The following is a 135,207-nucleotide window of genomic DNA, read 5'->3' as shown; positions in this document are numbered from 1 at the left end:
TGCCTCAGCGATCAAATGTGTTTTTGTATGAACATCTGTCAAGTCGCTTGTCCGATTACAAGTTGCCCGTATACAGGTCAGATTCAAAACACCGATTCCAGGATGTTGTTGACCACGTGGTTTGTGTGGAAGTTCTCAGTTTATATTGTCAAAGAAAAATGTATATTTTCAGTCATAGTTCAAAACAAAACTTCAGAGAGGACAACATTGATGTACAAGTATGAGCTTCTTCATCTAAGGAGACTTGAATGAGGCAATGGTGCTTGTGAATCAATACTCACTGTGTGGGGAAACAGCACTGTCTCTACCAAGCTTCTCCCAATAGTTGACTGGACTGCTGCTCATAAGATGCTACCTCTTTCTTCTGATGACGCTATCTCTGATGATAAAATGCTGACTCTCTCTTCATCATCATGATCATGTTGCTTGTGCAATGGTGCTTTTGAATCAGTTAAAAGCACTGTTTGGGGTGACAGCTTTTTTGCTGATTGGTGAAAAAATAATTATAATAGAACATGGATAAAACATTGTTTTATAAGTTTACACAGTTTTCACTTAAAAGCAGGTTGTTTAAGCCCTGAATCCTTCTATATCGTCCAAATAGTTAACTGGGGAGTACTCAAATGGGAATGACATCATGGTTTATATTTATTTGTACATACAGTAACTTTAAGACAAGGGAGTAAGGCAAGAAATGCTTGTTCACGTCATTGGAAATTTGTATCAGATACATAAAATTATGATGTGCATTGCTTGGCATGGTCATTTTTATAAATAATTTATAATTATGTACAATTATTGTACACACCACATTACGCACAATGCATGATGACACATGCATTTCCTGCCTTAAAGTGTCCAGACAAATCTTGTGCTCATGTTGTTTTAATTGCCTTAACTTTTTGAATGCCCTCAATTCTCAGACTTCCTCCACTAAAAGCTACATGGAAATTGGAAGATTTTGAGGCTGTGAGTATTCAAATTGATACAGCAACTCTAAAGGTCTCTACGTTGTAATGTGATATGCCATTCATACTGTTCAATGTGTTTCTTGGGAATTTTTTTTTTTTTTTTGAAAGAAAATTTTGTTTTAATTTTAAAAAACAATTTTTGTGTGAAGATGCCTTTCTTAGATTGTGAAATGCTTAGTTCTCTAGTCCATGTCCATATTGAGTGTCGTTAAAATAGATCATCGTCGTCGTCGTTGTCGTTATGCTTCGTAATAGCCGGGGCTGCGTTCAACTTTTTCATCTATTCACTGTTGTGCTTCAGTGCATTGTTTTGCACTTATACTATGTAGTTTAAGTTGTTTCTGCTTTGCATCATCTATATATACAAACTTCCAAACAAGGTTTTGCATAATGATGTATAGCAGTTCAAAATTAGGCAAAGGAATTAGTTTTCAAACCAGTTTAATACAGAAAACCAATTGATCTTCATTGTCATTGTGTGCATGTATTCTTAAACTGAGACTATAAAGAACACTACTCACTGCTTACTGCTCGTAATATTGCTGCTTGTACTTTGGGTGGGTATAGGAACACAAGCCACATATATATGTGTTCTTCATCAACTGTGTTTTTCAGAACTTGATAGATCTGCTGTCACAAGAAGTCATGTTTGAGCTTTGCTTCTAAGCCCCCCCCCCCTGGTGTTTGATAATGTGCATATTGCAACAACTGTACTTTTTATTTAGTATGAGGCGCATCTGTGCTTACAATTATTATGCATTTATTCATTCTTTCATTCATTCTTATTAAAAACCAACTGGCAGCACAAAGCTGAATTATGTGGCAATATACAAAGTAAACTTATTTTTAAAATTACACAGAAAGAGACATAAAATAGCACCACTGCAGTATGAAAGTACATATTAATACATTTTATCAAAGATGAAAATAAATACGAGGATAAATTTTACAAACCATTGGCATGGCTTTAGATCATCTTTAGCACTGATCTGCAAACTGTTTGACATGACCCTTGCAAAATAACATTTTGGGGTGTTGCCAAATATTCGCAGAATCGAAACAAATTTATAAAGATTGCCACTCAACTAATCTGACATTAACAAATGTTTTATTTTCTTCCTAAATTTATTTGTGAGTTAATTGTGATTACTCTCAAATTTATAAAAAGAAAAACTCTCCTTTATACAAAGTTCACTGTTAAGATTAACCTGTGTACTTGAAGTGAACTCTGCAGCATGGTTAAGCACGTTTGGGTTTTGGCTTAGTGCGTGTCATTTCATGGCCTTAAAATTTGACGAGTGCTGATTCATACATCTTTGTTTTTGTTTGCTTTCATGTGTTGTTGTCATTAATCTGTCAAATGAATGAAACGTCACCAACCAACCATATTTTGATTAGTCTTAGCATGGAGGTAGAAACCTATTTCTACCTCAATGGTCTTAGAGAGAGAAGAAATTTTAGACATATTTTGTTCTAATGGAATGAGCTGCTATGACCTGCTTACCAACCAAAAGGTCTTTCGGTATAAATGCAAACATTTCTAATAGCCTGACGTTTCGACCCTGGGGTCAAAACATTGGGCAGTTAAATACTTTTTTCAAATTACACTTTACTTAAAAGTTCTCCTTGCTCTTGAACCCTTTACCAAGAAAGTTCCTAAGAAACAGATTGTTCTTACAAAGCAAGTGGAATGGTTACACCTATTTAGCTTGCTTTTATCTTCATGAGTACTCTGACTTAAAGGTTTTCAGGTTTTCTGCCTAAAATCGTTTAATGTTTCCTACTTTGTAATTTTCAGCAAGTCTTTTTTTCTTCTGTCATGTAATTTTCAGATGTTAGTAATAAACCTACTTGAATTGAAATAAATTGACAAAAAAAAACTGGAAAAAGAAGACTTGGTAAAAGATGAGGTTTAGATAATTTTTGGCTACCTGAACATTGCACTTACTAGGGGCTTTATTGAAAACAAACAAGGGAAACCTGCTTAGCGTGTAGCATGCTGCTCAACTCGCAACTCTCCGCCAATAAAAGCTTTTCAGGCACATTTCATTAGCAATGGTGGCCAGTTAACTTCAATATGCAAACTATTCAAAGATCCTTTAACTCTGGTCATTTTAATGCAATGTGTTATTGCAGCTTTTCGAAAAAAACTCAATTAAGTTCACTAAAAGAACACAACCTGTGCAACATTGCAGAGCTGTTCTCTCAAAACTGTCATCACAAAAGTTATGATTTCTCTCACCTGGCAAGATCTAAAAAATGTTCTTGGAGATGACATTTCAGATTAATTTATTTCTCAATAAAGTAGAAATAGTTAAGTATAGGCCTACAAGCAGTCGATTTCACAAAACTCTTTTTTACTTAGGATTAATCTCAGGACAAGTTAAATTCCGTATCCGGAGACGTTCGGACGCAGTGAACCCATCTTAAGTTAGGACGAGTATGCCTAACTCGAGGTATGATTAATTCTAGCGTTTCGTGAAATTGGCTAATGGGATTAAAATTATGCCAGTATATAACATTAGAGTAGTGTAAGATAGCACTAGGATAGTTATACAGTAAATATTAGAAGTAGAAGTAGTTAAGTAGCAGTAGATCGAAATAATTTATCCGTAGGCCTAAATATTTAAATATTAGAAGTAGTAGTATTAGTATATAATAGCAGTTTATTACTTTACAAGAATCTTCAAGAACATTTTTTGTAAAATCTCTCTTAACCAGGTGAGAGAAATAGCTAGAAGAACAAAACAAAATATACAACCTAAACATGTCACAGGGTGTTCTCAGATTAGTTTCTTGAAAACTATTGTGGAAATGGGGGGATGGCCCTTGTTCTTCTTTAGTAGTCAACAATTATAAGCTTCCATTATTGAATGTCATTAAATGATTCTTAAACCTACAAAACAACCATGTTAAAACTAAAAGCTGTATGTAAGCCCGATTCCTTATGCATTCACTCATTGTTACTGGGCAAGCTTTGCTTACTCATGGCTCTGCTTACTCATGGCTCTCTGCTTACTCCTGGCTTTCTGCTTACTCATGGCTCTCTGCTTACTCATGGCTCTCTGCTTACTCATGGCTGTCTGCTTACTCATGGCTCTCTGCTTACTCATGGCTCTCTGCTTACTCATGGCTCTCTTCTTACTCATGGCTCTCTGCTTACTCATGGCTCTCTGCTTACTCATGGCTCTGCTTACTCATGGCTCTCTGCTTACTCATGGCTCTCTGCTTATGTGGCTCTCTGCTTACTCATGGCTCTCTGCTTACCCATGGCTCTCTGCTTACTCATGGCTCTCTGCTTACTCATGGCTCTATGGCTACTTATGGCTCTGCTTACTTATGGCGCTGCTTACTCATGGCTCTGCTTACTTATGGCTCTCTGCTTAATCATGGCTCTGCTTACTCATGGCTCCCGCTTACTCATGGCTCTCTGCTTACTCATGGCTCTCTGCTTACTCATGGCTCTCTGCTTACTCATGGCTCTCTGCTTACTCATGGCTCTCTGCTTACTCATGGCTCTCTTCTTACTCATGGCTCTCTGCTTACTCATGGCTCTCTGCTTACTCATGGCTCTGCTTACTCATGGCTCTCTGCTTACTCATGGCTCTCTGCTTATGTGGCTCTCTGCTTACTCATGGCTCTCTGCTTACCAATGGCTCTCTGCTTACTCATGGCTCTCTGCTTACTCATGGCTCTATGGCTACTTATGGCTCTGCTTACTTATGGCGCTGCTTACTCATGGCTCTGCTTACTTATGGCTCTCTGCTTAATCATGGCTCTGCTTACTCATGGCTCCCGCTTACTCATGGCTCTCTGCTTACTCATGGCTCTCTGCTTACTCATGGCTCTCTGCTTACTCATGGCTCTATCTACTCATGGCTCTCTGCTTACTCATGGCTTTCTGCTTACTCATGGCTCCCCGCTTACTCATGGCTCACTGCTTACTCACGGCTCCCCGCTTACTCATGGCTCTCTGCTTACTCATTGCTCTCTGCTTACTCATGGTTCTCTGCTAACTCATTGCTCTCGGCTTAACTCATGGCTCTCTGCTTACTCATGGCTCTGCTTATTCGGGGCTCTCTGCTTACTCATGGCTCTATATGGCTCTGCTTACTCATGGCTCTGTTCGTTTGTTCGTTTGTTGGTTTGTTGATTTGTTGGTTTGTTGGTTTGTTGGTTTGTTGGTTTGTTGGTTTGTTCAGTTGTTCGTTTGTTCGTTTGTTCGTTTGTTCGTTTGTTCGTTTGTTTGTTTGTTTGTTTGTTTGTTTATTTGTTTGTTTGTTAGGTTGTTTGTTAGGTTGTTTGTTTGTTTGTTTGTTTGTTTGTTTGTTTGTTTGTTTGTTTGTTTGTTTGTTTGTTTGTTTGTTTGTGTGTTTGTTTCTGTTTGTTCTGGTTCTGGTTCTGGTTCTGGTTCTGGTTCTGGTTCTGGTTTCTGGTTTCTGGTTCTGGTTCTGGTTTCTGGTTCTGGTTTCTGGTTTCTGGTTCTGGTTCTCGTTTCTGGTTCTGGTTCTGGTTCTGGTTTCTGGTTCTGGTTTCTGGTTTCTGGTTTCTGGTTTCTGGTTCTGTTTTCTGGTTCTGGTTTCTGGTTCTGGTTTCTGGTTTCTGGTTCTGGTTTCTGGTTCTGGTTTCTGGGAACCAGTTTCTGGTTCCGGTTTCTGGGAACCGGTTTCTGGTTCCGGTTTCTGGGAACCGGTTTCTGGTTCCGGTTTCTGGTAACCGGTTTCTTGGAACCGGTTTCCGGTTCCGGTGTCTGGGAACCGGTTGCTGGTTCCGGTTTCTGGGAACCGGTTTCTGGTTCCGGTTTCTTGGAACCGGTTTCTGGTTCCGGTTTCTGGTCTGGTTTCTGGTTCCGGTTTCTTGGAACCGGTTTCTGGTTCCGGTTTCTGGTCTGGTTTCTGGATCTGGTTTCTTGGAACCGGTTTCTGGTTGTGGTTTCTGGGAACCGGTTTCTGGTTCCGGTTTCTGGGAACCGGTTTCTGGGAACCGGTTTCTGGGAACCGGTTTCTGGTTCCGGTTTCTGGGAACCGGTTTTTGGGAACCGGTTTCTGGGAACCGGTTTCTGGTTCCGGTTTCTGGGAACCAGTTTCTTGTTCCGGTTTCTTGGAACCGGTTTCTGGTTCCGGTTTCTTGGAACCGGTTTCTGGTTCCGGTTTCTGGGTACCGGTTTCTGGTTCCGGTTTCTGGGTACCGGTTTCTGGTTCCGGTTTCTGGGAACCGGTTTCTGGTTCCGGTTTCTGGGAACCGGTTTCTGGGAACCGGTTTCTTGGAACCGGTTTCTGGGAACCGGTTTCTTGGAACCGGTTTCTGGGAACCGGTTTCTTGGAACCGGTTTCTTGGAACCGGTTTCTGGTTCCGGTTTCTGGGAACCGGTTTCTGGTTCCGGTTTCTTGGAACCGGTTTCTGGTTCCGGTTTCTGGGAACCGGTTTCTGGTTCCGGTTTCTGGGAACCGGTTTCTGGTTCCGGTTTCTTGGAACCGGTTTCTGGTTCCGGTTTCTGGGAACCGGTTTCTGGTTCCGGTTTCTTGGAACCGGTTTCTGGTTCCGGTTTCTGGGAACCGGTTTCTGGTTCCGGTTTCTTGGAACCGGTTTCTTGGAACCGGTTTCTGGTTCCGGTTTCTGGGAACCGGTTTCTGGTTCCGGTTTCTTGGAACCGGTTTCTTGGAACCGGTTTCTGGTTCCGGTTTCTGGGAACCGGTTTCTGGTTTCGGTTTCTTGGAACCGGTTTCTGGTTCCGGTTTCTGGTTCCGGTTTCTGGGAACCGATTTCTGGTTCCGGTTTCTGGGAACCGGTTTCTGCTTCCAGTTTCTGGGAACCGGTTTCTGGTTGCGGTTTCTTGGAACCGGTTTCTGGTTCCGGTTTCTGGGAACAGGTTTCTGGTTCCGGTTTCTGGGAACCGGTTTCTGGTTCCGGTTTCTTGGAACCGGTTTCTGGTTCCGGCTTCTGGGAACCGGTTGCTGGTTCCGGTTTCTGGGAACCGGTTTCTGGTTCCGGTTTCTGGGAACCGGTTTCTGGTTCCGGTTTCTTGGAACCGGTTTCTTGGAACCGGTTTCTGGTTCCGGTTTCTGGGAACCGGTTTCTGGTTCCGGTTTCTTGGAACCGGTTTCTGGTTCCGGTTTCTGGTTCCGGTTTCTGGGAACCGGTTTCTGGTTCCGGTTTCTTGGAACCGGTTCTGGTTCCGGTTTCTGGGAACCGGTTTCTGGTTCCGGTTTCTGGTTCCAGTTTCTGGGAACCGGTTTCTGGTTCCGGTTTCTTGGAACCGGTTTCTGGTTCCGGTTTCTTGGAACCGGTTTCTGGTTCCGGTTTCTGGGAACCGGTTTCTGGTCTGGTTTCTGCTTCCGGTTTCTGGGAACCGGTTTCTGGTTCTGGTTTCTGGGAACCGGTTTCTGGTACCGGTTTCTGGGAACCTGTTTCTGGTTCTGGTTTCTGGGAACCGGTTTCTGGTTCCGGTTTCTGGGAACCGGTTTCTTGGAACCGGTTTCTGGTTCCGGTTTCTGGTTCCGGTTTCTGGTTCAGGTTTCTGGGAACCGGTTTCTGGGAACCGGTTTCTGGTTCCAGTTTCTGGGAACCGGTTTCTGGTTCCGGTTTCTTGGAACCGGTTTCTGGTTCCGGTTTCTTGGAACCGGTTTCTGGTTCCGGTTTCTGGGAACCGGTTTCTGGTCTGGTTTCTGCTTCCGGTTTCTGGGAACCGGTTTCTGGTTCTGGTTTCTGGGAACCGGTTTCTGGTACCGGTTTCTGGGAACCTGTTTCTGGTTCTGGTTTCTGGGAACCGGTTTCTGGTTCCGGTTTCTGGGAACCGGTTTCTTGGAACCGGTTTCTGGTTCCGGTTTCCTGGAACCGGTTTCTGGTTCCGGTTTCTGGGAACCGGTTTCTGGTCTGGTTTCTGGGAACCGGTTTCTGGTTTGGTTTCTGGGAACCGGTTTCTGGTTCCGGTTTCTTGGAACCGGTTTCTGGTCTGGTTTCTGGGAACCGGTTTCTGGTTCCGGTTTCTGGGAACCGGTTTCTGGTTCCGGTTTCTGGTCTCGGTTTCTGGTTCCGGTTTCTGGGAACCGGTTTCTGGTTCCGGTTTCTTGGAACCAGTTTCTGGTTCCGGTTTCTGGGAACCGGTTTCTGGTTCCGGTTTCAGGGAAAAGGTTTCTGGTTCCGGTATCTTGGAACCGGTTTCTGGTTCCGGTTTCTGGGAACCGGTTTCTGGTTCCGGTTTCTGGGAACCGGTTTCTGGTTCCAGTTTCTGGGAACCGGTTTCTGGGAACCGGTTTCTGGTTCTGGTTTCCGGGAACCGGTTTCTGGTTTCGGATTCTGGTTCCGGTTTCTGGTTCTAGTTTCTGGGAACCGGTTTCTTGGAACCGGTTTCTGGCTCCGGTTTCTGGTTCCGATTTCTGGTTCCGGTTCTGGTTCCGGTTTCTGGGAACCGGTTTCTGGTTCCGATTTCTGGGAACCGGTTTCTGGTTCCGGTTTCTGGGAACCGGTTTCTGGTTCCGGTTTCTGGGAACCGGTTTTCTGGTTCCGGTTTCTGGGAACCGGTTTTCTTGTTCCGGTTTCTGGGAACCGGTTTTCTGGTTCCGGTTTCTGGGAACCGGTTTCTTAGAACCGGTTTCTGGTTCCAGTTTCTGGGAACCGGTTTCTGGTTCCGGTTTCTTGGAACCGGTTTCTGGTTCCGGTTTCTTGGAACCGGTTTCTGGTTCCGGTTTCTGGGAACCGGTTTCTGGTCTGGTTTCTGCTTCCGGTTTCTGGGAACCGGTTTCTGGTTCTGGTTTCTGGGAACCGGTTTCTGGTACCGGTTTCTGGGAACCTGTTTCTGGTTCTGGTTTCTGGGAACCGGTTTCTGGTTCCGGTTTCTGGGAACCGGTTTCTTGGAACCGGTTTCTGGTTCCGGTTTCCTGGAACCGGTTTCTGGTTCCGGTTTCTGGGAACCGGTTTCTGGTCTGGTTTCTGGGAACCGGTTTCTGGTTTGGTTTCTGGGAACCGATTTCTGGTTCCGGTTTCTTGGAACCGGTTTCTGGTCTGGTTTCTGGGAACCGGTTTCTGGTTCCGGTTTCTGGGAACCGGTTTCTGGTTTGGTTTCTGGGAACCGATTTCTGGTTCCGGTTTCTTGGAACCGGTTTCTGGTCTGGTTTCTGGGAACCGGTTTCTGGTTCCGGTTTCTGGGAACCGGTTTCTGGTTCCGGTTTCTGGGAACCGGTTTCTGGTCTCGGTTTCTGGTTCCGGTTTCTGGGAACCGGTTTCTGGTTCCAGTTTCTTGGAACCAGTTTCTGGTTCCGGTTTCTGGGAACCGGTTTCTGGTTCCGGTTTCAGGGAAAAGGTTTCTGGTTCCGGTATCTTGGAACCGGTTTCTGGTTCCGGTTTCTGGGAACCGGTTTCTGGTTCCGGTTTCTGGGAACCGGTTTCTGGTTCCAGTTTCTGGGAACCGGTTTCTGGGAACCGGTTTCTGGTTCTGGTTTCCGGGAACCGGTTTCTGGTTTCGGATTCTGGTTCCGGTTTCTGGTTCTAGTTTCTGGGAACCGGTTTCTTGGAACCGGTTTCTGGCTCCGGTTTCTGGTTCCGATTTCTGGTTCCGGTTCTGGTTCCGGTTTCTGGGAACCGGTTTCTGGTTCCGATTTCTGGGAACCGGTTTCTGGTTCCGGTTTCTGGGAACCGGTTTCTGGTTCCGGTTTCTGGGAACCGGTTTTCTGGTTCCGGTTTCTGGGAACCGGTTTTCTTGTTCCGGTTTCTGGGAACCGGTTTTCTGGTTCCGGTTTCTGGGAACCGGTTTCTGTTCCGATTTCTGGTTCCGGTTTCTGGGAACCGGTTTCTGGTTCCGGTTTCTGGGAACCGGTTTTCTGGTTCCGGTTTCTGGGAACCGGTTTTCTGGTTCCGGTTTCTGGGAACCGGTTTTCTGGTTCCGGTTTCTGGGAACCGGTTTCTGTTCCGATTTCTGGTTCCGGTTTCTGGGAACCGGTTTCTGGTCTGGTTTCTGGGAACCGGTTTCTGGTTCCGGTTTCTGGGAACCGGTTTCTGGTTTCGGTCTGGTTCCGGTTTCTGGGAACCGGTTTCTGGTCTGGTTCCTGGGAACCGGTTTTTGGGAACCGGTTTCTGGGAACCGGTTTCTGGTTCCGGTTTCTGGGAACCGGTTTTCTGGTTCCGGTTTCTTGGAACTGGTTTCTGGTTCCGGTTTCTGGGAACCGGTTCTGTTCCGGTTTCTGGTTCCGGTTTCTGGGAACCGGTTTCTGGTCTGGTTTCTGGGAACCGGTTTCTGGTTCCGGTTTCTGGGAACCGGTTTCTGGTTTCGGTCTGGTTCCGGTTTCTGGGAACCGGTTTCTGGTCTGGTTCCTGGGAACCGGTTTCTGGTTCCGGTTTCTGGGAACCGGTTTCTGGTTCCAGTTTCTGATTCCGGTTTCTGGGAACCGGTTTTGGGAACCGGTTTCTGGGAACCGGTTTCTGGTTCCGGTTTCTTTGAACCGGTTTTTGGGAACCGGTTTCTGGGAACCGGCTTCTGGTTCCGGTTTCTGGGAACCGATTTCTGGTTCCGGTTTCTTGGAACCGGTTTCTTGGAACCGGTTTCTGGTTCCGGTTTCTGGGAACCGGTTTCTGGTTCCGGTTTCTGGGAACCGGTTTCTGGTTCCGGTTTCTGGGAACCGGTTTCTAGTCTGGTTTCTGGGAACTGGTTTCTGGTTCCGGTTTCTGGGAACCGGTTTCTGGTTCCGGTCTGGTTCCGGTTTCTGGGAACCGGTTTCTTGGAACCGGTTTCTGGTTCCGGTTTCTGGGAACCGGTTTTCTGGTTTCGGTTTCTGGGAACCGGTTTCTGGTTCCGGTTTCTGGTTCCGGTTTCTGGGAACCGGTTTCTAGTCTGGTTTCTGGGAACCGGGTTTCTGGTTTCGGTTTCTGGGAACCGGTTTCTGGTTCCGGTTTCTGGTTCCGGTTTCTGGGAACCGGTTTCTAGTCTGGTTTCTGGAAACCGGTTTCTGGGAACCGGTTTCTGGTTCCGGTTTCTTGGAACCGGTTTCTGGTTCCGGTTTCTGGGAACCGGTTTCTTGTTCCGGTCTCTGGTTCCGGTTTCTGGTTTCTGGTCTGGTTTCTGGGAACCGGTTTCTTGGAACCGGTTTCTGGTTCCGGTTTCTGGTTCCGGTTTCTTGGAACCGGTTTCTTGGAGCCGGTTTCTGGTTCCGGTTTCTGGGAACCGGTTTCTGGTTCCGGTTTCTTGGAACCGGTTTTTTGGAACCGGTTTCTGGGAACCGGTTTCTGGTTCCAGTTTCTGGGAACCGGTTTTCTGGTTCCGGTTTCTGGGAACCGGTTTCTGGTTCCGGTTTCTGGTTCCGGTTTCTGGGAACCGGTTTCTGGTCTGGTTTCTGGGAACTTGTTTCTGGTTCCGGTTTCTGGGAACCGGTTTCTGGTTCCGGTTTCTGGGAACCGGTTTCTGGGAACCAGTTTCTGGTTCCAGTTTCTGGGAACCGGTTTCTGGTTCCAGTTTCTGGGAACCGGTTTCTGGTTCCGGTTTCTTGGAACCGGTTTCTGGTTCCGGTTTCTGGGAACCGGTTTCTGGTTCCGGTTTCTGGGAACCGGTTTCTGGGAACCGGTTTCTTAGAACCGGTTTCTGGTTCCGGTTTCTGGTCTGGTTTCTGGGAACCGGTTTCTGGTTCCGGTTTCTGGGAACCGATTTCTGGTTCCGGTTTCTGGTTCCGGTTTCTGGGAACCAGCTTCTGGTTCCAGTTTCTGGGAACCGGTTTCTGGTTCCGGTTTCTTGGAACCGGTTTCTGGTTCCAGTTTCTGGGAACCAGTTTCTGGTTCTGGTGTCTGGGAACCGGTTTCTGGTTCCGGTTTCTGGGAAGCGGTTTCTGGTTCCGGTTTCTGGGAACCGGTTTCTGGTTCCGGTTTCCTGGAACCGGTTTCTGGTTCCGGTTTCTGGGGACCGGTTTCTGGTTTCCTTTTATTGGAAACAGTTTCTGGTTCCGGTTTCTGGGAACCGGTTTCTGGTCTGGTTTCTGGGAACCGGTTTCTGGTTCCGGTTTCTGGTTCCGGTTTCTGGTTCCGGTTTCTTGGAACCGGTTTCTGGTTCCGGTTTCTGGGAACCAGTTTCTGGTTCCAGTTTCTGGAAACCGGTTTCTTGGAACCGGTTTCTGGTTCCGGTTTCTGGTCTGGTTTCTGGGAACCGGTTTCTGGTTCCGGTTTCTGGGAACCGGTTTCTGGTTCCGGTTTCTGGTTCCGGTTTCTGGGAACCAGTTTCTGGTTCCAGTTTCTGGGAACCGGTTTCTGGTTCCGGTTTCTGGGAACCGGTTTCTGGTTCCGGTTTCTGGTTCCGGTTTCTTGGAACCGGTTTCTGGTTCCGGTTTCTGGGAACCGGTTTCTGGTTCCGGTTTCTGGGAACCGGTTTCTGGGAACCGGTTTCTTGGAACCGTTTCTGGTTCCGGTTTCTGGGAACCGGTTTCTGGTTCCGGTTTCTGGTTCCGGTTTCTGGGAACCAGTTTCTGGTTCCAGTTTCTGGGAACCGGTTTCTGGTTCCGGTTTCTGGGAACCGGTTTCTGGTTCCGGTTTCTGGTTCCGGTTTCTTGGAACCGGTTTCTGGTTCCGGTTTCTGGGAACCGGTTTCTGGTTCCGGTTTCTGGGAACCGGTTTCTGGGAACCGGTTTCTTGGAACCGTTTCTGGTTCCGGTTTCTGGGAACCGGTTTCTTGGAACCGGTTTCTGGTTCCGGTTTCTGGGAACCGGTTTCTGGTTCCGGTTTCTGGTTTCTGAAATATTTTTCACTGTTAAATACTGCTTAAAAGTTTGCTTTGATTTTATATGAAAAATAAAACTCAATGAAGATACAAACTTAAATTTGTGAACCTTTGCTTTATTGTCTGAGTCCATGGGATGGGAATAATATGCATCAATTTGTTTATGGAGTATGATGCTAAAACAAACTTCTCAAGATTTGGGGGGAAGAAACAATTTCTTTTAACACTGCTAGTTATATGCTATTTAACCTTTTTGAAGTAAGCTACAATTTGGGGGGGAGTCAATATTAGGAGACCAACTTTTAAATTGGTGGTCTCTGGTTCGAGTCCTGGATGGGTTGTTTTTATTTTTAACTACTATTTAAGTACATAATACATCAACATAATGAGGGTAACATTTTATGGGGAGACATGGGGTGCACACTTTTTTTTTTAGTAAGAACATGCTGAGTGGGTGGGTGGGGGGCAGTAATTCAATTGTAATGCACTGCACCACACCTGGGGGGGGGGGTAATAGAATTGAACTGCACTATGATACACTGCACTGCACCACACCTGACTAAACTACCACTAATCTGGTGGTCTATGGTTTGAGTCCTGGTCTCTGGTCCGAGTCCTGGATGGGTTTTAACTTATGTTTAACTACCGGTACTATTTAAGTACATAATCAACATAATGAAGGTAACATTTTATGGGGAAACAGGGGGTGTGTCTCCCCCTTTTTTTAAGGGGGGGTGGGGGAACAAGGCAAAAATTTGTCATGAGCTCCCATTTTCTTTTAAGTAAGCCCATGCTCATATTGGGGGGGAGGGGTGGTAATTGAATTGAACTGCACTATAATACACTGCACTGCACCACACCTCCTGACTAAACTACCACTAATCAAAAACCATATTCAACTAAACTGTAAGCTGTATTAAAATACACTACCCTATACTCATTTAAACTTAATTCAATTAAAATACACTGCACTAAAGTAAACTTCACCTCACTACACCAAACATTTAAATTAAAATAAATTTAATTAAATTAAATTTAATCAAATTCAATCAAATCGAATTAAAATTAAGTTGTTTTGTTTGTTTTCATTTCATTTCATTACTTCAAACTAAATTAAACTGACTACAATAGTTTTAAAAGGACTAACAACACTTAAATAAACTAATCTACAATATTTAAAAATTAAATTAAATTTAACTTATATTTGTTTCTCTATCTTGGATTGTCGCCTCTTGAGGGCGCTATTTGGCAGCAAGATTTCCGTTTTCCCCTCCGTGAGCGCATGAAGTTGAACAGATTTTCCCGAACACATTTGCTATAAATTGCTGATTGTCCATCGAGCCTACAGACATTTGACACAGGTAGATACATCTTCACTTATTTTACTTCCATTTACAGTAACATTTTTGGTGTTTGGATGGTCAAAAGAAGTGATTCTGATGACTTTTTAGTAAGTTCTCGATCGTTTTTGAAACGCATGTGTTTTTATGCAGCATTTATTTCGTGATAATTTGTTCATAAATGATATCCTCGTGTACACTATAATTTATAAAAGCTATATTCACGCACTGAAGACTTGAGATAGAATGTAATTAAATTAACAGAACCAAGAACACGTTGACCTTTATTTTTATTTGTCCGGTGGCAAAGCTCATGTGAGAAGAGATTTTCATGCCCACAGAACGCCGTTGAAACACAACTGAGGGCGTCGTCTGCAAACGACACAAATTTGTCGGAAAAAGTTTTACGAATTACGTCACATAAATTCACACACTTGTTTTGATCCGTCAATACAGGGTCCCTAAAGTATTATGCCGCCTTTCTTCTAAACACTTGAGTCCGTGCGGCAGGGAAACTACATGTAGTAGAAGGCCAAAACTGCCATTACTCCATCATTTGTAATTGTTGGTTTTTTACCAGGCTAATTAATTGAAACCCCATCTAACACCCCAAAAACAACACTAAAATGCTGATTTTTCCTAGATAGTTTTTTTCTCTTAATGATGCTTCTGATCTGTTTTTTTATTATTATTAATTTTTTGTATTACCCCGCGAGCAATTTACAACAAAATCGTCATTTCTGGAAATTTGACGCATTTGTTTGTATCCCCTCTGTTGTCATGTAAAAATCATGTGATCTTGTAACTTAAGTATGGTATGGAAGTATGGCAGACAGCAAACGCACAGAACTTTCAGGGGTATTTAAGTGTTTGAATCAATCATTTTACGTAGCTAGGCATATTTTGTATTTAATCTCAAAGGTAAGATTTTATACTCAAATTATAGATCATCTTAAAGTCACCTGGAAATATAATTTTTTTTCTTTCAAACATAAGAGTATATGCTTACGAACAATAAAACAATTTTTTTAGTAATTGTTTGTCACGATTTATACGTTTAAAAAATATATAAAGTTGTTTGGGGGGCTGACTCCGCCTTCCCCTTTTGTGACGTCAATCGAGGCAGACTTTGCCTGCAATGCGTAAAGTAAACACACGTGCAAAGTACATGTACATGTACGTCCAAGTCGTGAGTTGGTACGTTTCAAAAAGTGTTTTTCTGCATTCAGCAGCAATACACCTGGTCGGCATTGCCGGAAAAAAAAAAAAAAAAAAACTTTTTTTGAAACGTACAAACTCACGACTTGGTCCGTATGTACTTTGCAATTGTGTTTACTCTACGCATTACAGGCAAAGTCTGCCTCGATTGACGTCACGAACGATTGACGTCTACTCTTAAATTTGTAAATAACATAAGAACTGATTTTTTAAAACCTTAGTTAACTGTTTATTCACATTCCACTCATCAAAACACATATATTAGTGGCAAAAGCTTTATTTTGAAAAAATACCACTTCCAGGTGACTTTAATTAATAACAACCAGAAAGGCTTTGATTTGTCCCTTCTTTGCAGGGGATTGAAGATTATGTTGTATAATTTTGACTATATAACTCAGATTCAGATTCAGATACTTTCATGAAATTTAGTAAATTTCGTAATTGAGTATTGTAAACAAAAAATTACATGGCGGGAAAGGTGCCTGCGGGAATATTTTTATTAAATTCACAGATTTGGAGTATCGGAGGATACTTTAGTAGCTTTGAAAATCATGACACAAATTCTAAGAAAACGAGTTTGATCCTCAATGTCTTATGAATCCTTAACCCTTTAGCATGCGCGAAACATTAAACATAACGTCACACGCTCCTCCCTCAGTGTGCCATGAAAATTCAATCGATTTCCGGCCGTATCTAGAAATCGTCGGATAACTGTGATAATTTTCTTGAGTTATAAGTTGAGTTTATTTTGTAGAGGATGAAATTATCTTTTCAATGAATTTCACAGTTGCTTTGTTTGACTCCCCAAATTCAAGCTTTCAGGTTGGAAACATAAGAAAACATTGTTTGCGTATCAGTTGAAGGTTTGTTTACGTTGTGCACACAAGTTTTCTCAACTTTATTTTAGTCCGACAGGAAAACAAAGCTACGAAAAGTGGTTGAAAATAATCACAACATACCTTAAAAATAAAAAAGAATGCCTCTATTATCAACAGATACCTTCTGTACCTAATATCTTTGTAAAATCCTTTCAAATCGCGGTATTCCGAGTGTAAAAACACCAGAAAGTTTGAGGTGAAACAAGCGGGAGACTGCCATTACTGTGTACATGCGTGGTAGTACGTGGTACATCCCTATACAGTCCTGCTACACAGAGATAAAGCACCCACTCATACATGTCATGCGTTGTTTGATTGTGAAATAACTTTTGACCTTTGAACCATGTCATTTTTTTGGAGTCTCTGGGCGGTATGCGGGCTAAAGGGTTAATTACACTCAAAACACCACTTTTTCATTTGATATGAAACCTCAAAGAGATATGAAATCATGTTGTATCTAATTTACCTCTAAGAGATATCCCTTTTTGTAAAGATGACTGAAAAGTGGTAGCAGGATGCAGAAATTTCCCAAGTTGAGATTTTGAACTTTGGTGGGCGAACTTGGGCCCTGTCTGTGTAGCCTAAAGATCGTTTAGCACCGTGTGTAGCCTAGGAATCACCTATTCCTGCTTGCGATCTAATTTCACTAAAAAAAAACAAGAGGTTAAATGTCTTCACATCAATAGATTGATTGCACTAAGCAAGTTTATTTGATGATAAACAATGCAGAACTGCATATATGTGTTTATTTACGTGTTGCCCACAGGTAGCCTGGTTAGCCTTGCAGGGTCCTACTACTTGCCGTCAATGCGCCGTAAACTCGCTTTGTGCCCTCAAGTCGGCGTCAACTCCCCCAATATAAAATTAAAATCCACAAAAGAGGCATAGGACTGTAAAGTATTAGCTAAAAGATAATGTTTATAAGTTTTAGGTTACAATTCGGTTAGTTTTTTTGTACAACATGGAAAACAGAGGGCGCTTTCCTGGTTTTATGGAATAGTGTTGGCCCAAGCTTAAATTATCGGTATCACATAGTGTTTATGGTACTGCATTTCGTGTAAATGCTGAGGTCTTGCGTCAAGACTAATCCATTGTACCTGGCATAGTGGTTTAAATGCATATTTCATCAAATATGGCGATCGATGACGCTTAGTGCAATCCATCTATCGGACGTTAGCACATGTACATTTGTGTAGAGTAGTATGCACCATGTACAGTGTGTGTTTGTGGCTGATTGCAGACATACGGCCTCCCGCCTGTGTACTGAAGTTAGTCCGCAAGCATGAATAGCCGGTTGCCGGGCTGGGCTACACCACTGCAGTATTATGAAAGGATTCATTAGACATTTGCTGATCAAGTTTTGAGTTCTTAGAATTTGTGTCATGATTTTCTCAAGTGGTAAAAATGGGACAAATCTGGTGACTACCCTACTACCTGGATTTGTTAAAATAAGATTTTTTGTGTGCGCGCTTCTAGAACGACCAAGTTGTAAAAAAATCTCAACGATCTTGACAACTTGCTCCATTTCGAGGCGCGCACACTACGGACCTTTTCATAATTAGTCGGGTTCCTTCCGTTTCATTTTTACCCAAAACGTGTGAATTTTTGACACAAAATGCAGTCTTGGGCTGTCTGCAACTTCAGTAGCATGAGATTAGTAAGTTTCATGATGCAGATCGTTGCAGACAAAAAAGCGGAGAAATTTATATCAATGAAGATGGGGCCAAGGATACAGAGTGGATTGGAGAGCAATTAAATATGTGAACTGTACAAATTCAAACTGTTTTCTCAACAACTAATTTGATATGTACACTTTATCATCAGCAGACACCGTCACAGCAGTAGTCAACAAGAAATGAAGGACTCATTCAACCATGGAGAAAGACTGACAAAAGTCCGACAGAAGAAGGTGAGAGATGTTCCACTGTTGCAACAATAATAATTCATGCTGTTTCTAAACTATATTATTTTTTAAACTGAAATAATTCCTACCTTGAGTCTGGTGTCTAGTTAAGACCCAGGAACTGGGGCAAATTGCTCATTTAAAACAAATTTGTATTTGCGACCAGCCTTGTTCTGCTGACCGTGTGCTGTTGAGGCCAACGCAGAGAATGTCACCCTGTACGGCATGTGTTCCAATAATAATGCAGAATAATGCAGAATAATAACCCTAACCGGCTCGCCCCGGGTTGTTACAAATGCGCCCACTGAGAATGTCGCCCCCAAACAATGTCGCCCCTGACAAAGTCGGCCCGGGTTGTTACAAAGTAGCCCCCTAAGAATGTCGCCCCCAAACAATGTCACCCCCAGACAAAGTCGCCCCGGATGTTCTTGTGAAAACTTCTGAAAACACTAGGGGAAATGAACTGCTTCCTTAGGATTTATGTAGTGTACAAATAAAACGAGTCCGTGATTAGGCTTAAATCTACCTCCAGTCCATACATAGATATTAGCATGGACGAGAACATACTTCTACCTAAAAAGGTGTTGGCGAGTGGTTTTTAAAATGGCGGACAAGCATACAATATTATTTTTTAGTCACAAACATAATTACAGTGAATATTCCGTGGTTGATAATGTAGATTTGAAATAACAAAGTCCATTAGTTGATGTCATGATGTACAGAAGAGGATTTACATACAGCAAAAACAAAGTTTAAAAAAAACTACGTACGGTGTCGCCTCTTCATTTCAGGGCGCAGCCATATTGACATTGCGTAGTGTGCACAAATCGTTCCAAAGATAAACAATGTTTGGGCAAACAGTTGCGCTACGTTTTGCGAGTGGAACGCACCCCTGGTCTTTGTTCAGTGCCTTTAATACATGCATAGACAATAAAACACTGAATCAGCTGTCCGAATAGACCGTATTTAATATGACGTCACCATTCAAAAACCTGCTCTACAACATATACAACATGGCGTCTGTGTGTGCATGCGTTTGCCATAGAAATCAAACCGGGAACACTGCTTGCTTTATTGATGTATGCAATTAGATGCACACTGTTTGCCCTACAAGATGGCGACTTCCATAGAAACAAATGGATTATTCAATATGGTCTATACGCTGTTTAGTCTAGCTGCTCCTCGGGGGCAAGAACCAGTCTCAATCTGAACACCGAACTCCCACTTGGCTCGTATTTTAAAACTTTAAACTTTCATATACAATTGAAGGAGCTAGGTCTCAAAACAAAATGCCACTGCGCTGTATTTCCGACCGCGAGAGGGCAGTCTTAATTGTAATTTTTATCACTTCCAGGGTTATATGCGATTCGTCCTGCACAGTTTTAATCAGCGTTCTGTAAATTTGTTGCAAAGCTGGACACTGGACACTGTTCGTAATTGTCAAAGGCCAGTCTTCTCACTTTGTGTATCTCAACATTTATATGCATAAAATAACAAACCTGTGAAAATTTGAGCTCAATGGCTGTCAAAGTTGCAAGATATGAATGAAATAAAAAACACCCTTGTCACACGAAGTTGTGTGCTTTCAGATGCTTGATTTCCAGACCTCAAATTCTAAGTCTGAGGTCTCGAAATCAGATTTGTGGAAAATTACTTCTTTCGCGAAAACTTCTCCACTTTAAAGGGAGCCGTTTCACTCAATGTTTTATACTACCAACCTCTCCCCATTACTCGTTACCAAGTAAGGTTTCATGCTAATAATTATGTTGAGTAACTACCAATAGCATGAATAGTGTCCACTGCCTTTAAGTTGCAACGTGGATTATAACAGCCCATTTTAAGGTCTTGTTGTCCGTGGTGGGATATGATAATAACTGTGGTGGTAATGTGTTCCAGTCTTTAATAAATGTTTTGGGTACGAATGAATCTACCCCGGAAGTGCCACAAATATGTTTTAAAGTGCCATCACGTGGCACATTGCTCTATTCTGATTGGTCAATAACAAATAGGACAAATACTATTCCTAATCATAATATTAATCTTTAGCCACTTCTGTGATAGATGTTCGTTATCCTTCACTTTTAAAAGTGATTCTACTGTTATTTTGTCATCGTGTTCATAGGCGCCATAAAGGATTAAACAACTGTAGTAATTTATTCATTTAAAAATACATGTTTTTTGTTCTTTCAGTAACTCATTAACTCATTACATGTATGAGGTAAACCAAGATGTATTTTTAATGATAATGAATGAGTTGTTAAAATATCACTGGTAATGAATCACAAGTTGAATATTCATTAGACTACCATATGTTGGTACATGTATTAGAAGTATGCAAGTAGTTGTTCAAATTTGATCAACGATGCAGTGCTCAGTGCTCACACCACACACCAATCTTTGATGGTCGCTTTATCTTGGGGACACCTATTCTATGATTATACAACATGTCAAAGTCTTTTCAGCATCTGGACAAGGTGAGAAGACGTTGAAGAAATTTCAGTGTTAGATGTGGGAGGAGAACCTGAGAGAATTATTCCAGGGAAAACGCAGGGACTAAAAACCCAATCCACATAGTGCCCCGGTGGGATTGGAACCAGGGTCCTACAGGTGGTAGAAGGCATGGCAAGACGCCTGTAGGCCAACCTGACGCATACAGGTAGGATCCCCAAGATTCAACACAAGGTACAAACTGTCTGCAAAAGAACACTAACCTAAATATTTGTACTGTTTTTACAGATTCTTTGACTCTCAATCAAAGTCAAACTGAACTCCAACAAGAATGAAATCCAGGTGGTTCTTCTCAATGAGTATTGAGATTAACTTGGTCCTTCTTGGACTCACGTTGACTTCATTCATGATGAGAATGTGGCGACTGGAAGAACCAAGAGAAGTTGTGTAAGTCAAGTTCTTTTTAATTTATTTAGCAAACATTCAAGCTTGAATTTCATGACAAAACATACTTGCACTAGCCAAAGTAGCCCTACAGTATGTAGGACTCTTCCTCTGCACTGTACACAGAGTTTGAGATATGAGGGCCCGTTTCCAGGGCGGACACATTTAAAAGCTTCATAACTCAAATCTTACTTGCAAGAAGTCACTATTTTCATCAGATTCACATTTCACGGTTCCATGGCAGCATACATTTTTTGGCGGTTGGTTTTGCCAAAATGTATCTGGGGTGCAAGTATGATAGAGAATGACAAACTTTGAAAAAAGGGGTACAGCGCCTGGTAACTGGGTCTAAAGCCAAGGGTATTTTGGAATGTTGAGTGTCTCTTTGTGTATAGCACCTTCAGTATTAGTGTAGTACAAATAAAGTGACATGAATTCCTTGTATTATTGACATTCAATTAAGATCTTGTTTTTCAGAGCAGGAAGATGTATCCTACAGCATGGAGCAAGTTTGGTTGAGTGACCTGACTTGACTACACCGACTAGACTAACCAGAAACCATAGAGCACAGGGAGATTGACGATATCGAACAATGCACTGGAGCATTGTCTATATATGGTCAACTCGTGAGCTCCATGTACGTCATAGTTTCTGGTCAGTCTAGTCCATCTAGTCGCTCACCCAAACTTGCTCATGTTGACAAACATGTGCTTGATTTATTTTATCATTGCTCTGCATTGTATTCTGTCAAGGATGCTGTGCATTGTATTCTGTCAAGGATGCTGTAAAAACATCTTGCCACAGCCTTATGTTTGTGGCATTATGCAGGCCTGATACTTCATGGAGGCAACAGAGGCAATTGCCTCCTCCATGCCCCCGGTCATTGGCCTTGGTGCCCTTGAAATGCTCCACAGTAGAAATTTGCAATTTCTTCATATGATGCCCTTTTATCAAGGAGAAATTCCTTGGCGCCCTTGCCCTTTCCAAAAAAACGAAGCATACAAGCCTGCGTTATGATTTATATTTTGTTATTTTAGGCGTGCTCGCTCCCTACATCACCACTTGCCAATTTTAATTTCTTCACACCTCTATTAACTTTTACTATTTTTTTTTTTTCATTTCAAGGTGCATAGAGACTTCTCTGCGAAGAAGGGTTTATTAATATTATGACTACATGGTGGATTACCTATAACAATCCACATTTATCTTTGGTCTGCAGATTTGATGAATTCCACTTTGGCAAGTTCATCAATATGTATCTCAAGCAAGTGTTCTTCTTTGACATCCATCCACCACTTGGCAAGTTATTGCTTGCAGGAGCTGGTTACATGGCTGATACCAATGTCACATTTCCCTTTGAGAGGATCGGGGATGGTAAGAGAACCATGTTTTTTTTCGCGAAACATGTTTGAGCTTTGTTCATTGGTTGAGGTTTATTGTGTGTTCAATTGAACCGTAGTTGTGTGTTCGGTTGAACCGTGGTGACAAGGCTGTTCCGATCAAACAATAACTGTTTGGCTCGGTCAGGCATGGTTTAAAGATGCGTTTTGGTGACCCAAACCAGAAACATGTTTGAGCTTTATCATTGGTTGAGGTTATTGTGTGTTCAGTTGAACCGAAGTGACGAGGCTGTTCTGACCAAACAGTAACTGTTTTGCTCGGTCAGGCATGGTTTAAAGATGCGTTTTGGTGACCCAAACCAGAAACATGTTTGAGCTTTGTTCATTGGTTGAGGTGTTTTTTGTGTGTTCGGTTGAACCGTAGTGACGAGGCTGTTCCGACCAAACAGTAACTGTTTGGTTCGGTCAGGCATGGTTTAAAGATGCGTTTTGGTGACCCAAACCAGAAACATGTTTGAGCTTTGTTCATTGGTTGAAGTTTTTTGTGTGTTCCGTTGAACCGTAGTGACGAGGCTGTTTTGACCAAACAGTAACTGTTTTGCTCGGTCAGGCATGGTTTAAAGATGCGTTTTGGTGACCCAAACCAGAAACATGTTTGAGCTTTGTTCATTGGTTGAGGTGTTTTTTGTGTGTTCGGTTGAACCGTAGTGACAAGGCTGTTCTGACCAAACAGTAACTGTTTTGCTCGGTCAGGCATGGTTTAAAGATGCGTTTTGGTGACCCAAACCAGAAACATGTTTGAGCTTTGTTCATTGGTTGAGGTGTTTTTTGTGTGTTCGGTTGACCCGTAGTGACGAGGCTGTTTTGACCAAACAGTAACTGTTTTGCTCGGTCAGGCATGGTTTAAAGATGCGTTTTGGTGACCCAAACCAGAAACATGTTTGAACTTTGTTCATTCATTGAAGTTTTTTTTTGTGTTCCGTTGAACCGTAGTAACGAGGCTGTTCCGACCAAACAGTATTTGTTTGGCTCGGTCAGGCATGGTTTAAAAATGCGTTTTGGTGACCCAAACCAGAAACATGTTTGAGCTTTGTTCATTGGTTAAGGTTTTTTTTTGTGTTTGGTTGAACTGCGATGATAAGGCTGTTCCGACCAAACAGTAACCGACTTGTTGGCTCAGTTAGGCTTGGTTTCAAGATGGCCGACACTCTAAAAACTTTTTCATTGAAATTCTTTAAAGAGCCAATAAAGGATGATCTCAATATTTCAACTATTACCTTTTTACGGCCAAATAGACATTGTAGATACCGGTTAACAACCATTTTACTCTCAAAATTTGCCAAAAACGACTTATCTATTATAATGACCTCTTGACGCCAGTGACGATATTCCCCTAATTGGGTGTGAACACAGCTCTCCAGCTTTGGCAAACTGAGGGCGCTATTTTTCCACACCAAATAGTCGCCACTGACGTCACGATTCCTTTGTCGCGCAGGTTTGTTTGACCCCGCGTTTTTCAGAAATTTTGCAATTTCTACCATGTTTTAATGGAGGTAAGAGACTAGTTATATTTTTTTAATGTTTCCTGTGGACTCCAGCTATCAGAAAACTGTAATATCTATATATTTGAGATCATCCTTTATTGGCTGTTTAAAAAATTAAATACCCTGAAAGTTGTACATGTATGTATATTTTAAGAACATGGATTTTCAAGAGATGTTACTACGTCATGAACTGCTTCTGGTTACTGACCAGCTCTCGGAAATTGTTTTGGTTAGTAAACTTGATGTCAGAAACTTGTTTCCCGGTCATGGTTGTCAAAACGAACTACAGCCAAAGTACATGTATGCACTGGACATTGTGTATCCAAAATTTGCTACAAATCTTTTTAAAAGTGTTGTACTCATCGTTGATGACGGCAGTACATGTATGTCAAGGGAAAGAAACCGTTGTCTACTTCTTCAATATTTTGTTTTAGAAATGGTTATATTTCAATTTCTTTGACAATATTGTTGAAATAGGTGTATCGTTGCAGAACCTGCTGCTAAAACATAGGATTCAAACTGCCTCTAGCTATCGGGAAATCTTGGTGGTCTAGTTTGTATGACACTGCTCTAGAATTGTAAAGGTCGTGGGTTCGAAACCCACAAGAAAAATGCATGTATTTGTTTTCACAGAACTCGGGGAAAGTACTGAGTACTAGTGCTGGGCGAATAGTGAAATTTTGGTATTCGGTTACCGCTGGCCAACTATTCTAAATTAACCGGATATTCGAATAGTTTTTTTTTTCAATAGAGGGCGCTATGAAAAAAGAATAATAAAAAAATAAAAAATTGTTTTTGCCGCTAGATGGCGCTGTTCGTTTGTGAATGAGATCTTATGGGCGGATTGATATTAATTTTAGACAGTGTCACTCGGTTCATTCATAAAAATAACCGGATCTAATTTAAAGATGGCGATTTGCTAATTCTTTTGATCGTGATTGACTCTACGTGAAGGAAAACTTTTGTGATCTTCGAACAATTACGTCAGAAATGTCATTGTTTTAACTCTTCACGGAGGTGAGCATAGTTAAATACATAATTTATGCTGTTTTATGCTGTCTTAATAGAAGTTTCTTAAGGATTCAGACAAAACATTCCTATCAGTTGTCGCCTGACGTCCGCGGATGTTCCGATATTAAAGAATATCCGGTTACTTGGTTACAGGACTATCCAGTTTATAAATAGGTATTCGCGCCCATTGCGGATATCCGGTTAAAAAAATAAAGGCATTTGCGGTTACGGATAGGAAAACCTATTCGCCATTAACCAGATATTTTAATTATTCGCCCAGGCCTACTGAGTACATGTATACAGTGCTAACACACATTGGTGTATTTGAGTAAAAACAAAAACTGTATTATGTGGAAGTCAAAGAACTTTTTCCAACTTCATCACAATTTCCAAAGCTTGGGTGTACATAAGCTGACTCAAAGTCAGTGTGTTGAAAAATTTGAAAGCCTAAAAATCGTGGTTAATTGGACCAAAATAACAGTAGTATAGTTTTCATTTCCTTAAAGGCAGTGGACACTATTGGTAATTACTCAAAATAATTATTAGCACAAAATCTTCCTTGGTAATGATTAATGATGAGCTGTTGATGGTATACAATATATTGACTGCTTCGAGTGCTATGGTAAAACTACGACTCCTGAGGTGATCCCCGGAGCATTTTATTTTCGTGAGACGCAGCTGAGGGAGCATGGAACGATCAGGGGATCACCGAGGGAGTCGTAGTTTTAACCATAATACGAGTTAAAGCAATCAATATTTGTTTTATAACACCCCAACAGACTATTTATCTTCTTCGTACACTCAGGGGTTTCCCTTAACTTTTTTTTTCAATCGCCGCCGGGCTAGTCAACCACAATTCTCGATCGCCCGCCTGAAGGTTTTTTCGCATGTATTTATACACAAAATTTTCAAAAAAAAAAACAAAAAAAAACGAAAATGAAGTCCTTAAAATTGCTTTTTTTTAAGGATTTTATATCTGAATTTTTACCTTAAACTATCCCTTTTCCATCAAAAAAAACTTTAATGACTTCATGGTTAGGGGGGCGGTGGATTTGAACATGTTTTGAACTCTGTTTGCAACAAAATCTTCATGAATCAACGATCAGTCAACAACGCACATCAAGAAATAACTCAATGAACTTTGCCTCGCAACGCCCTCTGTTGGCAAAAGTTGTCCATGTTATTGGAAATCCTCCAAGGCTGTACATTGTGCACAGTCTGCATGCATTATGCACAATGTGCAGCAATTATTTACTCCGTTCGCGAACGTGTACTGCATTGAAGTCTAGTCAAAAACATCATGAATATGGAATTATCAACAGCCATCAACGGCCATTCACAGCGTGCAGAGTGTTGGTCAGAATGGACTTTGGATGACTGTGTGTGTATTGTGTATGTGCTGTGCATACTACATGGACGTACCAGTGGGCCACCGTGTACATGTACTGTAAGGATACTCGGCACCATGTGGTTTGTGCATCATGTTTTCAATTGATTGTACGTGTTTTCTGAAACGAACGACAGCAATTCCGGTCCCGATCACGGAAAAATTAAATCTAGCAAGTAGCCAGAATTGTCAAACTTACTAGTTTAAAAGCTTAAGTATATGGGAAAAGGAATAATTATTTGACTCGCCTGGCGGGCTAGTGAGAAAGGGTTTTCACTCGCCTGCCTCTATTTTCACTCGCATTTGGCGACCGGGCGACCGCTAATTTCGAACCCTGTTTAAACACGTAACAATCGTACGCGTGTTTCAGGTACACAGATGCACAACTGATTGGGTTCTGGGTAAAAAGACGTCTGGGTACTGCACGCCGTGTGATAGTCGTCAGACTATCACATGGCAAACGATGCACTATCACACGGCAAACGATGCACTATCAAACGGCCGCCGTCTAGTAAAACTAAGACATGTCATGTGACGCTCTCTAAGCCAATGAAAAGGCAGCATATTTGTAAGGGGTGTAATATAAACAGTGTGAGATTTAGAATTTCAGGTCTCGAAATCAATCATCTGAAAGCACACAACTTCGTGTGACAAGGGTGTTTTTTCTTTCATTAATATCTTGCAACTTCGACAACCAATTGAGCTCAAACTTTCACAGGTTTGTTATTTTATGCATACGTTTAGATACACCAAGTGAAAAGACTGGTCTGTGACAAATACCAATAGTGTCCAGGGTGTTTAATTGTCTTTAAGACTTAAATTAATGCAATTTCAACAATATTTTATTTTTTACATTGTAGAATACCCATGCGATCTGCCGATCTGGCATCTGAGATTGATTCCAGCGTTATGTGGGAGTCTACTAGTTCCTATTGTCTATTTGATTATCACTGAGATTGGCTACACTGATTGGACAGCAGTACAGGCTGCAGTGCTTGTATTGTTCGGTAAGTATTGTTTATATATTGAGATTGTTAGCAATAGACACAATGAAGTACAGACTGCATCACTTGTGTTGATTGTTCTTAGAAATAAATTATTTCACTTGTGTTGATTGTTCTTAGAAATAAATTATTGCTTTTACCAAACGTGTCCAGTGCCTTGTTCAGTGCCTTTAGTTAAGGCACTAGACACTTTGGTAAATTGTCAGAGACCAGTGTACTCACTTGGTGTTAGTTAAGGCACTGGACACTTTGGTAAATTGTCAGAGACCAGTGTACTCACTTGGTGTTAGTTAAGGCACTGGACACTTTGGTAAATTGTCAGAGACCAGTGTACTCACTTGGTGTTAGTTAAGGCACTGGACACTTTGGTAAATTGTCAGAGACCAGTGTACTCACTTGGTGTTAGTTAAGGCACTGGACACTTTGGTAAATTGTCAGAGACCAGTGTACTCACTTGGTGTTAGTTAAGGCACTGGACACTTTGGTAAATTGTCAGAGACCAGTGTACTCACTTGGTGTTAGTTAAGGCACTGGACACTTTGGTAAATTGTCAGAGACCAGTGTACTCACTTGGTGTTAGTTAAGGCACTGGACACTTTGGTAAATTGTCAGAGACCAGTGTACTCACTTGGTGTTAGTTAAGGCACTGGACACTTTGGTAAATTGTCAGAGACCAGTGTACTCACTTGGTGTTAGTTAAGGCACTGGACACTTTGGTAAATTGTCAGAGACCAGTGCACTCACTTGGTGTTAATTAAGGCACTGGCCACTTTGGTAAATTGTCAGAGACTAGTGTTCTCACTTGGTGTATCCCAATATAACGTGTATAAAATAACAAATCTGTGAAAATTTGGGCTCAATTGGTCATCAAAGTTGTAAGAGAATAATATATTAAAAAACTACTCTTATTTCAGACAATTGTGTGTTTTCTTCCATGTATGCCTAAAAAGGCTTCAGGCCTGAACTCTTCTATTAGATTCACATATTTATTTAGTGAGAAATTACCTCTTTCTCAAAAATTACAGTACTTCAGAAAGCTCTTCGTTGCCCGTTACCAAGTAATAACCAATTGTGTCCAGTGTCTTTAAGCAACACACTTTTCTTTGCAGATAATGCGTTAATCACAGAATCAAGGTTTATTCTACTGGACACGATGCTTTTGTTCTTCACATTCACTGCATTGATACTGTTGTTCAGGCTCAGGAAGATGAGACAAAGGTGAAATTTTTAATCAATAGGGGCCTAATTTCATAAAGCTGTTTAGCAGAAAATGCTGCTTCATAAATTGTTTTGCTAAGCATAATACTAGAGGTGCACCAGTTGCAACAATGTAAACTTTAAAGGATTTGGGTTGTTAACAGTTTCTGTTAAGCAAGATTTTTCTGTGCTTAGCAAGTTTTTTATGCTTACAGGCTGGGTGAAATTAGGCCATGGTCATAAACAAATTAGCTATGCTTGTGGTACTCAGACATCTCAACCCAGCTAATGACATCAGTGTGAACAGTCCACTTCTGCATATATTGATGAGTACTAAGTACTGTTTGAAGCTTTGCAGAGTATACTGTTTGAATGTCGAGACCACAGCTTGTGGTACTTGGACATCTCAACCCAGCTAATGATATCAGTGTGAACAGTCCACTTCTGCATATATTGATGAGTACTAAGTACTATTGTTTGAAGCTTTGCAGAGTGTAGTGTTTGAAATGTCGAGACCATACCGGCTCTTTTCAGAGCCAACACTCCCACAAAAGTGATGTACACATGGTTGTACCCGCAATTTAACTAAACTGCACCAATAAAGTATCTAAACACTTACCAAATGGTCAGATATATCGGAACCTGAAACAGTATGCCAAAAAATAATTATTCATTTCGAGTCACCGTTAATTTCTGCACATTTTGACACATCTTGTGTTGCGCTACGATGTTGTTTGGTGGATTTACGGGCACTTGAGTGGCTTAAGGTCGAATTTCAAAAGTTGCAAAAGCCCCTATTCAAGCTAAATCGTTGTATTGTGACGAGTAAGATCGGCGTTTCTTTTGCTCGCCTTTTATAAATGATGTTTTTTTGGTCGCGTTTTGGATAAATCGGTTGCGATGAACATACTCACCAATAATTGTCAGTAACCAAGCAAAGGGGTCAAAGATGCTGGGAGGCATACAACAATGGTAAGACAGGGAAAGGTGTTTCAAGATAACAGGAAAGATGGCTCAAACGACCAAACAGGGAAGAGGCCGGATCGTTGGTTTGATAGAAGCCGGTACGTCGATGCGAGCTGCAGCTCATCAGGTAAAAACGTCACCAGCGACGGTCAGTAAATGGTGGAATCGCTACCAAGTTTAGGGAAATGTGGACGACCTGCCAAGGAGTGGCCGTCCGAGGGTGACTTCTGCAGCAGAAGAAGAAAGTGAACAAGTCCATGAAGCCTGACACCACTCTTGAGGGGTTTGCGACGCATCCTGATCAGGAAATGGCAGGGGATTGACCAGGGACAGATCAGAGGTCTCATTGAGAGTATGAGAAGACGACTCCTTGCCGTTCAGGACAATGATGGAGGACATACCAAGAATGGAGGACAGGATAACAGCAGTTTTAGAGTTAAAGATACGGCAATTAATTTCATGGTCATGTAAACGAAACGAGTTTGTGTCTTTTGTCTTGATTTTGTCTGAGTGTGATGCTTTTGTGAGTTCCCTTTTGGAATTGGGGTGAATAGGGGCTTTTGCAACTTTTGAAATTCGACCTTAAGCCACTCAAGTGTCCATAAATCCACCAAACAACATCGTAACGCAACACAAGATGTGTCAAAACGTGCAGAAATTAACGGTGAATAGAAACGAAGAATTAAATTTTTGTATACTATTTCAGGTTCCGATAAATCTGACCATTTGTAAGTGTTTAGATACTTTATTGGCGCAGTTTATTTATTTATAGTTTCTGCCTGTGTATGTTAGTGTTGGCCTAGGATCTTGGGCTAGGTGTTAAAGGGAAGGTACATGTTTGGTAACTACTCATAACAAATACATGTATTAACTTCAAAACTGACTTGGTAACGAACATTGGAGAGCTGTTGATAGTATAAAACATTGTGGGAAACGACTCCCACTGAAGTAATGTAGTTTTTGAGAAAGAGGTGATTTCTCACTAAAATAATAAAAGACTTCTATTCCAATCTGAAAGCACACAACTTCGTCCAAGTAGGGTGTTTTTTCTTTCATCATTTTCTCGCAACTTCGATGACCGATTGAGCCCAAATTTTCACAGGCTTGTTATTTTATGCATATGATGGGATACACCAAGTGAGAAGACTGGTCTTTGACAATTACCAAACGTGTACCTTCCCTTCAAGCGAAATATTATTTGATGAATTTGATTGCATTGTCGCATTTATATATGGCTCTTCGGTTTCACTTGGCTTTGCGTTGTAAAATGTAGGAGTCTGGATTCCACCTTGTAATTATATTCTACATCAATGCACTTCTATCAAAGAACGACATTTTTCAATTTGTGTCATTATGCAATTATTTTTTATACGTATTAATAGATTTTTAAAATGTTGATGTTTGTTTGTAGTTGCTGGACTTTTTGGATGCTAGGTGGCAGCAGACATCCTCGGTAAATCCATTGTTCTTGGTAATGTACGCATACCCAGTACTAAGTCTGCTGCCACCTAGCGTTTCAAAGTCTCCCATTGGCATGCAGTACAACCCTGTAGGTTCTGAAGTTTGACATTTCTGTTGTTCCCGCTCTTTCCAATACGCAGCAGTTTAGCTATAGAACAGTCTTCCAGAGGTTGTCAAACAGGCTGAGACATCAGAACAATTCAAAAACCGGTTAAAAACATATCTGTTTACTTTGTACAATAAGTGTTGATTTCCTTTTACAGCGCATAGGCATAGGGGTGATATGCGCTGTATAAGAATTATTATTATTATATTTCTTTTTTCTATTAATAGGTGTTTCAGTGCATCATGGTGGTTGTGCATGTTGTTATTGGGCATAGCAATAACTTGCGCAGTCAGGTAAGTTGTAATGCTATTGTTTGTTTAAAAAAAATCCTGAAACTGTATATAGTCAGCTTAAAGGCACTGGAACTTATTTTAAAGCAAAAGTGCCTGACATCAGAAACCTCATCATTACACAAACCAACAACCTATCTGAATTCCTATTTTAAATCCCGTCATCCAAACACAGGTAACGCATCTTTAACAAATGCTCAAATTTGAACAATAAAAACCAATAGATGGAAATTAGCATCAGGGATAAAGAAACATGAATTTTGGTTATACCTGAATACACCGATGTGTGTTAGCAATGTATACTCGGTACTTTCCCGAGCTCTGTGAACTTTCTCTAGCTGCCGGGCAATCTCTTTGGTCTAGTTAATAAGACACTGTGCTAGAATTGCAAAGGTCCTGGGTTCGAATCTCTTCTGAGTAGTATGCCTGGGATTTGTTTTCACAGAGCTCAGAAAAATACAGAGGATTTAGTGCTGACACAGATCAATTACAACTAGTTGTTAATTTAAAATGATCTCTAATTTTGACCTAACAGGTATTTACATTGTTTATATTATTTGCAGTGTGAAGTACTCTGCCATTTTGATGGTGAGTCTTATATACCTTGTGGTGGCGTATGATTTCTGGCAACTCGTAGGAGATCGCAGTCTTTCAGTTGTGAGTGTTAAACATTTTATGACTCAATTTTGATATTGTATGGCGCCATTGTTCTCTGTTCTGTAAACTTTGAAAGCTTAAACTCACCAGAAATTGTTTAACCCCAAATCTGAATTTTTTTTATATTTTGGACAAAAAAAACAAACTCACAATATTCTCAATAAATCTAAACGTTTTGCTTACATACCCAGTCCGCACTGATAAAATGTCTTCATTAGTCTGTTCTGTATCATTTGAAAGCATAAAATCACCGAAGATTGTTTCACCCCAAATCTGAAAATATGACCACAAATCTGAAAATTTGACCCATGCCGGCATCACAATTTTTTGGGGATTTTGGACCGAAAACCTGAGCTTACAAAATTCTCAATAAATCTCAATTTTTTACTAATATACCAAGTCTGCACTGAAAAAAATGTCTTCGGTAGTCTTTTCTGCATTATTTTAAAGCACAAAATCACTGGAGAAATTTTTTTTTTCAATAATTCTCAAACTTTTACTTAAATACCCAGTCCGCACTGATAAAATGTCTTCAGTAGTCTGTTCTGTATCATTTGAAAGCATAAAGTCACCGAAATTTGCTTCACCCCAAATCTAAAAAATTGGGATTTTGACCGAAAACCGAAACCACAAAATTCTCAAACTTTTATTTATATACCCAGTCCGCACTGATAAAATGTCTTCAGTAGTCTGTTCTGTATCATTTGAAAGCATAAAGTCACCGAAATTTGCTTCACCCCAAATCTAAAAATTTGACCCATGCCCTCACAGATCTTTTGGGATTTTTGACCGAAAACCTGAAACTCACAAAATTCTCAATAATTCTCAAACTTTTACTTATATACCCAGTCCGCACTGATAAAATGTCTTCAGTAGTCTGTTCTGTATCATTTGAAAGCATAAAATCACCGAAAATTGTTTCACCCCAAATCCGAAAGTTTGACCCATGCCGGCATCACAGATTTTTTGGGATTTTTGACCGAAAACTGAAACTCACAAAATTCTCAATAATTTTGAAACTTTTACTTATTTACCCAGTCCGCACTGATAAAATGTCTTCAGTAGTCTGTTCTGTATCATTTGAAGGCATAAAATCACCGAAAATTGTTTCACCCCAAATCCGAAATTTTGACCCATGCCGGCATCACAGATTTTTTGGGATTTTTGACCAAAAACACAAACTCGCAAAATTCTTTAAAAATCTCCAACTTTCGCTTATATACCCACTCTGCATTGATAAAATGTCTTTGGTAGTATCTTCTGTATCATTTGAAAGCGTAAAATCACAGAAATTTGTTTCACCCCAAATCTGAAAAATCTACCCATGCTGGCATCACAGAATACGTGGGATTTTTTAACAAAACACAAACTCACAAAATTCTCAATAAATTAAAAAATTTTGGTTGTATACCCAGTCTCCACTGATAAATCATTTGAAACCATAAAATAAAATCATCGGAAATTTTATGACCCTTAATCTGAAATTTTTTTACCATACCGGCATGGTTCAGTTTGTTTCATTTCGGACCAGAAATCCAAACTCACAAAATTCTCAATAAATCTTAAAATTTAAGTTGTATACCCACCCAGTCTCCACTGATATAATTACGAAAATTTGTTTCAGCCAAATTGTGAAAATTTTAAACGTGCCGGCATCACAGATTTTTGGGGATTTTTGACCAAAAACCCAAACTTACAAAATTCTCAATAAATCTCAAACTTGTTTTTTTAATATACCCAGTCTGCAGTGTCTGCACTTATAAAATGTCTTTAGTACTGTGTTCATGTAAATCTGCTGCTGGCAAACATTTGAAATGTTTTCTTTTTATTAAACTATTGAATTATTGAAATGACATTGACCAGAATATAATCACTTGCTGAAATCTGGCTTTTCCTTTTTATTTAGCATCTTGTGAAATGGAATAGTCAAGATTTCATCAAGTGGTTTTAGTCTGAGACAATGTACTCACATACAATCAGTATTGCAACAGCCTTCAGTATTTCTTCCATATCAGCTAAATTTTTCTTTATGTACTTATTTACTTGTCTCTATGTCTAACTTTAACTTATCTTTTTTTCATATAAAAAGTGCATACAGACTTCTCTTTGATTCTGATATGCGCTATACAAGAATTGTTCTTTGTTATGATTATTATTGTTATTGTATTTGTATTGCTGTTTGTGTATTTGTACATTTATTTATTTGTATATTTAAATATATTGTTGTTCTCTTTAGGATAAGTTGGAGAGGAGAGCCTCTAGACAGAACTCTGTTTATTTTAGGAAATCCTTCGCGCTCCAGCTGTTTCTTTTTCCTTCCTCGGTATTATTATTCATTGCTTTATCTTCTATTATTTTTACCTAAAAAATGTGCATAATTGTACTTTTTATCTACCGAAGAAGTAAAGTAAATAAAAATAGAAATATTAAAAATATTGTTTAAAAAACAAGCTTTCAAATTAACTTTGGACTAACTGCGGTGTAGCACTTGACCAAACCTTTTGTTCACATTTTCAGATGACCCTAATCCACCATTTTATGGCCAGATTTAGCCTTCTCATCGTTCTACCCGTCATGGTCTACATAAGTTTTTTCTACATTCATCTGAGCGTGCTCAGTAAGGCCGGTCCAAATGACAGCCAGATGACAAGTGCATTCTCAGCAAGCTTAGAGGTATGTCAAATAAACACGCAACTCAAATAACTACCTTTCTAATTGATGTTTGTTTTTGAATGAAATTATTTTTCGTTAATATGGAAATTTATCCTTACTTCACCATCATCATGTTTGTTGATTTGTTGCTATATTATTATTGCTATATTGCTATATTTGTATTCGTGTCATGAGGATCAATACTTTGTGGATACTGATGCGTTATAAGTGTTCTTATTATTATCAGTAGTGTTAGCATCATGCATTTCTGCACCGGCTGCCAGAATGGTGAGAAGCTTCCAAATAGACCGATCTTGAGCTGCCATTTCTGCCTCCTCCACAGACCCACCCACTGCCCTGTCTGGAGAGGTCCCTCTGGATTACATTTTTCCATTTTGTCTTAGGGCGCCCTCGTGTGTGTTTCCCATAGGTTGGTGACCAGTTGTAGAGTTGCTTAGTGATCCGCTGTTTGCCCATTACTAGCTATGGATGTGACCAAACCACTGCAGTCTGTGTTTTCTTCTGATGCTTGAGAGTGGGGGCTGTTTGGTCAATGCTCTTACATGCTTATTTCTGACATGTTTTGTCCAATTAATGTGCAGGATATTTCTTTGACATCTCATGTCAAAGGCATTTAGCCTGGCACTACTCTCTCGAATGCCCTTCCAATTAACATTAGGAGAGCTAACAGTGTTGATAACTTGCATCTCATGTCAAAGACATCTAGCCTGGCCCTACCCTATGGAATGCCCTTCCAATGAACATTAGGAGAGCTAACAGTGTTGATAACTTGCATCTCATGTCAAAGACATTTAGCCTGGCACTACCCTCTGGAATGCCCTTCCAATTAACATTAGGAGAGCTAACAGTGTTGATAACTTGCATCTCATGTCAAAGACATCTAGCCTGGCCCTACCCTATGGAATGCCCTTCCAATTAACATTAGGAGAGCTAACAGTGTTGATAACTTGCATCTCATGTCAAAGACATCTAGCTTGGCACTACCCTCTGGAATGCCCTTCCAATTAACATTAGGAGAGCTAACAGTGTTGGTAACTTGCATCTCATGTCAAAGACATTTAGCCTGGCACTACCCTCTGGAATGCCATTCCAATTAACATTAGGAGAGGTAACAGTGTTGATAACTTGCATCTCATGTCAAAGACATTTAGCCTGGCACTACCCTCTGGAATGCCCTTCCAATTAACATTAGGAGAGCTAACAGTGTTGATAACTTGCATCTCATGTCAAAGACATCTAGCCTGGCCCTACTCTCTCGAATGCCCTTCCAATTAACATTAGGAGAGCTAACAGTGTTGGTAACTTGCATCTCATGTCAAAGACATCTAGCCTGGCCCTACCCTCTGGAATGCCATTCCAATTAACATTAGGAGAGCTAACAGTGTTGATAACTTCAAGTCTCCTCTGTTTAACAACTCATCTTTTCAAATTTTACTGATGTTGTTGTTCTTCACTGATTTTAGTATGTGATATGGAGGGTCGTTCCAAGCTCCTTGTGAGCTATTTTTGTTTTCATCTGTTTTCAAGATGAGTGTTGTCTTTTTATAATGTTTATATTTGTTTTAATCTTCTTTGATTTTAGTAATTTAATTGCTCATTTTTAAAGTCATTTTATTGCTGTTTCCTTTATTTATTTCAATGTGTGTAGTAGTGTGATGGGTATTTTTTTTATAAGGTAATTTCTTGTATTTTTATCATTGATTTATTGTTCAGCGCATTTCAACAAAATTATATTGGAATTTGCGCTATATATGAATAAATTATTATTATTATTATTATTGTTTGTTTTATGGTTAGTGTATTAGCATTAGTATTGTATTTCTCTAACACATGTTCTGGATTTCTTCTCAGCTTAGGCTTATGTTTTAATTTTGTACATAGTGTATGTTATTGATTGTACACATAGCGCCATGAGCACTTTGATGGATTTGTGCACTTTATAAGTGTTCATTAATATTATTCTTATTATTATAGTGTATAATGTCTCGTTATCTTTGTTCCAGGGAGGCTTGTCTTTAGTTACGAAGGGGCAACCCTTATTTATTGTGTATGGATCTCAGATCACTCTACGTCATACCCATAATCACATGTGTTGGCTTCATTCACATCCTCACAACTATCCCTTTAAGTACGATGATGGTAGAGGGAGCTCAGGTCAGCAACAGGTCACATGCTACAGCTTCAAGGTATGTACAGCTTTTACAATTTTAAAAAGCCAGTAAGCAAACAAAACTTGCTAAGCACAGAAGAGTAATGCTTAACAGTATACTGTAGTGCTCCAAGGTCATGAGGGCAGTAGACTGGGCCCCTGTCTTTATCCGCAAAGATAAAGACAGGTCGCTGCCGCTAGATCCAGTGATTCCATTGGATACAATGATATGGATAAACCTGCAGTGTCATGAGGTTTCCATAGATGCCCGAACAGTACACTCCTGTCACTATCGGTGCTCAAAGGTCATGATGTTAGTTTTCCTTAAAGGCAGTGGACACTATTGGTAATTACTATAAACAAAATTGTTAAAATAAAAACGTACTTGGTAATGAGCAGTGGAGAGCTGTTGAAAGTATAAAACATTGTAAGAATGGCTTCCACTGAAGTTTAACATAGATTTTGAGAAATAGGCTATTTCTCACCCAAATAATAAAAGACATCAGGCCTGAAGCCTTTTATTAGGCATCTGAAAGCACTTAAATTTGTGCAACAAGGGTGTTATTTTTATTATTCTTTTGCAACTTGAATGACCAATTAAGTCAAAATTTTCTCAGATTTGTTATTTTATGCATATATTGCGATACACCAAGCATGCTAAGTGAGAACACTGGTCTTTGACAATTACCACAAAGCTGTCTAATGCCTTTAAGACGACCATATCTTGTAGATTACTTTGTAGACCAAAATCCTATCAGTACTTAAAGGTCATGATGTAAAAACTGTTATTATTTGTGCAGGACGTTAACAACTGGTGGATTGTGAAAGATCCAAAGAGCTCTTACATAGGAGTGACAGACACACCTAAACAAATCAAACATGGAGACATCATTCAGCTTGTTCATGGCAGGACTACTCGGTTGCTTAATAGGTTTGTCATGGTTCCTAGAAACAAAATATATATGTTATGCGATCAAGTTAAATGAGTCGTTTGTCGGAAACATCAGTATGGAGAAACAAGCCAAAACAGGTCAACAGGGGTATTTCAAAAAAATATGTACTCTTTTGTTTAAATGCCAAAATATATCTTATTTGTATTGGCAATTTCTTTCCTGATAAAAAACACCAAAACGGGTTGGAATTAGCATTGAAATAAACTGTTGCAAAGTATTTACAAAGAACAACTTGACTTTGAATCCGTTTTCTCAGTTTTATTTCTTTCAATTGATGTTTCTACTTCCACAACTTTTGAACCAAAGGTTGTATCTACCTCGGGTTTCAATAGTATTAAAGCATAGACTTTGATCTTTTCAAATGTACAAACAAGTTTAAAAAGACCTGGGTCGATAAAATTACTAATTTTGCTTGGTCGCATCACATATAACCACTGTCTGATTACAAAGATTATGAAATATTTGCACAATATTTGTGTCTTTAATCAGGATGTTAAAATTTTACCATTAACTGACATTTTGCAGGCATGCAAAACTGAAGAAACTGGAGAAAACTATACAAAATCATTGAAATTTTGTATTTTCCTCTTTTTTTTTGCCGAAGTTACAGTTGCATGCCTGATTTTGAAAAGCTGCTACTTAAATGTCTGTATTTATCAATCTCAACTTACAGCTTTGTTGTGTCAATATTCGAGGCAAATTTTAGTTGTGTCAATATTCAGGGCAAATTATTGACATTGTTCTTGTACCTACAGTCATGATGTGGCTGCCCCAGTGTCTCCCAACTTCATGGAAGTATCAGGATACATTAATTACAACATCTCAATTCCTGAACAAAGCCTCTGGAAAGTGGTGAGTCACTCGTAAATATGGTTCACTTTTTATTAATCCTGGGGCCGATTTCACAAAGAGTTAGGACTAGTCCTATAGGAGATATTAAAACTTTAAGGCTACTACTAAGTTAGGACTAAGATAAGAAACGTCTTAACTCTTTGTGAAATCCACCCCTGGCCCATCCTAGAATGAATTGTTTGTTACATGTATATTAAGTTTGTTTCAGGACTTTATGATTAATGTTGCCTTTAGCCTGTGTTCAATTGCTGCACTATTATTACGTTACTTGTCCTTTTCGCTTTTATTAACCATGGCCATCTTAGAATGAATTATTTGTTGTGATAAGTTCTTTCTTGCCTTTATGATTAATGTTGCTCAATTGCTCCTTTATTATTTATTATTATTTATATCAGGCCTCCAGAGGCAAAAATATATCAGCGTATTGAACGCTTTTGTAAAAAGTACCCGGATGACAGCAATATTGTGTCAGTAAGAGTTCCCTGATGAAGCAATATTGTTCATTTAAAAACTAGACACCCTGTTACCTATTCTTCTCTATAGGCCTAACTACATATTAGTTTGTTCTAATGTAATGTAATAAATAAATAATTTATCAATATAAAGCACAAGGGAAACTGACTGGGTAAATTTGTAAATGATTTTGGGGGTTGAACAAAGAATTGACTAGAGTGGGATTCGAACCAACGACCTCCGGATTAACGTGCCGGCGCTCTACCAACTGAGCTATCTAGCTCTATATTGGCGGTGTCCCTATTTTGTCAATATCTTTGTTCGGGGGTGCCAGTCAGAAGCCATACAACCGTTGACTGCCGTGTAGCCAGGGATCACACCCAAATTACGATACAACCTGGGAAGCGGCAGCTAGGGGATCACCTTAAGGGGATGCGACTTTTTGATATAGACAAAATAGGGACACCGCCAATATAGAGCTAGATAGCTCAGTTGGTAGAGCGCCGGCACGTTAATCCGGAGGTCGTTGGTTCGAATCCCACTCTAGTCAATTCTTTGTTCAGCGCGCCGGCACGTTAATCCGGAGGTCGTTGGTTCGAATCCCACTCTAGTCAATTCTTTGTTCAACCCCAAAATCATTTACAAATTTACCCAGTCAGTTTCCCTTGTGGTTTATATTGATATCTGAAACAAAAAGTCGCATCCCCTTAAGGTGATCCCCTAGCTGCCGCTTCCCAGGTTGTATCGTAATTTGGGTGTGATCCCTGGCTACACGGCAGTTAACGGTTGTATGGCTTCTGACTGGCACCCCCGAACAAAGATATTGACAAAATAGGGACACCGCCAATATAGAGCTAGATAGCTCAGTTGGTAGAGCGCCGGCACGTTAATCCGGAGGTCGTTGGTTCGAATCCCACTCTAGTCAATTCTTTGTTCAACCCCAAAAATCAAATAAATAATTTATAACAATAATATAAGTTATCGCACAAGCGCGAGTGGAATACGGAAAAATATAGCACTTCTGCGTCCCATATCCAACGAGGCCTTCGGCCTCGTTGGATATGGGACGCAGACGCTATATTTTCCGTATTTCCACGAGCGCTTCTGCGATAACTTATATTATTGTTATAAATTATTTAACATGAGCCATGAACCTAATAAATGAATAAATTCTAATTATTATTTTCATAGAGAGTTTTTTGTGCTAACAGGCTTTATGAAATTGTGCCTTCAGATTATTAGTAATATAGACACTGAAGGAGATACTTGGAAAGCTGTATCATCTCATGTAAGATTGATTCATGTGAATACATCTCAAGCCATTAGAATGACAAACAAGCTTCTTGGTGAATGGGGATTCTACCAACATGAGGTAGCTACAGATCGGATCCTACAGCAAGATGATACTGTCTGGAATGTAGAAGAGCATCAATATGCAAAAGGTGAGGTCACAATTATGAAGGGATGACAAGTTTCATTTTTTAATTCAAAGCACTGCAGCCGATTTCGCGAAACGCTAGGGTTATTTCTATCTCGAGTTGCGACGAGTAACCTATCCTAACTACGTTAGGACAAGTTAAGTTCGGTATCCGAAGACGTGAAGACCAATAGTGACCAGCTGTTGATTTCACCAAACTCTTCCTAACTTAGGATTAATCTTAGGACTTAGGACGAGTTTAGTTCCGTATCCAAAGACGTTAGGACGCATTGAACTCGTCCCAAGTCCTAAGATTAATCCTAAGTAAGGAAGAGTTTGGCGACTGCTTGTCACTATTTGTATTAAGTACTCAAAATAAGCGTAAGCAAAAAATTGACTTGGTAACGAGCAATGGAGAGCTGTTAATAATGTAAAACATTGTGAGAAACGGCTCCCTTTGAAGTAAAATGGTTCTTGAGAAAAAGGTAATATCTCACTCAAAGTCTTTTATTATTTGATTGAGAAACTGCCGTTTTTGGCGAAAACTAGGTTACTTCAAAGGGAGACGTTTCTCACAATGTTATGTTTGTACTATCAACTGCTCTTTATTGCTTGTTACCGAGCAAGATTTCATGCCAACAATTACTCTGAGTAATTACCAATGGTATGTTCTGCATTAACTTGTGGGTTTTTATGCTAACAAGTATTTTGAATTTACCAATAGTGTCTAGTGCCTTTAACTTGTGGGTTTTTTGCTTACTAGTATTTTGAGTAATAACCACCCTAGTAATATGCCTGTGATATTTTTTTCACTGGACTCGGGGGGTGGGGGGGGGGGCGGGAAAGGCGGGAAAGTACCGAGTATACAGTGCTAACACACACCGGTGTATGGGTAAAAACCAAAATTAATGTACTTGATTTCTTCTTTTCAGCTTCAGACAATGGAGACAACTCACTTGTACAATTCCAGCCCTCGGAAACACAGAATGAAACAAGGAAACTGAACTTTTGGGGGAAATTCTGGGAGTTACAGGTAAATTTTCAACATATAAGTTTAGTAAAAAAAAAGTAGAACAGGATTATGTTTATCCATTTAAGTTTTACCCATATACACAGATGTTTATTTGCACTGTATACTTGGGACTTTCCCGAGGCATGTCCAAAAATCTCAAAGGATTTGGTTTATTACTTTTGGTTTGTTAAAGGTAGATCCGTAAGAGGCAAGATTGACTCGTTTTTTGTTTTTATTTTTTTGGGCAGGCAAGTATCTTAGATGTGATATATGCTATAGTCATATCTGGGATATCCAAAGTTGTTGATGTTTAAATTTTTGTTTACTGTCCGCAACATAATTATAAAGAAATTTAGTTTCCTTTGGCACATAATAAAACATTTATTAGTTAAAATCAGTGAGCAATAAGCAAGTATCGTAGTTTGTAAGGGATTTCTAACCCTTTGTTCTCTCCAGGTGGAATGGTTCTGAACAAACTACATGTACTTGACTTGTTTTCAGAGTAGTGCTAATGTTACACAGTATAAATGTTGCTTAATGCTCTTCATTGAATTCTTATGATGAAGCCTGTGCAAATCCCAAGTTTAAGTTAATCACTCAGAAACTAATGGATGCACATGACATCATTTATCACCATCTTTGATGTAAAACAATGGAAAAGTGCACAGATGGGGGCGCTGTGCATGACTCTCAGCCAATGAGAGCCTTTCACGTGTGCACATTTCATTAAAGATGGCAGCCAATGATAGGGGTCTATAGGGTTTTAGAACATGAACTTTATATGGCATGTATGGCTATGGAATAGTGTATTAAATTTTTTTTCTTTTTACATCAATAGATGAAGATGTTGACCAAAAACTTTGAGATAAATCATCAACATCGCTACCAGTCGTCTCCCCAAGAATGGCCCTTCACTCAGCGAGGCATTGCATTTTGGCTGAGTAAAAACTCAAATGTAAGAAAACTATGTGGGATGTTGATATGCCCTTCACTCAGCGAGGCATTGCATTCTGGCTGAGTAAAAACTCAAATGTAAGAAAACTATGTGGGATGTTGGTATGCCCTTCACTCAGCGAGGCATTGCATTCTGGCTGAGTAAAAACTCAAATGTAAGAAAACTATGTGGGATGTTGGTATATCCTTTACTCAGCGAGGCATTGCATTCTGGCTGAGCAGAAACTCAAATGTAAGAAAACTATGTGGGATGTTGGTATATAAACTTTACAAACAAGCAGTCTTACTGAATCTGGACCCTTTTTCGTAGAGTTGCTTAAGCAGAGAATATTGCTTTACAACTCTCTGCTAAGCAGAAATGAGCAGGATACCAATCACAAATGGTACATGTGACATGGTAGTTTGGCTGGTAACCATCTTCTGGTAAGCTTAATTTTGTTGTGCTTAGCATCCTTTTTTGCTTAAGCAGCTCTATAAAATTGGACCCTGCTAATTTATGCGTACTTCATATTATGTTGTGATAAAGTAGACCAGATAAGCTGCCATAATTGTTTTTACTTATTTACAAGAATCAATATTAATTCATGTTTTCTTCAACAGATTTACCAAGTAACTTCTTGGATTTCATTGCCCCACTGCTGTTCGTTAGCTATGATGTATATCACATGATCTCTCTAGTGTTATGCACAGGTTTTTAGACAAGTGCAGTGTGTCATAATAACAACATTTGAGAGAAAACGCCATGACAGTGTCAGTTCCACCTCTAGGCAGAACTGACAGATATAAAAAAAAAAAAACTTTCCAAACCCTGTCAAAGATTTAATGATAAAATGTTTGCATTTTGTAATGATTGTCTGTTATGTATATTGATGTATTGAGACCTTTTATCCAAACATCTGGCTGGTCCAGATTTTGTATGTCTGTTGTAAAATTAAAATATTATGTAATCATGTCATTTTAGTATTGCTATGGAATGCTACTGATGTGTTCCGTTTTAAATCTAAATATATAAAGAAAATATTGTAGAGTGGATTCTGATAAACTTGTTCATGAAATTTGTGAAACGCCTTTATCTTTTTGTGTGTTTAGATGCAGATATATTTCCTTGGTAATCCAGTCACATGGTGCGTTGCTACGGTTTCCATCCTAGTCTTTATTTCTATTCTCATCACCTTCATCATCAGAGACAGGAGAAAATGTCAAGATTTGACGCAAGGTGAGACCAAGCTTGACTATTTCAAATTGTTTGTAACTTTATCAACTACTGGAAACCATTTTTTCTTTTTTGCTTTTACGTTGCTGTCTTTTGAAAGTACAATTCATGCTTGAACGTTTGTATTTTAACGTATTTTCTTTGGATTTTATAATTGAAATTTATATTTGATGTAATTTTTAACTTGTTATGGCGGTTTTGTTTTCTTGTACTTTTATGTGCTTTCGTAGTTTGTTTTTGTCTAGATCACCTTTAAAGATGGTGCATATTTTTGCTTTTTGGTTATCCGCAGGCTTGTTCTCTGTGGTCTTATTTATAGTGTTATTTCTCTCTAATGCACTGTTAGCCTGGAAATTAAATAGATAAATAATAAAAACACAATAAAATTGTTTCTTTATGAGAAAAATAAAGGTAATAATAGAGTGGGGACAAGGTCTTTGGCTTTTATGCTGTCCTTTGAAAGTACATTAAAATGATTTCTAAATGGGAAAAAAAATTAGAGAATAACAGAGTGGCCACAAGGTCTTTGGCTTTTATGTTTTCTTATAAGTACAACAAAATGGTGTCTATAAAAGAGTGAGGGCAAGGTCTCAACTGGCCTTTTAAAACCTGTGGTCATGCCGTGCGATGAAGGACTGCGACCGAGGTCCTGTGTGGCACAGCCCTGACCCTGCAAGTTGAGACCTTGTCCTTACTTTACTACAGAAACAATTTTATTTTATTTGACTCACGGTCAAATGTTCTAAAAAATTGCAGTTTCTAATAATTATCTCATAGTGACCAAGCAAACTGTGGTTTACCATGAATTATTAGAAACACTTTAGAGGCAACGGACACTATTGGTAATTACTCAAAATAATTGTTGGCACAAAAACTTACCTGGTAACGAGCACTGGAGAGCTGTTGATAGTATAAAACATTGTGAGAAACAGCTTCCTCTGAAGTGATGTAGTTTGTGAGAAAGAGTTAATTTCTTACTTGAATATTAAAAGACTTTAGGTCTGAAGCCTTTCATTGGGCATCTAAAAGCAGACACATTTTTGCAACAAGAGCATATTTTTTTCTTTCGTTATTCTCTTGTAATTTTGCTTACCAATTGAGTCCAGATTTTCCTGGATTTGTTAATTTATGCAGATGTTGGGACACACCAAGTGAGAATACTGGCCTTTAACATTTACCAAAGGTGTCCAGCCGTCAATTTCACCAAACCTTTTCTAACTCGGGTTTAAATCTTAGGACTTGGGACCAGTTAAGTTCTGTACCCATAAACCATGTAAACGTTAGAACAGATTGAACCCATTAAAGACACTGACTTCTCACTTGGTGTATCTCAACATATGCATAATATAACCAACCTGTGAAAATTTGAGCTCAATCGGTCATCAAAGTTGCGAGATAATAATAAAAGAAAAAAAACACCCTTGTCACATGAAGTTTTGTGCTTTCAGATGCTTGATTTCGAGACCTCAAATTCTAAATCTGAGGTCTCAAAATCAAATTTGTGGAAAAATACTTCTTTCTACGTTACTTCAGAGGGATCCGTTTCTCATAATGTTTTATACTATCAACAGCTCCCCATTACTCGTTACCAAGTAAGGTTTTATGCTAATCATTATTTTTCCAGTGCCTCCAGATATGATTAATCCTAGCGTTTTCATAAAGTCGGCTGCAGTGCCCTAATGCACTTTGTACTGAATGTCTTTTCAGATGAATGGGAGAGACTTGTAGTAACTTCAGTTGTGTTTCTTGGTGGTTGGATCCTGAATTATCTACCCTACTTCCTAATGGATAGAACCCTCTTCTTACATCATTACTTACCTGCACTACTATGTAAAGTGATGCTTCTAGCTGCAACAACAGAATGGATCTATTCCACAATACTTCGGTAAAGTACACACATTTTCTTATATAATACATCCATGTGATCCTGTTTGAAGCTTGCATACCTTCAAACTGTCCATATTTTCTAGGGACCATGTCCCTACTTGGAGAATTCAAATGAAAAAATATAAGGACAATCCTTATTTATCCCTATTTATGAAAAACAAATTATATTAAATGCATCTAATAAATTTAAGCAGATCTATGAAACTAGGCCCTGACAATATTTTCTCTTACATTGAAATGCTTCTTTTTTATTCCCCCTCAGGTCGTCTGCTCAGCAAAGTGTTTTTATCGGTTTGATTGCAATCTTCTTAACGTGGGTTCTAGCAGCATGGTTCAATCTGGTGCCTTTTACTTATGGCCACATAGAGCTCACCTCACAGGAAATGATATCAGCTCAATGGATGGACACCTGGACGTTTCTTACTCACAGATGACAGCGTTAGTATTATCACATATCTCTGTATATCTATGATTTGAGGCATTGCATGGTGAGGTATCAATTAATATTTGATTTTTCGGTAACACTATGTGTGTTTCTATTTGCCAGGTAGAGTTTGTTCTTAGAGAACTGTCTTGCGGAGAAGATTATCACATTGTTGGGAGACTTCTCAGCCCTGAAAAGAACTGTCCTGCTTTTTAACTACTACCTGGGCGGAAGGTATAGAAAATTGGCTTGGACTACTAGCTTATACATGTAGGGTCGATATTAACTGCACTACTGCGGGGTGCGTTCTTCAATTGTTCTCAACGATTTGACTAGCTTGCTCTAGTAGTTGTCAGGAGACTGTATATCCTTATGTTTCTGCATATACATGTACTTACAAAGTACCTTGTGTATTCTTATGTTTCTGCATATACATGTACTTACAAAGTACCTTGTGTATTCTTATGTTTCTGCATATACATGTACTTACAAAGTACCTTGTGTATTCTTATGTCTCTGCATATACATGTACTTACAAAGTACCTTGTGTATTCTTATGTCTCTGCATATACATGTACTTTCAAAGTACCTTGTGTATTCTTATGTCTCTGCATATACATGTACTTGCAAAGTACCTTGTGTATTCTTATGTCTCTGCATATATATGTACTTACAAAGTACCTTGTGTATTCTTTGTATGTACACAACTGGCTTCTTGTGATTGGTTTAGCCGAGTAGCGCATATTATTGTCGCACATGCTGTATACTCCCCAGGGAGTCATGATTTAAGGCCCAGTGAGATGCCCTCGGGTGTGAATGGTTACTATTATTCTTAGACCTTGAGCCCGGTTCATACTTCCTGCGAACGCAAAGCAAATGTTGACGTCACATGGCCGGTTTTGCAGCGAATGTTTACAGGAGTTGTGCACATTTTAACCGGGCCTCATAGTGTCTTGGTTCAAAGAGCTAAAAGTTTGAATTGTACTTAATAAACATGTGTCCTCTTACATGTATCTGCAGTAAGTCATCCTGAAATGTTGGTACAAAGTGTATGTTAACTGTAAGCATTGTTTACAGCCAAACTTTGTAGGTCTTTACTTTGGAAACTTTGGATAGCTGTATTGCGTGTGCCATAGAAATCAAACTGGGAACGGTGCATGCTTTATTGATGTGCTGTATTATGTATATGCATGCAGCACAGTGAAGTCAATTAATGTGACTTAGTATTAGAGTTGGTGTTCTGTAGTTTAATTACCATCTGGAATGATGAATCTGATACAATTGTCATCTGACAATGTGGTCCTTTCATTTAACACATTAAATTTAGGCTTGTCTGCTCCCTAGTGAATATAAGGTCAATGAGCGATCTCTGTTCTTTACCACTGACCAAACATGCCAAACATGCCAAACATGCTGAAGCAAATAATCACTCTTATCAAGCTAAAAAGGCAGTCAAATCTCACCGATTTCGGAACAGAAATTTATTCACGACATGGTGAGCATGTCACAGGGCGTCGGGGATAGGACTCTTGAGGGTGCTATTGTATGCAAAACTCTTAGCTATTTGCCTGCTGACATAGGGAACAATGCAATTTTGTAATATTCGTTCTTCAGGTAAGTATTCGCTCGTAGAGCCACCCACACTTCTGTGGGGTGGGGATTTAGTACATCATTGTTCTACAGCCCTTGAAAGGGACTTAGTGATCATAATAATGGTGTTTCCTTCCGGGGCAATGCCGCTTCTCCTTGTGTGATCGATTACCCTCTTGTAATCATGTCTTAGGTTTTTTATTTTGTTTTTGATTTCCTTTGGAGATCTCTGAAACCCTTTCTCTGCCATCTTGGAGGATATGTTATTAAAGACAGCTTTATTATTCCTTGTGGTTCCATCTAACTTGTTGCGAATCTCCTCGCTGGTCCAGATATCCAAACAACTTTCAAGCTCCCCATCCTTTTTGTACTAATAACCTCCATGCTAAGATGAATGGTCAGCTACGCCATCAGGGCGTTGCTCCGACTCCTCTTCCCGACGCCGCTTTTTCTTCTGCACTTGCTCTTCAAAAGGGACACCTGTTACATTCTGATTGCCTGATAGATTCCTGGCATTTCCAGTAGCAGAACCAATGAATCGCAGATATGCTGTCCTGTCTTTGAAACAGGCCTTTGCGGTATCTCTGATTAATTCCAAGTTTTGATCCAGCTGCCCTAATGATACAAACAACCAGGTTGTGCAGAGTGTAGCCCTATATAGGACTCTTCCTCTTTGCTGATTGCCTGGTAGATTCACTGTAGTTCCGGTAGCAGAACCAATGATCACGGATATGCTGTCTTGTCTTCAAGCTCCCCATTCTTTTTGTCCTAATAACCTCCATGCTAAGATGAATGTGTATAACACCTGTTACATTCTGATTGCCTGGTAGATTCACTGTAGTTCCGGTAGCAGAACCAATGATCACGGATACACTGTCTTGTCCTCAAGCTCCCCATTCTTTTTGTCCTAATAACCTCCATGCTAAGATGAATGTGTATAACACCTGTTACATTCTGATTGCCTGGTAGATTCACTCTAGTTCCGGTAGCAGAACCAATGATCACGGATATGCTGTCTTGTCTTTGGAACAGGCCTTTGTGGTATCTCTGTTTAATTCTGAGTCAGGTTGTGATCCAGCTGCCCTAACAATACAAACAAACAGGTTGTGCAGAATGTAGCCCTATATAGAACTCTTCCTCTGTGCTGATTGGCTGGTAGATTCACTGTAGTTCCAGTAGCAGTACCAATGATCACGGATATGCTGTCTTGTCCTCAAGCTCCCTATTCTTTTTGCCCTAATAACCTCCATGCTAAGATGAATGTGTATAACACCTGTTACATTCTGATTGCCTGGTAGATTCACTGTAGTTCCAGTAGCAGTACCAATGATCACGGATACACTGTCTTGTCTTCAAGCTCCCCATTCTGTTTGTCCTAATAACCTCCATGCTAAGATGAATGTGTATAACACCTGTTACATTCTGATTGCCTGGTAGATTCACTGTAGTTCCAGTAGCAGTACCAATGATCACAGATACACTGTCTTGTCCTCAAGCTCCCCATTCTTTTTGTCCTAATAACCTCCATGCTAAGATGAATGTGTATAACTCCTGTTACATTCTGATTGCCTGGTAGATTCACTGTAATTCCAGTAGCAGAACCAATGATCACGGATATGCTGTCTTGTCTTCAAGCTCCCCATTCTTTTTGTCCTAATAACCTCCATGCTAAGATGAATGTGTATAACACCTGTTACATTCTGATCGCCTGGTAGATTCACTGTAGTTCCAGTAGCAGTACCAATGATCACGGATACACTGTCTTGTCTTCAAGCTCCCCATTCTGTTTGTCCTAATAACCTCCATGCTAAGATGAATGTGTATAACACCTGTTACATTCTGATTGCCTGGTAGATTCACTGTAGTTCCAGTAGCAGTACCAATGATCACAGATACACTGTCTTGTCCTCAAGCTCCCCATTCTTTTTGACCTAATAACCTCCATGCTAAGATGAATGTGTATAACACCTGTTACATTCTGATTGCCTGGTAGATTCACTGTAGTTCCGGTAGCAGAACCAATGATCACAGATATGCTGTCTTGTCCTTGGGACAGGCTTTTGCGGTATCTCTGATTAATTCCGAGTCAGGTTTGTGATCCAGCTGCCCTAACAACACAAACAAACAGGTTGTGCAGAATGTAGCCCTATATAGGACTCTTCCTCTTTGCTGATTGCCTGGTAGATTCACTGTAGTTCCGGTAGCAGAACCAATGATCACGGATATGCTGTCCTGTCTTTGGAACAGGCCTTTGTGGTATCTCTGTTTAATTCTGAGTCAGGTTGTGATCCAGCTGCCCTAACAATACAAACAAACAGGTTGTGCAGAATGTAGCCCTATATAGAACTCTTCCTCTGTGCTGATTGGCTGGTAGATTCACTGTAGTTCCAGTGGCAGTACCAATGATCACGGATACACTGTCTTGTCTTCAAGCTCCCCATTCTTTTTGTCCTAATAACCTCCATGCTAAGATGAATGTGTATAACTCCTGTTACATTCTGATTGCCTGGTAGATTCACTGTAGTTCCGGTAGCAGAACCAATGATCACGGATATGCTGTCCTGTCTTTGGAACAGGCCTTAGCGGTATTTCCAAGTCGGGTTGTGACAGGTTTTTGTATCTAAGATTATTTCCAAGTCAGATCCAGGTGGAAAATGGTTTCCCAGCCAGCCTTACTGGAATCAGCGATTCTGATTTTTTGCTTACTGTCGGCAGTGGTGCCTTCTTGGCTAGCTTGTAAAGCTGCTTCATGGTCACTCGAAGTCCATATATGGCTTTTAATATATGCACAAATAAGTGATATGTACTCAGTGTGTGTGAGTTCACCTGAATGGAGAGGCTGTGAAAGCGCTTCATTTATATAGGAATACGCTTGAATGACTTAGGCTATAGAACACAATGGCATAGGTGCGGTTTTATGAAAGTGTAAAATGCAAATTAGTGAGCGCATAGGGCAAGCCAAACAAGCAAAACTAAATTAAAACCATCAACATATTGATACAATGACTTCTGAACATCATCTTGAAATGGTAAAAATTCATCAAACATAACAGCACTGTGATTAAGAAGTGGTTATTGGTCCATCATCCATTTCTTTTCCACACTCATGGAGGTGGCTATAATATCTGCTTGAATCCACGACTGTTTTCATGTTTACCAAGCATGCGCCTGTTGGAAGAGGAGTTATTCTTATTATCAACTTCCACGTTATGTGGGAGTTGATTATCAGATGAATGTGTATAATATACCTGTTACATTCCGATTGCCTGATAGATTCACAGAAGTTCCAGTAGCAGAACCATTGATCACAGATTTTATTTATTTTAATTTTATTTTAATTCTTTAGACAAAACAATAAAACAAGCACAGGCCGTCCGGGGAAGGTCAAATAAGTAACAATAAACTGTCATTAAAAAACATGTGCCCTCCCAGACCTACATTAGCTCATAAAAAGGTAAACATTTATATACTATACATTAAACACTTAAAAATTGCAGTAAAAATTAAAACAAAAGATGGCTTATAATGACTTTAAAGTGTAAAGCAAAACAAAAACGATATAAACAAAAACTGCAGTATAAAACATACCACATTAAAACTAAAGCCCTTAATTGACAAAAATAAGCATAAACACCAATGCAAGATGAAATGGGGGTGGGGGGGGGTTAGTAAATTAATGAATAAATACAATCAAAAGATGAAATAAAAATGTGTACATGCAAAAATGAAACTGAAGGAAATGTTACACGGTACAGCTGCTGATATAACTCGGTTGCATCCTTCTCTCCTAAATCGGATCGTAAGACCTGACGGAGACTAGGTAGTGTGAGAGCCACCCTACCTTCCAGGTAACTTTCTTCCTACATTCCTACGTCAGAAAATGTATTTCTTTTCTAAATCTACCTTATGGTAAATGAATAAAACAAGCAAACAATAAATAAATAGCACGAAGATGCATTGTTTGGTTAACAAAATTCAATACAATACAATACAATACAAGTTGGTTACAAATTGCGTAACTCAATCAAAATCATTCAAATTCTTCTCAAATTCATACAAATTCAATATAATACAATACAAGTTATTTACAAATTGCGTAACTCAATCAAAATCATTCAAATTCAATATAATACATTACAAGTTGGTTGCAAATTGCCCAACTCAGGCATAATCATTTATTAAATTCTTCTCAAATTCAATCAAAGTGGTTTTAAATTCCTAGGTTCTTTGGTACTATTGGCGTGGAATCAGGGCTAGGTTTGATGTAGGCATCTGAGCTTTTTCTGTTTTCCATCTACCGTGACGAGATATCAGAGTGAGGGGGAGATGAGCATTGCTCGCAGCCGTTGCTCCACCTGATCAGAGACTGTGGAGTCCGTATCGTCCAATGTCGGGAACCAATGGCTGCAAGGCTTGTAGGACGGTTTCGCGTGCCCGTGTGTAACTCAGGCTGTGCTTAGTGGGTATACAAGTCCTCTTTTTGAAGGTGTTAGTCTGAGTCGGGTGGATCTGACAGGGTGTTTTAACATCGCTCGGCAATAATGACTGGACACGTTGGTTTATATGTTCTTGCTATTATGACTTTGTCGCCCTGATGGAGTTGATCCGTTTTAAATTTCTGTAGATGTAACACGAGACGATCTGATGGAGTTGATCCATTTTAGAGTTCTGTAGATGTAACACGAGACGATCTGATGGAGTTGATCCGTTTTAGATTTCTGTAGATGTAACACGAGACGATCTGATGGAGTTGATCCGTTTTAGATTTCTGTAGATGTAACACGAGACTATCTGATGGAGTTGATCCGTTTTAGATTTCTGTAGATGTAACACGAGACGATGTGGTGTAAATATACAATACCGTCGTCTAAACTGACTGATGTTGTCATATCTCAAAAATACGGCATAAGCAGACCTACCAAGTCTCACGCATTAGGCGTGAGACTCACGCATTTGGGCTCTGTCTCACGCTCACACGCACAGCAACCATTTTCTGAAACAGTCATGAAGACTAACTCTTCCCACAGGTGCATGCTTAATGAAACAGTCATGGATTCAACCAGGGGGTTGGGCTTTGAAAAATCTCACGCATAGCTGGCCTCTGGACTTGGCATCTCTGAATAAGTAATGAAACAAATGAAAAGAGTTCGAAGGTCAGCCAGTGTCGCGGTTGGATGGCCATGTAAGACAAGTATATTTTAATTCTTCAGACAAAACAATAACACAAGCACAGGCCGTCCAGGGAAGGGCAAAAGTAACCAAAAACTGTCATAAAAAACAAATGTGCCCTCCCAGACCTACATTAGCTCATAAAAAGGTAAATATTTTACTATACATTAAACACTCAAAAATTGTAGTAAAAATTAAAACAAAAGATGGCTTATAATGACTTTAAAGTATAAAGCAATACAAAAACGTTATAAACAAAAATTACAGTATAAAACATGCCACATTAAAAATAAAGCCCTTAATTGACAAAAATAAGCAGTAACCCGAAGGCGTGATTAAATGGTGGTGGGGGGGGGGGGGGGGAGTAACATAATAAATAAATAAATACAATCAAAAGATGAAATAAAAATGTGAACATGCAAAAAAGAAATTTAAGGAAATGTTACACAGGACAGCTGCTGATATAACTCGGTTGCATCCTTCTTTCATAAATCGGGTCCTAAGACCTGACGGAGACTAGGTAGCGCGAGAACAATCACACGTTCTGAGTGCCCCTTCAGACGACCGTTCTCGATCTGGTGTGCCAGGCTGGAGAATGACAACTTATCTTTCTGGCCCGGCTCTCCTATTTGGCCTGAAATCTTGAACTCTTGTCTGGCTAGTTTCATCAAACTGCTGGGCGTGATGGGATTGGTTTCTTGCTTTGGCTCCTGTTTCAGCATTGAGTGGTGGTTCTCCAACTTCTAGTTGAGATTGAGGACGGCTGGGCCTCAGGGACGAAAATCTTTAGAAAGTCTTCTAATTGCTTGAAGCTTTCCACACCTTGGTCATCCATCTCATCTATCTCGTCTCTGATGAGATGGTGGTTGTTTTCTATAATCAGGAGGGGGGGGGGGGCGTTGTTTTCCAGTTCTGCAACTGCATCGTACCCAGAGAGGTCCAAGAACTTGTATGTCTGCAGTAACTGATCTCTGTCTAAGGCATTAACCTGGCTCATCAACTGCTGGCAGGACTCCATAGCCGTCTTCTCCACCTTGTTGGCTCTCTTCCTGTCCCCACTCTGTACTACTGCAGCCTGGGTCTTGGGTTCATGGTCACTGGACAGGCTCTGTCGTTGAACATTACATTAGATATAATGTTGCAACACACCTGTCCCGTTGGAGGTGCCAAATGTTACACCCGTCGTAAACTTAGGTTTACTCCAAGGTGCGCATTAATTTGAAGAAGATATGACAAATTCTGTATTGAAAGGATGTGAACAGAAAACACAGTAAGTAGGGCTTCACAGTTTTAATTTCTCTAGCCCTAACCCCCAAAAGGTTTTTACTAGAATCAATCCCTAACCCAACACATTCCAACAGCTTTTACCACCATGTACTGGGAAATGACCCAATCAAACAAAATGAAACAGTCTGCTCAAAGGGGAGAATACACAACCTAACAAACTCCAACAGGCCGTCTTTGTTTGATTTTGTTGGAGTGTGTACACATGGTGTGTGTACAAAAAGATCAGTGAAATCACAGAGTACCTAATACAACATAATCAAACAATTATGTATGTACACTGTACACTATTTTTTTATGTGGAGTAAAATTTTGTTAGGGCTCAGTTCATTTCAAGCTCAACTTGGGTTTCGCACTGTTAGCTTCATAGATCATCATTGTCCTTTTTGTTGTTTTTTGTTTGTTTTTCTATTTATTTTTTCATCCTTCCTTTTTTTTTTTCTTTTTTCTTTTTTCTTTTTTGGTTGGGAGGGGCGGTCAGTGGCTGCCTTGTTGGTGGTGCATGTAGATCTAGTCGGTGGTGCTTGTGGTGGAGTCTGCCTCTCTTTCTTTGATGGAATGGAATTCCATGAAGCATCTTCCTGGACATAGGTTGACTCCACACACATTGCAACCTCGGCGTGTTGACTTGGGATGTCCTGACTTAGTAAGGCGTTTCTTCAGCCGACACCACCTACACCATCTTGCATTCCGACCTGGCATCTTCACGGAGACGTGGCCTGCACTCTTGCGACTTCCGTGAACAAGTGTGGTATGATCTGAGTTGGTCACCCTTGTCGACGCCTCCCATGTTCTTAGTGTAGTCAACCGCTTGGGGTGGGGCAGGAATACACTTCTTCTTAAGTCGTCCATCTGCGTTGGCCACTTTGCGCACCACCGTGCCTGTGTTTGGATCCCTCCAACCTTGGTGTGCAGATGACAGGAGCATCATGACTTTGCTGTCTTTCCAAAGGCATGATGTCAGTTGGCCGTTCTGGCGGGTATAAAAGGTTCCCCTTTCGCAGGTGTTCAAGTGCTTGACCTTTTTGTGATTTGGATTACTCTGTGATGTTGTGAAGTCCTTTGGTAGCCCTTTACTATTACTCTTGACAGCACCAGTCAGATAGGTACGCTTAGCGAGGAGGGTACGAGCCAGGGAAACTGAGGTGTAGAGCCGGTCTGTGAAAATGTGATGGTAAAGGTTGAGTTGATGCTTTGCTGTCGCCATCACAATGTCTACCATCTTTGTAGGGGTTCCTCCGTGGGGATGAATAGTGAAGTTGATGAAGAATCCCGTGGCTGCCTCAGCGAGGACATATATCTTAAATCCAGTGCGAATTGGCTTGAAGGGCATAAAAAACTTCCTTACACTGGCTTTAAAACCACGGTATTTCACCATGGCCTCGTCGAGACTCAGCTCCCGGTGTGGTTTGTAGTTTCTGAGACATTTTCGGCGCACCTTGTCCCATGCAGGCAGGATTGGATGAAGTGGGGATTTCTTCTTGGCATGGTAGCGATGAACTTTGTCACGTATCAGATCTGGGTTTTTGTCCGAGTCATTGCAGGAGATGTGCTGACTCAGGGCATCAAATCGATGGCGCTTCATGGTCTGTGAAATTAGCTTGTTGCGCAGCCCAGGATGAGAAGACCAGTAGTCCTTGTAGTTGTTGATTTTTACCAGGCCCATCATCAGGTGGATCCCTACCCATGCTCTAATTTCTTGTAGTGATGTTGGTCGCTGCCTGCCTTTACGTAAGCTCTTGTTGGTCCAAGTGACGATCATGGTAAACAAAGCCAAAGGAAAAAACTTCAAAAAATACTTAAGCGGCGACTCTTTCTTTGTAAATTTCAGCCCATGGGGTTTCTTCCCTCTGAACGATCTAATGCGGACGTCCTCGAGGCTTCTAGTCCAACCTGCCTCATCGGGGGCATAGTCATCTTGGTAGGCGGATGGCGGGTCCGGGTCGTTGTCGGAGTCGGGTAGTGGAACTTGCTTAGTCTTCTTTTTTCAGGGGGTTTTGGTCTTGGGTGGTCGTGTGGATGGTCCAGTGTTATCTTCCTCGGCAGTCTCCTCCTCTTCTCCTCCCCCATCTCCCCTGGCAATTTCTCCCCTGTTCTCCTCCTCTGCTGTCTCCTCACTGCCTCCCGTCTCTATCTGTGAAGTTTCCCCCCTCTCTTCTCCTGTCTCTTCTCCTGTCTCCTCTCCTGTCTCCTCAACCTCCATGGCGTCTGCTTGCTCATCACAAGCTGGGGGCGATCATGCTGCCTCTGCCACTGCTCTGTCTAGGAACTCCTCTTCCTCACTCTCAGAGGTTTCAGCAATGGCTCGATAACTTCCTCTTGACATAGATATGCCACTCCTCTTTACACTATCCCGAATGGCTTGACGAAGCCCGTCACATTCCTCCTTATAGAGCCGCTCTAACTTTGCTTTTTCGGTCTCCCTTGGTCGACGAACCTTGATCTTTCCTTTTCCTTTCGCCTTGGCTTTCCCCTTTCCTCCTCCTTTCTTTCCCTTGACCACTCCTTCATCCTCACTCCGGCGCTGTCTCTCGGTTTTCTTCTTTCCCATCATGGACTCTACAAACCCATCCACTTCCTCACTTCTCAAATTCTGCTGTAGCAATCTTGCTTCACGAGCTGTCATGTTGTTATCACTGTAGTCACTTGAAGACTGGGTGATGAAGCTAAGAAAACCCTCATATTTATAGGAAATGGTGCCATTGTTATTGAAATTTTAATTCATAACTATTACATCACAGTACTTTAGATTATGTAACATTTTATAGAAATTTGTGAAATACGCTTTTTTAGATAACAATAACAAATAAAAAGTACAATTACTTTTTGAAACTACCTCAATTTCAATGGTAGAGTCCATCCACCTGCCTTATGCATTGTTTATTACAAAGTAAACATTTCCAAGACCTATGGCAAGAAAAAAGGACAAGCACACATAAATCTTAACTACCACCAGTCACCCTGGTGACTTGTTTGCTACAAGCCACACACCATCCCCACACATACCCTCCCACACACCATCCCCACACATATCCTAATACTAATCACCTCAACCTTCCCCACTCAAACAAAATTACACATCAGTAGACCTTGGAGGATAGAGCAATGCCAGACACTACATTTGACACATCCACCATACCCATTCAATCAAATCTCAACAGCACTGCTAGATAGCAATGATACACAACCCCACAGAATGAAACACCCAATCCTAACTGGGCCATACCTGATCTATCAAAGTTCAACACTTTAGCCTGTTTGATTTTGTAGGGTTAAGGATTGTTAGGGCTAGTGCACTAACTGCAACATCACATCCAATATGACATGATGGCATGGCATGGCATGCTGTGTGTGGTGCACATGGTGATCCCATAATACTTACTCACTGACTTTATTTCTAGGCTTCTGATTTGTTAAAACTATGGCTGTTGAAACAAAGGGATGCTGTCAAGCAGCTGTTGAACAATTAGAGGGGGCATAATAGTTTAATATTTCGGGGGAGGGGCATAATGAAAATTTAGGGGGGCTATTTAGGCATGAGGCCTCTACTGAAAGATCAAGACCAGATTGAAACAATATACTAAAAAACTAACAACCTTGTTTTAATGCAGAGCCGAACCAAAACGAACTTAGTTTGCTAAATCATCTCGCAAGATGGAAGGAAACGTCTGGAATGAATGAAGAGTTAATGAGTTTCTGGTTTCTGTTTTAAGTTCAGTAATCGCTTTTGGAAAACGTATAACTGTAGAATATTTATAAGAATCTGTTCTAGGTTTACCGCAAGAATGTCGGAATGCCTGCTGTTAATCTTAAAATTGCTTAGAAAATTACAACTAGACTAAGAAGTGTCAAAAACTAACTGCTTGGCAATAAAGGATAAGTTTTTTAAATCTCTACGTTTACGGATATGCACGGACATCTTTAACCACCTGCTAATAGCTGTTGTAAAACTTAGCAAAGTTTGTGGCCGATTACCACCCCGCTGTTTATAAAATGAAATCTACTGGAACACCTTTGCTTGCGGCTGCTGATGTAGAAGCAGACCGAACATGTGCCTTAAATCCCTGAATTTGTTCAACACAGTTTCAGCCATCGTGCAATTGGTGAGAGGACCCACTCCTTTATGTGGGGTGAACAACTTATAAACAGTTTATTACACTTACAAATCGGATTTGTACGATTTAAGTACTCAAATAAAGTTCCGATTACACAAATTTTGCTATCTTGTGGGTAAGATGAAAGAACCAAAACTGGCAGGTGCTTACCCGGCTTAGAGGTCTTGATTGTTTCTGTGCTCTTTATTATCACTTGCTTGTCTATAAAATCAACATATTAGAAACATCACATTAGGACAATGTCTGCGTCATTTGAAAGTGGTTAAAGCAAATAAACAACTAAGTTTAAATGTCAGTTGCTTGAGACTGTTTGATTGCACAGGCTCCATTTTGCTTTTGCGTAAATCTGGGCGACTTGCGTCTCGCCCGCGCAAGTTCAACAAAGCATTGCCACTGCCAAGACAGTTATGGCATCAATGAGCCCACGGATTAGCTTTGCAGAGTCAATGCTGGCTTCTGCCTTTTATGAGCTTTCAAAAGCTCATCGGCTACCATAGAAATAGCTATGAACTCATGAACAAAAGCATATTGAATCTTTTGTAACTTAACATCGCGTGCGCGCATTGCTTGTTTCAAAATGGACCAGATTTCTAGATTTACTTTAGTAAAGGCACATATTTGTGCAGTTTTCCGGCCTGATATTCAATATGATTCTTATGAACAGACAATACATTCTATCTTACAGGGGGGATACAGTATTATTACCTGTATTGTTTCTCCATTGTAATGGACTAAATCTGTCAAGCTTTCTGAGCTTCCGTCTTCGCTGTACTGAATGCTGAATGTTAACATGTAATGAGTTGTATGACTCTGTACAATCACTCCTGTGACAACTGGACTGCATCAATATGATATTTATGAAGAGACAATACATTCCATCTTACAGGGGGGATACAGTAGTAATGCCTGTATTGTTTCTCTCCATTGTAATGGACTAAATCTTTCCAGCTTTCGGAGCTTCCGTCTTCGCTGTACTGCATGATGAATGTGGACATGTAATGAGTTGTATGACTCTGTACAATCACTCCCGTGACAACTGGACTGCATCAATATGATTCTTATGAAGAAACAATACATTCTATCTTACAGGGGGGATACAGTATTATTACCTGTATTGTTTCTCCATTGTAATGGACTAAATCTTTCTAGCTTTCTGAGCTTCCGTCTTCGTTGTCCTACAAGCCCAACATTGACACATAATGACTTGTATGACCCTGTACTATCACTCTTGTGATAACTGGAATGCATCAATAGGATAGTGTATTAAAGTACCTGTATCGTATCTTCGGTATGGACTAAATCTTTTCGGCTTCCTGAGTTTTCGTAATCGCTGTACTGAACGCTGAATGTTGACAAGTAATGAGTTGTATGACTCTGTACAATCACTCCTGTGACAAGTGGACTGCATCAATATGATGCACTATAAATTGTTATAGCTTTGTGAGCTTCTGTCGTGGTCGCTGTACTGCACATTGAATGTTGACATAAAATGAGTTGTATGACCCTGTACTATCACTCCTGTGATAACTGGACTGCATCAATATAAGGTGCACTAAAATAAAAAAAACGGACATTGCCCTGTGTAGCGGAGATGACCAATCTCTCCATTGGTAGGAGATCAACGTCTGTGCCATCACTGTTGACGCACTGGAAAGCTGAATGCCAAGCAAAGGACTCTTTCTTCATCTTGGACATCAATCCCCTGCCATACTTCTTGTGGATGGAATCTTGTAAGGTGAGGATCACATTGGTGCCTGTCCAAAGTGGAATCGCCGGAACTCTGTAACTGGTACTACTAAGAGTTGGTTGTGTGCTGATTAATCTAGTACCTCTGCCGTCTAACCTCTCTGACATGCCTCGCTTCCTCAGTGATGACCTGGAGCTTTTGTCGGAGGGATCTGAAGGCTGTGTTCTTGGTTGCAGCGGGGCCAGTCTCTGTCTCACACTGTCGCTCTGCAACCCCTTCATGAACTGGGTCGTGAGGAGTAGGTCCCGGTCCTCGTCTAACTGTCCCCATTGTCTTCCCTGGCGTCGGTTTATATCTTCCACATGCCTCAGCAAGGCCTCGAGAGCTATAGCGAAGTCGTTGGTCGTCTCGTCTGTTTTTTGTACTTGAGAGAAGAATGTCGCTTCCGATGTTGTGGCCATGCTCCCCACTGCAAACTCTTCTAGCAACTCGGTAAGGGCGGCTTCTGTGGTTTCCAGCCCTCGACACTCAAGGTTGTGCACAAGGTCTCGGGCTCTCCCTCGTGTGTGCCTCACCACCTCATGGAACCTCTTCTCCCAGAGGTTTGTTTCATTGGTGGTCCCATTGGTGACAGGAGTCCAATTTGAGCCAGACTTCCTATGTGTACATTTGCTGATCACTGTTCTACAGCTTTTGAACCAAAGGATTAGTTTTGAATCATCTAAGTCTTGGTCCTCCATCCTGGGTGCCTGCTCACCAAAGAGTTGTTGACGTTTCTTGTAGTCCTCATGACTCATATAGTAGATGGCTGGGGTGGCTTCCAGCCACTCAAACTTCTGGTCCTGCTGGTCATCCGTAAGCCTGCCACTTCTCCTGTCAACCTTATTAGCGAGGGGATGTGTGTCAACCTTGGAGGACATTTTTTTTCTCATGTTGAATATATGAAGTCAATTTGCTCTGACTTGGGCGTTGTTCTGACTTTGGTAATGATCTTCACTGAACATGGTTTTTATGCATCCCCCGGCTGAATCAGCCATATCAAACCAAACCTTCTAGGAGATTTGAAATTTAAAAATAACACATGAAATTATAGTTTTATCAGCAAAGTGGTGCAGACAACCAGCCTACCACAACTCCTTCAACTCGACAACTCCTTCCTCATATGTAATTTATCTGTGGGATAGAAACATTAACGATTTTAACAGTGCAAAAACGACAACAATAATTGTATCATGATGGTTTTAATACAAAATTTATATTCTAAGTGATTGGGAAGTTTTCATTGTTGTAGCGGGGTCCAACTTAAGATAGGCGTTTCGGGCAACTTCTATCTTCCATCTACCATGTTTGGAGATGAGGAAGGGGGGAACGTTTGCATTGCATGCTGCTGTAGCCCCCCCCCCTATATGGCAGTCGCATGCGACCAGACCTTGGGATCAGCTGGTTGGCAAGCACATCATGAAGCGGATGAATAGCATCATTTAGTAGCATAGTTAGGGTGCCAGCCAGCAGATCCCCATATACTGTGCCAACTAGTGGCCGCGACTCCCCAATAATCCTTCCTACTGCTTTAATAATTCTATTTATCTGTTCCTTTATTTGCATTCCTTTGAACATTCCCACCCAAATAGATCAAGCAGTAGGCCCAAACACTAGCAACTCTAGCAACAAACACTAGCAACTCTTCCAAATAAACCACTCTGTACAACAACTTAAGGTTGGGGGGACCTTCAACCTTCCCCTTCAGGACCTAATTTTGACAATGCTCTGTCCTGTGACTTTAAAGGAACACGTTTCCTTGGATCGGTTGAGTTGGTCTTTGAAAAACATTTGTAACCGTTGGTTATAAAATGCATATGGGTAGAAAGATGTTGTAAAAGTAAAATACAGCGATCCACACAAACATGCCTCAAAATTGCACGGTTTTCCTTTTTACCTCGTCGACTAACACGGTCGGCCATTTATAAATGGCCGACCGTGTTGGTTCGCAAACCAAACCACGCAATTTCGAGGCAAATTTGTGTGGATCATTGTATTCTACTTTTACAACATCTTTCCAATCAATTTTTTTTTAGTAGTTACTTGCAGGGTATAAGGTCTTGCACAGTTACCAATCTTGTGATTTGAGCACAAAAAACAACTCACCAGAAATACCAGATATCTCTAAGGCATCTAAAGTGAAGTTTATCTGCAACATGTCTATGTTCCCTTTCAAAGGTAGTTGTCTGTCTATTCCGAGTTATTGGGGCCAATCCTTATAGTCAATGTTAACAAATTTCAAAACATTTATTTACTTTATAATATAATCTATTGGACTGAAGAACCAAGTAATAATACCTCAAATGATGCAGATATTTCAGGTCAAAGGTCTCCAACCAGTAGTTTTCAATAGCTTCGTTGTTTAATCAGCAATGAAACTGGCAAGCACATCAAACTTTGTACAACAGTTTTTAGTTCCATATTATGAGGTTCTGCTCTGTCATAAAGTGTTGATGAAAAAAGTACTATCAAGGGCAGAATTTAGGGGACAAGATCGTCCAAAAATGTGTTGTTGTTTTTTCACACCATATACACCCAAGTGTGTGAGCACTTAATACTTTTTCCCGGGCTCTGTGATAAATATCACAGGCATATTACTCGGGTGGGATCGAACCAGTAAACGTTGCAATTCTAGAGCAGTGTCTACACTGTAATTACTTCTATTCCCTTATTTATTTTACTAATATTAATTTAATGTGTAAAATTGAAGGATTACATTATCAGATGATCACATATAAGATTCAACATATCAGACGGTAGTAAACTGCAGAACATTAACTCAATATTAAGTCACACTAATTGACTTTGCTGTGCTGCGAGGCATACTTACAGCTATCCAAAGTATTCCAAGTTAAAGCCACAAAGTTTGTCTGTAAATCGTGCCTAAAAACTAAGCAATTATAGTGCCTTCTCTTTGTTGGATAAATTCACAACATAAAACATTAAAATACTAAGACACTAGTAACTGATATGACTGTGGTTTGTTGGGGGTAAATAGAGCAAAGCCTGTTTCCCCCAAGTAGAAATTACCTCTTTCTCAAAAGAAACTACATTACTTCAGAGAGAGCCAATTCTCAAAATGTTTTATACTATCTCAACAGCTCTCAATTGCTTGTTACCAAGTAAGTTTTTAATTGCTAAAAAATACTTTGCCAATAGCGTCCAGTGCCTTTAAGTTTGCACAGGTTGGTTATGATAATGGGTCAGCTTGGCGACACTAACTTGTCTGTTTAAAAGTTAAGAATAATTAGAACGGTGGTTGTTTTTATGTGTTGATAAAAAACTAATCCAAATGTTTTTTTAATCCTGGTATAATTTGTTTTTATTTATTTATTGGTTAATTTTGTTTGAGGTTGTGTCTGTTTGTTGAGCTGTGTTGTTTGTTTGTTTGTTTGTGTGTTTTGGGTTTTTTGGGTTTTTTTTGTGGTTTTTTTGTTCTTGTTTATGTTAGCCTTTGTACTTTATTTGTGTGATGTTGTAAATAATTTAAGTAATGTACACTATGCGATTTATTGTTTACTTATTTGTGTCACATAACTAAAAATATGAGTTGTATGGACATTTTTTTAACTGTATGAATATTTGATTCATTGTGGATGGAATTCAATAAAATCATTTGTTGAGAACCATCAGTATTTGTCTTTTTTCCCCAATATTAAAAAGTTGTTGGTAAAGGGGTTATAGGACAACATTGTGGGGTGTTCACCTGGAAAATCGAAGTGTATTATTAAATCTTTTCAGTCATATCAAGCATGGGGTCAACTTATAACCAGTATCCTTGCTGTTTTAGATGCCAGAAGACAAATGACACCCCTCATTCTTTCCCCTACCTCTCTCAATCAGCAACTTTAAGATGATGCCCGTAGTTTCCTTTAATGATGTCATGAAACACATTGGGTTAAAGGCACGGTGGAAATGGTCAAATACGAGTTTTCTGAACACTTACGTATCCCAACATATGCTGCATAAACAAGCCTGTGAAAGTTTGGGCTTAATTGGTCATCGAAGTTGCCAGAGAATAATGAAAAGAAATAAACACCCTTGTTGCGTTAATTTGATGTGCTTTCAGATGCACAGTAAAAGGAGGTTAGCTAGAAAATTAGAGATTCATGGTGAACACGCAAGAAACTCGACTCTTATTCTTGCTATGTGCTTATATAACGGTAAGCAGTGCTTTCTTTTCAAATGGTAATCGCTCAACCATCTTTTCTGTTTTATCAAATTTGTTTTCCCTTTTTTGCTATCATTGTTTTAACTGCTAGGGTTTCTCTTTTTTAGCTGGTTTATTCCATAGTGGGGTTTCAATGTACAAGAGGGTTCCCTCAACACCCTGTGCATTTTTTAAAGTGTCTTTTAGTGGTTTATCTAATATTTATTTTTACTTATTGTCGTCTTTTTATATAAGGTTCCTTTGTACCCCGCGGTGGTGCAATTTTTGTTTTTGTATCTATGCTATTTTTATCAATATTGTTATCTTGTAATGCCACATTATTCAGCTTCGTGCTGCCAGTTGGTTTTTTAATAAAAATGAATGAATGAATGAATGAATGAATGAATGAAATAGGAGACTTTCCAACGCTAGGCGGCAGCAGACATACCGGGTAAATTTCCATTGTTTACGTAGTTCTGAACATGCGCATAATTCTGAGAACAATTGATTTACCCGGTAAGTCTGCTGCCCTCTATCGTCCCAGAAAGTCTCCCATTGGGCGTGTGGCACTGATGCAGATGAGGATAAAAATCGCGCAGTAAGCATAGGGGCCTGCATGAATGCTGTCTGATGAGGAAAGACTAGGGATTATATATTTGTAGAGATGAATGTGATTATAACAATCGAGCAGTCAATACTTATGGTGCGGTGGGATTATAACCACCAAGGCCACCACCTTTGGAAACCGAGGTGAACCTCCATGGGTGAACGAAGCTTAATAGTTGATCAAAAAGGAATAGAATGGGCAAGTCTCGCGCGCACTGAAGCGAGAAAACACAACATACGAAAACTTGTGGGGGTTTTTCAAATCAAGTCTTTGTTTTAAATTATTCTAAAAATAATCATTAAAGCTTGCAATTTAGTTTTAGCTTTATAAACATTAATCGATACACTTTTACCTCTCAGCAGCGCCATAGATATAGAATAGAATAACTAGATCGGTCGCGCGTACAATACGCTGGTTCAGCCTGTGCGCTGCCATTAATCACGTGCTGACGGCAACGCGCAACATTTGAAATGATGTGACGAGCATGCTTTCGACGACCAAACACACATTTTGACTAGAACGAGGAGCCAAATCATGACGGGTCCTCAACTTCTTTTAAGTTTGACCAGAGCGGACCTCATAGAATTGCTTAAAAATAATCATTGTATAATTCCAAGATGTCATTATATACCAAAATATTTGGTAAAATTCTACCGTGAGGCCGTTTTACATAGACTTTTGTTTTCGTTCATTTGAAAGAGAGCATGTTTTATCTCTTCTTCGGGGATTTTGTTGTTATCCGAATCTTCAAGGATACCTTCAGGAATTGCTTAAGCTTCAATGTTCGACACAATTTCATCTAAATGGGTTTTTGATAAATTCTCTGAATTGTACAGGTTACTTTAGAACTCAGTAGCAACATCGATCATTATTCAATCATTTATTTGTTTTTTTTGTTTATTTATTTATTTATTTATTTATTTATTTTTTAATTTATTTTTTCATATCTTTCGATAATGACGAGTTCGTTGAAGCGTCTCTAATCTATCTTGTTTCAGCTGTCATGTCTTATGTTCGTCTGTTCTTTTGTTTGCGTGTCGGTCTGTCTGTTTGTGTTTTCTGTGTTTGTCTGTGTGTATTTTTTTTACAAGGTTCTACTTATCAAAACAGTCACATACTCTTATCTTATCATTACATTTATCCTGCTTAGGTCTTCATTGCTTTACTCCAGCTTCATCTTGTCGACCCTTTCACAGAAGTATGGAAATAAAATGTGTGTCTGAATGGAACTGAATTAATTGAATTTAAAAACTTGACTGGTTAATTTGTTAGTTTGAACTGCATTGTAGCTACGCACAAACATGTTAAGTCAATGTTAAGACGATCGTTTAATATGTACCCTACTTGTTAGTCACACGAAACTGGCATTGTCAATTATTTTTATTCTGCGCGTTGCCGTCAGCACGTGACATTTTACCGCGTCCATGGCGAACCAAAACTGTTTCTACACAGGCAATGGCGCGTGTGTACGCGCGGCCGATATCTATGAGCAGCGCATGCGGCGCGTGGCGCCCGCAGAGCATACGCACATCATAGATATAGAATTAACTAGATCGGCCGCGCGTACATACGTGAGTTCTGGCATATGCGCAGCCATTTGTTCCTAGGCATTATATTATATATCTATGACGCACAAGTACGCACACTGTACGCGCCCCATGCCAGCTGTGCGCGTCAACCAAAAACGGCTGTTGTTTTGTAACCAGTGGAAACAAGAGTCACTTCTGAGATTTTTTGTGTACAAATAGAAAGTTAATTCTCGGCGCTCTTGTGTGTTTAGTGTATCACACTACTCATTTGTTATACAATCATAAAAATACACACAATTTTGTTGTTTTACGTGCGCCCGACCACCGGTCAGCTTTCTCGGATCATCGATTGTGGACGACCTTCACAGCAACTATTAAAAGGGCTAGTCAAAGTCAATTTCTAGTCGAAGCGTTTTAGACTTTTACTAAACTAAATACAGCTGGCGTTTGCGGGAAGTTTGAGCACACCTACAAAGAGTAGCCGTCTAAATGTCCACCACTATGGGGTGTGTAATCACGAAGGACCAAGGCAACGATGCCGCTGCCAGCAGTAAGTACCCTGGTGTCATGTGTTTTCAGTAGGATAACAGGAAAATTGTTCACAATCAAAAACTAAAACAAAAAAAATTCAAATCATCTATCCAATTTTTTACAATAACACTTACACTTCATGGTGTGTTGAAATGTTTTAAGTTTTGGTTTTACGTTGCGAGAGACAGTCCGCCATTAACAGTGCTTATGCGTGCACGACATTGGAGCAACGTCATATGTTTTCACACCTTTCATTGGTTGGTATTTTATCGAATATTCAGAAGCTAGTATGGCAAAATAAATCAAAAATGTTATTCAATTACTACTTAACAAATTTAATTACATTTTTGTCCTAGGGCATTTTGGCTACTATGAATACAGAGATATCATAAGGCATGAAAGTAAAACACCCCCCCCCCCTTGAAACACACACACTTCATAACAATCCGTTTTCAGACCAGTATTAATGTTTGGTTTCAGGAGATAGGAAACCAATCTATGATATTTTCTTTTTAATGTAGACTTAATATTTATTACGCTATCGGAGTTTATTATAGTATGTAGGCCTAGTAAATAATAAAGCAAATTGTTTGTCATTTTCACTTAAAATATTTTAATATTTTCCCCATATTGGCACACCATAGAATCCCAAATAGTAACCACCTCACGTGATCCATCCAGTGACTAAAGCAGAATGAAATTCAATCTAGCAGATAGTAATTATGTTTTGAACTTTCGAGGTTGGATGATGTTTCTTTGACTCATTTGAATGTTGGCAAAATAATGCACTAGTGATTAGTACCAAAAATCAATCATTTTATAAATGTTTGAGCATAACAAACGACAGGAAACTTTTTTCTCAGCATGATTAAGCCTGATGAAAATACAGACTGTGAGTAAACTGCATAGCTTCTGTCACCGGTGCGGCTTGCACAATCTCGCGGTAAACGGGAATCAAAGTTGGGGACCGAAAACATACATGTATGAGGGTCGATAACGTATGACGCTACGATAGTCCCTTTGTTTTTTTTCTATAATAATATATAGAGAGTCGTTTTCTTAATAACTATTAATACCTGCTATACAAACTATACACAGTAGGCCTACTATACTAACAAATCAAAAGAAAGTGTGGAAATTATATGGGGCGGGTGGAGGTCGCCAGACATGCCAAAAATGTTACCAACAAAATATTCACGGGCTTATGATAAGTTTTTGCCATTATGAAAAGTGTTTGGGAGGGAGAATATGGGGAATATAATTTCAGACCGCGTTACTCGAGTAATGACATAAAACCTGACATATTACACGCGGAACCTGAGGCTCTCGGGGGATATTTTTAGAAAAGGGAGACATAAAGTGCTTAATGACAATGCGTGCCACCGATTTCACCAACTCTTCCTAACTTAGGATTAATTTATAGAACTTATAGACCATGTGAACCTTGTTTACAATAAGTGTGACCTTGTATATTTTTTCAGTATTCTGGCAGGCAATATACTACACTGGTCCTATAGGAAAGTTTTTGTGTCATAATTTCCAAATAAAACCAAGAGATATGAAAGTATGATAAGAATTATACAGTGCAATCTCCTTAAAATATAAGATTTTATGTTTTCTTCCATTGAGCTGTGTACAAATCCTGCCTGCAGGAAGTCCAGGCTCTGTGGCTCTTTTGTTGTAAACATGTGATGACACAGGTCACATCGTCACTAGGACAAGTTAAGTTCCGTATCCAAAGAAGTAGGACGCATTATGAACCAAACCTAAATTAGAAGGGGTAACCTCGTCCTAACTCGAGAAAGGATTAAAGAACACGTTGCCTTGGATCGGTCGAGTTGGTCTTTTAACAGCGTAATGTAACCGTCTGTTATACAATGCACAAGGTTAGAAAGATGTTTCAAAAGTAGAATACAATGATCCACACATAATTGCCTCGTAATTGTGTGGCTTTCCTTTTACTTTGCGAACTAACACGGTAGGCCATTTATTGATACAAGTATCATCTGCCAGACAAAAGTTTGGCTGCATTGGGCCCGGCAGACAACTCCCCTCCCTCGGGTTAAACATCATAAGGAACCACCTGAAACAAAGTTGAAATGACCAATAACAACATTCTTGATACAAGTATCATCTGCCAGACAAAAGTTTTGCTGCATTGGGCCCGGCAGACACTTCCCCTCCCCCGGGGTTTCAGAGGAACCACCTGAAACCAAGTTGAAATGACCAATAACAATAATTATTCTTAAACCCAGGGGGTGGGGTGTCTGGCGTGCCCAGTGCAGAAATTTTTTGTCTTGCATGTGATACTTGTACTAAGAATGTTGTAAAATGTTCATTTCAACTTGATTTCAGGGGGTTCCTCTGTTGTTTATACCCATAAGGAGAGGGGAGGTGTCTGCCGGACCTCATACAGCATAACTTTCGTCTTGCAGTTGAAGCATAGTGTTCTTGGTCATTTCAATTTGGTTCCAGGTGGTTCCTCTGTGTTTAACCCGGGGGCCATGAGGGTGGGGGGGGGGGGGGGGGGCTGCTGTCTGCCGGGCCCAATGCAACAAAACTTGTGTCTATCTAGCGGCTGATTTGGTAAAAGGATAGTGTATTGTAGGCATATTGGCCATTTCAACTTGGTTTTAGGTCTTTCATACGAAGTTTAACCACGGGGTTGGGGAGGTGCCTGCCGGGCCCAATGCAGCAAAACTTTTGTCTGGCGGTTGGTACTGGTATTACGAATAGTGTGATTGGTCATTTCAACTTGGTTTCAGGTGGTTCCTTTGATGTTTAACCCGAGGGAGGGGAGGTGTCTGTCGGACCCAATGCAGCAAAACTTTTGTCTGGCAGTTGATACTGGTATTAAGAATAGTGTTATTGGTCATTTCAACTTGGTTTCAGGTGGTTCCTTTGATGTTTAACCCGGAGAGGGATGGTGTCTGTCAGGCCGCGCCCAATGAAGCAACATTTTTTTGTCTGTCGGCTGATATTGTCTTGTGTTAAGAATAGTGCATTAGGCCTAGTGGTAATTTCAACTTGGTTTTAGGTCGTTCCTCCGATGTTTAACCCCGGGGGTGGGGATGTCTGGCTGGCCCAGTGCAGCCAAATTATGAATCAAGGGCCACATCTTAAATAGCATACACCTTTCAGCCAAACAGCTGGGGTCGTTACTAAATTACGGGCTCTTAACGTTTGAAAGAATACCACCACGACGCGCGGTGTCGGCCGGGGGCGGAGCTCCAAAAGGGGGAGATTTTAGCATATTTGAAGAGGCTGTATCTCGGTAACGGTACGGAGTATGGATTTACTTTTTGGGTTGTGTTCATTTTAGCCATAGTGGAACAGTTAGACAAAGTTTCATGTAAATCTGAGCTAATTTGACAACTGGTTAATTTCAACCCATAGGTTTGTACATTTGGGGGAGGGGGTGTCTGGCAGACCTAATGCAGCAGAAAATTTGTCTGGCGGTTGATATTTTTTACTTAGTATCATGGTAATGACCATTTCCACTTGGTTTCATGTGGTACCCGGAATGTTTGATCCAGCCCATTATTTTGCCTCTTTGTTGTGGGTCCATGCGCTACACGCAGCGGGGGGTCCCCGGCAGACATCCATATCTGACTATGTCAGGTTATCCACTAAATGTTCCTGTACTCAAATATTGGTACCTCGTTCCTTTAACCAAAGTGCTCTGGGCTGCCGGTCTATAAGGCACCGAAGGCAACAACAGTAATTAAAAAGACAAAAAATGAAAGGGGGAAGGTTGGGCGGGTGGTACTGTTGTCCCTGCCTGACCAGGCGTGTAAAGCTTGAATACAAAAATATATAAACCGAATACTTTTCATGAACTTGTTGTGCAGGTTGTATACGTTTCACTGTTTAGTAGTTTTTGTAATGCACGAGAAAGCAATCATTCCTTTATAAATGACAACTGACAAAAAATAACTACTCTATACGAAATGTATTAGAACGCGGTATCAATTTTATTTTGTCATAATGACTGACTGGCCTTGGGCGCTTTGGGAAAAAAAAATACAAAACGTACACAGCGGTACGAAGCACACCTGATGAAATGACTTAAAGACAGTAGACACTATTGGTAATTGTCAAAGGCCAGCCTTCTCACTTGGTGTATCTCAACAGTATGCATAAAATAACAAACCTGTGAAAATTTTAGCTCAATAGGTCGTCGAAGTTGCGAGATAATAATGAAAGAAAAAACACCATTGTCACTCGAAGTTGTGTGCTTTTATATGCTTGATTTCGAGATATCAAATTCTATATCTATGGTCTCGAAATCAAATTCGTAGAACAATGTTACTTCAGAGGGAGCCATTTCTCACAATGTTTTCCATATCAACCTCTCCCCATTAATCGTTACCAAGTAAGGTTTTATGCTAATTATTATTTTGAGTTATTACCAATAGTATCCACTGCCTTTAAAACCTACCAAGTTCTTATACAGCAGAAACAAATTTATGATATTATTTTATTCATACCATAACACATCATTTTATAATGAACAAAATGGATGTTTTTATCCCCCCCCCCCAATAATCTTATGACTTTTATCAAAAATCCTAAAACGTATCTAGGAAGTGCTTCGACGCATATTGCCGTGATTGCGCAATATCAGCGGGCCTATAGCTATGGTGTTCGATTTGTCGCATTTCACACGAGAATCTTTTATTATTGTGGAAATACATTGTACTTTGGTAGTTTTAATTACTTCTGGAATACACCTTTTAGCAAAACAAGCATTTGGGAAATTAACTATGGGTTGAAAGGTATTGTACCAAAAGAGGGCGCTATCAGAAGAAATGTGTGCACAAAGGGGTGGGGGACCACCAGGTTGGGGTGGGGTGGGGCAGCTCACCTGCGCCACGGCTGCCTCACAATCTTGTTTTTCTTCAATGTTTTACAGATTTATAAGGTTGTTCTCTTCGTTGTTTACGTTGCCCCTTGATTATGTGTTTATATGCAGCGTCCTAATTTTAAAACCATAGTACTATTTTATAAACTTACAAACATTTCTCTTTGATGATTATTTCCAGGCACAAAAAGTGGAAATGTGAAAGTATTCGTCCAAACGTAAGTACCACTCTTGTTTACTTTTTAAAGGCACTGGACACGTTTTGGTAAAATTGTCAAAGACCAGTATTCTCACTTGGTGTATCCCAACACAATAATAATAATAACACGCTGAAAATTTGGGCTCAACTTGTTCAAAGTTGAAAGAGAATGATGTGTGCTTTCAGAAGAATACAATACTTCATTTGAGTGAAAAATTACCACTTATGTTGTATACTAATACTAAAACAACTCTTCATCGCTCGTTACTCAGTGAATTTTAATGCTAATAATTATAATTACCATTAGTGTCCGGTTCCTTAAAAACCGATGTGTGTTGTTAAGTACTTTCCCGAGTTTTGTGGAAATAAATCACAGGCATATTACTCGGGTGGGATTCAAACCCACGACCTTAAGGTAAACAACAATTATATTCTTTAACCCAGATGCAAATTTAACAGCTATATTATATAGTGTTCACACAAAATAAAATGTTCAATCACCTTCCATAGACCTTTTCGCAAATACAAGAGTAAAGCTTGGAATTAGGTGCATTGTGGTCCAGCTGGTATCCAAATTTGATCCATATCTATCCCACACTGCACCTCATTCAACAGTCTGCGCTTGCGCATTGGTATTTGCAATAAAGTCTATTGGTCTAGCTGTGATCATCCCGTTCCAATCCACGTGTGGGTCTGAGATAACCAAAGGTAATCGTTGGAGATAACGATTCCGAAAGTTCTCCAAACGCCCGTGAAATTTTGAGAGAGGCATAGGCTGACAAACATTGCACTGTTGGGCACATGGCCATGATTAAAATTCGCGCGATGTGCCATTTGTTTTTCTGAGGGACAACCTCTGCTTCCTTGCATGGATCTTAATCTTTGTCTAAAGTGATACTTTTGTTCAAAAACTTTGGAAGAATTAAGTTTTTCATTGAATAATGAAACATTACGAACGGATGACAGCCGGTGTCCTAGTGAATTCTATCTTCACGTTCACCGCGGATATTTGCATTGTGACTGTCGTTCATTTTTGTGCAGATAGGCACACCCCGTAAGGTTAGCATTCCTTTTCGTTTGCTTATCGGTTTACAGCAGCGCTCTGAAACGGAAATCGCGCAGTAATCACAAAATCTACTATACCGTTGGCTCTATGAAATTGGGCCCAATTTGTGCCAACACATTTAAGGTGTTTACAACATCCATGGTTTGCAGTTTTGTACCTCTCGTGTGATTCTGTAAAAGATCTCTTTATTGACTACAAACAAATTTCCTTTAAATCATCGGCAAACACTCAAAGATGTGTCTCTCGGTGAAAGTTCCAAGTGAGATGGCTATCTAAATATTCACGCGTTTGGAAATGTTTGGAAAAGTTTCGTGAATGTCGCGTGACCAGCAGCCCAATAACATTACCGATTCGATCGTGCGTAAACAAAATTAGCTATTATTCAACGAAAGACATTTTATTTTGTTAAATTAAAGTTTCACTGGTACAAACTTTTTAAAAATAAATATACCCAACATTGAAACAAAAAAAACAATCTTTTGACGAGGATGCTAATTTTTTTGAAACACCATAAATGCAAATCCTGTCTGCTGAATTTATTTTGTGCAACAGGGCCTTTTTGAAACTACGGTTTGGTCTTGTGCTACGGCTTTTTTCCCCGTCCGCCTATGTGGGAGTTCTGTACAGAAAACACACTGTTTTAAAATAATAGAAGGAGCTAGCCTATTAGCCGAAGCGGTGGTTGCGAAAAGGCTCGTGTTTAACGATAACAATGAACAAAAATTCAAAACATTCCAAGTTGAAATTGAAAGTTTAATTTATTACAATTTCATTTCATATCAATAGGCCTACCTTTTTACTTTTCCAAGTGTAAGCAATAAGCGCAGCGTAAAATTAAATGTTTTTTGCCCATTTATTGAAATTGAAGACGCACTCACAATCATGTTTGTCAACCCGTCAAACCAAGGACTTCCCTTGATTACACTCCATCGTTGTGATTTGCAAAAGCGAAGCAAGAGGTGCGTTTTCGCGGCCGTAACAATACCTGTGTCGGTCATTGTATGGCCTGTGATTAAACAATGGCAAATTAACCAATGGTCACGACCATGGAAAACGTAAAAACTTTGTTAAAATTTGTCCATGCAGAGGAAAACAAATATGTAAACCAAATTGTTTCGGCGAAATGAAACTTTTAAAACCAAGAACCATTCAAAAAAGATGTGCAGCTTTTCAGAGGCAAACTCTAACTAATCAATAAGCGCACTGTAAAGACAGTTGCATGCAAACAAAGTTCCGTTGACATTTACGAATTCGAGTTGGGATCAACGTCTTGGTTAGCCTTTTGTCAAGACCTTCGCGGCTATACGACGATGTCTAAGCCACTTCTTGGTCATGGTTGGGCGACGAAACGGCTCAATTAATGATTCAAATGTCAATGATTGTGTCGGATGAATTTCCAACTTGTAAAGCTGTCCAAGTTGATGTTACAATATTAATGTTTTTCTGCTGTATTGAATTTATTATATTTACCGTATTGTTGGTACCTGTTATCGGAATCCGTGAGTAGCAACCGCAGCTTTCAATTGAATTATGATGGAAACTGTATTATTAAAATAAATCTCTCTTTTTGTTTTCTTTTCTTTTTTTCACAGAGCTGAAGCGAACTACCCAGACCTCAGCAGTCACAACAACCACATGGCGAAGTGCTTGACTCCTGATATTTATAAGAAGCTGTTCGATATCCGCACTTCATCTGGTTGTATTGTGGACAACTGCATCCAGACCGGTGTGGACAATCCTGGCCATCCATTCATCATGACAGTAGGATTAGTAGCAGGAGATGAAGAATGCTACGAAGCCTTTGCTGATCTCTGCAACCCAATCATCAGTGATCGCCACGGCGGCTACTCAGACACAGCCAGGCATGTGACCGACCTCAATCCAGACAATCTAGTTGGGGGCGACCTAGACCCCAAGTATGTGTTGTCTAGCCGCGTGCGCACCGGTAGAAGCATCAGAGGATACGCCCTCCCCCCAATCTGCACCCGGGCAGAGAGACGGGATGTAGAGAAGATCATGGTGAAGGCACTGTCAAGTCTTGACGGAGCCTTGAAGGGTACTTACTATCCACTGACCACAATGACCGATGAGCAGCAGGACCAGCTCATTGAGGACCACTTCCTTTTCGACAAGCCTGTATCACCCCTCCTGACTGCGTCACGCATGGCCCGCGATTGGCCCGATGCGCGAGGAATCTGGCACAACGATCTTAAGAATTTCCTCGTCTGGATCAACGAAGAAGACCACGTCCGGGTTATCTCAATGGAGAAAGGTGGCAGTATGAAAGCTGTATTTACCCGCTTCTGTGACGGTCTGAACAAAGTAGAGGCTTCTCTGAAGAACAACAACTATGAGTACATGTGGAACGAACATTTGGGTTTCGTTCTGACCTGTCCTTCCAACTTGGGTACAGGTGTCCGGGCCGGTGTTCACCTGAAGATCCCACTTCTCGCCAAGCACGCAAAGTTCGATGAGATTCTTGCCAAGCTTCGCCTGCAGAAGAGAGGTACCGGTGGTGTGGACACAGCATCTACTGATGGCACCTTTGACATATCTAATCTTGATCGACTAGGCACTTCTGAAGTTCAACAGGTACAGATGGTGATAGATGGTGTCAATGTATTGACGAGCATGGAGAAGGCTCTTGAAGCTGGCAAAAGTATTGACAGCCTCATGCCAGGAAGCAAAGTGGACCCCGACCTTGTAGATTACCCAGATCTCAGTAAGCACAGCAACCACATGTCGCACTGCCTGACAACCAAGATGTGGAAGAATATGAAAGACAAGAAAACATCCAGTGGGTACACACTTGCAGATTGTATTGAAACGGGGGTTAAAAACCCTGGCCATCCTCACATCATGACAGTTGGAGTTGTAGCCGGTGACGAGGAGACCTATGATGCATTTGCTGAGTTGTTAGATCCAGTCATCAGCGCAAGACACAGTGGCTATGCCAAAGATGCCAAACACCGCACCAACCTCAACCCTGATGACCTCCGTGGGGGTGATAACCTCGACCCGAAATATGTTCTTTCTTCACGTGTTCGTACTGGGCGTAGTATCCGTGGTTATGCACTTCCTCCGCACTGCACCATGGAGGAGAGGGCTGCTATCGAAAAGATCACTGTGGATGCCCTTGCCGGACTGGACGGCCCCCTCGCAGGCACTTACTACCCCCTTGAAGGAATGACAGATGAAGTACAAGATAAGCTCATTGACGACCATTTTCTCTTTGACAAGCCTGTTTCTCCACTCCTAACTGCTGCGAAGATGGACCGGGACTGGCCTCAGGCTAGGGGTATCTGGCACAACTCCGAAAAGAACTTTCTGGTGTGGGTGAATGAGGAGGACCACACTCGTATTATTTCCATGGAGAAGGGTGGCAACATTAAACGGGTGTTTACACGATTTTGTGAGGGACTGAAAAAAGTTGAAGACCTAATGAAGACAGCAGGCAAGGAGTTTATGTGGAACGAACATCTTGGATATGTCCTGACCTGTCCGTCTAATCTTGGCACTGGTCTTCGAGGTGGTGTGCATGTTAAACTCCCTCTCGTCAGTCAACACCCATGTTTCGATAAAGTTCTCAAAGCTATGCGTTTGCAAAAGAGAGGTACTGGCGGTGTTGATACAGCTTCAACCGATGGGACCTTCGATATTTCCAATCTAGACCGTCTTGGCACATCTGAAGTTGAGCAGGTTCAGAGTGTAATTGATGGTGTTGAACTACTCGTCAATATGGAGAAGGCTCTGGAGAAAGGTCAAACCATAGACAGCCTACTCCCAGACTCATGCAAACCAAGACCTCCGACAAAGATCATGAGCAGCAACTACCCAGATCTAAAGAAACACAACAACTACATGGCCAAATGTTTGACCCCAGCTATCTACGACAAGCTTTGCAACCTGAAAACCAAGACTGGATTCACCGTGGACAACTGCATGCAGACCGGTGTTGATAACCCTGGTCACCCGTTCATAATGACGGTTGGACTTGTTGCCGGTGACGAAGAATGCTACGATCTCTTTGCAGATATCTTTGACCCAGTCATCGATGCTCGCCATGGCGGGTACCCCAAGAACGCCAAACATACAACTGATCTGGATGCGTCTAAACTCAAAGGTGGAGCCGATTTGGACCCAGCGTTTGTACTCTCAAGTCGGGTTCGGACAGGCCGATGTATTCGTGGAATATCACTTCCTCCTCATAACAGCCGTGCCGAGAGGGCTCTCGTCGAGAAGATTTGTGTTGAAGCCCTTTCTACCCTCGACGGCCCACTGAAAGGACAGTATTACCCGCTTACAGGTATGTCAGCAGAGACACAAGACAAGTTGATTGATGATCATTTCCTTTTCGATAAACCGGTTTCGCCACTGCTTCTTGCTTCTAACATGGCTCGGGACTGGCCGCAGGGTCGTGGCATCTTTCACAACGATGATAAGAACTTCCTCGTCTGGGTTAACGAGGAAGACCACACCAGAGTGATCTCCATGGAGAACGGTGGCAACATGAAAAGGGTCTTCGAGAGATTCTGTGACGGTCTGAAGAAGGTCGAGAACTCTGTTAAGAGCAAGGGTTATGAGTTCATGTGGAACGAACATCTCGGGTTTGTACTGACCTGTCCGTCCAACCTTGGAACTGGTCTCCGTGCTGGTGTTCATCTTAAGGTTCCTTTGCTCAGTAAACATGAGAAATTCGAGGCTTTGATTGAGAAGCTGCGACTGCAGAAACGAGGAACTGGTGGTGTAGATACAGCTTCCACTGACGGAACCTTTGACATATCGAACGCCGACCGTATCGGTGTGTCTGAGGTCAAGTTGGTACAGATGGTCGTCGATGGCGTCAACTTGATGGTCAAGATGGAGAAAGCACTGATGGCTGGTGAGAAGATCGACGGCCTACTCCCAAAAGGGATTTAGATCAGAGGAGGAACTCAAATAAAAAAAATAAAAAAAATGTTGTTAAAATATTTATTTTGTATTCATTTTGTATTCCATGTAAGACTAGCTATTTCAAGTTATTTGAACTCCAATCACCACACATTAAAAAACGCATTGACTGACTGGTGAAAATAGGCAACAAGTAAATACAAACAGCAGATTAGTTGATAACTTTTTGAATGTCAATTTGACGTGGACAGAAGGAACCGTGCTCCATTTCTACCAACAAACAAACAAACAAACAAACAAAAGGTACTTTAAGATGTTTGTGAAATCACTTTCGTTTCGCATTCTAGCAGATGTAGTAAACATTATTATTTTGTTGTTTGTTTATTTTGTTCACTTTTATTTGTATCACTTTTATTGAAACACTAATTTGTTTTAAATTGAAACTTTGAAAACTTGTTCCAATACAGCGACAGTTTGACAACATTATTGCAGGCAATTTAAAAGTCGAACCAGCATTTTTCTTCATGGTGTTTTTTTCCCATCGGTCTCCCCTTTTTACATGAAGTTAAAGGGAACTTAATTATACGTTTTGTAAAATCATCACTATAAAAATTAATGGCAATAACTTTTTTTTTCCCTCAGCAGCTTTCGATAGTTTACACCATTTTGAGAATCATTTAACTTTAAAGTATCGTAGTGATGAAAAAATATCCCCAAGTTTTAATCTCAGAAACATTACTGTCAGATACGTTTCTCAGATTGTGTATTTCAATTACGGATTTTTCTCAGCGATATCACAAAAACGCGACCTTTTAAAAATAAAGTTTTACTTTTTTGTATATTATAATCATCTACATTTATATCGAACGGTTTCAAAAACACTAGAGGTATCCTTATCCTTTCAGCAAAATTGTGTTGGTTTACGTATTCTCTTTTTGTGATCTTCTAAAATGTGTTTCTTTATTTTCATGAAGAGTTTACCGTTAGATCAAAGTCGAATTTCGTTCCCTAATGTTCATAATAATTATTGGGATGAATTGCTTAATCACATGTCCTCTAAACGTTCAGAGTTTGTTTAATTATACTGCTTTTGATAATAATAAAAGCCCGTGAAGTTAAGAATTGTTCAAGGAAGTTTTTTATATCAAAAGTCTTGTGTGCATTTTACATTTGATCGACGACATTCCTTGTAAAATTTGAAAAAGGCGCATGTTTAAAGGGACACGTTGCCTTTAGATCGGGCGAGCTGGTCTATGAAAAGCGTTTGGAACCGTGTTTTTTTTTTTAAAGGCAGTGGACACTATTGGTAATAACTCAACATATTTATTGGCAAAAAAACCTTTCTTTGTGACAAGTAATGGGGAGAGGTTGATGGTATAAAACATTGTGAGAAACGGCTCCCTCTGAAGTGCCATAGTTTTCGAGAAAGACGAAATTTTCCAGGAATTTGATATCGAGACCTCAGGTTTAGAACTTGAGGACTCGAAATCAACCATCTAAACACACACAACTTCGTGTGACAAGGGTGTTTTTTTCTTTCATTATTATCTCGCAAGTTCGATGGCCGATTGAGCTCAAATTTTCACAGGTTAGTTATTTTATGCATATATTGAGATACACCAACTGTGAAGGCTAGTCTTTGACAATTACCAATACTGTACACTGCCTTTAAATGCATATGGCCAGGAATGTGTTTTAAAAGTAGAATACAACAACCCACACAAATAATATGCCTCGAGTTGCACGGTTTTCTTTTACTTTGCGAACTATACGGGGCGGCCATTTTGTGGAGTCCAAAATTCAAACGCTTTTGATACACCAAACTTGTACGATCCCCAAGGCAACGTGCCCCTGTGACAAATTTATTGCATGTATGCGCGGATCTCTATAGGCTTGAGGCCTACCTACCCGACCTAGGGTAATGTTTTATTTATTTGTTTTTTGTGGTAAAGGGCGAGATTGCGCGTCCTATAATAGGCCTACCTAAACAGGGGCCGATTTCACAAAGTGCTTAGATCGATCTTTAAGAATTTTGGCTAAGTTTAATAAGTGTAATGTCACATCAAATCATATGGAACACACCGACAAGTCGAAAAACTAATTTTAAAATAGTGCTTTAAATCTTCCCCAGGTCTATATCACTAGATTTATACATTATATTTAAAAATTAACAGGGTCTACGGCTTTACGATATCGACAAATCACAAATTAATACTATTAATTGTTCACAGGCGTTTTTTTTTTTTGGGGGGGGGGGGGGGGCTCAGCTTATTTTTTATTTTTTTTTGTTCGTATCCGGTGGGATTGAGCGGTAGCTTTGGCCGCTTGGCTCCGCTATTTTCATTTTTTTTTGAGCGTGCTTTGCGTACTTGCTCCGGGCTTCATACGAGAGGACGGAGCCTGAAGCCGAATCCAAAGCCGTGGCCATAGTTTCGAAAAGGGCCTAAGAAGAACCAGAAGTTGAGGGCGCCCTCTGTATAAACACCATCGATCCGCCCGTGACCTCGTACCGTACGTGACTGAAAAGGAGAAAGCAGTTGTGGTTTTTCTACGATTGAATAATACGACAGGTGAGGGGGAAAATACGATTTTATTTATCTTAAAATAATTAAAGAAGTTACAGCCAACAATAATGCCTAAACGCAAGACGAGCCACGACTACTGTCGAGTCCGTTTCGGGATATTTAAACGGCGAAGGGTGTCCACTGGCAGCATTTCATCTAATCCTACCTACTCGACCTCCATGATTTCTTCACCACCAGCCGTAGAGTGTGACGGCGATGACTGTCGTTGTGTAGTCAGAGTCAGGCGACAACAGTTTAACGAACTATCTAATCAGGCTCAGCACAACTTGACCAGCATGACAAGTATTACCACCGGTGGTCATCGAATCCTGCAAGCTCCAGTTTGTTTTCAACATTTTAGTCTGGGGCCCCCCTCGCTCAAATGTATGTGGAGTGGTGATTACTGTTCCAACAGTGGGAATGTATGCCAACAACAACAGTCAAAATTGTTACCGACCATTGTGGACACATGTTGTAGCTCAATCTTAACAAACAATAACCATCCCAACTGTTCTTACACCAGCAGCAGCAATAGAACAAATAGAATGCTACAGCTACAACCAGTTCACAATTTCAGCAAACTAACGACAGATTCGGACGATCGTTTTCAAAAGGTAATGAATCTGGTTGCGCTAACTTCTTCATTAAAGTTGTCCGAAGATAACTCTGCACAGACACCGTGTCAATCTTCGGACACGTCAAATGCCACTTCACATAATAGGGAACAGATGGAATTGACTCAATCCAAGCCCTCTACTGACACATCCTGTCCATCAGTGATGTCTGACTTGGCCAGTAATTTTTGGAACGAGACTTCAGCGACCTCTAGGAACAGTTGTTTTGGTTTCACGGTAGGCTTTAAAACAAAGGGAGCGTCATATTCACCTCATTGTTCTGCATCATCCCGTATTCATCGTCCACATAATGCACAGCAGACTGAACATAAACTCCATTATTCTACTCCGAGATTGAATCGGGCCTTACCTGATGACTCGAGTGACTCGGACGAGGGATTTTGCGAGCCGGTTTCAAAGAGAGTCCTTCAGTTTAATTCATCGGACAGCAAAACCCAACCTGGTAAAGAAATGAACTTAGTTGAAACTAACCACCGGACTCTTCTAAATAGGTCAAAGTACACAAATTATCTGGTTAATACATCAAGTAGTTCCCCAACTTGTAGTCTGTTCTGGCAAATGATGAGCAACCAGTACGGAATACGAACAAAGATAAGCTACTCAATACAGGGAAGTTGTACTAGTACTACATCTTCTTGCATACCTGGAGTTGAGATTAAATCAGCCCAAACTGGTCGGTGTATAACACGTTGGAAGCAGAGACCCCTAATGGCGCAAGAGTCTCGGGAAGAGTTCTCCAGTCAACAACAACAGAGTGGTGTTCACATATTTGCTGTTGGAAAAATAGTCCAAGACCAGACGAATGTTGAAGGAACACTTTTCTCGGGTCTCCAACATGCAATCAACTGCAACAAGTCCTTCCTTGTATTTGATTGTGAGATTGGAGAAAATGCTGAATCTGGTACCTGCCAATGGTACAGATATTGTCACAACAAGTCAACATTTCTCCCGTGCCACTGCCTTCCGGTGCTGAAACAAAACTTTGCTGGTGTTTGTACAAATGAACTGCCTCAAGCAGGACGGGTAGCAATAAAGGCTTTATTTCTGAGGACATTTGGTACACCTTGATTGAAGCCAGTCATATTTGTGGAATTTTTTTTTGTGGAAACAAGTAGTGAACATCTGGGAGCAAATGATCACTGTTTTATGGTTTTATATTGTCATTGTCAGTCTCCGTTCTACCTAATGTACAAGGGCATTTAACCTTGGTATGCCTTTAGCTACCCAATGTACATGTACTTGCATTCATTTACTGTAAATAAATACATTTTGGCGGCAGATCAAAATAAAAAATTAAATTGTCCTGACACACCATACATTTTACAGTCCTAATTTGACCTGTTGTAGATCTAATGGAATTTCCCGGAGGCCACAGAAGCCACGGCCTCTGTTGCCCTGGGCTCGGCCTTGGTGCCCCTAAAAAAAGTTCCCCACAGACTTTATGATTTTCCCAATTTAAGTGCCCTCTGCAAAATAAAAATGGCCTTACACACTCTCAAAAATGTAATTCGAGGCCTGATGTATGAGAAGATTTGTCTCACTTTATCTGTCTATATGGGTGCGTATTTTAACATTGATACCAATATTAATTTTGTTTTTTTACCCATACACCGATGTGTGTGGGTAAAAAAACCAAAATTAATATTCTTTATTTCTGGTTGAAAATTTATTATCTATTATATACTGATACCAATGTTAAAATTTTGCTTCCCAAACCTTCATAAGTTGTTACATTTAACTAGCAAAACTCAAGTTAGTTTTAAAGGAACGTTGCCTTGGATCGGTCGAGTTGGTCTTTGAAAAGCATTTGAAACCGTTTGTTATAAAACGCATATGTTGTAAAAGTAGAATACAATGATCCACACAAACATGCCTCGAAATTGCACGGTTTTTCTTTTACCTCGTCGACTAACATGGTCGGCCATGGGAGTCAAAGTTTCGATTCCCATAAATGGCCAACAGTGTTAGTTCGCAAAGTAAAAGGAAAACCGTGCAATTTCGAGGCAAATTTGTGTGGATCATTGTATTCTACTTTTAAAACATCTTCTAACCATATGCATTTTATAACAAACGGTTACAAACGCTTTTTATAGACCAACTCGTCCGATCCAAGGCAACGTGTGCCTTTAATTATGTACTTTTTATTTATATGTTTGGGAAAACAATTGAAAAGTTGTGCAAAATAAATATTTATCAACAAGAGCATACTGATCCCAACCTAAAAAACTTTGTGTTTTTATTCTCCCCATGGATTTTGTGATACTTTTGTGTGATATTTATGAAACTCCTATTTTCATGATCATCACTCCAACTTGATCACTGCAATCAAATATTTTTAAGTGCTCATACAAACTTAGTGAGCTGCTAAACTAGTTAGAAACAATTATATTTATGGAACTATGTCAATAAAACTACTAGGCTACCAACACCCAGCATTACGGATTGTTTGCTGTACATCAACATTTTAGTGCTTTTCAGTAATTTGTTTATTAATTCTACTACAGAAACAAATCCACCCGGTAGGCGCGCACACACACACAACTACTCGACTAGACTTGACTCAAGTCCCAACCCCGTGACATCGCTAGAAAACTGCTCTGCATTCCCCCAAACCTAGGACCTCTCGCACGAGAACGGGACTGAATCAAGTCTACTACTCGACGAACGCACCGTCAATAATTGCCTTAAATAGCGCCCTCTTGTGGATGTACCACCGTCGTTAGCCTAAAAAAAGGCGTTTGGTCATCAGCTGTGTGCTCATAATATCAACCGCAAAAGTCAGACTTGAAATCAAGTTTAGTTTGGTGTGTTATAATTTCGAGGGTTTGTATTATGTTGACCTATATTCATGACCTTGACCTGTGCTCTGTGGCACGATTTGACTGTTCTTAATTCGATATTGCACTGTTATGGTTTATAGGAATGTGTGCATTTTGATATTGCGCTGAGTTTCCTCTGTCACTTTTGACTGCCAATCAAACGCCTGAGAGTGATCGAGTATGCCGGGTATTGACTTTCTACGACTTCAGGATGCAAGAGACGATTCGCCCCAGGTAATATAATGTGATAACGGCTAAAATAAAACCTTAACTAATATTAATAATAACGGTAATTATAAATAATTAACGTTGTAAAAATGCAACAATATATCACCAAATGGCATGGTAGTCTTCAGTTCAGGTCTTTGTTGGTTGTTGTTTAACATGTTGCATTTGGCAGTTGTCATAATAGTTCAATTTCTTTGACTGAATTTGTAACATTTAATTTATTAGAAATCCTTACACTTTACAGGAAAAGGAAGTCAAGTGGAAGTGACTTTATTTGACATTGGTGTTGCGTTTTTTGTTGTATTGTGCAGTCAACACAACTTCAAAATTAGCCCCACCAGTTCAGCAATTAGGCATAAAATGTTGTTTTATAAATATTTTCCCCTCCCAGCAACGAAAATGACATGTTTTTTAATTGTTTAAAAGCCTGTAGTAGCATATACACGATGACAAAAGAAAACAAGGCTACACACAACAAATATAGTGTGTTTTTAAACTCTCAATGGCATTTATTTCATTTTCTATGTATGTAGGCCTAATATTAATAGAGTTTAATCATTAAATTTCTTCCCTTGACAAAATAAAAATACCCAGGGTTGGCCATATTTTTAGGGTAGGTCGGGTTACGCCAACATAACAATTTTTTATTATGCCTAACTGAGATTGGCAAACTTCAAAAATAAGGAGTACAGCGCCCAAGTTGGGTCTATTCTCATTCAGTATACAACAACATGCCTGCATATTGCAACAACATCCCTTGTTGCATTTTGTTGCATTTGATTTTGATATTGTACTCGTTTTCAACTGTGTTGCATTCTGTTGTATTTGAAAGGGTCAGTACTTCTAGAAACTATGACTAATACGAGGCTGGAGGGTTAATACACCGATCCAGCAGGCTCCGCCGACGACGCACATGTGAGCAAGAACACGTGGGGCTTTCCAATGCCTTTCTGCACAACTCTGCCGTGCACGCCAAGATACGCGCACGCATGTCGGACCTTATTTGTCGGACCTTCGTTGCGTTGTGATTGGTCAATACGCAATGGGGCGGAGCTTAATGGATTGGTCTATTATGCTCTCCTTGTTATAAAAAGGCACTAGTGCCTTTTTATCTTGAGTAGTTACTCGAGATAATTGTTAGCATAAAAATTACTTGGCAACAAGCAATTAAGAGCCGTTGATGTTGATATATAAAGAATTTGTGAGAAAATGCTCCCTCATAAGAAATTCAGTTAGGCCTATAATAACTTTTATTGGGCATCTGAAAGTGTTTAAGTTTGTGCAACATTGAACAAGGGTGTTTTTTCTTTCATTATTCTCTTGCAACTTCGATGACCAATTGAGTCAAAATTTTTCACAGATTTGTTTTTTTAATGGAGGTCCATGGATACACCAAGTGAGAATAAGCCTACAGCAGAGCCCAATTTCATAGAGCTGCTAAGCACAACAATTTTCTTAGCATGAAATTTTTGCCTTGATAAAAACACAATTACCAACCAAATGTGATTTTCAGGAAGTAAGCAAACAGCAGCTGAATACCAGTAACAAGCAACATGCAACACATGCAAATTTGGTTGGTAATCCTGTTTTTTTAAGGAAGAAATAAATTTCTTGCTAAGCAAACTGTTGTGCTTAGCAGCGCTATGAAATTGGGCCCTGGTCTTTGACAATTACCAAAGGTGTCCAGTGTATTTTCCTGTTTTTTTGTTTGCTGCAAGTACGTTCATGAAACCAGGATTCGATTTGTTTTCTGTTCATATTTTTTATTTCAGGCGAGATCGATGCTTGGTCTATTTGAAGAAGACGCTGCGTTGTTTATGAACTATGTGAACGGTCTACATGTTGTGTGCAGGAAGGTGGTGGAATGTGAGGTAAATTTCAACAATTTTCTGTTAACGATAACAAATTGTGAAAATAGAATTAGCTGTTGCAAACAACTTTCTAACCGAAAAGGACCTTAACGAAATAAATGCACTTTTTTTTCTAATGGCCTGACGTGTTTCTCGATGGCTAAATGACAACACAACAAACATAAACAGGAAGCTAAGTGCAACATAAAATCACAAAATGTCTTGACAAAACTGAGCCAGAGGTAGACCAAGTAACTGTATTCCTTTTTACGAAATTTTGACATTAGCAGTAGCTTAGGTACGACTGATATAGTCAACATTTCGAAAAAAGGAATACAGTGCCCCAGTTACTTGGTCTAAACCAGAGGAAACGTGTCTCAAAATCTGAAAATAAAAAGGATCCTAAATATGGATTCATCGGGGTGTAATTAGCAATGCCCCCCTTAAAAATGATTAAACTTATTGCATCATTTTGTTGATGTTGATGATTAAAAGTAAACAGCACTTGTAAAGCGCATAGTACATGTATCTGACCAAAAAATTGAGAAAACAAAAGTTATCGTCCGAACTGTGATTCATCCTTTGGCTCTCCTTTTGAACTTTAAATTTTACCACAAAAAAAATGCTCCCTTTCATCAGAGATCTTTACAATAATGTATTTAATAAGGAACACACCTGTTTTTCACCCTTTTCTTAAACAGAATGCATTGTCACTAGCTGTTCAAGCAGTTTCCAAGAAACTCAAAGACTATGGGAATTTGGTAAGTAAGAGGATAACATAAATGAACTCATTATTGCTGATAATTTTGTAAAAAGAAGCAACTGTTGAAAATTGTGTACAAGTGGTTTGAAGCTGGGAACCATACAAACTGTGACTATGTTTTCATTTCCAGTGTCACCTTTAGCTTTATTCACAACATATGTAATCATAACTTGTCTGTTACATACTCACATATAGGGGGGCCTACTGTGTTATCATTTCATTTTTTTTATATTTCTGGGGTTACCGCGTCTCGGTGCAAGATGCTCTTTTTGAGTTTGTCAACCTCTATGGTAATACACTCAGTGCTACACACATGTTGCAACTGTTCCACCGATAGAGGGCGTTTCTGAAAGCCGCGATCCCGCCAGCAAGTGACGTTTGGTGGGGGGGGGATCTGGAAGTTTTCCAACAGTGCCTGCTATCGTTTGATAGTAATGTGCGCGGCTAGGAGAAATTGAGCAGGGATCTCAATAGTGAATAACAACATTTTGTACCAAGACTAGGGGTTACCTGGATATGGCGTTGACCATTTTTTATATAACACCCAAGCAGATCCTAGCCATTTGATTGGAGGATTGTCCGTCACGTGATAGCAAATAAAGGTACTATTGCACGCTACGTCACTCGACGTGCATTTTTCGTTCCTTTCGAAAAGTACTATTGCATGCTGAGTAAAAACATCACTGCATGCGCATGTCTAGTCTTTGGTAACGCTGCAGTGTTCCAAGGCACAAACTACATTTGGTGTCTGCGTGTCTTAAAATAGCTGTACAAAACACACGTTTTTACTGTTAAATCTAACAGGCCAACCCAAAAGAAACGGGTGTAATTTCAAAATTAAAAATTGTAGCTACACTTTGTTTGGTGTGAAAGTTGTATCCTCCAATCAAGATTACAAAGATCTACTTGGATGTTATATCAAACAAATATCAAATGTTTTTCATTCGTGCAATGGTGCAAATATTTTCATTTGTTGAAAGATGGAATGTTCTTTCAACTCATGAAAATATTCACACCATTGCACTTATAAACATTCATTGTTTGTATAATAATGCCCACAAAACCTTTCCAGTTTGTCATGATGATTGTTATTGTTGATTATAACCGATAGGGTTTTCCACTGGGTAGAGATGACAGCATCTTGGCATCAACTCTCAAGCAGTTTGCAACAACGATGGAGGAGGTAAGGTACATAGCAAGGGTCTAGATCTGTATATGAAACAGTTTCATTATAATAATAAAGTAAACAACTTATCACCTGTGTTCATATATATTCCAACCTCGAGTTTACTTTATATACTAGCTATGGCAATATCCAAGTCGTGCCTTTTTCTGTATCCGCACCCACACTCTGGAACTCTCTTCCTTTACATATCCGAGCTACAACGTCTCTGGACATTTAAAAAAAAAAAAATTTTGCTAAAAACCCACCTATTCAAAATTTCTTATGATTGACTTTCTGTCTGTTTTTAACCATTTATTTTTGCCAACACGTTTATGTAATTCAACATTTTTATTCAAAGTACCCTTATTTCTTTCCAAGCTGCGTAGTTTGTATTTTTGTTTTTGTTTTGTTACTCTCTTTGTTTGTTTTATGCGCCTCGGAATAAGTTTAGTCTTAGATAGATGGTGCTTTATAAGTTTTAATTATTATTATTATTATTATTATTATTAATTTATTTGTAAATAGTGTTTTCTATATTGTTTTTTGTTTTGTTATTGTATGAGCGGGGTCTCTACCCGACAGGCTGATGCTTCTTGATGACTTCCATCCTCACACAAAATCCTATTGTACTTATGTTTTCTTTAATTATTATAAAATAATGTAAATTATGTCACTTTTCTTTGCGTGTGGTAAAAATAAAAGAACTGAATGAAAAGCCTGGTCAAATTGGTTACGTGAAAAACCAAACCTAAATGTTGTTGGAGTTTTTACACAAAATTGGATGCTGCAAGTTTAATAGACATTTTTAGGGTTGGTAATTATCATAAATATATATTTTTTGTATGTGAAATGTTCACTTCAATTGCTTTTATTATGCATCTGTTTGGATTTAAATCACCTAACCAGTGTTGTAGCCGTGGTGGACGATGCTGGGCTGGACCGCCCAGGACTCCGGCCCAGGACTCACAATTTTGCCCAGCACTTTGAGCAAAATACATTGTGCCAGTCCCTAGCACAGATTTTTCCTCGAATAAATCAAATTGTCCACTGTGCATTGATCTGAGATGCATCTAATGATAAAGAGTATGAAATTTCACAGAGATAGAACACAGTTAAAGGCCATTCAACTTATTGCATGGCCCCATAACATGAACAGTTGAGAAACCAGGGTCCAATTTCATAGCGCTGCCAAGCACACAAATTTGCTTAGCATAAAATTTCTTCCTTGATAAAAACAGGATTACCAACCTTATTTCCATTTTTTCCATATTGCTTGTTACTTGTATTCAACTGTTGTTTGTTTATCCTCAAAACCACGTGGAAATTTGGTTGGTAATTTTGTTTTTATCGAGGCCAAAATTTCATGCTAAGCAAATTTGTGTGATTAGCAGCGCTATGAAATTGGCCCCTGGCATCATGCCTGATTGAGCTTGCACTTAAGCAATCATACTTAATGTAACATGAATAATTTTGCTGATCCGCTCGCCCTTGGTCGGGTTGGTGGACTTCAAATAATTTGAATTTGTTGCACACCACTAAAATTGGTCTAGCTTCAACCCTGCTCCTAACCCATTTTCTTGTCTTGAATTGTTCCCACTAGGTGAGTTCTGTACACACTGGTCAGGCAACTCAGCTGAACGATCTAATGGTTCAACCGCTGGCGTCGTTTAGCAACAATGAACTGAATGAAATCAATACTCTGAAAGAACTCACTCGAATTCTAGATCAAGGTTTGCTTCCAATTTATTCAATCCAACCATCTTTGTAGCTTAACATTAAACCTTCTTTAATCTTGACTTACATTGTGCACAAACCTCCCAGACAGCTTCGCTCCTCAAACAACCCGTCCTGAACATTCCACATTGCCTGCACTCATGGGGTGATCGCTGTATTTCACATGCCGGGCCATCTCTTTAGGACAGCGTCAAACTTCAACTCAGAAGAGCAGATACTTGTTCTCAATTCAAAACACATCTCAAAACTTGTTCGGAATTCATAGCCTTCAAACTTTTGGTTTTCTTGTGTGTTAGCAGAGTTCTTGTTTTTTGTGCCAGGAGTGTCATCACTGACAGACATGGGGCACTAGAAATGTTTAATATTATTATTGTTATTATCTGTTGAATTCCAACAGTATACTTGGACGCATTAACCTCTGATCTGTTGACCCTGGTAATAGGTAGATTAAACCACTTGCAGGTCAGGTTTGAGTACTATGTGGTAAAATGACTTGTTTGGTCTAAAGTTTAATGCTCAACTTGGAATGTCCACAGATCATTAAAGGAACATTACAGAATATGTTTTGCTAGCAAAACAGTTGCTAGCAGTGTAAGCACTTTATGTAGACCCACCATATACATAAACTGACAAACCTGTAGAAGTTCGAGATCAATCGGCCATCTGGGTCACAAGAGAATAGTGAAAAACCGATAACAAGTTTTGCATTGCATCGACACCAAAACAAAAATGAATAAAATGCTCACTTTGCGATAAACTCCAAACGCGAAATTAGAATATTTATTTCTCATCAAATATGAAATAAATTTCAGAAAGGAATATTTCTAGGGATGTTTTTCTACTGTCATCATCATTAGACTGTGTACGTTTTTTATGTAAATCTGTGATCTTCACTATTTTTTTCTCTTACCAATTCTGTAATGCTCCTTTAAACCAGAAAATGTTCAAGTCTATTTTGTGAATATATTATTAATAAGCCTGTCTCATGCGAGGCGCAGTTATTTGTGTGCAAAAGGTTACAAAGATTGACATCATTTTATAAAGCTGCTTTCAATTTCTCTCAAATAAGCAATTAAAGCCATTGGACCTTTTCGGTACAGAAAAAAAAAAAAAGTTCACAGATTTACAAATAATTTACAGGGTTTACAGAAGGTAATGGTGAAAGACTTCTCTTGAAATATTAGTCCATGAAATGCTTTACTTTTTGAGAAAGTGGTAAAACAATATAAATTCTCGTTAGCGAGAATTACGGATTTGTTATAAACACATGTCATGACACGGCGAAACGCGCGAAAACAGGAGTGGGTTTTCCCGTTATTTTCTCCCGACTCCGATGCCGATTGAGCCTAAATTTCTACAGGATTGTTATTTGATATATAAGTTGTGATACACGAAGTGTAGGACTTGGACAATACTGTTTACCGAAAGTGTATAATGGCTTTAATAACCATACTTATCTATTAGTGATTTATTGTCGCTGGAAACAAAGTACATAACAAAAAGTTTGTTTTCTCTGATTTTTAGAGCATGAAAATGCCACATCAAAGTACTGTCGTGTTTCCAAGAAGAAAGAAAATGAAACCAAAGCCAGAATAGAAGCAAATGAAGAATTGTTCCAGTGCAGGAAAAAGCTCTTACAGGTATGTATGTGTCAGCTGTTTACTCACTTATGGAACAATCTCCCTTTACACATCAAACAAGCCACTGCGATCTCAAGTTTCAAGACTCTTCTCAAAACATATCTATTCAAATCTTCATATACTTAATTATTCGTTTGTTTCCTCTGAGCGCTTAGAGACTTTCTTTTGGAGGTGTTAGGCGCTATAGAAATGCTGTTGTTATTATTATTACTATTAAAATGTGTCCAGCGGCCATTTTGAAAGGAGGGGGTCGAGGGGTGGAAGGTCCCTCTTTTTTCTTTTTTCAATAAGATTAAAAAGGCACCAGTTTTCTCATGTCTTTTTGTACAAAACCCTGTAAAATAGAGTGTGGCATGCATCACTTGCGTGTATGATTGGTCTATACAAAGAATTTGCCTCAGTTATTCTACACTTGTTTTCTTTCCCCAGAACTCCTTAATGTATTATAACTCCATGAACATGTTGCAATATAAGCGTACTACGGGCCTGTTAGAACCAATGCTGGGTTTCTTCCAAGCTCAGCTGTCTCTCTTCAGGATGGGCAAGGAGACTTTAAACAAGCAGACTGAAGAGTACTTGTCCGACATCACAACAAGTGTTCAGAGGTATGTTTCTTTACTATGGTATGTGTTTGATTTTATTTGATTTTAACTATTCGGACATAACTCTTTGTTGGCAGCGGCCGTCCAGGGTAAGGCGAAAATGTGAAGAAAAAAAACTGTCATCAAAGCGATTTGCCCGCCCATTAGACCCCGCCAACAAATGGCAGACAATAACATGTATAATATAAAAAATATAGAACCTAAAAGTATGAATATTACAAAACAGAGATGATAAAATATTACAGTACAGAACACTACATTAATTTAAAAAGAGTTTGAAACACCGAATTGACACAAATATTAGGGCAAGATAATGACAACCTACTCTAACCCAAACCCTGATGCAAACCCCTCCCTGTGCAGCCTTTGTTTAAATTTGGCTTTACACATTTTTTTTGGAACAATACTCTTTAGTTGTAAACAATACTCTTTAGTTATAAACAATACTATTTAGTTATAAACAATACTATTTAGTTATAAACAATACTCTTTAGTTATAAACAATACTCTTTAGTTATAAACAATACTCTTTAGTTGTAAACAATACTCTTTAGTTATAAACAATACTATTTAGTTATAAACAACACTCTTTTGTTATAAACTTTTAAAATGTCGAGGTTTGTTTGTAGTTGCTGGACACCTCTGAAAAACAGTGTTTCACTGAGAGGTCGCCCCAGGTTAAAGAGGAAATAAATAAATAATTGTTGCACCGTGTAATCTGATAGTTGGGCACTCTTCTGCATGTTGATAATGGTGTCATTTTATGTACCCACAGTACTTTGTAGTGATAATGAACAATGTATGTAAACAGCAAGGTTCACTGTGTGTGTAGACTGTTCATACCAATATTCATACTATCAACTGTATGCACCTGACATGATGTTAGTCTGCAATCAGTGTGTCTGGCTGCAGGGCTGTTTACACTAATAATAGTAATTTAATAATGATCAGTTTTTATACAGCACTTTATGCATCACCAAACTCGGCCAACTTTTTTACCCACCCTGCTGTATCTTGGGAAATTTACTTCAAGATTTATTTTATTTGTTTGCTTTTCATTTTGCTATTAAGCACTTTGAGGAATGTTTGTTCAAATTGCGCTATATAAATACTGTTTTATTATCATTATTGTTATCTTCTTTGTTATTCAGGTACCTTGAGCTTCCCTTTGGGTGAATGTGCGCATTATAAATTGTGTTATTCCTATATAGGCCTACTTTAGTATATTTTGTACATTTTCACACATTTGCTGTCCATGCAATAGCTGACATTCAACATTTTATCCCTGTCTGATTTGTTCTTCTTTCGGTGGCATAGAGAATGTAAAGCACTGTATGGAATCTACTGTTAAAGTTACTTTTCTCATCTCTCCCTTAATTGCAAAAATTATGTACACAACCTATTGTCACTTTTTTTTCAGTTGTAAACCCTTTTGAGCATTCGATATTGTTCTGGGTTATCGTGAACCTCCTTTGACCTTTACTTCCAGTAAGCTTGGGCGATATCGATTTATTTTATTCACGATATATCGCCGACAATATATAGTGATATTCGATATAATCGCGATTAATCAAATTTGACATCATCAGTCTTCAAACTCCCAGTGAAAGTTGTAGAAGAGACAGTCATAGCATAAGAGAGGTGTTCTAATGACCTATTCTTCTGGTTTTACTCCAAACCTATGGGGTGCAAGATGTCTCAGCTAGGAAATACATCGCGATATTGCGATACTTAATCGATATCGCGATACATCGCAATATATCGATATTTCGATTAAAACCAAAACGATCCGATGTCAAATCGTTTCCAAATTAGTATCGCGATATTCTTTAATATCGTGATATCGCCCAAGCTTAACTTCCAGTCTAAACTTGGAGGTCAGCAATTGAAACAATTGTATCTCCTGTTCACATGTCATTAAGTTGTAACGTTTGTGTTGTCTTGTAACTTTTAACACTAGCAAAATTTTATTAACAAAATAGTATCCTAATTTGACTTTTTTAGGTCAACAGAACGGAACATCTCTGTGATTGTTAGCTACAATCACACTATATCTAGTTTGTAATTGTGTCTTTCACTAATTGTATCTTTTATTGTTCTCTTTATGCGCTTAGAAGCTTGTGCTTTATGCGCTTTACAAATGTATAAATTATTATTATTATTAATCTTTTTACAAAAATTGTGTTTTTGTACTTTGGTCCTTTGAAGTGTCCATTCAGAGATGGGTAAGCTAGCCCAGGAGTCCAGTGACAAGATGCAAGAGATTCAAGAAAATTCTGTCTATTATTTCATGCCAGAACCCACACCTGATATGCAGATGCAGCCCCGTCTTGTAAAAACCAACCTCAGTCAGATAGCAGGGTATCTGATGATTAGAAGGTAATGATAAAATATTATCAAAGTCTTATATAGCACGTAAAGGCGCTTAGTACATGTGTATACATATTTACAGAAAGATTTGTTATTGAAGTTATGAATTCTGAGACCCAATTATGAAGCACCTTGTAAGGGTTTACAAGGTGATATGGCGCATTCAGCAGCCACAGCTAGGAGCACCGGAGCAAACTGGGTTCTTTTACGTGCAGTACACAACATACGTGACCAACGGCTGTACTTCCCATCCGAAGGACAAAGCAATGGTTAAGTGCCTTGATTAAGAACACAAGTGTCGTAGCTCGTTGGATGTAAATTTCTTTGTTACGGCTTGTTAATTTTTGTTTGTTTTTTTACCTTTCTCATGTTTATTTATGCTTTTTCTTCAACGCTATGTGGAACGTTCCGTGACTGGCTTGGTGTAATTCTACTGTGAGGTGGACTTATATTCAGCGATGTTTGCATAGCGTTTTACAGCACGGTCGCAGTAGGTTTACAGCGCAGATGTTCCCATTGGACTTTACCGTGGCTGCACGGAAGTCTTCTACGACCTCTTTCAGCCTGTTAGTTTAACATCGCTGTCACAGTAAGTTGACAGGGAGGTTCGTTTATAGTGCGTCCCCATTGGAGTTATAATTTTGTAATTCCACAGAAAAGTTGCGGTACTTTAACAAACAAAAAGTCCAATCGGAACGCAGTTTAGTGCTGTGTGACTTTGAGCCCTGAGGTCTCCAGCAGATAGAGACAGTTCAGTCATTGATGTTCAACATTTCTGCAAACAACAATAAATTTGATTTTTGGTTTTTATCCCACAGCAAATCTGGTCTAAGTCATCGGTGGGAGCGTCAATATTTCTTTACTCAAGGAGGAAACTTAATGAGCCATGCCAAGGGACAGGTGAGCAAACAAACATAAATGTTTTCTTAGATAATGTATTTTTTGAATTTCTCAGACGAAACCCTAGACGTTACAGTACCTACCAAATGAGATTATCTCATAATATCTTGAAATAATGGAATGTTTTTACCCTTCAATGTTATCTTAGATATTTTATTTTGTATTTCTCTATCACATTGTTCTGGATTTCTTCTTAGCTTAGGCTTACCTTTAAGTTTGGTTATTGTATATGTTTTTTTTTCACAGAGCTCGGGAAAGTACAGAGTATACAGTGCTAACACACATCGGTGTATGTGGAAAACCAAAATTAATATTCTTTATCCTCGATGCAAATTTGAATCTATTATACTGTACATTTATGTTATTGTTTGTATATAGCGCCATGGGCACTTTAATGGACTTGTGCGCTTTATAACTTGTCATTGTTATTTCTTACTATTATGATTATCTTAAAACTTAAGTTTGTCAATGATGGTGTGTCGTGGTCGAGCAGATAAGAGCACCGAACTCAAGCTCTGGTGTTTATGTTCGAATCCCGGTTGTGACACCTGTGTACCTGAGCAAGACACTTCCCTATAATTGCTTCTCTCCACCTAGGGGTAAATGGGTACCTGTGAGGGCAGAGATGGTTCTTGTGATTGATTTAGCTTCGTGCGCAACATATTTGTTGCACAGGCTGTATACTCCCCAGGGAGCTGAGATGGTTTAAGGAATGAAAAGGCCCAGTGATCAGGGGTAATAATGTGGGAAGTGCTTTGAGACTCGGTGTAAAGCGCTATATAAAAACCAAATATTTTTAATTATTATTGATGATAGATTGTTACTTTTGATTACAGATTGCTGGAAGCTTAGTGATTGACTTGGACAGATGTACTGTCAACGCAGCTGATATTGATGATCGCAGATTCGTCTTTCAAGTCACAAGACCTGAGGACACTAAGAAGTAATACCTAGTTTGGTATTTTGAAATGTTTTGGCAGTGTAGATTTTTACATTCCCTAAGAAACCAAAACCTCCCTTCCCGAAAAAAAAGAAGATTTAGGCGGTTGAGTTTTGACCGCTTTCATGTTGAAGAATAAAATTGATTTCTTGTGATGTTTTGACTTACATGGCAAATACTTTTGGAGTTGTTTAGACACATATCAAGAGGTTTGCGGTAACACCATGTGGTGGATATATCTCTTTTTAAGTAGTGTTGGTTCTGAAAAGAACCGGTGTTTAACGACTCAAGGTTTCGATCAGTATGCTCTGATCGTCTTAATAACCAACACTACAAAAAAACAGATATCCCCATCATGTTACCGCAAAAAAACCTCTCTTATGCCTGTTTATTAAGCCTGGGCAACTAGTCTGATGAGTGTCGTAGTAGCGACTATTGACTGCTTACAAATGTAGTCCAGTCGCGACTACTGTTTTTCAACTACCCGTGCCACCACGATTACTACAAAAAATAGTCGCGACTACAGTGAACCAATTGTGTCGCTCACAACTATTCAGGACAACATAATTTACTAACAAAACACAATCAGACATCAGTGAAACAATCCTTCAATCATTTTACTAAGGTGTGACAAGTCGAGTAGTGATTTTCACTAGTCGCCCAGGCTTCTGTTTATATTGATATTGTTTTGTAAACCCCTGTGTTTGAATGTTGTATGAAATATAGGGTGGTGACTGTACAATGTATGAGTGGATCCGACAGGGAAGAGTGGGTTACAACAATTCGTAACATTTCCAGTGGATTCTACGTGTCCGAGAGACCACCTGAGGTTAGTTATTGTGAGATCTCCTTGTATATAACTTCTATTTTCTCTTTTTTTATTTCAATTTTTAGTTTCTATATCCGTGCCAATTGCCATTAAAGGCACTGGGCACTATTGGTAATTACTCCAAATAATTGTTAGCATAAAAACTGACTTGGTAACGAGGTCTCGAATTCAAGGCATCTGAAAGCACACAATCTGTGTGTCAAGGGTGTTTTTTCTTCCATGATTGTCTCACAACTTCGGAAACCAATTAAGTCCAAATTTACACAGGTTTGTTATTTTAAGCATATGTTGGGATACACCAAGTGAGAATACTGGTCTTTGACAATTACCAAAAGTGTCCAAATGCCTTTAAGTATTTTTACACAATTCTTAGTCGCTATTTTGTTGTTTTGTATGTATTTTTCTTGTTGCTATATTGAGAGATTTCATTGTACAATTTTCACTTTATTACGATCGCTAGTAAATAAATTCCATGCCCATTGTGCTTTTAGACTTTTATACCAGTCGCTTTTCCATTACTTTGTAGGCATCTTCCTGTTGCTTTTTAATTTTTTAATTTGTTTATGTAAGTCGCCAGACACACAAGGCCTGAAGGCCATTTCAAGGTGTGGGCTACAATTATTTTTTTTCCAGAGGTTGTTGCCACGATCCTAGGGCTGAAACAGGGTTACCCCTTTTACAGTCCATACGGATGTAGGCTTGGGTATCATCAGTCCGAAGCCTGGCCGGTAGAGCAGAAAGCACTACCTCCCCAATTTTATGTAGCAAGTGTCACGACCTTGATTCGAACCCACACCCTGCTTATCAAACACCAGAGCTTGAATCCGGTGCTCTTAACCGCTCGGCCATGACACGCTATTGCTATCTGCCCTGCCTGTTTTTATTCTTCAATGTTTTAAAATGTGTACAGTAAAATCTTTTGCATTGTATTTTTTTAGCAATTTGTACTCTGTATTCAAGTGTGTTTAATCCAACCATTTTTATATTAAGTTAAAATAATTTCACATTGAGCAAAAGATTTCCAACGCGTACATCTTCATGATCTCTGAAAGTGAACAGAAATTCAGATGTTCACTGTGGTTTAAAGGATTTGGGTACCTTTTCAAAATGTCCGTAGATTTACATTAAACCAACAGGTTTGAAGATAATGATAGTGGAAAGCTTCCCTTCAAATATTACTTACTGAGGTGCTGTAGTTTTTGAGAAATGAGTAAAACAATGTCATGAAAATACGTTTGTAAATGGTTAAACAAAAATTATTTTCATGACATTGTTTTACTCATTTCCCCAAAACTACAGCACCTCAGCACGTAATATTTTCAGGGAAGCTTTCTACTATCATTATCTTCAAACTGTGTAAGTTTAGTGTAAATCTGTGGACATTGTGCGTTTTGTCCTACAAAAGTTACATAGACCCTTTAAGTTGCTTTGGTTTTATTACCCCTGCCCTGAAGGTCTCTTTTAGCACTTATTTTCCATTCTTAAATTTTTCTTACTTACCTTTGCATTTGAAAATATTGCGCGTTTCTATATTTGATGTCTTTTTTCTTTTGTAATTTTTTTGCTGATTTTAAACTGATTTTTATACCTTGTAAATTCTGATAATGACTTTGTGTTTAAATGGATTTTAAAAGGTTACTCTTCAAGCGCATTGGAGCATTTTTTTTCTTGATGGATTTATCTTGATATAAATTTCTGCTATTATTATTATGTTAGATATGGGTTTGTTTGTGTACATAAGTGAACCTTTTCAGTCAATAATTGTTCAAAAGTATCACTATCAACCATATCTCTGATAATATCTACGATAATGTAAAATGATGATACTAATCATTTCATTCTGTTTAACTTTTGTAGAATGGTAAACCTCAGCCTCAAGGAAGTGATGAGGTTCGATCCAGAACCCTAAGTGCCCCACCCACTGCAGGTTCAATGACCATTCCATCAAGCCAGGGGCGAGGAGACAGCCCCAGCCACTCATACACTGGAGGGACACGCCCTAAACATCCAGTGTCTTTGTCTAATGTACCCCAGAAACAACGAGCAGAGAGCATCAAGTCAAGGTAGACTATAGACCTTATGCACATGACGTCATTTCAGTAGGGCGCCCTCACCTAGAGATCAAAAAAGGGGTTTTTCATTGGCCAATACTGTGTGCCGCGCGTACAAATCCGTCTGGATTGTTTCGTCTCCAGTTTTTCCTCTAAGATGGCAGCTGGATGACGTCAATGCATAAGGTCTGCTATGGCCCTTTTCAAAACTACGGCTATGGATTTGGCTTCAGGCTCCGTCCTCTTGTCTGAAGCCCTGAGTGCGTACCCAAAGCACAAGTCAAAACAACCGCGGGGCCAAGCTAGCCTGAGCTGAGTCTGGAACCTAAGCGGTGGTTTCGAAAAGGGCCTCAAGGAAGGATTCTTGTTATGGAAGATTGTAGTCTTGGTGCAAGAGGTTGTCATTCACTATCATTAAACTTTTGCGATCCCCCGCTCCACTTCTCCTTGTCGCGCACAGTAAAATAACACCCCTTACAAATATTCTGCTTTTCATTGGTTTAGAGCGCGTCACATGATATGTCTTAGTTTAACTAGACGGCGGCCATGTGATAGTGCATCGTTTGCGTACGAAGATGATAAATAGTCTGTTGGGGGTGTAATAAAACAAATATTGTGGGCTGCGCCTCGGGAAAATAGAACGCTCCGGGGATCACCTTGGGAGTCGTAGTTTTAACCATAGCACTCGAAGCAGTCAATATTTGTATACTATCAAATGATAGCGGGTGCTGTTGGAAAACTTCCAGATCACCCCACCACACCACTATCAAAACATTTGGGCGAGATCGCGGCCTACAGAAATGCCCTATCGGTTGAATGGTCATGATGTGTGTAGCGTTGAGTGTATGGGGCCTATGGTATTTACCATAGAGGTTTTACCAACTCAACAAGAATGTCTTGCCCCTAGAGAAGGTGCATTTATTGAATCTGTTTATTGAGGTTTGTCCAACATGCCTCTTCCCTCTTTTGTAGAGAACAAAAGTTTACAGGTAAAGTTCTGTCTGAATTCCTTTGCCTGGTTATTTTCCCTGGTTTTTGAAAAGGCGAAATAATTTTGAATATTCATTTATTTAATAGGTGCAGCTGGAACGGTGAGCTGTGGTACCTCACTCGACTGTTGTTATTGCCTCTTTACTATTAATATTGTATAGTGTACTTTTTTCAGTATCTGCCATTTTATCTTTCTATGGTTCACTTTTTAACTTTCTATTTAGGCCTACTCTTTCTTTATTGTACCGTTTAAAGGCAGTGGACACTATTGGTAATTGTCAAAGACTAGCCTTCACAGTTGGTGTATCTCAACATATGCATAAAATAACAAACCTGTGAAAATTTGAGCTCAATCGGTCATCGAAGTTGTGAGATAATAATGAAAGAAAAAACACCCTCGTCACACGAAGTTGTGTGCAATTAGATGGTTGATTTCGAGACCTCAAGTTCTAAATCTGAGGTCTCGAAATCAAATTTGTGGAAAATTACTTTTTTTTTTAGAAAACTATGGTGCCGTTTCTCACAATGTTTTATACCATCAGCCTCTCCCCATTACTCATCACCAAGAAAGGTTTTATGCTAATAATTATTTTGAGTAATTACCAATAGTGTCCACTGCCTCTAACCCCTTTTGACGTTTTTATATTGTTGTGTTTTTATGTGTACTATAAAAAGGCCAAATGATGTAGGGACATTAAAGTTGTATTGTATTGTATTGTGTTGTATTAATCTCCTTTAACAGCAAGGTTCCATCAAAATTTGGTTTTGTCAACTTAGTGTGTTTCCTTGTTTTGAATCAAATGTAAAGGTTTCATTGTATTGTAAGCCTTATTGTATTTGCATTTGTATTGTATGGTATGTGGATTAAGACGGTTGATTGTTTTTTGTCTGTTTCAGAGAGCGTTTCCACTCTAGCGACACCAGTCAATCCAGCAGTCAGGACATACCACCTACTCCACCACCGTCACCATTTGATTCTCTACTATCCAGTACACCGATACAATTTGATATGATCTCACCCAGCGAGGAGCAACTCCCTCCAGTCAGATATGCCCCGCTCCCAAAAGATGTCCACCAAAGGAGATTGAATCCCTTTGGCGATTCTTCGAGTGACTCCACACCAGTACAAGGTAAAGAACTCTGAGAGTCTTCTAGCGATATTAAAGGAACACGTTGCCCTGGATCGGTCGAGTTGGTCTTTGAAAAGCGTTGTGTAACTGTTTGTTATAAAATGCATATGGTTAGAAAGATGTTGTAAAAGTAGAATACAATGATCTACACAAATATGCCTCGAAATTGCGTGGTTTTCTTTTTACCTCGTCCAATAACACAGTCGGCCATTTATGGGGGTCAAACTTTGACTCCCATAAATGGCCGACCGTGATAGTTCGCGACGTTCCGTAAAAAGAAAACCGTGCAATTTTGGGTGATACTTGTGTGGATCATTATATTCAAAATTTTGACTCCCATAAATGGCCGCCGTGATAGTTCGCGACATTCCGTAAAAAGAAAACCGTGCAATTTTGAGTGATACTTGTGTTGATCATTATATTCTACCTTTTAAAACATCTTTCTAACCATATGCATTTCATAACAAACGGTTTCAAATGCTTTTTGTAGACTAACTCGTCCGATCCAAGGCAACGTGTTCTTTAAATAATTGTTGTTATCAATTTTTGTTGGTTTGTTTGTTTGCACTCTTCCTAGTCTATGCCAGAGTGAACAAACCCTGTTTATTACTCTTATTATTATCTTGTAAAACGCGCTTAATAAGTCTTGTTTATTATTATTGTTATTATTATTACTCACCTGTGCAAGATGTATTTTTCTAGTTCATACTTTTGTTGCTTTCCATTATTTATTATTGTATGTTTTCCCTAATTGTAATTTTGCTTTCTTTTCACTGGATATGTACTTGTGTTGTTTTGTTTACATTGTCTCTGTGCCTTGAACATCTCTTAAGATTTGTATGGTGCTTTACAAATGCCTATTATTATTATTGTTATTGTTATTAAAAGCTGTATGTTTTATTGTACTATTAAAGACAGTGGACACTATTGGTAATTTTCAAAGACCAGTCTTCTCACTTGATGTATATCAACATATACATAAAATAACAAACCTGTGAAAATTTGAACTCGATTGGTCGTCGGAGTTGCGAGATAACTTTGAAAGAAAAAATTACCCTTGTCACACGAAATTGTGTGCTTTTAGATGCTTGGTTTTGAGACCTCAAATTCTAAACTTGAGGTCTCGAAATCAAATTCATGGAAAATTTCTTCTTTCTCGAAAACTAAGTCACTTCAGAGGGAGCTGTTTCTCACAATGTTTTTATACTATCAACCTCTCCCCATTATTCGTAATTAAGAAAGGTTTTATGATAATAATTATTTTGAGTAATTACCAATAGTGTCCACTGCCTTTAAACTGTAGCACACATGCTGTTGTGGTACTTGAAGTCTATGTGAAAAATGTAATGATGTAATACATGTAATTGGTAGTTACTCTAAAAAATTTTTGGGAAAAAAAACTTTCTTTGTAACAAGCAATGGAGAACTTTTGACAGTATAAAACATTGTGAGAAACGGCTCCCTCTGAAGTAACATAGTTTTTGAGAAGAAGTAATTTTCCATGAGTTTTTTTTTCGAGACCTCTGAATTAGATTTTGAGGTCCTGAAATCAAGCATCTGAAAGCACACAACTTCTTGTGACAAGGGTGTTTTTTTCTTCCGTTATTATCTCGCAACTTGACCAATTGAGTTCAAATTTTCACAGGTTTTTTTTTTATGCATATGTTGAGACGCACCAAGTGAGAAGACTGGTCTTTGACAATTATTAATAGTGTCCATTGTCTTTAACAGTATTAAAAGCACAGTTTGCTTTTTCATTGCTAGAAACGTATAAATATATATTTGGTTTGCAGTATCACCATGTGTGTATCTACTTGCCAGGTTGAATTTGTTCTTTAGATACCTCACCATGCAATGCCTCAAATCATATATAGAAATGTATTTGAATAATAAAAATAATGTTAGTTTCTTCAGTTTCGGGAGTCACCGATACTGTGGGTTTCGTTCAGATGTACGTTCTGAGATTCCTGGGGTCGATGGAGGTCGGCAGGGACAAAGGGCTGGATGTTGTCATGGATACAATACGCAAGATCATGGCTGCCAGAGCGATTCATAATGTCTTCAAGATGACAGAATTGAATATCGTGGTGACCAGTAATTATATCAGGTGAGATGGAAGATTTCCTCTGTCCTGAAATTATGCAGAAATATTTTGAGATATACGCGCGGCACTACATTCTTCCGAGCACCAGTAATTTGAATTTACTTTTGTTGTTTCCGAACCACATAAGTTTTTCCAGTTGTTTCCCCTTATTGTTATTGTTTGTATTTTAGCGCCATGAGCACTTTTATGGATTTGTGCGCTTTATATGTTTTCATTATTATTATTATTATTATTATTATTATTATTATTATTATTATTATTATTATCAGTTGATTTATATATGTTTAACTGTCCTGTTCTGGCCATTTTTAGCCATGTTACATTGTAAATTTTCCATTTTTATATTTTTTAAGATTGGACAGTGAAGACTTGAATTTGACCATTTGATTAATTTCTTTGTCTAGATTACTGGACTCTGCTAAGCAGGTTATCAAGGCTCATCATGATATTCAAGATGTGTCATTTTGGGCTGCGCATCAAGAGAATAAAAGGTACGCTTTCGTAGCATTTTAAGTATTAACTTTGTCTTTCAAAGTTTAGTTTTGTACTTTTACTTGTGTTATTTGTATCATTTCATTTTCTCGTTTTTTCCCTTTTTTATTGGTTATATTAAAAACAAAATTAATTTCATTTCATTTCAAAATGCTGTATTTATATGACTGTTTCGTTGTCTACATGTACATAGATTTTGATGTTTTTATCTCCTGTATTTATTTTGACCTTTTGGTTACAATGTGATGATGTTAATAAAATATACAAATAACTCATACCATACAGGTACATGTACATGTAGTAATTTGCCAAAAAGCATAGTTATTATTCTCAAAAGGAATAAAATAGATTTATTAAATTCTAGCTAATCAATTAAAATTTTCAGGTTGTCTTTAAGTATATTTAATTGTATTTAAGGGCCCTATTTTTGGATGAAAAAGGGTAACATACAGTTCTGCCAATTGGTATGATTGTTTTGTTTATCATCCAGAATGTTTTTCTAATTGTCTTGCCTTTTCATTTGATCACCCCTGTTATTCCTTTCTCCCCTTTAAAAAAAAGTGTATTTTCAGTCTAGTGCCTCTTTAAAGTCGATTTCATTAATTGCTTTGTATTATTAAGAAAAATTATTGTAATTTTCTGATGAATTTTTAATTGATTTCATGTTAATTTTAGACACAGTTTAATCTTTTGATTGTGATTTTTTATTTGTATTTTCAAAATATGAATACACCATTTTTCTACCTATAAAAGCTTGGGAGTTACCAAGTTGTTTGTTCTTTTTTTTCAGATTGTTTGCATTTATCTCCTCGACTAAGACAATGGGTACACGACTGCAAGCTCAGTTCATGTGTCATGTCTTTGAATCGGACGTCATGGCTGATGAGATATGCCAAGCTCTAAGAATCGCTGCTGATATTGCATTCCAGTCTATGCTGCAGCAACGCACCACAGCTATGGCAGCGTCACAGAGACAAGAGAAGGTGGGTGGTTCTAGAAAAGTGTAGAAAATCCTGCTTCAAATTTACTGTTAATTCATGACAATGGTTTGCTTTTCTTGTAGTATTTATTCACCATTGCTGACCTGATAAGTTATATGCAGTGTTGGTCCTTTTTATGTATTTGTGTGTTATGTTATGGTATCTTCTTCTGTATAGACGATGTGACCTCTGACGTCACACGAAAACCATAACATGATTCGCGCGCATACCGCCGGGCAAAACCTTTGTGTTTTGGCAGCCAGCTAGAAAGTGTACGCAATCTTACTTTGACTACGCAACTCAGTGCCCGGCGAAACATGACGTATGTAGTGTTTTGTCAACAGAGGGCGGTTTGAATGTAAACATAGGTCACATCGTTTATATAACATGTAGGTTAAAAACAGCTTTCTTATTGAGCCCCCATGTATCGTGCTATGTAATTTGCCAACTCAATTACTTTGTTCTTTTACGGCTCTTGGTGTGTACTCAATGAGCAGGCCTGTTTAGAGGCTTGCATAAAAAGCTCTGCTTCTCAAGGGGCTCCCCTGTTGTATTCAAATTGTAGTAATATTTCATTGACTGATATTGATACTGTGGACAAATAAATAAACTTGAACTTTAAAACTTGAAAAAAAAAACCCACATTTTTTGTCTGCAGCTAGTTTAAAGTTCGGTCAAAGATGAGAGTGTAATGCAGCAGCTTATTCTGTAACAAAATATGACAAGATTATAAGAAATGTTACTTTGAAATGAAAATTATCAACAGCTGTACATGTAACAGAGACCATTGTCAATCACCATTATGGTGTTTTATGCAACCTTGATTGGCTAGCCCCAAACTTTCTATCTTTGCACATTTGGGCCCAGGAAGGTAATATTGACCTCGTTTCATTGATTTGTTTTCACTTTTTTTTCATGCAGACACCCCTCAGTGACTCGCCAAATTTAGTTCTTGCCCCAACAAACAACCAACCAGCACTGCACCACAATCAGCCACAGACCACACCGCAGCTGCACAACCAACCACCACAGCACACCACGCCAACTGGTGGATTCATACCCATCCACACAATACCTACCAATGACCAAGTAGGATCAGCATACAACACCAACAAAAATAACTCTGTATCTCCTCCATGCGGCGCCCTCAGCCCTGATAACGTTAGTGGGTTAGAGGGACTTCATTTAGGACAACGAATGGAAGAAAAGAGCAACGAGAAACCATTGATTTTGGATGAATCCGAGGCTTAAAGGAACACTACAGAATTGGTAAGAAAAAACTTGTCTACGATCACAGACTTGCATAAAACTTACATGGTCTAATGATGATGATAGTAGAAAACATCTGTTGAAATACTGTCTGAAGTGTCATATTTGATGAGAAATAAATAAATTCATTTTTAAGTTTGGAGTTTATCGCTCAGTGAACGTTTTTGTCATGCAGCAAAATGTGTAATCCGTTTTTCACCATTTTCTTTTGACCCAGATGGCTGATCGATCTCAAACTTCTTCAGGTTTGTCAGTTTATGTACATGGTGGATTACATAAAGTGCTTACACTGCCAGCAACTGTTTTGTTAGCAAAGGCTGGACTGCCATTGTCAGGGGCAATTTTTTTTTCCCATCCTAGATGAAACACTATATTTCTTTGGTGGATGAACTTTGGTAGTAACTGGCTGGTTTTGTTTGACCTTGGTAGTTGCACAACATGCCAGGCATGATATTATGCCTCTAAAGTCTGATTCCTGATATTTTTGCCCTTGAAAAATCAGAAAAATTGTGAATTGTCCAAAGTTTCCAACATGTTTCAGGTTGTATAGTGATAACTACTTTTAAGGACCCCGGACCCCCCCTCCTCCGCTTTGGAGGTCTCATGGCCGTGTTTCTGATCAGCAGAGCGTGGGTTCGAATCCCCAGCCATGACACTGTGTCCTTAAAGCAAGACACTTAACTATTGCTTCGTCCTTCGGATTGGACGTAAAGCCGTTGGTCCCATGTGTTGTGTAACGCATGTAAAAGAACCCAGTGCACTGATCGAAAAGTAGAGAAGGGGTTCGCCCCCGGTGTTCCAGGTTGTGGCTGCTGTATGCGCCGTACCACCTTGTAAACCCTCATCGGGTACTAAATAATTGGGTCTCAGAATTCATCACTGCAATATTACCTATCTTTCTGAAAGTTTGTATATACTCAGCGCCTTGAGTACCTTGTTTGGTAGATACGTGCGCTATATAAGACTTTGATATTATTATTATTATTATTATTATTATTATAACATTTGCCCGAAAATTAGGTTAAAGCCCACATCATGGGTATATGATTAGCTTAGCCGTTGTACTTGATAAAATGTTCCTACTCTATTCCCCCAAGGACCAAATATCATGCCTGGTATGCACTGCCAATATTATTATGCAACACAACACAAACTTCAGTAATTCTTTCTCACTTCTTTTGTGATAAATCTGAAAGCACTGCTGTGAACGAACAAAACTTTCCTACTTGGTAATGTTTTAAATATCATTGATAATTTTACAGCGAACTGTAAATAGATAAAACTCTTTTCATCTGAAATACACAATGATGCAATTGCATAGTTTACTTGTGTGCACTTGTTTATTATGTTAAGGAGAATGGACGAGAAAGTTCTGGATAGAATGTACGGGCCAAAGGCAAGTACATCTTAGTAGTGAATCTACACTTCAGAGTCGATTCTCTGACTTCAACTATTTTCCAAAAACGTTCAACGCAGTTTGTCACATTTCTTTTTTGCACAATTTATAAGCATATTTTTTAGTGTTTGCAACATTATCGAGTACCATGTTTTGATCAGTTTACAGTTATGTTTTTACTAAAGTAAATTAATTAACTGGAAAATGTTTTGGAAACTGAAAAAATAACACCTTTTCAGCTGTGTTTTGAACGTCATGTTATCATTCAATTGGGAAAGGCAGTCATTTCAAGTTGAACTATCACTTAAGTGTGTAATAAATCTACAGTTTTGTGTAGAATCGCTAAGAATGTTCAGTTGAGTTTAGATTCATAAAGAATCTACAGTTGGGGACATCACAGAAATAGTTGTACATAACATTCATTTTTCAAACTTTTATGTAAATATTGTATTCAAGTCTTTAATTTGGGGTGTAAAAGTCATAAATAGTAATTAAATCAGCTGTTCCTAGAAAGTTGAAAACTAGTGGTAAACACTTTTGATGCTGAACACTTGTCTTGTAATGTTGCAAGTCCTGTATCAATGTATCATTAAGTGGCCTAGCGATTAGAAGCACTGGGTTTCCTCTGGTGTTTGTGATCAGCAGAGTGTGGGTTTGAGTCCCAGTCGTGACACCTGTGTCCTTAAACAAGACACTTAATCATGATGCTTTGTCCTTCGGATGGGACGTAAAGCAGTTGGTCCTGTTTGTTGTGTAACGCTAGTAAAACAACCCCATGCACTTACTTATCAAAAAAGGTGTTCCTTGTTTGATTGGCAGCATATTGCACCACAGCACCTTGTGAACTATTACATGGTGCTATGTAGAAGGAGTAGGTCTTATAATTCAAATGCATACCTTGCAGGAAAATATATTGTATGTTAAAGCGCCTTGACATGCTTGAGCGTTATTGACTGACGGCTATGAGCACTATATATTATTATAGTCGGAAAGAAAGAGGACTGTCAAACAGTCACTTCTATATTTTATTTTGTTACTGATCCTTTTTGAATAACAATGTAAATATGTATACCCCCTTTCTTGTAAGGGGAAGGGGTGACAAAATAAGTAAAAAATTTGAGGAACAATCTTTTTTTAAAAGAGTAACGGTCACGGCAATGGCAAATAAGTTTCTTTCAAATCTCAAGTATTAAGAAGCTTTATTCAAAATACATAGAATTTGTTTTTATATTCAGTGTAGAAGTATCGGCATCACATATTTATAATCAGTTAGTTTTTGTCTAACGTTATTGTTGTATGATAACAATTATAGTCTAAATTGGTGACTTCAAATTTTAAAATGGAATGTCATATTGTCAAATTACAGCACACGTACATAGTAAGGCCAGTTTACATTCAACACAAATTTACCACAATCAAACTGCTCAACTCGGGCAGCAACCCTGCATCTGTTTATTAAGTAAATGTTTGTAAGGACACTTTGGTCAAATGAAATCAGGCATTGTCTTATTGTAATATTCCTTAAAGGCAGTGGACACTGTTGGTAATTACTCAAAATAATTATTAGCATAAAACCTTACTTGGTAACGAGTAATGGGGAGAGGATGATAGTATAAAACATTGTGAGAAACGGCTCCCTCGGAAGCGACGTAGTCTACAAGAAAAAAAGTAGTTTTCCACAAATTTGATTTCGAGACCTCAGATTTAGAATTTGAGGTCTCGAAATCAAGCATCTGAAAGCGCACAACTTCGTGTGACAAGGGTGTTTTTTCTTTCATTAATATCTCGCAAATTCGACCACCAATTAAGCTCAAATTTTCACAGGTTTGTTATTTTGTGCATATATTGAGATACACCAAGTGAGATGACTAGTCTTTGACAATTACCAATAGTGTCCAGGGCCCTTAATGATTTCATACTGCAGGCATGTGAGACTGCCTCTTTTCAGCTGATTTCCTCTTTTTTTCTTCTTCTTTTTTTCCCTCTTTTTTCTCTCTTCACTTTCTATGTACAAAAGTATAGGAATATTTTCTTTTCCTCTCTTTTCTTGCCCAGTTTTCACTTCCTTCATGGATACTTACTCGCATGCCTGATACTGTCAATGTACATTGGGGGTGATTAACCCTTTAGAGACTAATCATCACTATACTATTTGGGCATTTTGGTACAAGCCGTTTCTGGCCGCTATTGGCAATTTGGTTCAAGCTGTTTCTAGAGGCTATGGTCTCTTGTAAAGTGGTAACGATGTAGAATATCAAACCATGGGTACTTGCTTTTACAACTAAGCTTTTAAATATAGAACAGCAATAATGATTGAATACCTTGTATATTTAGTTCACTCTGCAATTGAACAAGTTAGATGTATTGCATTTTTTTGGCACAAATCTATCAATTTACCTGGTTTCACATCCATATTCCGATCCCCCTATTGTAGTTTTTCTAACCCTAACACAAGCTAGGATTATAGGGTTGTCAGAACATAGGGTTGTCAGAACTAAGAGCAGGCGCCAATTTACCTGTCCATACTATATTTATAAGAGGTGATGTACATGTACTTAATAGTTAATGTATAGATTACTTTATCTTTCAGGTACCACAGCTAGCCGTCGGTTACCACAACAAGCTGTTGGGTACCAGAACTTGCTGCCATGTACATAGCTACATTAAGGGTATGTAAGGTATCACAGCTAGCTATAAGGTACCATAGCTACCACAACTAGCTGTTGGGTACCACAGCTAGCTGATGGGTACCACAACAAGCTGTCAGGTACCAAAGCTGGCTGTCATGTGCATAGCTACATAGGGTATCACAGCTAGCTACATTGTATAAGGTACCACAGCTAGCTGTTGTGTACCATACAGCTAGCTGTCGGGTACCACAACAAGCTGTCAGGTACCAAAGCTGGCTGTCATGTGCATACATAGCTACATAGGGTATCACAGCTGTAGCTATAAGATACAACAGCTAGCTGTAAGACACCGTGTACCTTGGCTAGCTTTCGGGTACCTTGGCTAGCGTTCGGGTACCATCAGACCATTATACAATTGTTGCACGCTGTGACGGGGTCCATGGCGTTTTGTACACTCAAGGGGGAAAATGGCACCCGAGGGTGCCATTTTCCCTCGAGGGTGTACAAAACCCGTGGACCCCAGTCACAGCGTGCAACAATTGTTTTGTTATACCTTTGTATAATTGTTATTCCTCTTTGTCATCTGTTGTCATCTTCAAACATTATTACGACGGACTATTTATAGTTTAATAAGCAGACGAACAAGAAACCATTCCCTCGAACCCGCGATTGATCCGTAAACAGAACTGGAAATCGACCAACGCTGGGAACGATCAAGGTGATCACTTTTCATGTTACCCGGCTCGTCGAGCCATGTAACATGCGTATTTGTTGTGCGTCACATGATTGGTTCTCGACCAATCAAACTTCACAGTTTGTTACCGAGGTATAACAAAGTTATTTGTCAGATACTAGGGTATAGTAGTCTTTGATGTCATAGTACATTCCCAGCTTGATAATACATCAATATTGTCTCATACACTGCCTTATACACTGCGTAGCCTATTACTACAATCACCAAATATATATGATACTTAAATTGTTTAATTATATGTCTCATAAGTATAAAATGTGAATACTCTATATATTATATTTTTTGTTTAAGGAGCAAATTAAGGGTTCTGTTGTTTGTAGGGAATTTTTGGGCTTAAAGGCAGTGGACACTATTGGTAATTGTCAAAGACTAGCATTCACAGTTGGTGTATCTCAACATATGCATAAAATAACAAACCTGTGAAAATTTTAGCTCAATCGGTCATTGAATATTGAAAGAAAAATAACCCTTGTCACACGAAGTTGTGTGCGTTTAGATGGTTGATTTCGAGACCTCAAGTTCTAAACCTGAGGTCTCGAAATCAAATTCGTGGAAAATTACTTCTTTCTCGAAAACTATGGCACTTCAGAGGGAGCCGTTTCTCACAATGTTTTATACCATCAACCTCTCCCCATTACTCGTCACCAAGAAAGGTTTTATGCTAATAAATATTTTAGAGTAATTACCAATAGTGTCCACTGCCTTTAAGAGCTTCAAAACAAATTGAGGCCAAATGATGGAATCATTCAGAATGATGGAATCATTCAGAATAATGTAATTTAGGTGGAATTAATTGTTTTGGAAACATTTATTCAATCAGATATATAAAATAAATTCTATTTACTCATATTTTATGACTGAAGAGTGGTTTGAGTTATTCCTCAACTTTATAACCAAATAATTGTTGTTTTCCCCAGCACTAATGTTGAGAAATTAAAGCAGTTGGTATGAATTGGCTTTGGCTTCAAAGGTGGTCTACAGACTATTATGTGATTAAGAAACAATAAGAAACTATTTTTGGCCCTTAAATTGTCTAAATTGTCTAATTGCGACAAACTACCTAAATTTTGACTCAGTCCATTATTGCATGAACTTAACCCTGCCGGTTTTAAATGTCTGTTTAAGACCTCACCACTCTTTTAGTATCTCTATTATCTAAATTGTCCTCGAAGTACAACTCTCCGAGTTCTATCGATGATGAAGGTTAACCACAGTAGACTGGTGTCAACTCTGCAGACATTTCTTCAGTGTATTGGCCAGCTCCATCAGTGCCTTTGAAGTTGAGGAGTCTGGGTGCTCTTCAAGGAGACTTTGTCCAGCCTCACAGCACGATGTCCACGTCTGCCACAGGGTGAGAAAGAAAGGTGAAATATAAGAAGATATTGACAACAGGAAAGATGAAGATGGTACATGGGACTTGAGGCATTGCATGGTGAGGTTTGCCGTAACACCATGTGTGTATCTACACTTGCCAGTTGATGTTGCTCTTTATGGGACTTGAGGTATTGCATGGTGAGGTTTGCCGTAACACCATGTGTGTATCTACACTTGCCAGTTGATGTTGCTCTTTATGGGACTTGAGGCATTGCTTGGTGAGGTTTGCCGCAACACCATGTGTGTATCTACACTTGCCAGTTGATGTTGCTCTTTATGGGACTTGAGGTATTGCATGGTGAGGTTTGCCGCAACACCATGTGTGTATCTACACTTGCCAGTTGATGTTGTTCTTTATGGGACTTGAGGTATTGCATGGTGAGGTTTGCCGTAACACCATGTGTGTATCTACATTTGCCAGTTGATGTTGCTCTTTATGGGACTTGAGGCATTGCATGGTGAGGTTTGCCGTAACACCATGTGTGTATCTACACTTGCCAGTTGATGTTGCTCTTTATGGGACTTGAGGTATTGCATGGTGAGGTTTGCCGTAACACCATGTGTGTATCTACACTTGCCAGTTGATGTTGCTCTTTATGGGACTTGAGGTATTGCATGGTGAGGTTTGCCGTAACACCATGTGTGTATCTACACTTGCCAGTTGATGTTGCTCTTTATGGGACTTGAGGCATTGCATGGTGAGGTTTGCCGTAACACCATGTGTGTATCTACACTTGCCAGTTGATGTTGCTCTTTATGGGACTTGAGGCATTGCATGGTGAGGTTTGCCGTAACACCATGTGTGTATCTACACTTGCCAGTTGATGTTGCTCTTTATGGGACTTGAGGTATTGCATGGTGAGGTTTGCCGCAACACCATGTGTGTATCTACACTTGCCAGTTGATGTTGTTCTTTAGTGAACTGAGCTAATCGTCCTCACTCGCAGCTAGAGCTGAATTGCGAAGGACGCGGCTACAACGTGTTCGAGAAGCAGGCATGCAAGGGCGCATTCAGCTGCCAGCCACATCAACCCATTATGACCACGGAGCACAGCCAAGATCGAAAGTGTTTGATTTTTTCCTGAGGGAGGAAAACCAGATAGTCTGGAAAACCCACGTGGCACAGCAGAGAGCCAACGCACAACTCACATATGGCCTCGACCGGGAATCGAACCGGGGTCACCTTGGTGAGAGGTGAGCGCTTTACGCACAAGCCAACCGTGCCACCGTATATTCTACTACCGCAGAGTATATTTGTGGACTTCTAAAGATTTCTCAGTTCTGTAAAGAACTGTCCTGCTTTTTAACTACTACCTGGGCTGCTGGAACTACTACTTTAGCTCACTATCTGCACTACCGGGGAGTGAGTTCTAAATTGGTCTCAACGTTTCGAGCAGCTTGCTGTAGTCGTCGTCAGGAGATTAGTTACAACAAGTAATATAACAATAAACATGTTGTGTGACTTACAGGGTCCATTGGTATTCTGCCCAGGTACTTCAGCTGGAATTCTTGGGCAAGTTCTTCTACACAACCAGCTGGGAACAAATCTGTCTCTTCCTGCACAATAAAAAAAACAAAAAACCCAAAGTTAGATTTTTTTTACAAAAAAAGGTTGTTTCAAAAAGTTACAGCTTCTTCCACTGATCACGTTGAAACGTAAGCTCTAAAGCTCTGCAGCAACTGGGCCAAAATGCTGGAACCGTCGTCCTCAATCTGTTTGATAAGTCAATTCCCTGAGCTCTATCAATTCACAATTAAAAACCCACCTCTATCCTAAGTTCTGTTAATTTGTATTATTGTTAATTGCACTGTTATTGTTTGTGTAGTTTGTACTCAATTTTGTGTTTGGTTGCTTTTGTGTTTCTTAAGCACTTTGTATCGATTTTGTAAAAAGTGTGATAAATAAGGTTATTATTATTTTTTGACAGTACAAAACTGTAACAAATCAATATTCAAAACGCTCAACTGATTTAGAATTTTTTTTGTAGTCCTAACCTGACAACAAGGACAGACAAAACCACTCATGTTCTCAACGACACCAAGAATCTTCAGTCCCATCTTCCGACAGAAGGTGATCTCTTTCCTCACAGTTGCCAAGGCAACCATCTGGGAGGTGGAAACGATTATAGCGCCATCTGGATTCACATTTTTCAGGACCTTTACAACAGTCAGATGTTCATCGCTAGTTCCTGGTGGAGTGTCTGTTTTAAAATGAAAAATGTCTTTCAACTACAATTTGAAAACCATATTTTAAAACTGATTGCAGTGTTGTAGTCCTGGCAATACCGAGAGAATAATCCTTTCAGGGTGGAAGTGCAAAAAAGGACGTTGGCCAAGGCTTAATTGAAGTCAGTATGAATCAGGCTCAGTTGTCTTTTTCTTCTTCCTTTCTAGTGCAGCCTTCAATATTGAAGTTAATCGCACTGCAAGACACACCGAGGCGAACCCCTACTCTTGGCGATAAGTGTGTACTGGGGTCTTTTACGTGCATTAATCGTTTTTATAACAAAACAAGGGACCTACAGCTTTACGTCCCATCCGAAGGATGAAGCAAAGGTTAAGTGTCTTGCTTAAGGACACAAGTGTCACGGCTGGGGATTCAAACCCACACTCTGCTGATCAGATACAGCAAAGCTTGAGTTCAGTACTCTTAACCACTCAGCCACAATAGTAAATATTTCTATGGTGCTCTACAATGAACACAGCGCCTCGCAAGAAAAACAAAATAACACAAGTAGAAAACATAGCCAAAAAAATAAATAAATTCCACTTCCACATACCCGTTCTATCCGAAGGACGAAGCAAAGGTTAAGTGTCTTGCTTAAGGACACTTTAGTGTCATGACTGGGATTCGAACCCACCCTCTACTGAGGATGAGATACACAGCAGAGCTTCAGTAGGTGCTCTCAACTGCTCAGCCACGACACATCCCATGACACCGTAGTGTCAAATAACATTCCACTATTATTCCTTCTCAAATTGAACCACCATATTAACTCACCAAAGAAAAGGTAGTCCAGTCTACCCCAGAATGTGTCTTTCAAGAACCTCTTGATAAGCTGTGTCTTGCGTGGGCCTCTCCATATCACTGCACTGTCTGTCTGATTGAGAAGCGATCCAACAGACATGACTTTGACATTTCCATGTGAGGACCTAAAGTTGATTTACAAAAATAAAGTAGAGAGATAGCAAAACATATGTTAATTTACACGAGCCGAATAAATATGAATTTAGAACATCAGGGTTGAGAGGAACACATACAACTCTCCAGTTTGGAGGATTGTTGTCTGCATAGATTCTGTGTCAATCTGGAAATTAGGTTAAAAGATAGTAGTCTGGTTTTATATGCTAAAAACTGAAAAAAATCTATTATCGTTAGTTACATGTATTAGTTTTTTGTGTTATTTTAATTCATTATATAATTTGCCAATCATTACATTGTACCGAGCCTCACTCCTTATTGTATTGTCCTGTCTTTGTCCGTTTTATGTTGTTTTGAAGTATTGCCCAGTTTTTTTAGGGAAAGGTACAAAAGCTATGCTTCACCTTTTTTTTCTTCAACAGTTGTTTATATTTTATTTTAATTTATTATATATTATTTGCCAATCAATACATTGTACCGAGTCTCACTCCTTTTGTATTGTCCTGTCTTTGTCCGTTTGATGTTACAGTTGAAAGGCAGTGAACACTATTGGTAATTCCTCAAAATAATTATTAGCATAAAACCTAACTTGGCAACGAGTAATGGGAGAGGTTGGTAGTATAAAACATTGCGAGAAACGGCTCCCTCTGAAGTGCCATAGTTTTCGAAATTTAGTGCATTTGTTGAGATACACCAAGTTTTTTTCCTTCAACAGTTTTTGTGTGTTTTATTTTAATTTATTATATATTATTTGCCAATCATTACATTGTACTGAGTCTCACTCCTTATTGTATTCTGCTGTCTTTGTCCGTTTGATGTTGTTTTCAAGTGTTGTCCAGTTTTCTAGGGAAAGTTACAAACGCTATGCTTCACCTTGTTTCCAACTTGTTGACATAAAAAGTGTTTTTGTTTACAGTTTAAGTGTGCCCTTGTATTGTGATCCCTTGCTCAGTCATGACCATGATGGCCCTTTATATATTTTTAGTTTGTTTTATGGATGTGCCCTTTCTTGAGAATCTGACTTTGCTTGCATACAAATAAAGGTCTGATACAGTTAACTGTTGAACCTACTTCAGTGGTGTCCATCCCCACTCAGTGTTTACAACTTTCTGATTCTCAACAGCCATTAATCTTGGACAGCTTGGACCACAGACGTCAACATCAACAAGTCCAACCTATAATAAATAACCTTTCAATTGTTAATCTTGTTGGAGAAGTGTTGGGATCAACGTTACAACCTCTTTCCCACCCTAGGTCTGTAGCCAGCCTCTGTCTTTTCAACAGATATGTTTATGGTAAATGTTCCACCAGTGTGTCTGACCTAGTTCCACCTATCAGAGTTTTTGAAAGTGAAACCGGAATTTCTGCTTCTTCTCATCCATACACTCTTGATCTGCTGAGAACCAGGGGTGGATTTCACAAAGGTAGTCCTAACTTAGGACTAGTCCTAGGCAATGCTAAGAGATAGGACTAGTCCTAAGTTAGGACCAGTAACTCATCCTAACTTAGGACTACCTTTGTGAAATCCACCCAAGGACCCATTCCAACAACAGCTTTGCCTGGTGCATGTTTCCCTCCATCCTACAATCTAGACTGTTTGAAGAGGAATATCAATTCCTATCTTCAGCTCCCCCAATTCTTTTCACCTATTAATAATTGTTCCCTTTGTAGCCCCATACCAAGAGCGGCTCTTAGCCTTGTTTGGGGGTGAACTTGCATATAAACAAAATTAATAACAAAATAACAATGTTTGTAAAATTGCTTCAAAATATCACAGCATTGAAATTTCATTGATATTTTATAACTTCCAAGTGATGTCTTTGAGATTTTTAAAAAGTGTTAAATTGTTGATCTGGGAGAATCGGTTTATAAAATACATCCCCTCTTCCATGAAACCAATGGACCGATCCGGCCTGTCAATCAAACTGTGAGCGTTCACCCATTTGACTAATCACAGTAATGATTGTGGTCGGACAAACTCCGTCATGCGTGCGCGTATATTTGGCATGCGAGGCAGAATCGTGCAGAATGTCATTGGGAGTGCTTGTACACGTGTCTTGCTCACGTGCGCGGTGGGCGGAGCTTAGTGGAAAGCCGGAACGGTCCATTCCTCATTCAGTTGAATTGGACTGATGATCTCACCTTGTTTGGATGAGACTTTGCAAAAGCCATTGACAGTGTTGCTGCTAAACTGGATTTACCTACGCCTAATAAAGATGAATCAAAACAAAACAAGCAATTCTCTTTATATTTATAAGAAAACAGCACTACTCCGTACAGCTTAGAGATAAACTTGAAATAGAATTAACTGTGTTGAGGCATCTTAAAGTGTTCATTTAAAAAGGTCCAGGTAAAAGTGTGTTGAATGTGTTTTTTTGTGCTATCGATAAGCACCTTTTGAGAAGAAACGTTCTTAGGTTGATAGAAAACTTTGTAGTTTTTTTGTAAGGACCCAAATGGAAAGTCTAAGTTATTGGCTTTTTTGGGGGCTACCCTTGGATGATCTTGTGGTTTATTTTCGTTTGTCTTATTTCATTGTCTTCTCTTCTTGTGTTATGAATGTATTTTTGACATGTTCTTGCTCCATTTTGATAGTAATAATAATAATAATAACCGATTCTTATATAGCGCATTTCACAATAACTGTATCAATGCGCTCTACATTAGTGCCCTGGTCATAGGGCCAATAACACCCCTTTTTTAATGTTTCTCAGCTCCCTTGGGAGTATACAACCTGGGCAACAGTTTATATCACTCCAAAGGCTTTTTCATTCACAATATCAACCTCTACCCTCGCAGGTACCCATTTATACCCCTGGGTGAAGAGAAGCAATTATAGTAAAGTATCTTGCTCAAGGACACAAGTGTCACGACCGGGATTCCAACCCACACTCCGGTGAATTAGCAATCAATCAATCAATCAAACATCATTCATGTATTGAACATTATTTAGCACTACAATAAGTTACTTGCCTCCTTTTCCTGATATGACAAGAATCTTATGTTTGATTGCATTCATCCTTAAGTCAATCATCTCTTGATCTGGATCTGTACCACCTGATGATAGAAAAAAAAATGGTAAGAAGTTTACCATGAAAATAAGGGCCCAATTTCATGGGTCTGCTAAGCGCCGAATTCTGTGCTTACTGTAATGTCTTGAGTTCCACAAGAGCTGTTGCTTTGATGCTTGCTTGGTTTATTGTGTCTCAAAAATATGTCTTGCTTAATGTACAATGTAAGAAATATACTTATCAATGGGCTCCTGTTTCAAGGATACAATCACTGTATGGGGTGGTGGTCTCTATATGCATTATTCAGCTGCGCTAGCTGTGTAAAGCATAGAATGCGTAGTAACGTGGAGTAGGCCTGTGCACAAAATTCCCCACTAACCCAGGAAGAACATTTGACATAAGCACAAACAAAAGCATGAAAACAGAAAAGTGGCGGCCTCTGAAAAGGAAGCGGGAGGGTTATTACAAATTTTATTTGTCCTTACCTTGCTTTTGACACATTGCTTGCCCTGGGCATCCCTTGCAGATATCAGCTCTCCCTGCTTGTGACTGAAATAAAAAGCATCATGTCAATCTAGAAGAACTCTGATTCAGAATGGGAACATGTTTCATTATATACAAAGCATCTATAGGAAGAAACTAACAACAGTAACACTACACAGTAAACTTGCGCCTACGGGTACATCCATGTGTAAATCTCTTTTGTGGGAGTGTTGGCTCTGAAAAGAGCCGGTGTGGTCTCGATGCTTCGAACAGTATACCATACTAATATGTTCATCATCTTTTTTTCTCCTGAAGATGAGCAGAGCATACTGTTCTAAACCGTTCGCCAAGCTCAAGACCACACCGGCTCTTTTCAGACTGTCAGAGCCATCACTCTACAAAAGAAATTTACTATTTTATTATATAGTTTCTCCTTATTTATTCAGGAAAAGTTTCCGTATGGCGCCACCGCTTTTTCATTCGATACGAAACAATAGCAGATAGTATCTAATTTACCTCATTGAAATATCCCTTTTTGTAAAAATTTGTGAAAAAGTAGTGGCGCCATACGGAAAATTATTCACACCCATGCAGTTGATTAATTAATTAATTTTTTACATGAATGACAGTTCAAAGTAATGTCAATATTGATATGTCACCTGTCACTCACTGTCACAGTGTCAGACAGATGGACTGGAGTGGAGCATCTATTTCTACTACCTCCCTCCAGTGACCAGAGTCCATGACTCCCCCAGAATTTGACTTTTTGAATGAGGAGGTAAAAATCCATCAACCGATCCGAACTACAGTCTCTGGATAGTATGCTCAGATGCTCGTCCTTGTTCTGTGAAGAAATGTTACTTACTGTCTCTGCCGGGCAACCAACGGCAGCTGCAGCATCTGATTTCCCCTGAGGTTCCATTATTGACAATGGGAATGTTTACAAACAACTTTGTTCATGGGCGGCGCCATCTTTTGTATCGCCCTCTGTTGACGTAGAGGAATACTCACTCAGCCCACGCCCCGCCCCCTCCCCCACATGCAAGTTAACATTTATATTGCTGTTAAATGATGATTTTCCCCCCCAAAAAAATTGACATTATATAATTTTATCTTCAATTCTAAAAATGTAATTTCCAGGTAGGATCCAAGACCCAATTAACCAAAAAACAACCTGAAAACCATACGAATTTATAATGCGTTTCTATTTTCGATGGTGTACAACTACTCAATTCCCCTTATTGCAATGCAAGCAAAACGACTACCAGTTAAATGTTGATCCTTTTACCTAATCCCCGCCGCACACGGTGTTTTACATACACAATTTCAAACGGGCTACCAGACTGACCACTGAGGCCGCAAAATCGTCAAAATTTTTAAGACGGCGTAGTACAGTACGTGTGACCGCGATTTTAGGTTAGTTTGTCATTTTGTAGCTCAAGATATGTTGGCCAAAACGCCCGCTGAAATGGGGGAGAATATGGAAAACTTTTTGGACGCCCTTAATGGTGAGAATTTCTGACTTTTTAAATTTAAAATTTATAATGGATAACTTTCCGTATGGCGCCACCACTTTTTCACTCATTTTTACAAAAAGGGATATATCAATCAGGTAAATTAGATACTATATTATTTTATTTTGAATGAAAAAGTGGTGGCGCCATACGGAAACTTTTCCTTTATAATTTTTGAACGAATCTTATTTCTCAATGACATGAACATGATGATTTGATAATTGATTGAGTATTTCAATTTCGTTTGTTAAATGAAAATGTTTATGTAACTACACTTACAATAGATTTGATTTTTGTTAAATGATCTTGTGCGATATTCACAATTATGGTGATCGGCGACACACTTGAGATTTCTTAACTGAAAGTTGCCACTCGTGGAAAACTTTCCGTTTCCTCCTGCCAGCCACCCACTTTTCACTCATTCATGATGTTGTTCATTCTTCCTTTCATTTTTTCAAAAAGGAATAGGCCTGTTCCATTTATAGATGCTAGTTTATTTCATATTTATTTTTTTTGTTAATAAATAAATGAATGAAAAAGTGACGGCAGGATACAGAAACATTTTCTCTTTAAATAGGAATGCCAGTCAACTCGCCCCCAGCAAAGTCTCCCTCCACTCACTTACAAAAACACCCCTTACAGAGGGGTCGCACTAAATACCGACAACTCACGACCCCTCACGACAACTCACGACAACAATTTGTAAATGCACTTTAACAGAACATTTGAACATAAGTCAACCGTAAAATGTATGCACAAGAGTCATATGCACCAAAATCATTTCAAAACTGTTGAAAAAATTGTATTTTTAATTGTAAAAAAGGTGGTTTTTTACCCGAATTTAGTAACGAACGGTAATATCAGCCATGTTGTCTTTCGACGCACTTGGACGATTCTATTATACCGCAGGGGTGATACAATATGCAAGATGATTATTTACCTTTTTAAAAATGTATTTCATGGAGTTTAAAACTACATTATACTTAAGTTTCCCTTTTAAACTTCAAATTCCAGAGTGGCGGCTTAGTTACTAACAAGAAAGAAAAAATCAGCAGCTAAAACCAAAACGAAAAAATGAAACTCAGCCCTCAGAAATTACCTTGCCCCCTGCGGTGTGATAGAATCGTCCAAGTACGTCGAAAGACAACATGGCGAATATTTCCGTTCATTACTAAGTTCGGGGTAAAAAACACTTTTTTTACAGTTAAAAATACAATTTTTTCAACAGTTTGAAAGTGGTTTAGATGCATGTGACTCTTGTGCACATATTTAACGGTTGAATTTCGTTCAAATGTTCTGTTAAAGTGCATTTAAAAATCGTTGTCGTGAGTTGTCGTGAGGGGTCGTGAGTTGTATTTAGTGCGACCGCTTACAAAGCGATGTCGGTCGATGTCGGTCACTTTGTACCTGTCACTTCGTACCCAAATTGTGGTACCCAAGTCACTTCATACCCAAGTCATTTCGTACCCCAATTGTCTGACTCTGAGTCTGACAGAAGTGACCGGCCTTCATTTGCTTTCATGTGGGGTCGCACTAAATACCGACAACTCACGACCCCTCACGACAACTCACGACAACATGGAATAATATTTCAAGAGAAATCTTTCACCATTGCCTGCTGTAAACCCTGTAAGTTATTTGTAAATCTGTGAACTTTTTTTTTTTTTCTGAACCGAAAGGGTCTAATGGCTTTAAGAATGTATGAAAAATTAAACAAAATACTACTTCAATTTATAAAAAAAGGACCTTTTTTTCAATTCAGCATGCTTTGACCAAACTTCTTATATTTGGTCAAAGCAGTTTGTTTGTTGTTTTATTCAATCTTTTCCTTTTCCCCCACCCAGCATTTGAACGCAAACCATCAAGAGAGATTCCTAAAGAACTGGAAGAGCTACTATGTAGGATAGCTCGCAACGGTGAACCATTGTAAGTATAAATGACAAGCTCATCCCGCAAAAAAGTGCCAGCTCTTGTGTAGTCTTAACTCCCACCAATAGACCTTATGAATGCGCATCATGTCATTTGAGCAGGTTGGAGGTTGATCATGGGCCAATCATGTGCGCCACGAGTACAAATCTGTGCGATTGTTACGCCACCATTTTTTCCTCAAAGATGGCGGCTTGATGATGACAGACACCACCAAGGGACAACAAGATGTTTACCCATTTCAGACTTAATTTAAAAATGTTTCTGAAACTTGAACACGATTAAATGTTTTCTATTCTTTTCAATCTTCGCAAGCGATTTTTATCATGCTCAAATTTATAACATTTTCAAAATTAATTGGAACTAAGTAGTCTCGTACAGGGCCAACTGTTGAAAATTTACTTTTGATGCACAGTGCCCTCTTGAGTTGAATGTTGTAAAAGCATGTAAATACATACATGTAGGGCAATAAATAGGTGTAAGATTTTTTAGTCAACACAAGCTTGCTACATGTACATTTACAAATGTTAGGCTGCTGAGCTGCATACGCTTGGCGTCAATACATTGTCAATATTATTATTCTCATCATTGTTATCTTCATCTTTTCTGTCTTTGTTTTAATTGTCTCTGTCCGTTTGTTCTTGTTCCTATAAGTTAGGTTTGTCTGTCCATCTAACCACAAACCTCAGGCTTCTAGATGATGCCTTCATTTCTCTGCCTTGTCAAAGAGCTTTGTTTATTGGTTACTTCTTTACAAACTGTTGTTATTCCTTTTAACTGTTTTCATGAAGCATGGAAATAAATGTGAGTTTTAATTTAATTGAAATAGTGTCCAGCTACATTATAGGTAGAGACCAGGGCCCAATTTCATGGCTCTGCTTACCGCCAAATTCTGCGTTTCTGATCACGATTCCCCGCTTACGTGCAAGCGCCGAATTTCTTTTGCTAGCCTTGTAAGCGTAGAATGCCAAGTAACGTGGAGTACGCATGCGCAGAAGCCAAAATTCGCCACTAACCTATGAAATACGCTTCCCGTAAGCACAAAATACCCTGCTTCCGTAAGCGCTGATTCTGTGCTCACGGTAAGCAGAGCCATGAAATTGGGCCCTGCTACATGTACATGTAGGTAGAGACTTGGAATTTGTGAAGAAGGACATAGTGTTTCTTTCTGCCAAGATCATGCTGGCATCAAAGTGAACACTTTTGTTTGTTCCACTGGCCCTATCAAGCCCAAATCCTTATTAAACCAGTAGTACAATGGCAAGTTAACTAGCCTTCTTGGGCTAGTCGACTGGTTGTAGTTTCCATCCATTTGTAGTATTATTGTATGTGACTAAAAATGGTTCCATATTTTCATTAACTTGCTTAAATTTGTTACTTCAAGTGCCTCGAGACCCTTTTGGGTTAAAGGCAGTGGACACTTTTGGTAATTACTCAAAATAATTATTATCATAAAACCTTTCTTGGTGACGCATAATGGGGAGAGGTTGATGGTATAAAACATTGTGAGAAACGGCTCCCTCTGTGAAGTGCCATAGTTTTCGCGAAAGAAGTAATTTTCCACGAATTTGATTTCGAGACCTCGGATTTAGAACTTGAGGTCTCGAAATCAACCATCTAAACGCACACAATTTCATGTGACAAGGGTGTTTTTTTCTTTCATTATTATCTCGCAAGTTCGATGACCGATTGAGCTCAACTTTTCACAGGTTTGTTATTTTATACATATGTTGAGATACACCAACTGTGAAGGCTAGACAATTACCAATAGTGTCCACTGCCTTTAAGGGCGCTATATACTCGTAAAGCTGTTTTATCATTATTATTCATTATTATTATTATTATTTTTATTATTATTATTACTATTCACAGATTTCCATGGTGTAAGCTTAAGCCTCTTGTAGTCACCAAGCTTGAGAATGTCATTCAAGAATATATCCAGACCAACCCTTGTGAGGAGGTCCCAATGCTTCCTAACGTGGAGAATGTCAAGTTTGATGATATGAGAGAGAGACTCATGCGTTCACTGAATGCATTCAACAGGTAAGTCATGTGAGCTTTTAGAGACGATGTGGTGTGTCAAGTATGTTTTCTTTCTTTTCTTTCCCTATAGACGATGTGACCTATGTTTACATTCAAACCGCCCTCTGTTGACAAAACACTATATACGTCATGTCATGCCGGGCACTGAGTTGCGTAGTCATAGTAAGATTGCGTACACTTTCTAGCTGGCTGCCAAAACACAAAGGTTTTGCCCGGCGGTATGCACGCGCGTTTTTGTTTTGTTTTTGGTTTTACTGCGCCTTGAACACCCAGCAGGGTGGATATGTGTGCATTACAAGTCTTATTATTATTATTATTATGATTATTATTATTATTATTATTCTAATTATTATTTTTAGTGCTTTCATTTTTTGCTGGTAAATGTTCCTCAAGCATGCACATGCTACACAAGCATGTCTGCTTCTGGAGGGTGAAAACAATGTGCTGAGTTAAATATTTAGAATCAAGAGTCAAATAGTTAGCACTCAATAGTTAGTTGGTATACACATGGGTTTGTTCTTCTTCTGCTTGTAGTAACCATCAACTATGAACTATTATCTCCCACTCTGACTACTGATTTTCCCACATCTACTTCCCCCCCCCCCACTTTTTAGAGTTAAAAGTTTAATTTAGGAGACTTTTTACCGATTTGAGGCAGACAAATCTACTTGCAATGTGTATTTAATTTACTTTTTCTTGTCATCTTTACGTTTGTACTGGGTATTTTCCAATATATAATTATTTCTTAAAATTGTTGACTTCTCAGACTGCGATGTTTTTATCTTGTAAATTTTCAACCAGTTTTGGTCACTACAATGTATATGATAATGTTAATAAAGTATACCAATTTATACCAACATTCAACTTTATATCTGCCAAATCAACAATCACTCAAGTCCGAACAATGCAATGATTATGTGTGTTTCTTGGTTTTTTTCCAAACCAGTGCTCCATTTACCATGCAACGGCTTTGTGAACTACTGACGCATCCTAAGCGGTATTACCAAAGGAGTGACAAGTTCATGAGAGGCGTGGAAAAGGTAATGCAGCTCTGTTATTGTTTTGAAATGTTTTACTTGATAAATGTTTCGTGATGAATATTTAAATTAAATTGATCTCCTTCTGTTTCGTTTGAATTTTTATGCAGTTTGTTAGTTGGACCTCAAATTTTTGAGTTTTTTTTTTTTGTTCACAACCATGTACCATGTGTACACTTGATTGCTGGCTTCAGGCATGTGATTTTAGGTGAATTTGGTTTAAGCCTGGATGAAATGACTATCATATCGTCAGGATACGATATTGAATTTTAACATCGTCAACATCGAAGTTGGTTTTGAAAATATTGAAATACCATGACAGAGATGATATTCATTTTACATATTCGCCTTTAGGTTTTATCTTTTTAGTTTTACAAATTTTGTTTGTTTAAAATTTTTGGTTTGTTTAAAATGTTTGTTTAAGCACATAAATTTAAGTCTTTTTAACTACTGTTGTGTATTTTTTTTAATTGAGCCGTTAACTTTAATTAATTAAATTGAAATGAATCTTGTTTTTGTTTTCATTATAATCATTTAATTGTTAGGCGCATTTGATAATTTTTAGTATGGAAATTGCGCAGGTTAAGTATCATTATTATTGTTATTATTACTATTATTGTTATTAATCTTGATTGTGGTCTATGTTTGCAGAATGTCCAGGTTGTAAGCACCATCACGCCAGCCGGGAAACGCATCACCCATTCCTGTGAGGTACGAAATACAACCCTCCTGATGAATGGGATACCCTCTGATACCCACACCCAAACAGCAAGTACAGTGTCTAGTGAATCCCAGCCAGTCGAGACCACCCCGCCATCGGATGAAACCAATCACACCAACGGAAACACAGCCAGTTCTTCCCTAGTCCCCAAGCCACCAAATGATGCCGTCGTTTGTTCCCCTGCTGCCAGTGAACAGCAAGACGTTGATTCCACGAGGCATTATGCCAATGCCTCGGTATCTAAACCTGCAATGGATACCAGTGAAAGAACTAGTAGCAGTGATGACAGTTTACCAGTTAAGGACATTAAAGAGACGTCGGAGCACAATGAAGCTGAGGCTTGTAAAATGATGGAAGTTGAAAGCAGGACAGGTGTCGTTGATTCGGACGACAGCGACGGAAATAAAGGTGCGTTGTAGAATAAGTACAATGTAGGACAAAATACCTATTGTTGGTTTGGAATGTGATTAAAATCATTGATTTAATTAATGAGAACTAAGTTGATTTAATTTATGCTGGAGAGAGTCAACATATTTTTCAAGATTAGTCAAGAAGTGGCCATGTACAAGTACATGTAATTTAAGGTCTTGAGAATCTTTTGAGAAGAGGACCCAATTTCATAGAGCTGCTTTAAAGCAGAAAATAGTGCTTAAAAATCCCTGCTTAGCAGTAATGAGCAGGATACAAGTCACAAATTCTAAACGTGAATTGGCATTTTGCCTGGTAACCTTATTAGACATGTAGTAAGCATACTTTTGTTGTGCTTAGCTACTTTTTGTGCTTAAGCAGCTCTATGGGTCCAGATCTTCACATCTTGAAACTCTGCTGTGGTGGTGTATACAGTTTAATCACTGTATCGTCACTGATGAGCCTGTAGTTTGGGTAGTGGTTCCCGTTTTACTTTAATCATTTTGAGTTTGAAGTTTTTCCAAATGCCAGCTCACCTCTCGCAGTTGGGTTTTGTTTCACCGATCTTCTCTAGCGCACACACTTGTTGAAGGATAACCGACTGTTTGCTCAACAGCAACAGTTTACAAGCCAGAACATGGTAGCCATAGCTGGTGCCACCAATACACCGATCCATTAGGCTCCGCCCACGGCGCACGTGTGAGCAAGAACACGTGAGCCTTTCAATGGCATTATGCATTCTGTTCAACACTGCTGCGCGCGCCAAGCATACGCGAATGCACGTCAGACTTTATAGTGTCAGACTTTGGTTGTGCAATTGGTTGCGATTGGTCAATACGCAATGGGGCGGAGCTTAATGGATCGGTCTATAGACGATGTGACCTATGTTTACATTCAAAACACCCTCTGTTCACAAAACACTGCATACGTCATGTTGCGGGGGGCAAAAAGGTGCGTAGTCATGGTAAGATTGTATACACTTTCTAGCTGGCTGCCAAAACACAAAGGTTTTGCCCGGCGGTATGCGCACGAATCATGTTATGGTTTTCAAGTGACGTCAGAGGTCACATCGTCTATCAGATGAAGCCTATTCGGTGACGCAAAGCCGGGTTCATACTTTCGGAATTTTGAAGTCTTGTGGAAGCTTATGATGATGTTGCTTTTTGGAGTTGAAGTCAATGTGTGATATCGACTCTCATGATACTGTGTATGGTGTCTTAGCATCATACTAGTACAATGATTGATACAGCGCAAGGGCCATCTGAAGCACCTACTTTTGAAGACTTCATAACAGCATTGTTTTTAAGATTTACTATAAATAATAGTAAACTTGCGGGTACTTGTGTATTAATTACTTATTTTTTTTGTTTAAAATCTTAAGCCAGTGCACAAGGGCTGTACAAAAGTATTTGTAGTCTAGGCTATACACTGAGGTTCATTGCACTTGTGTCCAAATGCAAAATATTTACCGTAATTATTTATTTTATCTTTTCAATGGGAATTTTTGCCACTCATAGGAGTTTTTAAAAGAAACCGAGCACTTGGAATAGGTAGTTTACTTTGTTTTGTCTGGTTCATGTAGCACAATCCACTCTCACTCAGTTAGTTTGATGTTTGGTTGTTGTCTGATTTGGAGATTTATATTTATATTTGATATTTATTTATATTATTTAATTTCTTAGTTAGATAAAAAGTACAATAATGCACATTAATTAGGTAAAAACATTCAAAGATACAGCAATGAGCACTTACAATGAGATTAAAGGAACACGTTGCCTAGGATCGGTCGGGTTGGTCTTTGAAAAGCATTTGTAACCGTTTGTTATGAAATGCATATGTTTGAAAGAGGTTTAAAAAGTAGAATACAATGATCCACACAAATTTGCCTCGAAATTGCGTGGTTTTCCTTTTACTTTGCGAACTAACACGGTCGGCCATTTATGGGAGTCAAATTCTTGACTCCCATATATGGCCGACCGTGTTTGTCGACGGGGTAAACAGAAAACCACGCAATTTCGAGTGATACTTGTGTGAATCATTATATTCTACTTTTAAAACATCTTTCTAATCATATGCATTCTATAACAAACGGTTACATACGCTTTTTAAAGACCAACTCGACCAATCCAAGGCAACGTGTTCCTTTAATTGATAGTCAATGACACTGACATTGTCATTGCAGGTGATGTTGATCAAGATAGCTGTTCCTCCATGGATAGTGCCGATAGCGGTGGTAGTTCACCAGATTCAGCCTTACCTCCTACCACTGGTTTCTTTAACACGTTACATCGAGAGGTTACAACACCACACAAAAAAGGTTTGTTTTATTCTCAGTCAATATACAAGTGATTAATCGATTTGTTCGCCAGTTGATCTTGTTCTATCAATAGGCTTAGAATTATTCATTATCAAAAACCACAGATTATCAAAAGCACGATTACACACTCTGCACTACAAAGTTACTGTTGCCTGACCATGTTTTCTATAGTTTTTAGTGTATACGCTGGTGACTGGTACTTAACAAGCCTGGAATTTTACGGGGGTCACTGAGGCCATCGGCCTCTGTTGCACTGGTCTTCTTCTTGGCCTTGGTGCCCCTTTACAAGTTTCTCATAGATTTGTTTAATGGAAAAGTGCACTTTACAAAATGAAAGGGCATCGCCCTTTCCTAGATGAAATTCCAGGCCTATAACTGAAATAAGGATAGCAAATGTTTAATTTCATTTGTTTTCAACCTAAATCAAAAGCCAACTATTGGAGCTCTTACATAACACTCAACCAAAATGGATATAATGTTTATTGGCTTATATATAACAGTTTGTTTGAACATTTATGTGGCATTTTCTTTTAGTACAAGACACAGTGGATTCCTCATCATGCTCAGCAACAGCAGCTCCACCACCAAGAGATGAGGACAAATCAACCTCAGGGCCCAGTTCAATGCCCCAACCAGACCAAAGTCATTACAGTATTAGCCCACCAGCACTGGGAAGAGAACAGCAGTCTTCCCCACCACCTCCACCCCCACCACCACCATCAATCAGTTCTGCTGGTGTAGAATCTAGTGACACAAGAACAGACGGACAGGAGGAGGAGGGTACTCCTATGGAGGGAGAGTCTCCACCTGAAACCTCAAACTCTGAGGTGGTTACCTCTGACGCGGCTACCTCGGATGCTGCTACCTCGGAGGCGGTAACCTCTGAGATGGCTACCTCTGAGGCAGCTACCTCTGAGCCGGCAAGCTCTGAGCCAGCAACCTCTGAGGCATTTACGTCTGAGGCAGTTACCTCTGAGGTGGCTACCTCTGAGCCGGCTATCTCTGAGCCGGCTACCTCTGAGGCAAGTCCGTCTGAGCTGGCTACCTCTGAAGCGGCTACCTCTCAGGCAGTTACCTCCGAGGCGGCTACATCTGAGGCAGTTGCACCTGAGGCGACTACCTCTGAGGCAGCTACCTCTCAGGCAGTTACCTCTGAGGCATGTACCTCTGAGATGTCGTCTACTGAGGCAACAACAGCGGAGGCGTTAGACCCTACAGCCTCAAGCACTGAAACATCCATCGTTGACCAATCCACCTCTGAGATGAATGTTTCAACCAGTGGGGCCTCAACACCAGGGACATCTACAGTTTCAGCATCTACATGTTCCTCCGAGGCCATGACCACAGAACCATCTGAAAAGGATGAGAAGAACAAGAGTCAGGAGGCTGCAGACCAATCTGAGGTGGACTCTGGGCTTAACAATGTCAGTGAAACCACTCCAATGGAACAGGATTGATCCAAACACTCAAATTAGATGTATTTTTTGTTTAACAACAAAGTTATTTTAAATGATGATGGTGGTTTTGGTTGCATACAGATGCCTGAAGAACGAGCACATGGCTGTTTCGAGCTGTATGTAGGCCTGGTAGGAGTCTAGTTTTTTTTGATCTATTTTACAATCATCGGGATTGTTTTGTTTCCTTTCCCGCATGGCACACAGTATCTACTGGCAAACCAAATCGCTCGTTTTTTTTATCCCCAATGTTATCAATACATGAGTTAAATTGATCCTAATTGCCATGTATTCTTGTTATCTGGAAGTCTCAAAGTTCATCCTCCAGTTCTCAGACAGTTCTTCTGTATGTGCCAAACACGAGAAACCCCATTCATAGTTTAAAGCTACTCATAAATGGTGTCCAGTCACAACTCTATCTAAGTCAAAGGTGTGATCAGGGCCCATTTTTATGGCTCTGCTTACCGTAAGCAAAGAATCCGTGCTTACAGAAGCCTGGAATTCTGTGCTTACGTCAAGCATTTTGCACAGGATAGCGTGGAATTCTGGCGAGTGCGTACTCCATGTTACTAGGCATTCTACACTTACAAGGCTCAGCGTAGATATATTCGGTGCAAGCGGAGAATGGTGATTGTAAGGGCAGAATTTGGCCGTTAGCAGAGCCATGATATTGGGCCCTGTTTTGTGAACATGCTGGTGCGCTTTTTGTATGACATGCAAAATAGTTTTTTAAAACACTGCAAAGAGGTAATGTTTTCGTTTTTGTAGATTGCAAGTTGGAGAAAATAGAGTATTTGTAAAATACTTTGTAATTGATGTCAACTTTTTTTCCATTGGAGTTTTAAATACTTGTTTTTGTTTTGTTCAAGCAAATTGGAAATTGTGAGACAATTTTGTTCACTTACCATTTGTTACGTGTTGTGAAAGACAAAAAAACTGCAGGGCATTGTGTACAATGTTTATGTGTAATTTATCTGTACATATTTAAAATAAGCTCTTAAAAAAGAGGAAGAAATGAAGTGCTAGGCAATTAATTACATTCAGCCTGATAAAGGTGCATATTATTAGTATCCAAAATCTGATTATTGTTGAAATTTTTTAAAGGTCAGAGAATTTGCTTTTAGAGAGACACTTAACGTTTAGAACAAACTATGTACGTCTGTGAATAATGTTCATGTCTGAAATGTGTAATTTTGATCATATCTCTAGCTGTTGTTGAGAGGTGCTGTATTGTGTTTCTAGAACAACAGTGTTTTGTTAATTTTGTTTTTTTATATTGTGGTAACTTGTAGTCATGAACATTTCAGCATTAGGCCTGTAAAAAAACATGTTGGCTTTACCTGCCATGGTATGTATGTCGGCCATTTTCTAAGTGGGCAGTAAGTTTGTGGGCACAGGTCACAAATAACAATGCACCCAGCAATTACCACTGAGGTACAAGAAGCTCATTTAAAGAAGTTCCAAAGTTCCTTTAGAAACTGATTCAATATGCAAATGCACACATCCCAAGCTGGCAAAATAATACAGTAATATTGCTGACACTGTACCCCCCAGTGTTGTTTTCTGCTTCTGTTTTTTATGGGCTTCTGTGATCATTGATGTTGATACTAAGTAAAGCCTTCCTGCCATGTGTATGTTGAGCCAAAGTGAAGACCTAAAAATATGGTTTGGCCTGTACAGTAGTTTAATATGCCAGCCTTTTTCATTTTGAAAATTTATTTGTTTAATTTCTCAAAATGTGCATTCTCCCCTCCAAGCATAGTGAAGCAGAGAAGGTGAAGCATAGTGTTTCCTTGTAATGCCAACATGTAATTATTCTTTTGTCAGGCCTGGAATTTAATCTTTGAAAGGGCAAGGCCATTTTCATATTGAAAAGGGCACTTCCTTGTGGAAAATCTTGAAGTCTATGTGAAACTTTTGAAGGGCCACCAAGGCGGATACCAAGACCAGGGCAACAGAGGTCTGGCATCCGTGGCCCCCGTGAAATTCCAGGCCAACTTTTATCATACTGGGGAACAGTGATTAAAGCAAAGATAACTGAAGTATGATGATAATGCGGCCATTTTTAACTTCCCTTTTCCATCAGTGTCAACTATATATTATACATAAGAACTAGAGGGCGCACTGGCCTATATACGTGACCCGGCATACGCGCACAGGCATACGTGCACAGGCAGCCATTTTCTAAGTTTACAAAACGGGCATCGCACAGCGTGTGTTTGTGCGGCCATTTTGTAAGTTGACAAAACAGCATCGCGTCAGCATTCAATAAACACAAATTCCAACGTGTGTTTCATATTCAACACGCGTACAGAATGGCGCGCCCGTGTCTCCTTGCGGTCCTGTCGCGCTTGTGCAAGAAGCATCACCAGTGCGCACTCTAGTTCTTATATAACTCTATGGTGTCAACAAACCAGGGGGTAGACTTGCAACTCCCATAAATGGCCGACCGTGGAAGTTCGCACAGTAAAAGGAAAACCACACAATTTCAAGGCAAATATGTGTGGATCATTGTATTCTGCTTTGACAACATCTTTCCAATCCAACCATATGCATTTTATAACAAACGGTTACAAACCCTTTTTATAGACAAACTCGTCCGATCCAAGGCAACGTGTTCCTTTAAGAAACCCTGCTTAGCAATAGTTAGCTGGATACCAGTCACAAAGTGTACATGTGACATGGTATTTTGGCTGGTACCTTATTCTGATTGGCATAATTTTGTGCATAGCAGCTCTTTGAAATTGGGACCTGAAGCGGCTTCACAAAGTCTTAAACACAGAAACTCAGTCATGGAAAGCATACCCTGGCATATTGTTTAGTCTTTTTGCATCTACAAGTGTTTGCCAACGTTGTCAAGTCTATTTTCCAAGTACATACTCTGATTTTCTAAGCTGCAGCCTTTTCATTTATGCACCCATCAAATAGTGGTGAGTGATTAGGGACATTTTACTGTGTGCGGCATCATACTGTGTGCGCCACTTGAGTGACATGGTGGGCAGGGCTGACTGCTAACCTGTATATTTTTGCTTTGCAGAAAAATTGTTAACTATTTTGTAAACATTTCTTTTTCTGCTTGAGCAGCTCAATGGAATTGTGCCATTAAATAAGAACTGCAGGTTGGAATAAGCATTTTGAATGAGAATGATTTCCAAATGCAGTGGCTGACATCTCGTGTATTTGCTTTAGAATAAACCAAATTCGTTTTGGGGCATCACGACTTTGAACATAGCTTAATTGGTCTGTTTTATATTGGAAGGGTACTTACAGGGGAAAATATCCCCAGTGTTTTGTTTAACACTATAGTTTTACACAACCGAAATTGGTAACCAGTCGAAATAGTATAAAATTGGTTGTCACTTGTTCAATGCTACTTGTAGCTGTGAACAGCGACTCTTTAACATTGTGCCATGAGCTCGGTTTATACTTCCTGCGAAGGCAAATGAATGTTGACGTCACAAATTTGCAACAAATAATTTGCTGCAAAAACAGAGTTGTGACGTCAAATTCACATCCAATTTGCTTCACATTCGTAGGAATTATGCTCCTGGCTTTAGTTTGTTTCTCATTGTGACTGTTTTATGTTAAACAATGTGGCAAGGAACCACAGCTTTATAAAGGTTAATCATAAGACTGTAATGACACCTTTAAAAAAAGGCATACCAATAAATGGTATAGGCAGAAATGCAAGGCTACATGTATATCAAATCCACTGTCATGTGTAGATGTCTATTTGGTTTTAGGTTTTTTCTTTTATAGTTTTACTGTTTAGAGAATAAATCAATTATTGTGTTTATAAAAAATGGAAACTGTTTTAAAAGTGTTTTTGTCTTTGATTGATATTTGCTTTTCTTGAATGTACAAAATTTGATATGCCCTAATGCAGTTTTTTCTCCCGATTGTGGACCTTTCCCAAACCATGAACTCTATAGTCCTCTTTTGCTATAGGTCCTCGGTTTGCATGTGTATACCTACTCACTCACACATACATCCTTATGGATAATGTTTGTGGGTCCTGCATTGATAAAACTAATTGTCCTCTTTTCTATAGAACTTCAATGTGTGGTCTATTGCTATGTACATGTATAGGAGACTTTCTGGGACGATAGGTGGCAGCAGACTTACCGGATAAAGCCATTGTTCTCAGAGTTATGCGCATGTTCAGAACTACGTAAGCAATTGAAATTTACCTGGCAAGTCTGCTGCCACCTAGCGTTGGAAAGTCTCCCATTGAGATTGTCATGTGCGGTCCATTGTTCTTATTGAGTTTTCCTTGTAAGGTCCTTTGTTCTGTTGTGGGGGCCCCACAAGGGTCCTTCTGTAAGCCAACACCTGTTTGTGAATCCCTTGAGGCAAGGGTTTATCTCATTGTTTGGACATTGTTTAGAGGCATCTCCATTAGTTTTGCACACGAAAACAAAGCGAGTTCATCCTTGCTTTGTCACAACACCAAAATTCCTTTTGTTTGAACGAGGAGACATGGTCACAAACATACTTTAAAATTGTGTTCCCATGTGCTGTTATGGGGGCCTTCAGAATACTATTATCTTGATGTCAACAATAGTTCAGACGTAAATATTTTCATTGAGCTTTTGAAGTGATTCCAATTATGATTCTATGAACAATTTCAGTTAAGAGATGTAATTGTTACAATTGTTCAAGAGACAAAAATGTAAAGTCCAACATGGTATTATTTATTCAAGAGTTGCATGGTTGCATTACTAAGAACAGATTGCAGAATTTATCCAGCCCAACATTTCCTTTAGAGTCGTTTGTGACATTTGTTTGAAAGGAACTTTTCATCAGTCCACAGAGTTTAGTTCACACCATTCAAAGACTGCAGTATAAAGTTAACTAAATTGTAATATAATTTGAAAGTCATATAAAGAGTTGAATACAGTCACCAATACTTGCCTCTTTAAAAAAAATAGCACCATTAATTAACACACTATTCATTGACCACATATGTTTTTTAAGTACATTTCAAAATAATACTCCTACATAAAAAATGAGATCAGCAAGCAGTATTTCACACACCGTAGTAAAAATCAAATCTTCAACACAAACTGTACATGTATTTAACTTAATACTTTTCTGGTATTATAAGGTTTAACAATGAGATGTTAACGTATCATACTTCTGCCATCTTTGTAAGACACACATTAAACAAAAATTCGAAATATTACTGCAGTGTTTCCCCCGATGAATGATTATCCCAATATGTTTCATAAAAGTATAACTAATCAAATCAGTAGAAAAACTATAAATATTTAACAAATTACTGACAGGCATTTCAGTATTGCATAGTTACTCCAGTTACAACGAGCAAATAGTGTTTCTGGAAAGGTTTTACCAAGCATTTGTTTACCTAACATTCTTTG

The 135,207-nt window shown here is 39.4% G+C and overlaps 7 protein-coding genes across 11 annotated transcripts in view; 4 read left to right on the top strand and 3 right to left on the bottom strand.

Moving 5' to 3' along the window:
• The first annotated feature begins 13,886 nt into the window (after positions 1–13,886).
• On the top strand, positions 13,887–64,014 carry LOC117306978 (protein O-mannosyl-transferase 1-like). 4 transcript variants are annotated; one of them, XM_033791585.1, is made up of 19 exons: positions 13,887–14,021; positions 17,924–18,005; positions 20,736–20,894; positions 22,111–22,265; positions 27,034–27,180; positions 28,287–28,395; positions 31,135–31,200; positions 31,761–31,854; positions 34,372–34,527; positions 36,531–36,713; positions 37,477–37,607; positions 38,385–38,481; positions 40,169–40,376; positions 41,284–41,384; positions 42,202–42,318; positions 43,407–43,533; positions 45,238–45,415; positions 45,680–45,855; positions 64,004–64,014. In XM_033791585.1, the coding sequence occupies exons 3-18, from the start codon at positions 20,779–20,781 to the stop codon at positions 45,849–45,851; spliced, it is 2,157 nt and encodes a 718-aa protein (XP_033647476.1). In that variant the 5' UTR covers positions 13,887–14,021; positions 17,924–18,005; positions 20,736–20,778; the 3' UTR covers positions 45,852–45,855; positions 64,004–64,014. The 4 variants fall into 4 exon arrangements, with proteins under 4 accessions (XP_033647476.1, XP_033647477.1, XP_033647478.1 ...); XM_033791586.1 differs by having other exon boundaries at positions 17,921–18,005; XM_033791587.1 differs by lacking the exon at positions 64,004–64,014 and adding an exon at positions 45,965–46,049.
• On the bottom strand, positions 54,367–55,868 carry LOC117303143 (the record flags this gene model as incomplete). Its single annotated transcript, XM_033787254.1, has 1 exon — positions 54,367–55,868. A coding segment is annotated over one exon (1,311 nt), but the record flags the coding sequence as incomplete, so codon positions are not given.
• A 2,486-nt stretch (positions 64,015–66,500) lies between the features above and the next one.
• Positions 66,501–77,655, top strand: LOC117307045 (creatine kinase, flagellar-like). The gene is made up of 3 exons (XM_033791683.1): positions 66,501–66,573; positions 71,612–71,624; positions 74,264–77,655. The coding sequence occupies exons 1-3, from the start codon at positions 66,501–66,503 to the stop codon at positions 77,589–77,591; spliced, it is 3,414 nt and encodes a 1,137-aa protein (XP_033647574.1). The 3' UTR covers positions 77,592–77,655.
• A 5,856-nt stretch (positions 77,656–83,511) lies between these two features.
• On the top strand, positions 83,512–106,290 carry LOC117307313 (DCC-interacting protein 13-alpha-like). 2 transcript variants are annotated; one of them, XM_033792029.1, is made up of 18 exons: positions 83,513–83,813; positions 85,580–85,678; positions 86,359–86,418; positions 87,532–87,603; positions 89,186–89,315; positions 90,844–90,959; positions 91,389–91,564; positions 93,770–93,940; positions 94,750–94,831; positions 95,668–95,774; positions 96,498–96,600; positions 98,458–98,663; positions 100,539–100,771; positions 102,677–102,878; positions 103,280–103,366; positions 104,158–104,350; positions 105,269–105,616; positions 105,834–105,869. In XM_033792029.1, the coding sequence occupies exons 1-17, from the start codon at positions 83,760–83,762 to the stop codon at positions 105,596–105,598; spliced, it is 2,421 nt and encodes an 806-aa protein (XP_033647920.1). In that variant the 5' UTR covers positions 83,513–83,759; the 3' UTR covers positions 105,599–105,616; positions 105,834–105,869. The 2 variants fall into 2 exon arrangements, with proteins under 2 accessions (XP_033647921.1, XP_033647920.1); XM_033792030.1 differs by having other exon boundaries at positions 83,512–83,813; positions 102,686–102,878; positions 105,269–106,290.
• A 4,744-nt stretch (positions 106,291–111,034) lies between these two features.
• LOC117304246 (cytosolic Fe-S cluster assembly factor NUBP2 homolog) lies at positions 111,035–119,386 on the bottom strand. Its single transcript, XM_033788653.1, has 9 exons — positions 119,272–119,386; positions 118,409–118,472; positions 117,886–117,969; positions 117,055–117,119; positions 115,984–116,087; positions 114,772–114,923; positions 113,766–113,971; positions 113,238–113,327; positions 111,035–111,737 (listed from the first exon to the last, which is right to left on the bottom strand). Exons 1-9 carry the CDS (start codon positions 119,326–119,328, stop codon positions 111,621–111,623), a joined length of 939 nt encoding a protein of 312 aa, XP_033644544.1. The 5' UTR covers positions 119,329–119,386; the 3' UTR covers positions 111,035–111,620.
• A 369-nt stretch (positions 119,387–119,755) lies between these two features.
• On the top strand, positions 119,756–131,721 carry LOC117304230 (serine/threonine-protein phosphatase 4 regulatory subunit 2-like). Its single transcript, XM_033788652.1, has 7 exons — positions 119,756–119,914; positions 121,765–121,846; positions 123,719–123,889; positions 124,836–124,929; positions 125,578–126,055; positions 128,238–128,372; positions 128,907–131,721. Exons 1-7 carry the CDS (start codon positions 119,851–119,853, stop codon positions 129,827–129,829), a joined length of 1,947 nt encoding a protein of 648 aa, XP_033644543.1. The 5' UTR covers positions 119,756–119,850; the 3' UTR covers positions 129,830–131,721.
• Positions 131,722–134,499: 2,778 nt separating this feature from the next.
• LOC117306849 (ankyrin repeat and SOCS box protein 13-like) overlaps positions 134,500–135,207 on the bottom strand; it is an 8,597-nt gene continuing 7,889 nt past the window's right edge. Inside the window, exon 8 of the mRNA XM_033791404.1 lies at positions 134,500–135,207. This exon is cut by the window's right edge and continues 301 nt beyond it. The gene's annotated coding sequence lies outside the window, so the exon portion shown is untranslated.

This window comes from Asterias rubens, chromosome 2 (genome assembly GCF_902459465.1).
Source record: "Asterias rubens chromosome 2, eAstRub1.3, whole genome shotgun sequence".
NCBI lineage: Eukaryota > Metazoa > Echinodermata > Asteroidea > Forcipulatida > Asteriidae > Asterias > Asterias rubens.
This window is presented reverse-complemented; position numbering and strand designations above follow the sequence as displayed.

Coding starts and splice junctions, on each gene's coding strand:
- LOC117306978 (XM_033791585.1), top strand. CDS start 20,779: ATGAAATCCAGGTGGTTCTTCTCAATGAGTATTGAGATTAACTTGGTC. Junction 20,895..22,110: donor GAAGAACCAAGAGAAGTTGT/GTAAGTCAAGTT, acceptor TTTGGTCTGCAG/ATTTGATGAATTCCACTTTG. Junction 37,608..38,384: donor ACTACTCGGTTGCTTAATAG/GTTTGTCATGGT, acceptor TTGTACCTACAG/TCATGATGTGGCTGCCCCAG.
- LOC117307045 (XM_033791683.1), top strand. CDS start 66,501: ATGTCCACCACTATGGGGTGTGTAATCACGAAGGACCAAGGCAACGAT.
- LOC117307313 (XM_033792029.1), top strand. CDS start 83,760: ATGCCGGGTATTGACTTTCTACGACTTCAGGATGCAAGAGACGATTCG. Junction 91,565..93,769: donor ATCACAACAAGTGTTCAGAG/GTATGTTTCTTT, acceptor GGTCCTTTGAAG/TGTCCATTCAGAGATGGGTA. Junction 96,601..98,457: donor TGTCCGAGAGACCACCTGAG/GTTAGTTATTGT, acceptor TAACTTTTGTAG/AATGGTAAACCTCAGCCTCA.
- LOC117304246 (XM_033788653.1), bottom strand. CDS start 119,328: ATGGAACCTCAGGGGAAATCAGATGCTGCAGCTGCCGTTGGTTGCCCG. Junction 113,972..114,771: donor ACTGGACTACCTTTTCTTTG/GTGAGTTAATAT, acceptor ATTTTAAAACAG/ACACTCCACCAGGAACTAGC. Junction 113,328..113,765: donor TTGTCTGTCCTTGTTGTCAG/GTTAGGACTACA, acceptor TTTATTGTGCAG/GAAGAGACAGATTTGTTCCC.
- LOC117304230 (XM_033788652.1), top strand. CDS start 119,851: ATGTTGGCCAAAACGCCCGCTGAAATGGGGGAGAATATGGAAAACTTT. Junction 119,915..121,764: donor CTTTTTGGACGCCCTTAATG/GTGAGAATTTCT, acceptor TCCCCCACCCAG/CATTTGAACGCAAACCATCA. Junction 123,890..124,835: donor TCACTGAATGCATTCAACAG/GTAAGTCATGTG, acceptor TTTCCAAACCAG/TGCTCCATTTACCATGCAAC.